This window comes from Xyrauchen texanus, chromosome 15 (assembly GCF_025860055.1).
Source record: "Xyrauchen texanus isolate HMW12.3.18 chromosome 15, RBS_HiC_50CHRs, whole genome shotgun sequence".
Lineage (NCBI taxonomy): Eukaryota > Metazoa > Chordata > Actinopteri > Cypriniformes > Catostomidae > Xyrauchen > Xyrauchen texanus.
This window is the reverse complement of record NC_068290.1, coordinates 9,436,615-9,580,793: the sequence shown is the minus strand read 5'-3', so window position 1 is coordinate 9,580,793 and position 144,179 is coordinate 9,436,615. Positions and strand designations below refer to the sequence as shown.

General features: G+C 38.2%; 5 protein-coding genes and 1 non-coding gene across 7 annotated transcripts; 3 read left to right on the top strand and 3 right to left on the bottom strand.

The window, feature by feature from the left end:
• The first annotated feature begins 22,798 nt into the window (after positions 1-22,798).
• On the top strand, positions 22,799-23,532 carry gbp (glycogen synthase kinase binding protein). Its single transcript, XM_052144255.1, has one exon. The coding sequence runs from the start codon at positions 22,905-22,907 to the stop codon at positions 23,397-23,399; it is 495 nt and encodes a 164-aa protein (XP_052000215.1). The 5' UTR covers positions 22,799-22,904; the 3' UTR covers positions 23,400-23,532.
• Positions 23,533-40,865: 17,333 nt separating this feature from the next.
• On the bottom strand, positions 40,866-50,177 carry kcnv1 (potassium voltage-gated channel modifier subfamily V member 1). The gene is made up of 2 exons (XM_052144667.1): positions 49,232-50,177; positions 40,866-43,590 (listed from the first exon to the last, which is right to left on the bottom strand). Exons 1-2 carry the CDS (start codon positions 50,175-50,177, stop codon positions 43,079-43,081), a joined length of 1,458 nt encoding a protein of 485 aa, XP_052000627.1. The 3' UTR covers positions 40,866-43,078.
• Positions 50,178-66,496: 16,319 nt separating this feature from the next.
• On the top strand, positions 66,497-77,668 carry dek (DEK proto-oncogene). 2 transcript variants are annotated; one of them, XM_052144813.1, is made up of 11 exons: positions 66,497-66,581; positions 67,510-67,651; positions 67,887-68,101; positions 68,194-68,288; positions 69,933-70,053; positions 73,760-74,095; positions 74,274-74,381; positions 74,672-74,780; positions 75,090-75,235; positions 76,579-76,647; positions 76,732-77,667. In XM_052144813.1, exons 2-11 carry the CDS (start codon positions 67,546-67,548, stop codon positions 76,741-76,743), a joined length of 1,317 nt encoding a protein of 438 aa, XP_052000773.1. In that variant the 5' UTR covers positions 66,497-66,581; positions 67,510-67,545; the 3' UTR covers positions 76,744-77,667. The 2 variants fall into 2 exon arrangements, with proteins under 2 accessions (XP_052000773.1, XP_052000772.1); XM_052144812.1 differs by lacking the exon at positions 66,497-66,581 and adding an exon at positions 66,698-66,807 and having other exon boundaries at positions 76,732-77,668.
• Positions 77,669-81,701: 4,033 nt separating this feature from the next.
• trnae-cuc (transfer RNA glutamic acid (anticodon CUC)) lies at positions 81,702-81,773 on the bottom strand. The gene has a single exon. It is a non-coding gene; the product is annotated as a tRNA-Glu (tRNA).
• Positions 81,774-82,194: 421 nt separating this feature from the next.
• Positions 82,195-132,028, top strand: LOC127655956 (sterol regulatory element-binding protein cleavage-activating protein-like). Its single transcript, XM_052144056.1, has 23 exons — positions 82,195-82,313; positions 88,330-88,530; positions 95,622-95,742; positions 95,886-96,043; positions 96,718-96,926; positions 97,244-97,349; positions 99,265-99,437; positions 111,498-111,624; positions 112,359-112,471; positions 114,972-115,066; positions 115,179-115,277; positions 115,419-115,631; positions 115,713-116,074; positions 118,561-118,707; positions 122,651-122,852; positions 122,951-123,066; positions 123,232-123,715; positions 123,807-123,892; positions 124,238-124,320; positions 124,429-124,595; positions 125,972-126,052; positions 126,257-126,463; positions 128,602-132,028. Exons 2-23 carry the CDS (start codon positions 88,409-88,411, stop codon positions 128,845-128,847), a joined length of 3,717 nt encoding a protein of 1,238 aa, XP_052000016.1. The 5' UTR covers positions 82,195-82,313; positions 88,330-88,408; the 3' UTR covers positions 128,848-132,028.
• A 219-nt stretch (positions 132,029-132,247) lies between these two features.
• LOC127656300 (tyrosine-protein phosphatase non-receptor type 23-like) lies at positions 132,248-143,904 on the bottom strand. Its single transcript, XM_052144555.1, has 24 exons — positions 143,695-143,904; positions 142,425-142,499; positions 141,939-142,066; positions 141,755-141,831; positions 141,586-141,635; positions 140,729-140,860; positions 140,531-140,611; positions 140,140-140,271; positions 139,985-140,032; positions 139,571-139,686; positions 139,372-139,451; positions 139,172-139,286; positions 138,918-138,983; positions 138,688-138,833; positions 138,222-138,527; positions 137,870-138,024; positions 137,617-137,768; positions 137,324-137,503; positions 134,454-137,166; positions 134,178-134,362; positions 133,975-134,079; positions 133,729-133,867; positions 133,527-133,640; positions 132,248-133,453 (listed from the first exon to the last, which is right to left on the bottom strand). The coding sequence occupies exons 1-24, from the start codon at positions 143,776-143,778 to the stop codon at positions 132,860-132,862; spliced, it is 5,973 nt and encodes a 1,990-aa protein (XP_052000515.1). The 5' UTR covers positions 143,779-143,904; the 3' UTR covers positions 132,248-132,859.
• Between the last annotated feature and the right edge of the window lie 275 nt (positions 143,905-144,179).

The following is a 144,179-nucleotide window of genomic DNA, read 5'->3' as shown; positions in this document are numbered from 1 at the left end:
AAAGCTGTGTTTTTATTACTACTGGAATGTGAGTAGACGGTATATTTAAAAGATAAACTTATAATATTGTTTGTAATTTGTGAAGTGTTATTTATCAAAACAAGAAGCTCTCCCACATTACATCATATCCTGGACCATTGTGTTGTCCGAAAAAAAAATACTGTGCTCAAAGCCTAGTGTGACCGCACCTTTAAGCAGAATGTTAGGGACTGTATGAAAAAAAGAGCAGCGTCAACATTCTTCAAAATATTAATTATTCAAAATGTTTCACAGAAAAAAAGACAGCCATACAAGTTTAGAATGACATGAGGGTGATAATGAGGGAATAATCAATATGTTGTTATCACTATTGTATAAGCCAATCGATGGAAATTTTCACATGCTTGTACTGTATTTGTTTGAGTTTATTCTGTGTCTCTGCATGTTTAGATGTTTGTGTGTGTGTGTGTGTGTGTGTGTGTGTGTGTGTGTGTGTGTGTGTGTGTGTGTGTGTGTGTGTGTGTGTGTGTGTGTGTGTGTGTGTGTGTGTGTGTGTAAAACTGTGCTAATGTGCTGATAGGACACTAAAGAAATGCTTTGATGGCAAGGGTCTCCCCCCGAGGACCCATTATTCTAGAGCAGGCATTTTAATGGGCAAAAAAAGTACTTCACTCATTATGGGAGTGTAAAATATTTCACTATTGTTTTTCTACCCAAACACATTGCAACTGAAAATGTGAAAACCAGCTTTTTTTACTGAAATGAGAAAATATACCTATTTAATTTTTTTTAACAATTTATTTATTGCTAGTTTGGAACAACTAACAAAGGTATATAATGACAAAACAGAATTAACATTAAATATGCCTATTGTTTTAATCATTTCGTAAATGTTGTAGATGTGATTATGTTTGATTGTAAAAAGATATTTATCCTGGGAAGGATTCTTACCTTATACACTTTAACACTATTCTTTTCTTGCCTTGCAGGCACTGGCATTTCCTTCAAGAAATGCAAATCCAGTTTTTGTATTTTGATTTACAAATTATAGTACCATAACACAGGAAAAGAGTTCTGTGCATGTTCCAGACCCTGCCTTTGCTGAGCTTGCTATAAAGGAGTTACTAAGGGATATCCCTGTTATTCTTGCATGAGGAGTCTTAAAGGTCTTACTGCTCTCTAGCTCTGCCCAGCTGTATTATCACTTCCATTGACCCAAATCTGCTTCAGGACCAGCTGGAAACCCTCCTCACCCCTAGCCCACAATCTCTCTCTCGCTCTCTTTGCTGCAGTACCTTTCTGCCTGCATCAGACCTCTGCAAAGTCAAAAGAACCATTTGGGGTGTGTGTGTGTGTGTGTGTGTGTGTGTGTGTGTGTGTGTGAGAGAGAGAGAGAGAGAGAGAGAGAGAGAGAGAGTATATGTGATTATGTGTTGGCCAAGTAATTAGCGCATAGCGGCATGTTTACATTGGTGTGATGTGTTGGATTAAAGAGCAGATTAAAGAAGACAGGGAGGAATGCTAATGTTAATATGCGTGTAGCAAAATACCACATGCTGTGATGTGTTAAGAAGATGATCCAACCATTACTACATCCCAATAAGGCATGGAGACTTTAAGGAATATTTCACCCAATTTAATTCTGTCATAAATGAATCACCCTCATTGTCTCATGAGGGTACCCACACTGCCATTCCAAACACATATGATCATGATCACGTATTTCTACCACAAAACACAAGAGGAGATGTTTTGTAAAATTGTCATGCTACTCTTTTCCATCTATGAAAATGAATGGGGAAAGGTTTGTCGAGCTCCAAAAATGAAAAAAAAATAAAGCACCTTAAGTGTAGTCGATACAAATCATGCACAAAAGTATTTTCAAACTATACAATTGTTTTGTGCGAGGAACACAAATCTCGTTTGTGCTCCATTGCTGCTGCATTTTTGCAACTTTATGTATGAATATGAATGAGATTTAAGAATGAAAAAGCATGGATGAAATTTAAGAGCTACGGATAACGACTTAAATTCAAGTGTTCCACAGAAAAGAAACAAAAATACATGTTTTTGGGATGAATGACATGAGGGTGAGTAAATGATGACAGAATTTTCATTTTTGATTGCCCAAAACCTTTAACAGTGCCTCTCAAAACTATAGAATTCCTGTGGAAGGTTTGTTCATCTGTGTGTATTTTTGTTCTCTCTCTTTCTTGGATGAGGTGGATGATATAACCAGTGTACGACTGAAATTTGTAATTACTGGTAAAGAGATAAAGGGGGATTGAGAGATAAAAAGATTAAAAGAGGGATGGAGACAGCTGGTTGTTAGTGTGACGCCTGACCATAATCAGAGTGTGCCTCTGTCTCCCTCCTGTGGTTAAGAACAGTACTGCCCCTTACAAAAAAGTATCGTGGCGAGATCCGATGGAAATACCATGGTAATTTGATATATATAATGAACTTGAATAAAAAACTATTAATACATTATAGGTTTTACAAGGTAGTCCATGGTACATATACCAAAAATCTTTTTTTGTTAGTGACAGATTACGTGTATCTGACACTGTATATTACTGCAGGTAATAAATAACGGTAAATCTCTTCGATGAAAAGGAAAGAGTAAAGAATATTCATCTTTTTGATCTACTTGGCATTTCAAACATGTGTCCATATTTACTCAAACAACCTGTCCTATGAGCCATAAATGTGATTTTTGCACATTAATGTATGTTCCTAAAAATATATAAGTGTGTTCCATGTGATGCTTGAGTCATTCATCTGAGCTGAGTTTGACCGTCACCACGGCTGACCTTCGCCTGGTGTAATCAGGAGCCAATGGCATCAAGCAGTCACTTCGCCTTGGCAAACACTGTGAATCCTGACCTCTGCTGGATGGATAGCCTCCCATTCTGTTATACAAGCATAACTCACTGGGCATGTTTGGGTACAAGCCTGTCAGGGGCCACTGAAAATCAGGGTCGGATACTGCAATACTGATATCTCTTCTGGAAGGCTGAATAGAGATAGACAGCAGCTTTGTGATTTGTTAATTCAGGCAGAACACCAGACATTGTCCAGTCTACAAGGTTTATACTGTAATTAAGCAATGAGGTGAGTGGCTATTTTAAACTGTAAAAATAGTCAAGGCTTAGAGCAATCTTAAGAACAATGCACATTTAATTAATTCTTCAATAAAATACAATGGTAAACAATGCAAGTTCTCCAAAAAGCATGCATGACACGGAAAAAGTATCTCACAGTTCATCAAATTATTCATGAACGCACAACAGACCTCAAACAGAAGATTTTAATTCAAACGTTACTTAAATTTCGGGTTGTAACTGGGCCCCAGGTCAGGTAGCAGACAAACTGGCAAATCCGAATGTCTGCTAGCTGCCTTGAGACACAGGTCACATAAACTACAACACATTGAGACTGTATCACTTAGATATCACATAGAGACTGTGTCTGTTACCCGAACTACCAAACATGAAACCCTTACTAAGTCATTTAGAAAAAAATTATTCCCCAAGGTTATTGTTATATCCATGAGCCTCGCCTGAAAGTTTGAGGAGGGGGTGTTGCTAAAATTTACAGTGATGTTTTTGGTGTTACTCTGAGGTCAGAAAATATGTTCCATTCATTTGAACTGACAATGCTTGATGTAACATCATCATATATATATAGCATCAGATATATTATTTACTGTGGATAGAGATTTAATCATTGGTGACTTCAACATACACACAAATAAAGAAAATGATACACTGAGATTAGCATTTATCGATATTCTCAACTCTGTTGGGGTCAGACAAAATGTGACAGTATCAACTCATCGCCATAATCTTACGCTAGATTTAATTCTGTCATATGGAATTTATGTTGATAATATAGCAATTCTGCCACAGAGCAATGGCATCTGAGATCATTACGTGGTCTCTTGAATGCTGCACTTAGCAAAGGTCACTCAATCTATGTTATCGATCGGGTAGAACTATTCTTTGGCCACTAAAGATAGCTTCACTAATAACCTTCCAGATGTGTCTCAAATACTCAGTAAACCAATAAATTTAGAAAAACTTGATAAATTGAAATTATAGATACAGCCTGCTATCGCACTCTTGACAGTGTACCAAACCCCTTGATTATTAAGAAAATTAAAGAGAAAATCCCTGTGCCATGTTAAAATGATCACATTCATGTTCTCAACAGAACAGCTAAAAAAAATGGAGCACAAGTGGAAGAGTACAAAATTAGAGGTCTTTCTTGGTGTATGGAATTATAGTGTCTCTAGCTACAGAAAGGCTCTAAAAGCAGCCAGGTCTGCATATTTTAGCAAACTTATAGAAAATATCCAAAATAATCCTAGGTGTTTATTCATTACTGTGTATAAATTAGTAAGGAATAAAGCTTTGGCTGAGTCAGATATTCCATCACAGCACATTAGTAATGACTTTATGAATTTCTTTACTGATAAAATTGAAATCATCAGAAACAAAATGAAATTATGCAACTGTCTGCAATAGTACCTCTGAAGACAGTGTCTCATATCATTCCCCATGAGCAACTTCAATCCTTTGCTGTCATAGGACAGGAAGAGCTAAACAAACTTTTCAATACATCAAAATTATAACAACAACAACATGTATGTTAGATTTGATACTGACCAAGCTATTAAAAGAGGTGTAATCTAAGATCCTCTTCTTAATATTATTAATTCCTCATTATCCTTAAGGCATGTCCCAACAAAATTTAAGATTGCAGTTATTCAACCACTTGTCAAAAAAAAAAAAGATTGATCCTGAAGAGTTGGCTAATTATAGACTGATCTCAAATCTCCCATTTATGTAGAAAATACTAGAAAAGTTAGTATCCTCCCAACTATGTTAATTAAAAAAAATGGTATTATGAAGTATTTCAGTCAGGATTTAGGCCCCATCTTATTACAGAGATTGCACTTATCAGAGTTACAAATAACTTGCTCTTATCATCTGATAGCGGCTGCATTTTTCTTCTAGTGCTTTTAGATCTTAGTGCTGCCTTCGACACCATCAATCACAAAATTCTCTTAAATAGGCTTGAGAATAATGTTAGCATTTGTGAACAGTCTTTAGCTTGGTTTAGGTCCTATTTATCCAACCGCTACCACTTTGTCTGTGTAAATGAGGAATTGTCAGATCAAACTACAGTTAAGTATGGAATGCCTCAGGGGTCAGTTTTAGGGCCTCTCCTTTTCTCCTTATATTTGCTTCCCCTGTGAGACATTATCAGGAACAGTGGAATTCGTTTTTACTATTATGCCGACGACACCCAACTTTTTAAATTTCCTTCTACTCAAATCTGACAAAACAGAGGTACTAATTATTGGACCAAATAATAGTCCCCTAAAAATAAGACTGTGACGGTGGGGGCGTGGCCGGGCCATGATGATGCACACCTGGCACTGAGTTGACTAATTGGGAGAGAGATAAGGGGGGACGGAGACGCCAGTTCGAGAGAGAGAAAGAGACGCACAAAGCTGTGTGTGTGTGTGTGTGTGTGTCTTTGTTTTAATGTTTATGTTATGTTTCAGTTTAGTTTGTTACTAAAGTTTTATGTTGACTGTTCAGCTGGATAACACCTCCTCCTTGACCACTTAAGAACCTCATTACACTGGTGCTGAAGCCTGGGAAGGAGGAGGGATTTCCTGTCATGGAGTCCTCGCCGCTACCATCCACCTGGAAGTAGAGGAGCAGCTGAGGAATCACTGCCGTCTACCAGGAGCCAGAGGAACTGCTGCCATTGCCGTCCACCAGGGGACAAGGACTCACTGCCATCTGCCAGGGGAGGAGCGGCTGTTGTCCGACAGGGGGTGGAGTAGTGGCTGAGGACCAGGTGACAGCATATCCGGGGACCCGCAAGCCACTTTTTCTCTCTCTCTCTTCTCTTTCTCTCTCTCTCTCTCTCGTTCTGTCTCTCCCACTCACTCTTTCTCTCTTTCCTAGCCCTCCTCTTGTCTCTCTCAGTTTCCCAGGAGGCGGGGAAAGTTGTCCAGAAGAAGGACAGCTGAAAGTCCAACAGCTCCCTCTAGGAAGAGATGAGGGGAGTAAGTCAGGCTGGAGGATTCCCTGGCCTGAATCTGGTGGTGGAGGAATGTGACGCCTGGCGCTGAGTTGACTAATCAGTGGGAGAGAGATAAGGGGGCTGGAGACACCAGTTCGAGGGAGAGAGACGCACAAAGCTGTGTGTGTGCGTTTTTGTTTGTTTTGCAGATTGTTATGTTTGAGTTCAGTTTGTTATTAAAGTTTTACGTTGACTGATCAGCTGGTTCCCAACTCCTCCTTGCCCATCTTAAGGACCTTGTTACAAAGAAGTTTAAATATAATTTGACTCTCGATGGATGTCCTGTCATGTCGCCTTCTACAGCGAAGAATTATATTTTGATATTATATATGACAGCAATCCATTGAAAAACACATTTCTAATGTTTATAGAACAGCATTCTTCCATCTCAGAAATGCTGCTAAGATACGACACTGCTCTCTGTTTCTGCAGCATGCAGCAGCTAAAGTGCTAACACGAACCAAGAAATATGATCATATATCAGCCCAATCTTAGCATCGATACATTGGCTACCTTAAATGTTATTCATTTTAAAATACTTCTATCTACTTACAAAGCTTTGAATGGTCTTGCTCCACAGTACTTATGTGAACTTCTATCACACTATATTCCATCACGGTCACTAAGATCACAAAATTTTGGTCTGTTAATAATACCTAGAATTATCTACAAAAGGAGGTAGATCCTTATTCTATTTGTCTCCTAAACTATGGAATAGTTTTCCTAAGATAGTTCGGTACTCAGACACTCTCTCTCAGTTTAAGTCAAGACTAAAGCCTCATCTTTCAGACAGGCATAAACCTAATTTTTCTTTCAACTCATAGTTATGCTGCATTTGTTAGGTCTGCCGGAACCGTAAATGCTTCTTATATTCTATAATCCTTTATTAAAGTGAATGGCATCTACGCTACTGTTATTCTATCTATTTCCCAGTCTTAACCTCTTGATAAATTTCCTGAGGTTACCAGACCCTGCCAGATCCAGCTCCGATCCTACCGGATGCCCGCCTCCGGTCCTGCCTGATGTCCGACTCCCACTACTTCGTGTTACTGAGTGAGGATGACTAATTGCAGCCTGTGCCAGCCAGATATCACTTCAGTCTACTACGATGGACTTCACAAAGTATGAACTAATGCATGCACCAACCATCAGACATGGGATACTTCACTGGACACTGCCTGAAACTTGGATTTAAGAATGGCTCTTCCACAAATTAATCTGCCACAAGCTTACAGTCGAACTGCAGTGCACCTTACTAACCTCTGCCTGTATCATCTTGGTCAAAGGATGGACTACACATTTAAAATGGAATACATAGATAATAAATTAATTGCAGCCTTCATCAGCCAAATAGCAAAACACAATGCATCTGTTTACATCTGCAGTTAATTAAGAATGTAAATTCTAAGACTTTAGTCATTAATCTTACAGTTAATACAAAAGCTTTTTGTTTAAACATTGGCCCCTAACACTAACTTAGTTTACTCATTGTAAATATTGATTTGTAATACACATAAATAACTAATATTAACATTATATTCATACAGTTTAGCCAGAGGGGAACTGGCCCCAACAGTGAGCCTGGTTTCCCCCAAGGTTATTTTTCTCCATTATTAACCGAAATCTAATTGAGCTTTGTTTTCGCTTACCACAGTCGCCTTAAGTTTGCTCACTGGGGTCTAAATATAAATATAATTATTTTCTATTATTTATTTTAGCACGCAATTTACGATCATGTTGTTTAATAAACCACACTATTATGACTCAAAGACATTACTATATTTTTCTGTTAAAGAATAATTTTTGTAAGCTGCTTTGAAATTATGTGTGTTGTGAAAAGCGCTATAAAAATAAACTTGACTTGAATAACATTTAAACCTGGGTTAACATCTTTTTAGCCCTGGGTCATATTTAACCCTGGGTTAAGCATGGTTTCACACTAGTAATTTTGAAAAGTGCTTGACAATGACCTGGGTGTAAAAATCCCAAAAGACTGTACACAGCAATGGTCTGACATGAAAGATACAGCGCTCTCCAAATACATTAAATAAATACATACATCATTTGTTGCTAAATGTCTTAAGAAAATTCCCTGCCAACAAAGATAAAACTCTAGTCATAATGTCATGAGGTGTCTGGATGCCAGCCTCTGTTATTAGTAAAGGCTTAGGACTAGAGGCATACAAAAGAATAATGCAATTTTAGTGGAGGTGGGAGGGGAAGGTCTTTGTGGAGTATAATAAGTGTTCTCGCTCCCATTGTGTGAAGCATCTGCGCCACCTAAAAATAGCGTGCTGTTTCACAGGCACGTTTGTGCCAGCGCTGCAGCACCTCAGGTTCATGGTTATCTGTCTGAGACATACTGGGTAATGGAGAAGCACTAATTACAGCTCACTATGATGTTGTTCAAGTGCTTGACTACGGAAAGAAAAACAGATGCAAGAAAAGTCATTGCGCATGAATAAAGATGCAGTATGAGATTAGAATACATACAGTGAATTATCATGAGTTCATGGAATGCTTTTGAAGTCAGACAAATTATTATAAAATTATTATAAATATTTATTATATAATTATTTCTCTGTGTGAAACGAGGTGAGTCATAAGTTAAAGAAACATTTCACCCTAAAATTATAATTATATCATTATTTTCTCACCCTCAAGTAGTTCCAAATTTGTATCATTTTCTGTCTTCAGTGGAACCTAAAAGGAGAAACTCTGGACACAAAGAAAGGACACAAAGCACCATAAAAGTGGTCCATGAAAGTATTATTTCAAGTCTTATACCATAGTTTGGGTAAGAAACAGATGTAATTTAAGTTGTTATTCACTATGAGAGAGGAAGTGATGTCCAATTCAAGAACAAATCGTTCACACCTGATTTGTGAACTGGATCCACCAATTTATTGAAAAGATCCATCTCAAAACAAAGATTAATTCACAAAATGAACATTGCTACTTCTCTCATTAACACTTATTAACACACCAAGAAGAGCTGGTGTGGATGTCAAGATTTTCAGTAAATAACCATTACAGTCTGTTTATCACCCAAAGCTATAATATGACTTCAGGAGACTTGGAATAGAGCGCACAAGTCATAAGGACCACTTTTATGATATGTACATAGTGCTTTTGCATCTTCTTTTAAACTTGAAATCTTCAGTTCCCATTCAGCATAATTGCATGGAAAAGAGAAACCATTACATTATTCAAAAAATCTTCCATTGCAAATCATGTACTCCGTTAAAGGGATAGTTCACCCAAAAATGAAAATGATCTCATCATTTACTTACCCTCATGCCATTCCAGATGTGTGACTTTCTTCCTTCCTTGTGCTGAACACAAAGATTTTTAGAAGACTATCTAAGCTCTGTAGTTCCATACATTGCAAGTGAATGTCCAAAAATCATATAAAGGCAGCATAAAAGTAATCCATATGACTCCAGTGGTTAAATCCAAGTCTTCAAAAGTGATGTGATAGGTGTGGTTGACAGATCAAAAGTCCTTTTTTATCATAAAATGTCCTTCCTGCCCAGTCTGTGGCTATATGCACAAATAATATGAATAGCAAAAAACAAAATAAAAAGAGTGTGGAAGTAAAAGTGGAGACTGATAGTAAAAATGACAAATGTTTATCTGTTTCTAAACCAAGAGTCTATTGGATTACTTATGTGCTGCCAGTATGTGCTTTTTGGACCTTCAAAGTTCTGGCCACCTTTCACTTGCATTATATGAACTTAAAGAGCTGAAATATGCTCCTAAAAATAAAAATAAAAGTTTGTTTTCAGCAGGAGGAAGAAAGTCATACACATCTGGGATGGCATGAGGTTGAGTAAATGTTGAAAGAATTTTTGGGTGAACTATCTCTTTAAATGAACAGATCGTTGCCTTTTGCTGATCTGTTAAGGTAAGTGATAGTGCTGATTAGGACTGCTCGTTTTTGATGGTGCCAGAAACGAGGCCTGTTATTTATGTTTATATGAGGCAGCCCTCAGAATTCACTCTCCAGGGACATCGCTGTAAACAACACCAGTCAAATACAAGGTCCTGCAATTTACAGTTTCTGCACTTACAGACAGTCAAGCAAGACTTCAAACAAGCCATACATCACTGCAGAATTAGCATACACCCTTCGAACCTCAACTTCCAAACAAGACAAAATGTTCAGAGAATGTGGGCAAATTCCAGAACAGTCGAATAGCTGAAAAAGCATACATTTAGTCAGGGCCGTGACCTTCCTCACTGCCCTGGGACATATTTGTCAGTAATGCATTTAAAAGCTATGCACCATGATAGGTCCCATAGTCAAACATATCCAATTCCAATACAGATTGCCAAACAGTGCCACTTAAAATGTGGTAACATGGACAAAGATGGCATTCCACAGGAGAAAATATATTACGTACTCTATATGCACTTTAGTGACCTCATCTCAGTGAAATACCAAAGAGCAATGTACACTGGCATCTAACAGCTCAGAGGACATAAATAACTTTGTGCAACATTTTAACAGCTATAGTGAGATACAGATTTAATTGTATAGATGCTGTTGAGAATGTTTGCCTCTATTGAAGTATCATTCCATAGAGCCTCCAAATAAAAAAAACATGGCCACACAAATTCCTTTTGCAGTTATGATGTATCACAATATTTTGAACACAGAGTTTCCATGTTAATACAGCCAATTACTTTTGTAGTAAAACGAGCATATCAGAGACTGTTTTAACAAATAAGAAAACGCAAACAGACAGGCATGACGATGGTATATGGATAAATATTGCCATCTAGTGGCCACAAAGTTTTGTTGCATATTTTACTGCAGTATTTAGAGGCCCTGTACACCCCAAGCATCATATACTGTAAGCCAATGCTTCTAAACTCATCCCAGATTTTACATTGGACCTAGTGGGAGAGGGGACCCAACAAGTAATTTAAAAGTAAACAATATATGTAATTCAAATACGACATTGAAATGAATAGCATGAATCATAGACTAAAATGTCTGAAATAAATTTTGTAAATGCATAAACAACAACAGTTGTTGTGATTTACCTGTCTAACACATGGAACAAACACTAGGCCAAATATTGCATTAGTATTAGGCCAGCTGTATTACCAAGTAACCTATTGGCCTGAACTCTTCTTTTCAAAAACTGATCAACCCTTTTTTTTTTTTTTTTTACTATCCTATTTAACAGTAATATGCATTTTATTATTTGCATTTACTAACATTGTATTTGCCCTGCTGTCCACGACCCTATCCAGAAAGACCTGCAACCACCACTTGAGAACTAATCTAAGGCAGTTGTTTAATTTTTAAAGGACTTTTTGCCTTTGTTTATTTGTAAATAAATAGAATGCATTAATAATTTATAAAATAAATGTAGAACTAAATAAAATATATTGTATTTATTTAAAGAATTTGTCTGTTTGTTTTTATTTATGGTGTGAGGTACACACTATAACAGGAAGAATAAGCAGTATTTTTATTATTATTATTATTATTATTATTATTATTATTATTATTATTATTATTATTATCCCCTTAAGTTTTCTTCAACAAGTATGAGAAGTGTGAAATGAATAAATCGCAATGACTCACATTTTCAGAGAGCCCTCATTTTGTTTGTTTTAATTTGTTGCTATAAACAGAAATCGTCTGATCACAGGCGTGGAGATGAGGGCAGTTAAAGTGCTACACCCAGTTGTAAGTGAAGTGAATGGAACAGTGCTTTTGTTGAGAGAATGTGTTGTTGTATCAAAGCTCCACAGGGTGGCGCTAGTGAAAGCAGCTCACGCTCACTGCAATACATGTGTAAACAGAAACAGACTTATTAGGGCATGATGGCAATGTTATACATTGGCTTATTTAATAAGTTCAGAGTCTTATTTCTTATTCTTTCTTATTCCCTTTATTTCATAGCATTTGTTTTATTATATATATATATATATATATATATATATATATATATATATATATATATATATATATATATATATATATATATATATATATATATTTTTTTTTTTTTCAGGTTTTTATATTTACAGATCTTTTTTGTAAAGGGTTTAAACTATATTTTCCATGCTTGTTCAATGAACCATAAACAATTAATGAACATGCACCTGTGGAATGGTCATTAAAACACTAACAACTTACAGATGTAGTAATTAAGGTAACAGTTATAAAAACATAGGACACTGAAGAGCCGGACAAAACCTCAGCCTCTATGCGGGTTTAAGAATTAAAGGTGATTGTATGTAGATTGGCAGAGTAAGGTAAATTAGAAGATTGTAAGTAGAGCATCAATGGTTCATTTGGGTTAGAGGTGGCGGTAATTCACTTATATCCGCTGTACAACAACAACAACAACAAGAAGAGACCTTTCTACTGACTCTGAAAAACACCAAAAGAAAGAAGCCCAGGGTCCTTGCTCATCTGCATGAAAGTGCCTTAGGCTTGCTGAATGGAGGCATGAGGACTGCGGATGTGGTCAGGGCAATAGGGAGACCGGAAGGTCAGTTGATTGTCCTCGCAGTGGCACACCACGTGTAACATCACCTGCACAGGATCAGTACATACGAATATCACACCTGCGGAACAAGTACAGGATGGCAACAACAACTGCCCTAGTTACACCAGGAACACCAAATTCCTTTATCGGTGCTCAGACTGCCCGCAATTGGCTGAGAGAGGCTGAACTGAGGGCTTGTAGGCCTGTATAAAGTTCAGGGACACATTATTTCATTTCTGTTAGTCACAAGTCTGTGAAACTTATTCAGTTTATGTCTTAGTTGTTGAATCTTTTGTTCATACAAATATTTACACATGTTAATTTTGCTGAAAATAAAAGCAGTTGAAAGTGAGAGGACGTTTTTATATATATATATATATATATATATATATATATATATATATATATATATATAAATGTTTTATATGTATATATAAAACATTTATTCTTTTAAATAACTTTTGCTTTCAGGTTTACATTATATTTTGAATCTCAGATTTTCAATGTGAACTTTTGAGTGCCAGGTAAATTACATAAATATCTTTAGACTAGAGCTGAATGACAAGTCTTTCAATGTTGCTCTTTTGCATTACAACCCAAAACTTAAGGCAATACTTGTGCACACACACACACACATGCTTGCACATGCCATGCATGGAACAGGTGTCCTGTATGTGAGATGTGTATAATCTCATTCATATGCTCCATTAGTGTGCATGTTATGGTTACTCTGCACTACAGAGAGTCAGTGAGAGGTTATTAGAGAGTGCCTTCATCTAAAGACTGAACATGTTATTATATTGCTAAGACCTCCTTTATGACATCACAGGCCAGAGGGATTTAGTGTCCCAAAGTATGTCATAAATAACATAACACTATTATGTACAATAACTGTTAAGTCACTCGCAGGGTGTTTATTTTCCTTTATAAATTCATGTCAAATCAAGTCAAGGTACATTCTGTATGTGATGAATCACTTAAATTAAACTCCTGAGTAGACTTGTAAACACTCTGTGCCATCCCATTTGATGACTTATTCTTGGGATTTCACTTAATCTCAGGATTGAGGAGTGACTGTTGGATAGTCAAATACTTCTGCACTGATATGTTAAAGAGAAAGCATTAAAGGAATATTCCAGTTAAGATCAATCAACAAGATTTGTGGCATAATGTTGTTTACAACAAAAACATTTGACTCGTCCCTCCATTTCTTAAAAAAAGAAAGGGCAAAAATCGAGATTACGGTGAGGCACTTACAATGGAAGTTAATGAGGCAAATTTTTGGAGTGTTTAAATGCAGAAATGTGAAGCTTATAATTTTATAACAGCACTTAATTATTCTGTTAAAACTTGTGATTTGTCGTTTTTGGGGTCGTTTTAGGGTTTACGGCGTTTTGTCATCATGGCAACAAAGTTGTAATATTGGATATAACTTTACAGAGTTAAGGTTAGTAAGTGATTTTATCATACTAAAGTCATGTTATAATGTTTGTCTCTTGTGGCTATTCTTTTAAAACTGTATTTTTATGATTATGGATTAGCCTCATTAACTTCCATTGTAAAAACCTTGCTGTAACCAGGATTGTTTAATTTTTTTTCCACCCTTTTCTCCCCAATTCGTAATGCCCAATTCCCAGTGTGCTCTAAGTCCTCGTGGTGGCGTAGTGACTCTCCTCAATCTGGGTGGGAGAGGAGAAATCTCAGTTGCCTCCGTGTCTGAGACGTCAAACCGCAGCATCTTATCGAGTGGCTTGTTTAGCGCGTTACCGAGACTTAGCACGTGTGGAGGCTTCACGCTATTCTCAGTGGCATCCATGCACAACTCAACACGTGCCCCAACGAAAGCAAGAACCACCCATTATAGCGACGAGGAGGTTACCCCATGTGACACTACCCACTCTAGCAATCAGGCCAATTGGTTGATTTTTTCTGGCTGGAATCACTCAGCATGCCTTGAATTCAAACCACCAGGGGTGGTAGTCAGTGTCAATACTCGCTGAGCTACCCAGGTCCCTGATTTTGCTTTTTTAAATAAACGATTGCTGAATCAAAATAATGTTTTGTTGTAATAAACATTATGCCACAAATGCTGTCGATTAAACTTAACTTGTATTACACCCGGACTATTCCTTTAACTCTCAAACTTCCAGTGCCCCATTTCATAATTAAGATCTCTACAACAACTAGTCCTGATCCACAACTGTTTCCAAGAATAGCCGAATCCCCATTCTCCCATATCAATAATGTTGCCATTCCATAGTCCACGCCGGGCATTGCTTGATGTTGTATTTGTTCTGGCATAAACACAGCTGTGCAAGAAGGTGACTGCTGGGAGATGTGGGGCTCACTGTAGAAACACACCAGGTTAGGAGTGAGCATGTGTTGTCTGCTGACCACAGCATTTCCCAAAGCGGCTGCGTTTTCAGCCATCTGCGGCGTATAGCCTTTGGACTGGATATCCAGAGGATGTGAAAATAGCAGAGGGAGGGTAGTGTGCTCTTGTAAACACAGCTATTAAAGCTCGTGTTTTGGCAGCGGCTCAGGACTTGAGGGCACCCAGTGCAATCAAAACACGTGCTCTTACATTTCACAACACAAACGTGACCTTCTCTCAAAGGGGGAGGGGCACTGATTCTAGGAAATCAAAACTGAACATTACAGTTGCAGCCTTCACCATAACTAACATGTGGCTTGCATGCTATTCTCCCTCATTCCTTTTACTTAGCTGATTCAACCTCTCTAGATATCTAAAATTGTCAACTGCTTTTTCAAGCACTTGTTTTGAGCAATATGCAAGATTGTATATCACTCTGCTCAACCTATCTAAACATCACCAGGCTGTCATATCTATTTCTAGACTATGACGATGTCAGGGTAAATACAAACACTTGTTGTTAACAGGCATCTTCAGGCGATCTCTGAGGTTAAATGAATAGTTCACCTATAAATAAAAACTATGTCATCATTTACTTACCCTCATATTGTTCAAAACATGTATGACTTTATTTCTTTCATGGAACACAAAAGGATATGCTATGCACATTGACAGCCTTAGTCACCTTTCATTTTCATTGCATCTTTTTTTATACAATGAAAGCGAATTGAGGCTAGAATTATACCTAACATCTCCTTTTGTGTTCCACAGAAAAGAGAAAGTAATCTGGTTTTGCAACAATATGGGGGTGGGTTTTCAAACAGAATTTTCATGTCTGGATGAAATAACCCTTTAAAGATTTAGTGAATTTCAAATATAATGATTATTTTTAAACAGGTTTCCTGAATATTCCCTTTGGCTACAATTTGTTGGACAAAAAGATAGTCACACCCCGAACTCATGCCATTGGTTGAGTCAATAAATGTGTTTACATGCACATTAATATGCTGACAATTTCCAAAAATCTGCTTTTTCAAAAAATGCAAGAAAGCAGCGTTTACATGAGCTCTGAAATTATTTTTGATTTCAACACATAAAAAAACATAAAAGGCATGCACACAAATCTTGGATAATGTTGGATAAGCCAGTAAGAATGGCAGTTAAGGTGTTTACATGGGCCAGAGGTAGTTCAGCGGTTAAGGCTCTGGGTTGCTGACCCAAAGGTCAGGGGTTTAAGCCCCAGCACCATCAAAATACCACTGTTGGGCCCTTGAGCAAGGCCCTTCATCCTATCTGCTCCAGGGGCACTGTTTCATGGCTGACCCCAGCTTAGTTGGTATATGTGAAAACAACTGTGTTTCATTGGCTCTGTACCTGTACTCTGCACAATGACAATAAAGTTGAATCTTAATCTGAATCTTACATGCAATGCAAAAATAGGGTAATGGGCAAAAATCTTTTTTTCCTTAAACTGTTTATATTCTTACCCCGATAAAGGAAAGCTGTTTATATAATTTACATGACCTTACACATTATTGAATTTAAGCATACATAAGACATTAAGCATAATCAGTATACGGTCGTGCATGTAAACGCTCTCAAAATTGCTGTATCAGGCTGGTGAAGATGCTCAGACAAACAGAGCATATGTATTGATAGCGCAACAGAGCCACAGTGTTCACACCTTTCAGGGAAATCAACCTAGAAATGGCTTTCTTATCTTACAGATAAAATAAGATAAACTATTTTAACATCGAAAAAAAAGTAACTCACTTCTCGGGACAGCCTTAATTATTGTCCCGCTATTTCTGCAGTCACACTTTGGTATTGCAAGTAAGAAACTGATATGATCAAAAACACTTGCCACAGATAAGCACAAAAAGGCATGCAACCAATATCATCAACTGACAGACTTCCAGTAACTGCCTCACATATACAGAAAACTGTAAGTAAAGCATTCATAGGTTCATTTTCTCAAAAGATTTAAACAATGTGTATTTGTGGCGCTATTAAAATATATACGTTTGTTTTGAGCGACCCGCTTAGACCCGTCACAACAACATTACTCAACTTTTGGCGTGAGAGCGGGACTTTCTGGCTGTTTGAACAATTGCAGATGAGGGGTGTATTCAGAAAGCTGTTTTGAAAACATTGTTTATTTTTGCAATAATAATTTCGCTAATGTTGCAGAAATGACATACTTCAGTTTTAATAATTGCTCTGCGTCTTAAAGGACTTTTCTTTTTGGCTGACATCACGAAGCCTTAATTTTTCAACTACTCCCCTCCAACCACCTGGCTCCATTTTGGTATGAATCTCCCACTTCAATCCAATTGATTACCGGTGCATGTAATCAGGTACCACCCTACATTATTTTCTGTTTGAATATCCCGTTTCATTTATAAATACATAACAATACGGAAATAAAATGGGTTGTGTATGCTGTTTCATGTTTACTTAAAATACTTGCTTTGTCAGAAAGCTGACTACCTTCATGTTTAAAGTAATAACCACATTAATATATACAGTAACCGTAAAGACTTGTGGTTCAGTAAATGAATCACTTCAGTATCTGTACTTACTGATTCAGTGAATATTTCCTCATTTACCAATAACTTGTCAGTTGAAGAGTCATTTGAATTGATTCATTAACAGAACCGGATCATAAGAGTATAGGCTGATTTATTTGTGAATTGACCTGCACTGTATGTTTCTGAGTGAACACAATGCATTGAAAATTTTTTAGCATTATGTCATGGTATGCGTGGATTTTTTATTTTCTCATAATAAAACTGAAGCTCACAACTCATGTAAAAAATATATATATTTTGCCGTGGAGCAGAAGATTGGGATCGGAACATTAAAAAAAAAAAGATTTGCTCTGTGCTCAAGTAATTATCATAAGGCACATTCCCACTTTAAAAATAAATGTAACAAACTAATAACATCCATACTCTAATTGCAGTGTTGAGACATTTATTAGATTGTACCTTGCAGGGGAACAGGAAGAAATAAGCAATAAAGCCTCTCCCTTACAGCTAAATACAGGACAGGTCAGTAAATCAGCAGGGAGGGGCTCTCTGTCTTTCTCTCAGTCACTTGCTTATGGATTATCTCCTTGGTTACTTTGCCCTCATTTGTTTTATGCCTACACTTGAAAACAATGCCAGTACAAAACACTCTGAAATACCCAGAATCCATGGACCTTTCATTTGAAACCAGGGCTCTAGAACCCTTGAAACAGAGCAGTGTCCTCCTGCCTCACATCACGGATCTATGCTAAAGGAATATTCTGTGTTCAATACAAGTTAAGCTAAATCGACAGCATTTGTGGTATAATGTTGATTACAACAAAAAATTATTTAAACCTGTCCTTTCTTTTCTTAAAAAAAAAAAACATTTGAGGTTACAGTGAGGAAGTGAATGGGGCCAATTTTTGGAGGGTTTAATGGCAGAAATGTGAAGCTTATAATTTAATAAAAGAACTTACTTGAATTCTGTTAAAAATCCTGTATTATTTGAGTTATAAAGTTGTACTTTTTATAGTCATTTAGGGTTTGTTGACAAAATCGTCACAGAAAATGTCAGTATGCAATTTTTTCACACTAAAATTATGTTAATATGCATTTTGCTTATGTATTGTTGCTACACATTTGCAACATATTTTAACGTTTACGGATTGCCCCATTCATTTCCATTAGTGTCTCACTGGAACCCAATGTTTTTTTAAAGAAAAATAGGGACAAGTCTAAAACAAATTTTGTGGTAATCAATATTGAACCTGGAATATTTACAGCACGTTTTTAAAGCACATTGCCCACTGGATGTGTTTTTATGACAGTATTGCCTAATGTGTTGGAGATTACAGACTATTATCTGTTGTGTTTTTCATACCAAATAATTCATTAATAATGTACATAAAAAGCAGATAAGTATCATGTATCCAACCCCAACAATTCCTGATACATAGAGATTTTGTTGTTCAATGTAGCTAGCCAATCTTTATCTTTCAAAGCTTTATGGCTATGAATTAATTAATTAAATGAACCAATCAATTGATAACTGAATTTTATGTTATGTATTCTGTATACACTGTAAAACAGATCATCAGACAGACATACCATGATAAACAAAAGTGGCTGAATAAAAAGGGACCTTAACCTCTTTTATAAAAAATGCACATGGCACAGTGGGTTCTCAGTAAGCTGAATTCTGAGAAACCGAGTCCCTGTAGGCATAGTGATGACTGAGACAGTGAGCAACGGCACACTAAGAGGTCTATATCTGATAAAACCACACGTTCTCAGTCTGTGCTTAAAACTGCTCTACCTGTTGTGAGGTAAACAAAAAAAAGCTGCTATGCATGTTCAGTTGCAATCTGTGCAAACAGACACAATCAACTGATTGATCACAGCATTGTGACATGACTTTATTAACTTACTAGGAAACACTGGAACATTGCTTAGAGTTTAATTTAGTAATTCCTTTTCAGTACGTTATCTATTTCGATTTCAGACACACCGTTATTTTCTAGTTACTCAATATTCTGAGCATGAAGTTAAAAAAATTTAATTAATCTGACCAATCAGATCAAGTCATGGTAATGTAACTCATCATTTGTACAATGTATCTGAATAGTGATTGTGCAGATTATACAGTATATTGTGGTGAACATGTATGCTGAGTAACATGATATGCATGTATGTTTTTTCATTTTCTACAAACTGTCAGCGTACATGATCAGATAAATCCTACTTTATGTAATTATTGGGATTTTCTATGTCATAAATGCAAACCTCCTTATGATGGTATTAGATAATTGTACTTGTGCAAGCCTTGATTATTAAACTATATATTCTAAAAGCAGTGACCAGACAAAATGGTGCAAGTTGTTTTGGGATGAATAGCAAAAATTGCCCGTGCCAGGATTTTATTATTATTATTAACCACTTGAAATTGTGTATGTTCTCGAGCCATGAGTAACCAGACATCCAAAAGTAGACGAGTTCTGTCAAAGGGATAGTTCACTCAAAAATGTAAAACTACACCCTCATGCCTTCCCAGATTTGAATGACATTCTTTCTCCTGCAGAACACAAATTAAGGTTTGTAGAAGAATATATCAGCCCTGTAGGTCCATATAAAGCAAATTAATGGTGACCAAAATGTTGAAGATGCAAAAAGGCAGCATAAAAGTAATCCATATGACACCAGTGGTTTAATCCATGTCTTCTGAAGCAATCTAATCATTTTTGGGTGAGAACAGACCAAAATATAACTCTTTTTCACTGCACATCTTGCCATTGCAGTCTCTAAGCATGATCATGATTTCAAACTTGATCAGTGTTTCCCAACCACTGTGCCGCAAAAAATTATCTGGACTAAGACTACTTTTTCAACCATTTTTACTAACAGTGCGATTAAACTTTGCAAGAGGTTGCATTGGTGCGGTTGGCTGACTCTGACTCTCTGATTGTGCTCTGTTGTTTTTTGGTCCGTATGAGAAATATCAAACAGCAAATGTTCCAAACGTGAAAGGAAACAGCTTTACATGGATCAGATCAGCGCAGAGATGTGTATTTACACGTGGACCGGTCTCGAGTGCTCAGCCATGCAGATCATTCTAAACAAAACTGTGAGAAGCACGGGCTGGGTCACAAATTCAACATTGATTTTTTGTTTAAAACCTCTATGAAAACCCATGTGTCGATGATTAAACCAGTTTAAAATTCTATAAAACGGCCGCAACATTCTAAACAGCATTGAAAAGGAATAAAGGAGAAATCAATATATATATCAATATAGTAGTGAGAGAATATCATTTCATTTCAGAATGTGTTTTTCATACAAAAAATTCCATAATTTGTTTTATGGTTACTGCTAATCATGGTTTTACGTTTACTTTTGTTACTATGATCTTATTGCAAATGCCACAGTTAAAACTATGGAAACAATTGAACTTTCCTTCTGTGTAAAATCTTTTCTAATGTCCTCTGATTGTAGAAAAAGGCTTTGTTTGTCTTCAGATGACTGTATTGTAGTCATCAAGATCCTGATAAAAAGAAAGAAACTATGAAAGAAAACAAATTTTCTTTCAGTTGGATCGGTGCGACCAACTCAAGTGCTGGTGTGACCATTTGTAGAATTTAACACCGGTGCAACTACTCTTAAATGTTAGTCTGGAGCATGTAAATAAATAGATAAATAAAAAAATATGTAAATTAGTTTTTTATTCATTACCCAATTCGTTACTTGTGTTTTTTGCATAGCCGAATTTCAAACATTATGAGTAAACGCAACTAAAATGGACAGAAATCATGGAAGTTCTTGAAAAGAAAAACTATCAGAGATGGTTATCTGGGACAGTGGGACAGAGGTGTGCCATGGGATATGTTTAATTGTAAAAAAGTGTGCCGAAACACTGAACTTGATTACACTTCCTCGCATGTAATCAAGCTTGAAATCATGACTGCCAAGGAGACTGCAGATTTCAATATTTAATGTGAAAAAAGAATTCGATTTTGGACTGTTCTCACCCATAACCAATTGGATTGCTTCAGAAGACATGGATTAAACCACTGGAGTCTTATGGGTGACTTTTATGCTGCTTTTATGTGGTTTTTGAAGCTTCAAAGTTTTTGTAATCATTCAATAGCAATGTGTAGAATCAACATTTTGGGTGGACCTATTCCCTAACTGTTTCTAAGAACTCAGAAATAATTTCCCCTGAAAGAGGACGTGGTGAGAGTGGTTGAGCTAACTGTGAAGACTGAAAACTGAAAGACCCGGATGTACCAGAGCAAAGAAACACAATTATTTATCATGGTTATGGCATTGTAACAAACAAACAAATATGTCAAATGAATTGCTACATTGCAAGTCTGAATACTACATAAATTATTGAGATGTTCAAACCTTTAATCCTGGCATAACTGCCAATATTCAGTGTATCTGATTACAAAGTAATTATTTACTGTAATCGAATTACTTTTTAGTCAATAAGTAGTGTAACACATTACATTTTATGTTATTGCAATCAGGTTACAGTTACTGACTCTCAGTTAAAATAATTACTTTTAAGTACATTACTTGCACAAAAGGAAAATGTATCATATATTTCAAATAGTAATTAATATCTGCTATTCAAATCACACAGATGAAGGGTGTGCAACAATTAATGAGAATGAAATATAGAATTGATTATTTGAATGGTAAAACTGTTCTAGGAAAAATGTTTGATTTGATTTTACACAAATAGCCTCCAGGTTCTCATAATTATTTCCATTATGTTTTACTTTGTTAAAAAAATAGCCACGCAGAGATGAATGAGGCCCAAATTCCTAATATGGAAAAGAGGTTTGAAATAACTATTTTTATTTGAAAGAAATGCGGGTAATACAACACCTCCTGAGAAATGCAGTACAAAGGTTAAAACTCTATTCATGTTACATTCAGTTGCACCATCGTAAGGAATTAGGGTGCATAAGGTTCACACGTGTGGCTGTCTAGTAGTACATCGTTTTACACACCCTCTGTGACTGTTATGTAACGTTGACTGATGATCTGGATATCTCTCGAGAAATATGGGAGTTCCAAAATAAATATAACCGCTAAGAATAATAAAGCAAGCACAACATTTGTCAAGTGTAGTAAGTTTAGAAGTTTAAACAGAACATTTTCTCCAACGTCCTGTTTACAGAATATTATATTATAGTTTTCGTTTTAAAAAAGATTCTAACATACGCACCTCTCCCTCCAAAAAAATATATGGTACGTTCCGGATTCTGCGTCATCCATTGTTTACAAATCAACCCTCGAGCTGTTTCTGTTGAGCAGCGTGGCGAACGGTCACACCGGTTAAACGGTCCTGTCAATTTAAATAAAAACACGAATTGCAGCCTGATATTTTGATATATACATATATATTGAAATATGCCTTGTCGAAAGGAGAACTATATCTTTTTGGAACAGTCGGTAACGGTGGATTCTAAGGAAGTAGACGCGCTCGTGTCGAAGATCGGCGAGGCGCTGCAGCTTCACAACAATAGCTCGAGCCATAAGGGGATGTCACGTCTACACGGTCTCGCCAGCGGCACATGCGTCAAACCGAGCAACACAAGCGGCAGCCACGGCAGTAGCATCTCGGCGGGCGGTCAGCGGCGCAACGGATGCTGCATGCGTCTCCGCAGCCGCAGCCGGAGTTTACGCACCAGCCCATACAATCTGCCGGGATCCAGCGATCAGAATTGGGACCATTTCAAATCGTGGAACCGAAAGAAGATCGACGTTACGACGGGCGACGGTGACGACCCGCATCAGCTCCTCCAGGAACTCATATTGTCGGGTAATCTGATCAAGGAAGCGGTCAGACGACTTCAGTTCTCATCGGAACCACCGGAGCAGGAGATTTCGAAACCCGTAGATTGACTTGTTTTCAGACCAGCAGATGCACGAGCGTCCTCGCGTTTAATGGGGCCGCCCGCTCATTGCCATACAGTGATTCTGCTGATGGTTTTATAGACTTTGACATCAAACCCGTATCATTTTTCTATTGTATATTCATGGGATGGATATGTTATGTGTTTTTGACTGTTTTGCAATGTGACCCCCTCCCCCCTACCCCGTAATTCTTCGTCATACTTTTTATTATGATTTCAGTGTCCAGATGAATGCAATGTAATGCAAACTCCTGTGATTTATAGCGATGCATCTAATAATAGTATTAACGAGCCTCTGTTTGTCTTTGAATGGATGGTGCATTTTGTTTTGTTTGCTGGAATTCAGCACTCAGCAGCGTGTGTCAGTAGCAACAATAACTGCTCAACTGGTTTGTTTACAATGTAGATGTGGTCGAGCTGTTGATTAGCAGTCACCGCCTAGATCAGGCAACGGGTCACACTTTTTGTTTTTCTCACTCTGAACGTGTAGTTACTTTTGTTAGATACTGGGATATCACCTTTTTTTTCTTCTAGATATCCCCATGTGCACATCACATTGGCCCACAATCACAGACCCCTTAATTTTTCAAGCAAGGAGCCAGGCCAACACCCCTCAAAGAGAAACCAAGATCAAACTCACCAGTGTGTGGGTACATTTGTTAAATGTGGGGGGTTCTGATGATCACAACACTGACACTGGTGCTTTTTTGATTCCAATGTGGAGTTCTCATGTTTTTTTATTTCATTCTATGTAAACTCAGTGTATGCTTCGCAACGAAGTGTTTTTAATACCTCTGATTGTTCAGAGAGATTGGTGTCTAATAAACATGGTGTTTTTGCATAAGTTATTTTATTTCTTTGTCTGCTCCAATCTTCCTGGGTTTTAAGCACTTTAGAGTTGATTGACCAGCCAAATGTGGATTATCACTTGTTTCTCACTGTTTTCTCTGAATCTTAATTTTGACAAAATTACTATGTTTTGTCTTTGCAGGGCAGCATTTGTATCAAATGGTTAAATGTTTCCTTTCAGTGATTTTTGGTGCTAGAAATGTCGGATCACCATTCACTTCCATTGTAAGAACTTATAGAGCTGCACAATTCTTCTAAAAAATCTTTGTGTTCTGCTGAAGAAAGAAAGTCATTGGCATGTGGGTTAGTAAATGATGAGAGAATTTTCATTTTTGGGTTAAATATCCCTTTAAACCTGAATGTTCGCCTTAAGCAAATAATGTAGTTAATGATTCTTAAAAAAAAAACACACAAACACACACAAAAAATACCATCTGTGTAACACCTGTGACACCAAATGAGTGTAATAAACATTAACTAAACTACCTAAAATATAACATTGAGCACCCTAAGGTACATAACCAATATTAAAAGTTAGAAGAAACATAGGCCTAACTATTTACATAAAATATAATTAAGTTGTTGGGTCACTCAGGGACTTCTGTGTATGCCTGAATATTGTTTTTCACCTTTATTTTAACAAAAGTTTACCGTCAAAATACACATATTCTCTTGTTTTCAGTTATTTATGTGGTAAAATCCTAGTTTTTGTGTCGTGAAAAAAAAAAACATTCATACCACATTTTACTGTACAATTACACATAGACTTACACATATTGTCTTGTTATTACATATTTCTACCGTACATGTTAAGCTACTAGGCCTACCTGTTAACCAATTCATGTTTTTTTTTTTACAAAATAAATTCCTTTTTTTCTCTAAATTTGTTTAATTTTTTCCCCGTCAAAATTAAAGCCTTTTTACAGTAGTATTTATACACATATTTACATATATTACTTTTAGCAAATGCTTTTTAGTTATGTCTGTGCGTGTAATTCAAGTAATGCATCTATAAGGAAATAATTACATTTATGAGGAAATAATTAAAAGTCTAATCTAGATAAGTTGTTCAAAAATGTGGCCACATGTGGTTGTAATCGACGAAAGAACAAGCTGTCACTTCACTACAGTTATTATATCTGCAGCGATAAACGTAGCTGTACTCTGGTTTGTAATTGACAGTTAATTGATAACTAGTTATTTATAACTGCCGTATTAACGTACCGGAAGCTCAGCGATGCTGTTCCTCGCTGAGGCATTTTGGTTAACTGTCCAGCAGAGGGCAGTAGACTGCAAGCCATAACACCAGCATTGACCCTAACAGGACACATCTGTAATCCGTTTCTGAATGTCAGACAGAGGGTTTATATTTTTATTATTTACGTGAACATATACCTATTTTTTGTTTTAAGACTTGTGACACATTCTCAAAGATTGAAAATGTGTTGAAGGAGTTCCCCATTCGAAATACCCCCATCCATGTGCATGCATTGATTCAATAACAATAGCACCTCCAGCTGTTCCTTTGTCATGCTGGTTTGAATTACTTGATCAAATTAATCATATAGGAATATTTTCTTTTGCAGTAGCGTTTTGTAACGCATGTACAACTCAGTGAAGAGGATCTTTTTCTTTTTAACTACACACAACATCCTCTCTCCCTTTGTCTGCTGAATTAAATCAAGCCGCCTCAAGTCACATGGGAGCGACTGAGTTCTCACCTCAGATCCCCAGCCACCAGAGGCTACTGCTTTTCCTTCAAATGTCTCAAACATCCAAGGCTCAAAAATGTATGCATAAGCCTTACATAAGTACCTTTTTTTCGTGTCCTGTCCTACATTCTGACCTACATCACAAAGTGACTGATGAGGGGATCCGAGCCAAAGAACTGTTACTGATTTTGTTGCTATGAAGCAGAGGTTGACTCAAACCGGCAGATATTTTGTTTTTGAGATCATGCGAAATGTCTTCTTCTCATGAGTCATGATGTTATGCTGTTGGTCATTTTAGCTCAGTTGAAGCTGGACAAATGCTATATCAGCTGAGCAAGGACTTATGTCACTAAGGACATGCTATGTTTAAAATACACAATTTGAGGTACAGATTTTTGCCTATATGCTAAATGAGCCTCCACAATGCTAGGTTGCTGTGGGTGGTTGCCAGTGAGATGCTATGCGAATGCTAAGATCCTGAGTTTTTTTTTTAAAGGGCTAGTTCACCCAAAACTGAAAATTCTCTCATTATTTAATCACCCTCAAGCAAATAAAGGCAGCATAAAAATAATCCATCAGATTTCAGTGGTTTAATCTATGTCTACCTAAGTGATCCACTTTGTTTTAACTCATTTTTCACTGTACATCTTGACAGCAGTCAGTTTGGCTATCATGTTTTCAAGCTTGATTACACTTCATTAACCTTATGCATTACAGAAACTAGCGTGCTGTCATCTTGAAAATTGTGTCTTTGATCTTCCGGTCTAGCGTATTCCATATAGATTTCTATGGCGTTGATTTAAAAGTATAATTAGCTAGAGAAGTGTATTTACTGTTATAGATTTGACAAAACGTATCATGAGTATTTTAAAGTGTTCAGGGTACGTCATGACTCATGACAATGAAAAGCAGAGCGGGGATAATTTAGAACCAGTTTTAATTATAAATCCACAAGATTACCTTCACACTGTGCATGTACTGATATGCCTCTGTGCTCATGAAACTCCAAGTGACAACACAGATTAATTTAAAATATCTCTTTATGACACCTCAGGCCATCTTCTCATGTCATTCACCCATCGCAATATAGTTCAGGTGATCAGATTTAATGAGTGTTAACCTGGGATGGGGGAAGGGGTGCTATTATATTCATACACACACACAAATATATATAAAAATGTACATTTTATTTTATATTGTGTTTACAACAATTTTAATCACATTTAAGCTTCTTGTGGGTTGAAAATATAATTTTTAAAAGTACAAATAATTTCCTTTAATGACATGAACTTGCATGTAAAGTAATACGAGCTGTTCTGTTGAAATTTCATGTCAACTAGACATTTTAACAAAAATTATGAACAATTTGAAACCCTAAATAATTAAGCAGAATTACATGTATAACAATGAAACACATGTATCATGAAAAAGTGCAGTGCATCATAGCTGTCTGAATTTGATCAGCCAGGTCCAATTTAAATTGTTAAGTGATAGAAAACTATACTCACTAGCATTTTCACATAGTAAATGGGTGCTGTAGACTCATCAACACTTGGTGAAAAAAACTTTCTGTGCTCCCACACTTAATCCATTTTGATCGACTCTACTCAGTAACTTTAATACAAACAGGAAGTTAGATGACAAAATTTGGAAGAACGGATCGCTGAAAAGGGGCAGGGCTGAATAAGCCTCTGATTAGCATCTAACGTTCTGTGTATACATCAGTCACTAGGAAGTGTAATGGAGCTCGAATCATGATCGTGCCTAGAGACTGCAATGGCTTGTATAGTGAAAAAGGAGTTATATTTTGGTCTATACTTCAGAAAGCCTTGATTAAACCACTGGAGTCATATGGATTACTTTTATGCTGATTTAATCTCCTTTTTGGAGCTTCGAAGGACTGATCAACATTCACTTGCATTGTATGGGCCTGGTGCATTTTTCTGTCACTGTAAATGTTAATTTGTACCTCACCCGCAGAGGTAAATTGGACCTGGCAGATCACATTTAGACAGCTATGATGCACTGCACGTTTTCTTAATAAAAGCGTTTAATTGTTAAATGTGTAATTCAGTGTAATTCTTCAGGTAACTTGTTAATTTGTGTTAGTGTCTTAGTTGACATGAAATTTCAATCAGGACAGCTCATATTATTTTATATTCAAGTTCATGACATTAAAGGAAATAATTTGTACTTTTTAAAATAGATTTTTCACCCCACCTTTTTAAGAGGCTTAAATGTGTTTAAAATAGTTGTTTAAACATAATATAAAACATACACTGTGTGTGTGTGTGTGTGTGTGTGTGAGCGTGTATTTATCACTTTGTGGGGACCAAATGTCCCCATAAGGATAGTAAAACCCGAAATTTTTTACCTTGTGGGGACATTTTGTCGGTCCCCATGAGGAAAACAGCTTATAAATCATACTAAATGATGTTTTTTGAAAATGTAAAAATGCAGAAAGTTTTCTGTGAGGGTTAGGTTTAGGGGTAGGGTTAGGTTTAGGGGATAGAATATAAAGTTTGTACAGTATAAAAAACATTATGTCTATGGAAAGTCCCCATAAAACATGGAAACACAACTGTGTGTGTGTGTGTGTGTGTGTGTGTGTGTGTGTGTGTGTGTGAATATAGCAACATCTAAGATGGTCAGAGGTGTCCTACAGAGATATATTTAATGACTTTGGGTTGTCTCTTGGAGTTTAATGAGCACAGAGGCACATTAGTACATCAACAGACTGAAGGTGTATTTATGTGTATTTATTTTGTTTTAAAATCTTCCCGCTCTGCTTCCAGTTATTACATCCCCTGAACACTTTAAAATACTCATAACTTTTGGCAACCTGTAACCACCCCCCCCTACAGCATAACATTTTTTCCCTAGTCTGGGAAAAAGGTATATTACACTTAGACATTAAAACCACAGATATCTATATAGAACCGCTAGACCGGAAGATCAAAGATCACATTTTCAAGATGACTGCGCGCTAGGTTCTCTTGCACATAAGGTGAATAGGATTTTAAATAAACACAATAAACACTGTGTGTTAATGGTGCACATTGCTCTAGTGAGACTTTAGGTAACCAGTGAGTTACCTTCTCAACATGACCCAATGTTAGGGTGTTCTGGGTGGTTGCCTACTAGCCCAAAAGAAAAGAGCCCACACCAAAGTCTTTATGAAATTCTTAGCCTTGTCACTTTGAAAAGAGATGGCATACCTCTCCTCAACAAGCCATGCAATTTGAGGTATCATGTCTGTAGCACAAACAGTGTGGGGCGGGTTACATGCAGAAGTTTAGTACTTGGCATTTGTTTAAATGTCTACCCCTTAATATGAGCCATAGTAATAGGGATGTTTGCCTTAGGCTTATACTCAAAAATGCACATCTGATGATTTCTGTAGGAATTACTGCTGCACTGACCAGACAGCAAAGATATTGGATGCAAAGTTGAAAATGCTAATTTCAAAGAGAACTGCATACACACCCAGACACACACTGTCTGCATGTTTCCAATTAGTGCCCATTGTGTGGCACCGCTGGCTCTGATCAGATACCCGTTGGACAACAGGGCCACTTCAGGGCACACCTGTGAGCCATTGGAACTTGAACAAACAGCACAACAGTCTAATATGTAGCTAAAAGCAGAAATAATTAACCTCATCATCAGGGTCCACCTGGGAAAACAGAATGACCCAGAGTGGCCAGCAACCACAAAAAGCAGCTGTGAATGAATGCAAATAAAGGGCTGCATTAATATTTAATTGAAATGGTTGTCATCTCTGGGCCCTGATCCAGACACAGAGGCGGCACTTCAGCTTTAGAAAACACTTTGGAGTTTTATTAATTATTTTGCCTGTTCTTTCACAATGCCCTGTTTACTGGGGCACTATAATGGCAGTACGAAGAAAGTCAGTCCACTCGGCATCCATCTTGGTAATGCTCCCAAGCAACTATGTTCTATGGATACAAGTGGCACGAAAGTACAGCTACTATCTACTTGAAAGGGGAAAGACCATATTCTCTAAAAACAGTCTGTCAAGATTACAATCAAAGAGCATATTTAAAATCAGCGGTCAAATTTGATAACATGGTATCATGTTATTTTTTAACGTAGATCATGCTAAAAAAAAATCCCAGCTGGCCTAGCTAATGTTCAAGTTTTGGAGTTGTTTGACAGGCATTGTCTGTATCTATAAGGTGATTGTCTCTTTTACCTATGAGGCAGGAATTCTGTTTCTACATCTGCCATGTTGGTTGTTCCAATTTCTCCCATTCATTTTAATACAAGCGTACCATCTCAGGGCTGAATAGTCTCTGCTAACATGTTTTGAAACAACCCTTTTAAAAGAAAGTTTTTTTCTTTTGGACACATACCATTTACAGTACATTTATGCTTTTGGTGGTAAATTTTTTCCAGTGACTCACAGTGCATTTAAGCTATATATTCTATTACTACCGGTATGTGTTTCCCCTGGGAATTATGTGGAAAATGTGACTTTGGCATAAATGGCACAATGATTACAAGATAAACCCATGGTTTTCTTTTAAGTACCTTGGCACAATGGCACATGAGTATGATAATTATACAGTACTATGGTATACAGTAACCCCAAAAAGTATATGATACAACTTAAGAACTTATGAACTTAAAATGTAGAAATGGCATTGAAAAATATGAAACAGTGGCATCTGTAGACAATTGATGCTAGACTTTTTCTTAGACCTAATATAATTTTTCTAGTTATATTTTGCAATTACATTTAACCAACAGGTCTCAAAGTCTTTTTTAGTGGATGGATGAAATCAGTGACCTTCAGATTATGTGATTTTTTTTGTGAATAGTTTTGTGAGGGCAACTCTTGAGATCTGTGTGATTGTCATTGAAATTTCTCAGTATTACTGTGTGAAGGATAAGAAGGACAGAGAAACAACACATTTGGTTTTGAAAGTCTAATGAATATTGCCATTTCAAGGAGACTCAAATGTTGGAATTTGGAATTATTATAATGGATGAATAAACTTATTTTACTTAATAAGTAAAAAAAAATAAAAAAGTGCTATGCCATTACTTTTTCTTTTGACAAGCCAAAATTCAGCACATCCTTTTTTCAATTGAAAATACATGCAAGTACTGCAGTGAGAACACTTTGTCCCTAGTCTACATTTACTGTGCAATTTACAAAGTGGAGAATATTTGATTAATGTTGTGTATGTGCTTGCCTTTACTCTCTTTATGTGACAGCAAACCGTCAGCAAATTCCACCAGAAATAAACCAAAAACTCTCAATCTAGTACATTATATGGGTGAAAATCAAAAAGAAAAAAAAAACTGCCATTCAAGCAGATGTTTTTTGACACAGTTCTGCTTCAAATATGGGATAACATATTCCACCCACTGATGCAGAAAAGAGAAAAAATATTCAGCCGATCTTCTCTAATAGCACTAATGTTTGATCTTTCAGAGTTTATAGAAGTGGTGTAGATAGCAGTTAAATCCACCATCACAGGTCTGTGAAAGGACTGAAGAGTAACAAAATTTAAACGTACACCCACTTGCAGGTCTTGTTTCACTCTGAAAAGTTAAAGAGTGCATTTAATTGAATGCTGTGTATTTCTGCATTAATTTAAACCATCTCTGTCCAAATGTAAGATTTCCTTAAGGACTATGACTGTTTAAAAGCAGATGTTTGAAGTCTAAGATGAAAGACTTGTGCCCTGGCAAACGCAGAAAAGCCAGTCATCATTATTTCACCAAAGGAACAGCTATTTAACTGTATAGCTGAAAAAGATAGCTACTCTTGGTAAGTTATACAACTCTCAGTGAAATTGTCCTTATGCTAAAGGACTTTCTACTTGTTTAAAAGTCACTGACTGTAAGAAGTTCTAAGAAATACTTGCGTGAACTTTTCGTTTGCGTATTTTAAGGTCATGGCACAATTACGTAATCTCAGCAGCAGATTGAAATACTTAGATGTTCAAAAACCTAGATGTAACATACAGCTATAATAAGAATCTCATAGGGGTCTAGTAGCCTTGTCCTACTCATGTATCCCAGCTGTATTTGCAGCGTCTTCCTTGGGTTTTCTCGCCTTCAGCATGTTCTCTTCTTTTTTTGCTTTAAGGTTGTCACCTGGCCTCCATTTTGACTTTACTTCTGTCCTGGTATAAAACAGTTTTTAAGGATTATGAAGGTGTTGGAAAGCATAACTGAACATATTTATACAGGCATGGATGGATGGACAGATTGATGGATATGTATATTGTCTGATAGCATTATCCCAAGTAACACTTCTTTTTTTTCTCCCCAATTTGGAATGCCCAATTCCCAATGCGCTCTAATCCTCGTGGTGGCATAGTGACTCGCCTCAATCCAGGAGGTGGAGGACAAATCTCAGTTGTCTCCGCATCTGAGACCGTCTTATCACATGACTTGTTTAGTGCTTTGCTGCAGAGACATAGCACATGTGGAGGCTTCACACTATTCTCTGTGGCATCCACACACAACACACCACGCGCCCCACCGAGAGTGAGAACCGCATTATAGCGAACACGAGGAGGTTACCCCATGAGACTCTACCCTCCCTAGCAACTGGGCCAATTTGGTTGCTTAGGATACTTGGCTGGAGTCACTCAGCACACCCTGGATTCGAACTCGTGACTCCAGTGTTGGTAGTCAGCGTCTTTACTCGCCAGGCCCCCTCCTGTAACACTTCTTAAAACACTGTAGACTAATAAGCTGGTGGCTGAAGGCTCTTGTGGAGTATATGTGCAGAATTCTTCATATAGTCTCCAACTTTTCAGCCTCTTCCATATCCTTAATAAAGTCCAGATGGGATTTAATATGGACTTCCTGATCAGTTTGGTAAATGCTCACCCTTTTCAGGGTTCATACGCATTGCAAAGCATTGTAATCCTTTTCAAGGATATTGCACAACAATGCTCACTCTTTTCAGGGTTCATATGCATTACAAAGCATTGGTTATCCATTTCAAGGTTATTGTACAGTCAATGGCACTTTTTCAAGTGGTCAGACGAATTGCAAACATTGCTGTTTCTCAGCAAAGATACGTCACAAACAATGGTCTTCCTTTTTTTGGGCCCATCAAATCCCATAAACTAGTCCATGCTTCTGTAGGGTATGACACAGGTATGTTCACTTTCATAGGTTAATGATATTTAGTACATTTCTGTGATATATGTTTCACACAATTATTAAGTTTAACTATACCTTCTGAACATGGTTTGTCATTCAGAGTTTTGTTTTTTGTTTTATAATTTGGCATTTGGAGGTCTCAATTTTAGGCCTAGAATCAATTTAGAGCTAGAATATAAGCGCTGAACCGTTGGGCGCAGCTTACGCTAAAGGAACCTATCCTAAACCCATTTCATGAATATTCTCATTTCTTCAGAGTTTTTCTTTAGATAGGTAAAAGATGAATAAAGATGGAAGACAAGATAGTTTCCTGTAGCTCAACTGGTACAGCATAGCACTGGCAACACCAAGGTCATGGGTTTTATTTTAATGGAATACATATAATAATATAAAAATGTTCATCTTGAATGCACAAGTTGCTGGATTAAGTGACCTCCAAATAAATAAATAAATGGGGATGTAATTTCCTGAAGAAATGCATTGTTGCTTAACATCCAGCCATATGAAAGGATCATTTGAAAACATCTGTAAGTGAGATAATGTTATGCTGTAGGCCTATCTGAAAGCTGTTGAGTAAGCTGTAGCTCAACTAGTAGTGTATGGCACTAGCAACAGCAAGGTCTTGGATATGATTCCTAGGGATCACATCCTGATAATAAATTTCTATCTTGAGTGTTTTGTTGAATTGGATAAAAGTGTCTACCGAATAAATAAAGATGAATATAGCACTCTGAAGTACTGCATTGCTGCTCACCACTATCTTTGGCACAGAATCCTGAAGCCTCAAGAAATGCTGCCATTCCAAGTTTGTGGTCCAGCAGATGTGCACAAAACATGGTGTGATGTGGAGAAGGGTGTGGCAGGGCCGTGAGGACACATGGCCTGCGCTGAATCAGGTGATCAGCAAGAGAGCAAGATAAAGGGGTGCGGAAATGCCAGTTTGAGAGAGATAGTTAGAGAGAGAGAGACGCACGTGGCCACACTGCACGTGTGTCTGTGTTCGTTTATGTTTTATGCTGTTTCAAGTTCTTTCACATCATTCTACTTTACGTTGACTGGTCAGCTGGTTTCCACCTCCTCCTTGGTCATCCTTATACTGTTACAGTGGTGCCGAAACCAGTCCAGGGTTCTTGTAGGCGTACATGGACTGTTTGAGTTTGGAGGGATTGCACGGGGTTAATACGTACGTTTTTATTTATTTATTTATTGTTGTTCTAAGGGATGTTCAGAGTTTGATTGTTCCACTAATGTTGGAATGTGGTCTTTATAATCCTGTTTATGACACAATCTATTTTTTCTTATTTGTCAAAATGCGGTGCGGGTTCTCGGGGAGGGGCAGTGGAGGGAGATTTGTACTTTTAAATGTATGATTTATTTTTTAATGTGTTTCCACTTGTCTGTTTTCAAAATTAGCTTTTTTATATAAGTATTTGTATGTGTATACTTTCATTTTGTGTTAGTCCACTGGATGTTTGTAGTGTGTGTGTGTGTGCAGAGACGTTGCAATGGGGAAGGCAAACCGGGCAATTGCCTGGGGCCCCGAGCTGGAAGGGGCCCCCTCAAGGATGGCTGATTACATTGGACCACAGCAATGACAACATGGAACCCCTTAAATTCTTTGATGGTACAAGACACTGTAATGACATAGGGGCGGTATTCAGTCTGTCTTTTGTAGTTTGCTCTAAGCTTGAGCTTGTCTGTCCCCCTCCCCAGGTGCTCTGACCTATTTGCGAGATACCTTTTGGAATCACGGATCACTTCAGTGCTCATTTTTCATCCCCACTCTTAGCTCACTGGGGAAGAGAACAGCTTGACCTTGGCTAAAAAGAGAAAGGATATTGCTTATTCTGGATAAATTGGTAATTCTGTGCTCATTAGCTGAGTGTGAAGTACTTATGGAAAGTTGATACATTAGTTATACTTTATGTTATCACATTTATATTTATGCATTTGTCAGATGCTTTTATCCAAAGCGACTTACAGTGCCCTTATTACAGGGACAAATCCCCCAGAGCAACCTGGAGTTAATTGTCTTGCTCAAGGACACAATGGTGGCTGTGGGGATTGAACCAGCAACCTTCTGATTAACAGTTATTTGCTGATTAACAGTTATGTGCTTTAGCCCACTATGCCACCACCACTCTGTGGTGTTGTCATGTTCATGCTGTGTATTTACACAAGTTTATGTATAGTAAATGGGTTAATATACACATTGTTATTAGTGGTGCTTGCAAAGGCAAGCGTAAAAAGTAATTTCAGCACAATTTCAGTGCTATTTTGGATATTTTTCTTCAAATCATGTAGTTTGTTTAGGTGTACTTTTCTAAACAATCCAACTTTCTAACTAACAAATTTACAACTTATACCTGGCACATAATAAACTAAGGCAAGAAATACCATAAATGTACATTGAAGAAGGGACCCATGTCATTTCTTGGGGCTATAATATCACAGAGACTTGTGGGGTGAGCTATTTTGACTTAAAGGGCCAGTAAGCATCCACCAAACAGACATTCAGAACACCCTAGCTACCACTCATTATTCTCTCAGAACACAAAAAAGAAGAATATCTCAGCTCTGTTCCACGCAATGCAAATGTTGACCAAAACTTTGAAGCTCCAAAAACACATAAAAGCAGCATAATAGTAATCCATATGACTCCAGTGGTTTAATCCATGTCTTCTTAAGTGATTTGATCGATTTTAGATGAGAAAAGCCCACAATAATAATAATTTTTCACCATAAATTTTTCCATTGCAGTCTCTAGGCACAATTCTGATTTTAAGCTTGACTAACCTTCTTAGTACTTGATGCCAGATGGCACTAGGAAGTGTAATCAAGTTTGAAATCATGATATTCAAGGAGACAGCAGATGTCAAGTTTTATAGTTAAAAAAGGAGTTACATTTTGGTCTGTTCTCACCCAAAATTATTTGATCATCTCAGAAGATGGATTAAAACTCTGGAGTCTTATGGATTACTTTTATGCTGCCTTTATGTGCACTCTTGAGTTTTAAAATGTGGTTACCATTCACTTGAATTATATGGACCTACAGAGCTGAGATATTCTTTTAAAAATCTTAATTTGTGCTCTGCAAAAGAAAGAAAGACACACATCTGGGATGGCATGAGGGTGAGTATATTATGAGAGAATTTAATATGGGGATTTGGTTAGTGTTTCCTACACAATGTGATTTTAAATATGGTCGACTCTGCTGTTCCAGACATTACTCTCCGCTCAGTCAAAATAGTTGCCTGCCTCAGGAAGTGCTTTCTTGATTAAAAGATGTCTGATTATGTGCTTTCCACAGTGATCATTTGTTCATTTTGTGCTCTCCACTCAACTTGCGGAGAGCTGCATTTGGATTACACTGTTCACAAACTTTCTCATCATTGATTAGTGGCTCTCATGTCAAAATAGTTTTTCTTTGAAGTGAAAAGTAGTGCATGAAGAGCTTGTCTGTTTAATGTACTGTAGCAAAGGGTAAACAGAACTGTAAATCACTGCCTGGTGGTTCAGATTAATGCTGCCAGTGACAAAGAACATTCTGAATGAGAGTCAAAGGGTTGTGCGCCATTCAAAATTTAATTTAATCATTTTAAATGAAAACAGAATTAAATTAAAAGAACATTACATAACTGCATTAACTTTGTTCATACATTTAATAAACACAACATATGAAGTATTTTCAGAAGCACATTACTGTAGGCTAATAATTTTTTAAACATTTAATTTTTTTTATTTCGTTTACATATAAATGTAAATGTAAAAGGAAAAACTTAATTTTGATTGCTCTAATTTACTAAACACACTGGTTAATTAATAGTTTATGTCAATATTTATTTTAATTATTTAAATGATCTGAATTATCAGATTTTTTGTGGTGCTGAATTGTACAATTAAAATCTATTTAGGTGTTGTTTTGACATTAAATAATGTAGTTTAGAGAGATATTTCGAATCAGTTGATGAAAATGTATTCTACCTATCAGAAAATAAATAGACATAATTATTCAAAATAAATTCAAATGTAATTATTAATACAAAACTTGCATTTGATTAATGAAATGTTGAATTTCTCTGAAATGGAATTTAGAAAATTCATTTTCTTGTCCTTCCAAATCACCATCCTGCTGGGTAGATTAATTCTGAAATGTAATCCGGTACAAATTAAAAAAATATATATATAATAATTGTAATCCACTGTGTAATCTGTAAGATTACACTTTTAGGCAATGATTACTTTTGGATTATATTTTGATCAAAAAAATCAAATCATTCATTTTAAATGGTATGGTAAATAGACTGCACATATACTGTGCCTTTTTAACCTATTCAAAGCGCTTTACACTGCTTCTCATTCACCCATTCACACACCAATGATGGCAGAGATGCAACTTTGCAAGCAACTTGTGGTTCAGTGTCTTGCCCATGGCACTTCGGCATGTGGAGTCGTGTGGGCCAGAAAGCAAACCACCAACCCTGTGATTAGTGGACAACACCCCATATAACATACCAAATAACACTTCTTTAATTAAACATTAGAAAATAAAAATCTAATAGAAATGATTATAAATACTTGCAGAGTAAAAGAAAAGTGCTTATAGGGTCATGTAAATTAATGTTACTCAAGAAAGAAGTCAATGAGAACATGCTTGTATTATATTTCAGGCTCTGGTTCAGAATCATTTTTCAAATTATGCATTCAAGTAAAAGTGCTTCAATATCGTGTGTGTGTATTATAGCAAGAAATATATGTAAATTAAGTAATAATCAGCAATTTACTTCTGATTTGTGTACAAGAGAATAAAACGCACAGTTGTTATTACACCTCAAATGTTAATTCCACCAGGAAACAACAGCGAAGCGTAGAACACGGCATGTGAAACTCTGTATGCAAAAATGTAGTTACAGTAACGCTCATTCTATGAGACTAGGTTGCCATAATTAGTCAATTATGCACTAATTATTGCCATTTGCTGATTGGTTGTGTAATCAAGAATGTAATAGTATAATAGTAATCTGATTACACCCTTTATAAAATGTCATTTAATCCACCTATAAGTGGTTTATTTTTGTAATCTTATTATGTAATACATATTACATGTAATCCATTACTTCTCAGCACTGCCTGTGCGTGATTCGGGCAATTCAATAATAATTCCAATTCAACTTTGCAGAGCTAGCTATTGTAACACTCCTTAACTCCCCGGGTCTTATTCAGGTCTCGTCTTGTTGCCTTGTTCTTTCTGCACACATATGCATGCATGCACACAGACAAGTACACACACACTCACAAATGCAGCTAGACAGACAGTGCTCTGAAATTACATCAGGGCCCTTGTGCTCTCATCTGAATTTTTGGTGCCAGGAAGACAGTTTGGGGAGGTGTAATTCACTTGGGAATAGACACAGGTCTCACCTCTATAGATCAAACACATTCAAATGTACCCTATATATAGATCATGGAGGGCATGCTGAGTGTTGTTTTCTTCTGACGGTGTCTCATATGAATCAAATCCATTTGAATTTTATGAATGTATTTAATCCAATGGAAGCTAAATAAATAATGAAAATCTCTATGCACTTCAACCTCATAACAAACACTTTAAAAACACTGAAAAATCTGCTTGATTATTGTTGCAAGTTCAAGCAAAACCAACTGCTTTATAATACATTATACATTTCAAATCATTCTGTGTTACATATATTTTTGGGCTTTTTTTGCTTTTATCACAGGACAGCACTCAGGAGATGATGATAGGACACAGAGAGTGGGAACCAATTTTACATGGATTTAATTAAAATCTAGGACAACAAGTCCAACCGTTTTCCAGTTGAAAACTATCCTCTAAGGACAGAAATGGGACAATGTAACACATACTTTAGATGCAGAGAGTTTGTTTCACTACACAAACGGTAATGGTTGTCATAATTCTTTCCACTATTAGAATGAATGGTTTGATTTTTCATGTGCTTTTAAGAGGCAACAGCAATGTCCCAGATTTTTTACTTTCTTAAAGGGATAGTTTTTTTCTAAATGAAAACACTGTCAACATTCACGCACCTTTATGCTGTTCAAAACCCATAGGACTTTCTTTTATCTGTGGAACACAACAGGAGATGTTAAGCAGATTGACTGTGTCATTCACCATTCACTCTCATCCCTGCTAAAAAGACCAGCTCATCCAGCATGCAATTTTCATACCTGTCTAGGCTGGTTAATGCTGGCTAAGTGCTGGTTTGGAGCTGGTCTAGCTGGTGGACAAGCATGCATAATCATTTAGAAAAAGGCACAAAAGTTGGAAATGGCAGAATATCAAACATATCGTCAGGCGGTGTATTTTCTGTAGGATATTTGGTACTGATGAATTTAGACAGGAACCGTTAAAGTGCCCTTATTCTCACACTATTATATGTAAGGGTATTTGGTATATGCTACATTTAGAAGGGAACAGATAAAGCGCTTGTCTTCTCACACCAATATATTTAAGGGAATTTAGGGTCGTGGGGAATTTAGGGTTAAACATCAAAAACAGTTGGAGGGCCATTGTAGCCTATTCCTTTTGAGTTTTATTGATTGCGGTCTCCACTCTCCACCCATTCGCGGCGCGAGCTTACCCGAGACGTGACATTTCAACGCTACATGCTCCGGTTCCGAGATACATAGAAGTCTATCGGACTACCCTGTGCGTCGAAAAATGACGCCAAAGGTATACCCGGCGAAACTCCCCGAGCGTCCGTATGTGACGAGTCAGGGTGAGAACGTGTTGCATATACATATACATGAGACAGGTTGGTGAGAAGAGTGACAGAATGTGATATAAATGATCAATACAGTGAAAATGAACTTTATGGAGTGTGTTGACAATATCTTAAGATCCATTTATACTTCTTTGAGTCTACATCGATTTGCTATATCGGATTACCCAAAGTATTTAACTAATACACCAGCACTTTGAGCACAATATTGGAGTATGTACTTGCGTGCCGTGGTGTTTCCTTGCATTCTTGGCTCTTGGCTCTTGGTCGAAAGTTTGTTTCCGTCTATGTTTTGGACATCTGTAAGATCAGATAGTTATTGTCTGTATGAATGATGAGGTTGGCTTTGATGCGAGGCCTTCTCATGGAGGATCCGCAACTCCCATTGGAGAGTGAGAGACTTCCTCGGGACTTCGAGTCCCGAGCTTCCTTGAACCTCAAATGGCATGGATCTGGTTCGGAAGAGATCAAGAGAAGACCACGAGGGAAGAGTCAGAGTTAAGTCTGAGCAGACAGAAGACCAGGAGAGACAAGAGAGGAAGAGAGAAAACAGGAAGAGAAGCAAAGAGAAGAGTAGTGTTCTTCCTGTTTGGAAACATTTTAACTGAAATTGGCCGCATCCCCAAAGGTGTCCAGCGGCAATCAGAAGTGACTTCTCCGAGTCACGTGGTCAACTGGGCTGTCCTATCCGACAGTTGATTTTATGGTCCTTTTGTCTTTTTATGGTCCTTTTGTCCATTTCCCGCTCAAAAATAGTGCATATTTAGGCATGAACTTTTATATCTTGAGAATGGTACAAGGAACATGATATTCGTTGTCATCAGCTCCCTCCATGTAACCAAGCGAGGGTTTGCATACTAAATTATTCATTCTTCATGAATATTATACGTGTAGGTAACAAAATATGAAAATCCCTGGTTACAAATCATACTGGTTAATTCCTTGGTTATACAACATGTATAAATCATTACACACATTTTAAAGAGGTACATCAGGAGATAATCATTAATTTTTCAGTTATACAAGTTACCACAGTTTAAAGCAATTGTCAGAATTAACTAGCCAGGATAGGTATTGTATAAATCGTGGATTTAAATGCATTCTGTTCATTTAAGAAGGTTAAATTGGTAAATTACTGTGACTTTGCATAGAATGTTCCTGGAATAAGATGAAATGTGTTAGTATTAGAGTCATGCAAATCTGATGATCTTTTGGAAACATTTTCCCCAATTTTTTTTAGTGCTGCTTGTCTGATAAAAAAAAAAACTCAGAACACTTTAGCAACCATGTACTAACACCTTAGTGTTGTGTGGTTGCTAGGATGTTGTGGTTGTTTGAGTGTTTTTATCACATTATGATGTGGTTGTTGGAGTGTTCTTGGTGGTTGCTAAGCGGTTGCTTACTATCAAAAGAGCCCAAGAGTACTTAGATATGGTTTGGGTCACTCCTTTAATATAAATATATATTATTTGTCTTCCACTTTATGAACAGCTAGACAAAAAATTTGATTACATACAAAAATCATAGCACACCTCAAAACATAACATGACTAACACTCCCCAAACATCTTCTTTTGTGTTCCACATCAGGAAGAAAGAAGGTCATGGAAATGGAAAATCAGGAGAGAGTAAATGATGGTAGAACTTTCATTTTTGGATGATCCATCCCTTTAAGTTACTTCCTTGCAATCAAATGTGTTCTTAGTCCCAGGAGAACTCCTGACATATGTGAGATTAAAATGGAGCAAAGATGTCTACTGTTGATCATGTCAACATAACACCCTGTCCCAATGCTAAATGAAAGCCAATTCCATCTAGAAATGCATGACATGTGCTTTAGAAACAATTGGATATTCTCTTCACAATGGATTTCACTGAAACACATGTCCCTATCTTGTCAAAAATTACTTGTTCCTGCAGTGCAAATCATTGTTACTGTCTAGCTGTGCCCATTGGACTGATCAGTTTCCTCTAAGCTTTTAAGCTTGTAATGTCTGGCTGTAACTGAATCAGAACAATGTGTCAAATAAGCCAAGCATCTTTGGGCAGGTCCATTGGCCTTCCTCTCTCCCTTACAAGGTCATTGGAATCTATGGGGCACTGGTGATACTTTAAAAAGATCATGACGAAGAAGTGAATGGATAAAGTATTTCTTTGCTGTAAATTCATCCCAGAAAAATCTATTCAAAAACATGCAAATGACTGAGACAGATTCTATTACATATCTTTATATAGAATGGTAAAAACGACATACATTACAAATGAAGAGTAAATCTGTTGCACTATTGACGTGCCGGGTGTACCTTTGGCGTCATTTTACGACGTGTCCGGGGTTTTAAACATCAAAAAACACTACTGTACAAATACAACAGTTACACAACGGTCCTAATCTGATTGGACAAGTAACATTCAAGAGTACTGATATTTAGTTCTATATAACTCTTGGTCATGTGATATGGGCAGTTTCTAGGCATAGGCAAACTAGGCGGTCGCCTAAGACACCATAAGCTGGGGGTGGGTGGGTTTCAACGTGGACCGATGACATCACCAATGATGAGAGTGCTCTTGTAGACAGGAGCACCAATAACAAAGTTGCAATGATCTCGCCTAGGGCACCAAAATGGTCATAAATGTAAACAACTTTAAGGAAGCCATGTGTTTTGGATGATTTCCCAAAAAAGTGTAAAAACTGTGGCGCTTTCAATCTTTCTTTGTTTGTTTTAGGTGATCTTACATAGCAACATCAGGTGTGTTCAACTTCAACTGTGTCTTGCTTTGCATACGTCATGGTGACGTGAGGGTGGCATGGCGCTGTCTCAATTCTGACAAAATATATAACTGACATACACTGCTTCAAATCCAGCGCAGATCATTCTGCACAGCACTGAATGAATTCGAACACACTACGGGTCTACCTGTTTGAATCAACCAATGACCTACATTTTGGGCAGTACTACGTGTTTGTTTGATCAACGGAAGATGGGTGAAATTTCTGGGGAAACCTGTTTGAAAATAATATATATATTTTTTCCAATTCTGTTTTGTGCTGATAGTGGCACAGAAGTTGCACACTTCACCATTAAATGTTTTGTGGTCTATCAAAAGACCTCTCTCATTCACACACACACACTCACATATTCCCTATCTGTCTCGCTCTCTTTTAGTATGTAGTATGTAACAGTAGGCCTACTGCTACCACCAGATATCTCCTGCACTACTGCGTGTGCTGGCTCTCTCTCGCCCCTGCAATCGCAGCATCTCTAACATGCTTCTCGCATAGACATCACGCAGGTTCACCCCTATCGTCGACATATCTGAGGTTGAGTTGCGCGTCAAACGCTTCAGCGCCTCTCTGTGCCGCAGTGCCACTTCTTTCATTTTAAGTGTGAAGTAGCAGGCGGAGAAGCGATCGTTGATGATAGCGATAGGTAGAGCGAGGATGAGAATACCAGATAGAATGCAGATAAAAGCCATCATCTTTCCCAGGGCCGTTTCGGGACGGATGTCTCCGTATCCCACTGTGGTCATGGAGGTGGTGGCCCACCACCAGGCACTGGGCACGTTGATGAAGGTGGTATCTGGTATGTTGTGTTCAATGGCATATTCCACAGTGGCAAAGATGGAGATGCCCACAGATAGGAAAAGCATCAGCAGGCCAACTTCTTCATAGCACTGGGCGATCGTCAAGCCCAATGACTTGAGACCTAATGGGGAACATTCAAAGAAGACAAAGTACTTTAATCTACAATATTTACAATATATTTACAATATCTTAATTGTATTTTATTTTTTAGCATTATCACTGTAAGCCACAAGTTTTGAGAATTAAAGTCATTACACAATTGACAAAACTTTTAACTAATTATTGACATTTAAAGGAATTTTCTTGGTTTAATAGAAGTTAACTTCTCTCAACAGCACCTACGCATTTTGTCAATGTCCACAGGCAATTATTTTGAACTTTTACAATAATGCACTTACAATGGAAGTCTATGAGGCAAGACATTCTGGATTATTTTAATTCAGACATAATGTATTTTAGTTAAAGCATTTACATTCCTTCTTCCATGCAAATGTATATGTTGTTTGAGCTGTAAAATTGTCTAAACTGTCATTTTAGTGGTGAGACTACTTTTCTAGGCAGATGAACTTCTGGTTACTTAACTTATGTTACAGTATTTTACAGATAGTTACATTATGTCCCATTCTGGTTTTCTTGCATGTATCATGGATATACAGTAACTTTGCACATACAATGCTAGTAAGTGATTTTTTTCTCACTAGTCTCATGTGAACATGTATAATGAATTAGTCCAGTGGCTATTTTTTGAAGTCCTTGATCCAAAAACTTTCACTGTAAGCACAATATTTGTTTAGTTTTTAATCAACAGCATTTCTCCATGGGAGAAAGAAAGTCATATTGGTTTGGAGCAACACAAGGGTGAGTGAATTTTCACTTTTGGGAGAATTATCCCTTGAACATTTCTTTAATGACAAATTATTACATACTTGTCCACGTACTAACATATCAGACAATGTTGACAGCAGTTGAATTAGCAGCCACATGATTTTATTTTTGGTCAAATATTTTCCATAGGGATAAAACTTCTCTTGATGGTGGACAAAAGTGCTTCAAACTGATTTTCCTATACACCTATGTTGAAACTTTAAAAGATGGCTACAAAATGATCCTGTCAGAGGTACTGTTTAATTGTAGGAATTGAATACAAGCTGGCATTTTAAGCAGAGATAAGTAAATCTGTACAGTATTGCTACAGCTTTTAGAAATCCTCTTCAATGCATGATATATGTTGGACGATTTATGTATGTTAGATCCCACAGCAAAAATTTGCCTTTTTATTAAAAAATAAATAAAATAAAAATAAACCTATATTTGCATCTGTCAATGTGTGAATCTTGTTACCAGGTTCAGTCAAGATGTGATTTAACAGTAATAAAACCATCCAAGATATTACAGCCTTGAAATATAGACACCTCAGAACAGCTGCTACAATTTCTCAGTCCAATATGTCACGTCTTCCTGAGAAATTATTTATATATCCTTTTTTTATTTTTTTTTTGCAGCCTCGCTGAATACATTTACACAAAGAATATCAAGCATCTAAAGTCAGCACCTAGCCTACTAAGTGTGCGGATCAAAGTCTGTCCTTTTATTTTTGGTCATGGAACCATATTCTGTCATTAAAGGGATAGTTTACCCAAAACTGAAAATTCTATCATCATTCACTCACTCTCGTGTTGCTTCAAACCAGAGCATGTGATCAGAATTTTACTGGAGCGAGGAGCGTGTTTCACTCAGCCGCTCACGAGGCGCTCACTCTCGTGCGGCCAATTTAATGTGTTTGTGCTTCTACACTGACCAGTTTCTGGTGTTGCCGGCTGTATTAGGTCCAAGATTTTAAACAGAGAGGATTTTCAGAGATGAGGCACCGTTTAAACTCTATCAAGTATATCTATCTATACTTTATCAAGTATAAAGTGATAAAGTATTGAATGTCACACTAATACAGGACGCTTGAGCATTTTGAGCATTTCATAACAGTTTGCGGGTCCTCGTCTCTCCGTCCGACCTATTTATGCTTTAATACGGCAGACAAAGCCTTCAACGCTGGATGTTTTGCTCTCTGCTAAAATGCAGGACCCCAAGAAAAAAGGTGGCCCGTATGAGATGTCATCATTTCTGCCAAAATACAGAATGTCCCAGCTAAAACTGGCAGCAACAACACTTGCAGTATCAAACATTGCATATGCCACCTCTCCCATTTTAAAGCCATTGACTGTGAAGAATGTTCATATTTGGATACTGCACTCATGAAAAGCATTATCAATGGTAAAACTTCCATCACTAAAATCTCATGCATGGTGAATATAGGCGTTCACCATGCGTTATCATGACAGCTAATGTGGACATGTTAGTAAAAAGTGACTGTAGTCTGAAGAGACAAAAATCAGATCTGGCCACATATAACTTGCAGTTTGATTTAAGTAAAATCTGATATTTCCTGCAGTGTGAACAATGCCAAACAGATTGATTCTACGCAGTCAATTCTTTTTGCTGTTCATTACACCCTTTCTTTGATTGCATATCGCTGAATGCAGATTTCCAATGTTTTTGGCCATGTTTAGGTGCAAAAACAGTGCCAAAAGTGTAAGCATGTAAGTCAGAAGAATACACAACAATTTACTTTGTGTTAATACCAAAAAATGTCTTACGCTTGCAACTCGATTTACACCTTTACAAAATGTTCTGTGCGCATACAATTTATTTTTATGCTTGCAATTTGATTTACACTTTCACAAATCTTACTCTTGAGCATGTAAATCATTTAGGCACAATGTTACCATCATAGAGGAGCGAAGAAATTACATTTGAACTTGAGTGCTGGAGTAGAGCAATCGCACATGAGCGAATATTTGAGTGGAGCGACAACTCACTCCACTCCGCTCACATGCTCCGTTTCAAACTGGTATGACTTTCTTTCTTCCGTGGAACACAAAGGAGATTAGGCAGCTTGTTAGCCTAAGTCACCGTTCACTTTCATAGCATCTTTTTACAATGAAAATCAACAATAGAAGTAAACAGTGACTGAGGCTTACAATCTGCCAACAAAGGGTCGACTATTTTTGGGTCAACTATCCCTTTGATAAGTTGACTTTCACTAAACTCTCCTTCCATTTCCAAAGTGCTAGACTAGAGTCAGCATGAGTGTATGTAAAAAACTGTTAGCCTATGCTTCTATTTAAAGAAAATTAAAATGCACTGGGCCTGGGGAACACTCAAAAGTTTTATTTTGAATAACTTTTCCATTATCTCCTCTTGACTGAAATGCCACCGTTTTTTTCAGAACAAAGTTTGTTTACAGCTACGGAGCCTATCTGCCTGGTATATGGAGCTTTGCCTGACTATTATTTTTTAGTTGGTTTGTGTTTTTCTGATCAGATTAACTACTACTAAGGGTTAACACCTTCAGAGAGGCAGGCAGAGAAGGCTGCAGACAAGCGAGAATACATTATTAAAATGTGTCGGATATGAAAATAGGCTGGCTGCTCTCTGCCGTTCCCTCAGTGTATACTCCCTGACTATTTATCCAGAGAATAGAGCTGTCTTTGCTTGTGCATTTTTTAAAGGGACAGTTCACCCAAAAATGGAATTAATGTCATCATTTTCTCACCCTGTATGACTTTCTTATGCAGAACACAAAAGGAGAATTTTGAACGAATACTGTGGTCAGTTTGAACCAAAATGTAGCCAAACTTTTAGCCAAAAATATTGGCACCATTTGTAAATATGAGCAAAGAAGGCTGTGAAATATATGTCTTTATTGTTTATCCTTTTGATCTTTCATTCAAAATATTCACAAAAATCTATTATACAATTATTGGCACCACTAGAAATTAATATGAGTAATACATATCTGAAGTATATTCCCATTCAGATGTAAAACATTTTAGTAAGATGAAATTGTTGTCATGACTTCGTGTTTCACATAGGTATAAATATGAGGTAACACACACACAGGCCAAATTCTCTTGTGGGTAAGACCAAAAAATAAAGTTATGATGTGCAGCAAAAGATTGTTGAGCTTCACAAAATGGGAAGTGGCTATAAGAAAATAGCTAAAGCATTGAAAATATTTCCACCATCATGGCAATAATTAAGAAGTGCCAATCAACTGGAGATGTTATAAATTGGCCTGAAAGAGGACATGTGTCTATATTGTCACCATGCACGGTGAGAAAATGGTTTGAGTAGCCAAAAATTCTCTAAGGATCACAGCTGGAGAATTGCAGGAATTAGTTGGGTCTTGTGGTCAGAAAGTCTCCAAATCTACAATCAGACATCTCCTGCTTCTCAACAAGTTGTTTGGGAGGGTTTCAAGATAAAAGCCTATGCTCTCATCCAACAACAAACTCAATCATCTTTATTATGCCAGACACTACTGGGACTTCAAATGGGACCGGGTTCTTTGGTCAGACGAATCAAAAATAGAGCTATTTAGCAGTAAACACCAAAGATGAGTTTGGCGCACACAGAGAGGTAGCCATATGGAAAAGTACCTCATGCCCACGGTTAAATATAGTGGTGGATCTTTAATGTTGTGGGGTTGTTTTTATTCTAGAGGCCCTGGACATCTTGTTCGGATACATGGCATCATATAAAAAAACAACAGATAAAAAACATTAAAACCTGATTGCCTCTGCCAGAAAGCTTAAAATGGTCCCTAGATGGATATTCCAGATGGAGAATGATCCAAAACACACATCAAAATCAACACAAAAATAATTCACTGACCACAAAATCAAGGTTCTGCCATGGCCATACCAGTCCCCTGACCTGAACCCCATAGAAACCTGTGTGGTGAACTGAAGAGGAGACTCCACCACCATGGACCTCTGAATTTTAAGGATCTGTAGAGGTTCTTTGGTCTCAGATCACTTGCCATGTGTTCTCCAACCTCTTTAGGCATTATACGAGAGGAATCAGAGCTGTTATCTTTGCTAAGGGAAGTTGCACAAAGTATTGATTAAAATGGTTCCAATAATTGTGACACATATATTTGACAGAAAAAGAAATATATATATATTTCTTTTTATAAAACTTGTGTTGTGTTTGTAATTGTTTGATATCTTTTTAAGGATAGATTTTTGTGAAAATTTTGAATGAAAGAGCAAAAGGATAAACAATAAAGACATATTTTTCAAAGCCTTCTGTTCTCATATTTACCAAAATATTTGGCCATGCACCACTGTACATGAAAATATAAAAATGCCTTTCTACTTCAAGAAGGGGGTCCTTTGCTAGGGGACCATCATATTTGGGGTTTGAAAACCACTGATCTTGCCTATGTCAAGTCCTTTGAGGCCATAAGATAGCTTTGTATGAGAAGCAGACTAAAATTTACATAATTATTCACTAAAAATCTTGCCTTGAAGTGAATGTCATCTGACAGCTACAGTAGAGGGCAAAATAACATCATAAATACCAGTCTGTTCCTCATAATATGGCTTCAGAAGACTTCAAATATATCGCACAACTCATATGGAATACTTTTATGTAACTTCTATGCTGTTTTTTGTTGTTTTTGAGCTTAGATACAGCCTCTGGTCACTATTTGCTTATGTTGTTTGGAAAGAGAGCACTATCATGTTTAGTGTTTCTCTGTAGATTAAAAAGTCATACAGGTTTGGAATGACATGAGGGTGAATAAATCAAGACAGAATTTTGGGTGAAGTATGCTGGGCTCAATAAATTCAAAATTTTTGTGTATTTTTGTTCATTACAAAAGGCTATGATTTTAGGGTAGGTCTCAATAGATATGTAACCTGTAGAGTGTCGTCCAAGTTTAAGCATCCTCAATGACCTCATCAGTCGCAGGACCTGAACTACCCGCCCAATGTTCTCCAGCTCTGTAGATCCTCCATGTAGGCTCTCAACGACCAGAGTCACATAGAAGGGCAGAATAGCCATCAGGTCAATGATGTTCACCATGCTCCTGCTGAATTTACACTTATCTTTAACACACATGAACCTGAGTACTAGCTCACCAGTAAACCAAATAATGCAGATGTACTCAAGAGCATCCAAGATGAAGGGGGCTCCAAATATATAAATATCAAGGGAGATCAGAGCCATGTTCACAATGGAGACCACCACAAAGAACATGGACAGTGTGCCAAATGTCTTGGCTACCTTGGAGGAGTCCGGTTTCTCCATGACGTCTAATAAGCGTTGGCGCAAGTCCTGACACAGGACTCCTGTAAAGTCCTCCTCCTCATTGTCCATTGTTTCAGCCTCCTTATGAACATCCAATGACTCCTTCATCTCCTTTCTGCGGTAATACTTGTCTCTGCAACAGCTGTCTATGCGGAGCTCATCAATGCCCCAGTACTCAATCTCTTGGAGGAAGGAGATCACACAAAGCTCTTCTCGCACATGCAAGTGACCCGTCTTGTAAAAGTTCATGATATACTGGAATGTCTGTGAGTTACGGTCAAAAAAGAACTCATTCTCGAGGAAATCTGCATCGTCGCACAGATCTAAAATAGAATCTCGCGTTGAGAGGGCAAGCTTACCCAAGCGAGTCTCTGGATGAGAGGCCAAAAATTCTTGAGAGAGGAGGTAGCGACTGCCTCCAACATTTATAATGAAGAAGTCCAGTGGCTCATCGTTTGGCAGGGCGGGCTCACTGAAAAATACACTGGAGTGTAAGGACAACAGAGAAGTGTTGTCTTCGTACAACTCTGCTGGACTGGATGAATCAGTGATCATGTTGCTCTGAGTAATGTTGCGCCTTGAAAACCCCAGAGGGGAACATGTAAAGATGATTAGTATGACAGATCAAAAAGAACAGTATCAGGATTAGCCTGTTGGTCTAAATCTAGAGTGAATGTCATATATATAGTTATAAATAGATATTTTATCAGCCATAATGATTACACAGTGTCTACACTGATTGGCTCATCTCACATGTGAACATAATAGATACAGCAGGAGAGTGGAGAAAGACAGTCTTTGCATACAATGGTTGTAATACAAACTTATTTAAAGCTCAGTGCATTGAATGAACAAATTACATTAATGAATATGCTTTATTTCCATTTCCACCATCACTGGCTGCTCAGACATCAGACACGGTGGGTGGGAGTTAAAGCCTATGGCAGTGTTATACTTCTTCAAAGCTGCTCGTTGAGGTTTAAATATTTTAGCTGACCCATCTTATTAATTTAATTAAAGATACTATTCTTGAAATCATTAATTTTCTTTAGTAACTCTTCTCTATAATAATAAAAAAGCATGTATTTTTAAAAAGATCCCTTGAGATGACACAAAAGAGGTTTCAGAGCAAAACTCTCATGATGGAAGACATGTGGAGGATTTAATTTCTGGACATTTAATTTTAATTCACAAATTGTAAAGGAAACCATTGCCAAAATAGTCTGATCCATCCTACACTGTAAAAGTAAATACCTGACGTGAGTCCTTAAAAATTACTTTCATTGGTGAGACGCAATCATATTCAATTTGATTTGGTCACATTAAATAATGTTTTTTACTAAAAAACAAACCAATTAATTTAGATTGTTAGATGTTACCAAATCAAATACTCTTTAGATTAAGTGCCAAAACATTGTACAGTGTAAACATAGATTTAACTGTTAATTTTGTTTACAAATTTAATGTTATCACTTTGGGATGCACCGATGTATCAGCTGAATTTGATGTATTTATTGGCCAATTATTGGTCAAATTAAAATATCATTTATATCTAGGGATGCACCGATCCAATACCTGGCGTTTTTAAACGGATATCGGTCCGACGAGCCCGATCCAAATCCGATACTGTGTGTTTGCAATGTTTATAAAAGAACCATTAAAACACAATTAAATTTGTTTATATGAATCATGCATTTTATTCAAAGCCACTTGAAGACGTGCGATAGCTCTGTGAATCACAAAAGGCTGTGTTTAATAAGTAAATATATTAAATGCACACTCAGCTCCAGCGCGTTATTGATGCTGCTCTGTTGACAAACGTGTCTATTTTTAGCCTTCACAGAGGTGTGCAACATTTGAGCACTACTCACGAACAACATCTCAGATGTAGATGCTCAATAGTTTGGTTAATTTATATTATGCATTTAGGATGGCACCGGAGGAGCATTTTACCAGAATTTGAAGAAGTGAATTAAACTACTGTGAACTTGCCTACCAACAGACACATACAGGACTTCCTGGAGAGTTCAGAATGTCAAAATAAAAGCGTGAGGGTTTAAAAGTTAAAGGTGTCACATAGAGACTCAAGGAGGCAGAGATATGATCTCAGTAGAAGGATTTATTGAAACGATGATTGAAACAGTGATGTAAACATTGTGAGTAAATCCAGTTGAGCAGGGTGGCAAACAGCAGGAGACATGGTATAGACACGATGAACAGATAACTCACAACAGTCTTATGATACTTGCAGGCAATAATGAAGACACAGGTATGTTTGACAGTAGAAAGGTGTGAAGTCTCAGAGATACTATCGATGAGGACAGACAAAGAGTGTGTGTGAAAGCGAGGTATATATGCAGTCCTTTATTAGCCAGTAATGATATGCAGGTGCATGTATTCAGAACTCAGGGGAGAGTGAGCACTGTGATGGCAGTGAGGAAGAAAGATAGAGAGAGACCGGTGGATCCATGACAAAAGGTGCACAATTGAGATATATTACTATTACAAAATATATTATTATCATTTGTTTACAAATGACAATAACATTTAAGTTGAATGCGTTCCAAAAAATAACTGTGAATGAAAAGTGAGCAGATATCTTACAACTAAATTAACACAAAAGAGATCTGAATCCTTTAAAGTCCAGATACAAGTTGAAAAAAAACCCGCTTCTTTTCTACTGATGACTTGGGATTTGTATCGGCCGATATCGGAATCAGATTAGAAGAGAAAAAGTGCATTGGTGCAACCCGAGTTATATCGTCATATTGGTCATTAGCATGAAAACACAGATCTGAAAAAACAATGTTTGACTTATTATTAATTAGTGACACACTTAAAAACTCTGTGAATTTAAATGCACAATCCAGAAATTATAATAGTCACAATATGTTGAAGGGTTGGCACTCCTAAGAACATGTAATAGTTCATATTTATTCTTTCTCGTTTTCATGTTAATGTGGAAAACAACTTTACAAATGGACGTGAAAGTTGTGAATGCTCTGAAAGCTAAACCTAAACCTTAAAAGGCTACGTTTTCAAATATAGTCTTCATACAGTCAGCAGAAGTACAATGTATATATATATAATATTTTATATTTCATATCAATCATCTTGCTATCATATTTAGATTTTATCTTCTAATTATCTTTCATTGTGTCTCTCTTTATCATTTTGGCCTGTGATCTAATTCATGTTCAATGGAAATTATTTATTGTTTAAATAGTAAAAAAAAGCTGTACTTCTTTTTACATATTTATAGCATAATTCCTATGGAAATCTGTAATCTGATGACAAAATAAAGTAAGTGGCAAAATATCGTTATCCTTTTCTCTATCAGGATTTAATTGTTTGTTTGAAATCAGTATCATATAGGCCAGCTTTTTTTTTTTATATTGGTGCATCCCTATTATCAAGAATATTAAAATACATAAAATACAGCCAAGTAAAGAAGACTTTTATGTTCTGAAAATAAAAATTGTCATAAAGAACTAAAAAGCTCTACTAATATTATACTGAAAGGCTTTTATTAAAAAATTATAAATTTCTAAATTAATGTATCAATATTAATAGTTTAAAATGATATTTCATACAATTCAAAGAATATCCATCACTTTATCTGACCCATAAAGACTTTGCAAAATCATGCACTTCCACTGATTATTTTATTATTTTAAGATTTATTTTATAATTTTGTGCTGGACGCGATGATGCTCTCTAAAAGACTAAAAAAAATAAAAAAAATGTTTAAAGAAATCCTAACACATGTTTCATACCATAGACTATTTTTACATTTTTGAATACAAAAAAAAATGATCGGAATATATTAAAACAAAAAGCAAGGAGCATGATTTTGGTCTTAACAGTAACAGTGGACACCCACCTTCAGTTTATAGTCAGCCTACATTGAGAGCGCTTGTAAAATGTGAGCTGGATCCATCTCTGTCTCTTGCTCTGTTCCAACTTTAAAAGATGTGGATAAGCTAAAATGCATATTGCAAATAGGTTAAAATCCAAAATCGTTGCCGTAAAAAACGTCTGATGCTAAACGCTTCTCAGCTTCACAAGAGTTCGCTACACTTCTCTTCGCGCGCTCATGAACCTTTCAGGAGCGTTTTAAAGCGCGCTGGAGTGAGTGAGCTTTTAACCAAAGTCTCTCTAGCAAGTCAGTCCAATGTCGGCCATCTTTGGAACGCTCTCAGGAGCTTATTTCCAGTCATGACAGTGCAGCACCTATCTAGTTGAATGGAGAAAGACCAAAATCTCAAAAACGGCTGGTCAATATTGCGATCAAAGTATATATTTCACATCAACAATCAAATCTGACAATACTGGAAAAAGAAATGAGTATTCTTAACCTCATATTTCGCAAACAACCCGCGATTTTTCCTGGTTAGTACAGCTAATGCGCATGCGCTTTCCAGAGTTGATTGACAGGCGATGTCTGAATCTAAAAGGTGATTGGCTCTTTTAACTAAAAGGCGGGACTTCCTTTTTACATTCTTTGACCGTTGGGCGCCCAGAGCTCCTTGGTTGAGCGTTCCAATTTCTCTCGTTGATTTAAATTGAAGTGGTCCATCTCTACTAAATAATCTCTGATTTAACCAATCAGGAGACACTGAGAGGAGATACTCAGAGGCTACTAGGCAACAAACTACAGCCTTTAATACTACAGGTTACATCAACAGGGTTGCCAACTCTCACGCATCTGGCATGACACTCACGCATTCAGCCTCAATCTCACGGTGAGGCTGAATGCGTGAGTGTCACGCCAGATGCGTGAGAGTTGGCAACCCTGCAACAATTCGACACGTTGTAATCTTGTGTGCACACAACACGTAAAAAAGCAAACCACGCATTATTCGTCGTGGGTAGGTCAACTCTGCCCTTAAACCTACGCTCCATTCAAATACGTTTTCCCACACATTTAAAAACAAAGTCCATATCTGAGGATGGACATGCAAGTGCATACAGCAGCAAGTTGATTTATATTAAACTCAGATTGTATTTAAAAACCTGATAATATTGGCTAAGTCTTCTTATCAAATTTTGTCGACCACTTAGCCTATTACTCTTCCTGTGAAATTTAAGTGGATTTAAAGGAATATTCCGGGTTCAATACAAGTTAAGCACATTTGACAGCATTTATGTCATAAAGTTGACTACCACAAATAAATATTTTCCTTCATGTGTGTGGATCTTGGAGAGTAACATGAACCTCCACATGCTGAGAGTCTCTGCAGTGTCATGCACAGCGAGCCACGTGATAAGAAGTGTGGATTGACTGTCTCAGAAGCGGAGGCAACGGAGACTTGTCCTCCGCCATCTGGACTGAGGCGAGTAACCGCACCACCATGAGAACCTAGTAAGTAGTGGGAATTGGGTATTCCAAACAACAACAACAACAACAAAAACGAGGCTACAGTAAGGCACTTACAATTCAAGTGAACGGGGCCCATTTTTGGAGGTTTTAAATGCAGAAACATGAGGCTTCATTTTTTTTTGCAGCACTTACATTAAGTCTTCTGTTAAAACTTGTGTATTATTTGTGCAGTAAAGTTGTTTAAATCGTTGTTTTTATGGTCGTTTTAAGGCGGTTTTACATGGGACGTGGTCACCAGGCATTCCCTATTCATTTTCAATGACACAGCAGGCGGCAAAACAGAGGCGGCCGCTGCAGCCGAAGCAGCACCGCTTTCCAAGCCTCTTTCACAAGAATACCGCACTTTTTTGTGCACGACTGCTTGCGGCACACACCGCACAAGATAACAAATATTTTATCTCTCCATAGTTGCCGCTTGTCACTGACCATTCAGATCTGAATTTATTCACAACCAAACAAACACAACATGGAGAAGAATAAACTTGCTGTTTCCTGAGCTAATGATTCTTTGATTGTTTATAGAGGAAAACAGCCAAGTCGGTGTATCAGGTGAAAATAGGCTACTTACATAGTTTATGTTTGGAAGGCAGACGATGTGTGATGTATGCAGATGGAATGTGGACCATCTACTTAAATGTTCACTTCTGCAGCAGGAGTCTTAAACATCAACTTTAGATAAACAGAAAATAAAATTGCCCAGGCAGTTTATTAGCAATTTAATGTTCATTTGTAGCCCTCTCTTTTAAAAGGTGCACTCAATTACTTCTATCGTTGTGTCATCTTGGACTTACACTGACACCTAGCGGCTTGGATGCAGCATCATTTTAAATCAATAGTTTTCCATTTTAAATGCCATTGTAGAAATTGCACAGACAGCCATGATTTCTTTAATCAATGAGTAAACCTGTCAAATAACAGGAGGGTTACTGACAGAGCCGGCCCAAGGCATAAGCGAACTAAGCAGCTGCTTAGGGCCCCGGTGGCCACCAGGGGGGCCCCAAGAGCACATGAAATGACAGCTTGTTTTTTTTTGTTTTTGTTTTTGTGATTATACTGTCAATTGACAATGGTAATTATACAAAAACTCAATATTAAATGCAATATTATGTTAACGGGCTGCAGGATGCAAGCACATTCAGACAGCAAAACAGCAATGTCACAAAAAAAGGACATATCCTCTGGTGCAAAGAAAAGGAAAAAGAAGAAAACAGAGGAAGAGAAAAAAACAGCAAGATAAAGGTATGTTAAGTAGCTAGGCTAAGTTACGAGCTAACATTAGCTGGCTAGTTAGTTAACATTGCCTATGTACACTGTAAAAAAAAACTGTAATTTTACGGAATTTTACTGTTTTATTTTACAGATTTTCCATGTATTTTTGAATTGTGGTAAAAAAACGTCAAATTACAGAAATATACTGGAAATGTACATTTCCTGTGTAAAATTACATGAAAAAAATGTCAATCTGCATTACAAAAAAAAATCGATTGTTTTTTTTACTTTCTTATAGTTTTTTTTCACAGAAAAATACTGTGAAGACATATGCAAATGTTTAAATACTTCAAAAATATTAATTTTTTTTTTTTGATATTTATATAATATTACATATTAATTAATAGATTAGCATTTACCTTTTAACGGAATCAAAAGAGAGAAAGAAACATGGTTTATGAAATTGGTCTGTTAATTAAGATAAGTTTATTCACTTTTTATTTATTTATTAGGTTCTTTGATTATAACATTGTACTCATTGACTGTAAAAGAGCCTGTGAATCAGTTTTTGAACCGGTTCGTTTTAACGACCTATCCGAAAGAATCAGTTCCATCACTTCTGCGACTGACCACAACTTGTTCCGCTTGTCAAAGTAGTTCTGCTGCGTTCAGTGTTTTTTACGCATTTATTCTCATAATATTATAATATAATATAATAATAATACATTATTTCTTTAAGTACGCTGATATTTAAATGACAGCTATGGAGATTTTAAATATTTGAACTGAAGGAATTCCCGCCTTGGCGCAAGGATACAATCCCTTCTGAGCGCACAGTGGTGGGACAGCGCGCGCGCGCGCGCAACAGGAATCACTCGACCTTGGACCTTCCTTCATCATAACCGTCAATCTTGGATGTGAAGCGATAAATAGCAGGTAAAATGCATGTTTTCTAATTTCATCATTACTATATGTGAGTTTATGAGAGGATATTTTTTTTTACCGTTTTGAATCGTGTTGCCTGTGTGTTTTAAACTTTAAACCGGTAATTATTTAAAGTCTTGATAATGTTTAAAATGCAGGTCTTGGTTGATGGTACCGTGTTACTTTAGTTTTTCTTCTTCTTTTGTTTGATTTTAGCCAAGTCCTACTTCAAAGTTTTGTAATTTTTATGATTTCTGTTGCGTTTTATTACCAACTATTTTTCCACCTGAGGGAAAACTTATTTGCCAAACAGCCATCGACGAATAGCGCTATTTTTTTCGATGATATAACGTATATATTCCACTTGCCCAGTAATATGTAATTAAGTTAACGTTATATTAGTCGTAGGTATTTAGTCTTAAAGCTACAAATTGCCGTTTTCCGAGGCAATGTTGGATACGTTCATCCAGTGGTGGGCCGTCAGGGCCAGCAAGGCCTTCTCTGCTGGCCTAAACACTATCAGAATCACTGACTTGCACTATAATATATTCTTTCCATGAATGAGTATTACATTATTCCAAATAGTCCATTCTCTTAATTTCATAGCCTTTCTCTTGGTTGCGCTGCTTTTAGTAGTGTATGTTTGTGTTAGAGCTTTTATCCAATCATATTTCAGCCATCATGTGTTGCCAGGGTCAAAGAAATCTGCCTCGAGGCCTTCAGAGTCGATAGTGCGGGCGCCTGTAGCTTAAAATGAATGGCAATGAATCTGTTGCTTTAACCAATCAGATAATCAGTCAAATATAATCAGCCAATCAGATTTCGATGTGACTGCACCCGGGGCTTTGACCGGGGCCATCTAGCAGTACAATAACGTCAGCATTTTCACGTCCTTTGATTGGATTTTCAGAGCGCGTACTATTACTGGTAGTCAGAGCTAACCGCATCTGTAGTGAACCTGTCAGTCAAACCTCTTAACTTCAACCCGCCTCATGAATGAGGAGCAGCTTAGTGATGGGTCGGTCATGAATGGTTTTTAATGCTCTGGTTCAAACAGTTGAATGCACTAGTAGTTATTCAGTTTAGTAGCCATGAAAATTATAACTTTTTTAAAGAATGTTGCAGTGCTTATTATAAATGAGTTATCCATGCACAATATAATTTTTCTAATATATTAATATGCCCTTGTAATCTTTAATCAAAAACGCTAACTCACCCATCCACCCCACCCCAGTTAGCAATGCCCAACTTCCTACAATCCAATGGGACATTTTCACATATACAATATATTTTCGTTTTATGCCAACTTTAATCACCACTCAAAATTAAAACGCTGTCGTCATTGAAGCACACGCTGAAACAGGAGCACATAAACTGATAGGGATTCACTGGTTACACGGATAGTATTCAGTACTTTAGATACAATACATTTATCAATATATTTCTTCAAATTTTTGTAGATTTCTTAACATGTCCCATACACTTACATGCTTGTTTTTGTTTCTCCCTGCAGGTAAATTGCGTAAGCTGCTAAAATCAAGATCAGGGGAAAAAGGTGATAATTGTACCATGTAAAGATGTTTGCAGATTACACTTGTAATAGTTGTAGTGTTTCTGTGAAAACCCTAAAAGGTTATGTACAACATCAAGGGCTACACAGAAATGAGGCACATTACCTATATGCATGTTGTATGGCAGGTTGTAAGTTACGCTTCAGAAATTACAACGCATTTAAATGTCATGTTTACCGTCATCATCGGCAGTCATCTTCTGCGTCACAGTGTGAGTCTTTGTGTATATGATTTTACTGGATTTGTATTACTCTTGCAAAATATATTACACAACATGAGTCTATGATTATGTCCTTTATTAAGGTCAAAGTGATGTGTCTGAAAGCCCTTCCAGCAACCGACTGTCCTCTAATAAAGCCATTGACAGTCCTGATGAAATGTCCCTTTCTGGTGAGTACATCGTGTACTGAATGCCTTTAATGGGACCTTTAGCTCTATTTTAGATCTACTTCTAGTATTTCAGGAAAGTTTGATGAATTTTGTTACATTTTTCACATAAAGAATCGTAGGGTGAACATTTCATTCATCACACCTGAATTTGCTTGTTAGGTGTTTGTCAATGATATACCCAACCTTAAATAATGTTCACACACTGTTGTACAAGCCATAATTTATTGAAAGACCATAATATATTATAAAACCGGATGTAAATATGTTAGGCTTTTCCAGCTCTGGCATCTCCTAGTGTATCATCTGTTTCTTTGATGGATTGAAACATTAACTAACCCACACCCCAAATTTTTTATTGTGTGGACAAATAGATGGCTTTACAGTGCATGTAGCATTATTTCATAACAGCCTATGTTCTTTGTGTACTTCTGCATCTCTTTAGGTGCCTACAGCTCAGCAAGTTCAAACTCAGTGTTAACATCTAGTTCAAGTGTTGGTTTCACACCTCATCAACTGCCTGACAACAGCTGGCATTATAGTTTTGAAATTCCTTGGAAGAAGATGCTATCTGAGATCATCGGACAACTGGAAACAGGGACGCGTCCAACAAAAAGTGAGAGACTTGAAATTATACGACTGATAGTGAGTGAAATATTAACAATATGTTATACATCCTCACACTCTGTCACACAAATCCTCACACACACTCACTCCCACATACTCACATACACTCTCACACACATCCTAACATACTCTCTCTCACACCTCCTCACTCTCACTCTCTCACACACATCCTCAAACTCTGTCACACAAATCCTCACTCTCTCACCCACATTCTCACATACACTCTCACACACATCCTTACACTCACTCTCTCACACACATCTTCACATACACTATTACACACATCCTCACTCTCACACACATCCTCACACTCTGTCACACAAATCCTCACATACACTCACTCCCACATCCTCACACTCACTCCCACATACTCACACACATCCTCACATACACTCTCACACACATCCTAACATACTCTCTCTCACACCTCCTCACTCTCTCACACACATCCTCAAACTCTGTCACACAAATCCTCACATACACTCTCACACATCCTCACTCTCTCACCCACATCCTCACATACACTCTCACACACATCCTTACACTCACTCTCTCACACACATCCTCACATACACTATTACACACATCCTCTCATATGTTCATTCTCACACTCACTGTCACACAGATCCTCACATACACTCTCACACACATCCTCTCATATGCTCACTCTCACACACATCCTCACACTCACTCTGTCACTCACTCTCTCACCCACATCCTCACACTCTCTCTCTTACCCACATCCTCACTCTCACACACATCCTCACACTCACTCTCACACATACGCTCACTCTCACACATCCTCACACTCTTCTCTCTTACCCACATCCTCACTCTCTCACACACATCCTCAAACTCTGTCACACAAATCCTCACATACACTCTCACACACATCCTCACTCTCTCACCCACATCCTCACATACACTCTCACACACATCCTTACACTCACTCTCTCACACACATCCTCACATACACTATTACACACATCCTCTCATATGCTCATTCTCACACTCACTGCCACACAGATCCTCACATACACTCTCACACACATCCTCTCATATGCTCACTCTCACACACATCCTCACACTCACTCTGTCACTCACTCTCTCACCCACATCCTCACACTCTCTCTCTTACCCACATCCTCACTCTCACACACATCCTCACACTCACTCTCACACATCCTCACACTCTCTCTCTTACCCACATCCTCACTCTCTCACACACATCCTCAAACTCTGTCACACAAATCCTCACATACACTCTCACACACATCCTCACTCTCTCACCCACATCCTCACATACACTCTCACACACATCCTTACACTCACTCTCTCACACACATCCTCACATACACTATTACACACATCCTCTCATATGCTCATTCTCACACTCACTGCCACACAGATCCTCACATACACTCTCACACACATCCTCTCATATGCTCACTCTCACACACATCCTCACACTCACTCTGTCACTCACTCTCTCACCCACATCCTCACACTCTCTCTCTTACCCACATCCTCACTCTCACACACATCCTCACACTCACTCTCACACATACGCTCACTCTCACACATCCTCACACTCTCTTACCCACATCCTCACTCTCACACACATCCTCACACTCACTCTCACACATACGCTCACTCTCACACATCCTCACACACGCTCTCACACACATCCTCACATACGCTCACTCACACATGCTCACATGCACGCTCTCACACACATGCTCACATGCACGCTCTCACACACATGCTCACATGCACGCTTTCACACACATGCTCACATGCACGCTTTCACACACATGCTCACATACACTCTCACACGCATCCTCACACTCACTCTCACACGCATCCTCACACTCACTCTCACACGCATCCTCACACTCACTCTCACGCATCCTCACACTCACTCTCACACGCATCCTCACACTCACTCTCACACGCATCATCACACTCACTCTCACACACATACGCTCACTCACTCTCACACACATACGCTCGCTCACTCTCACACACATACGCTCACTCTCACACACATCCTCATACTCACTCTCTCACGCATCCTCACTACGCTCTCAACATACACATACACTCACAACATAGTCTCTCTCACATGCACATCTTTGTTGCCAATGTCCACATCCCCTGTGCAAATTCCCACTATTCTGCTACTTTTATTGCTAATATATTAAGAGCATATTTTACAGAGATTTCTTTTTTTTCTTTTTTTATTCGACAGATGCCTTTTCAAGATCAACCCAGAGAAGGGATCAAAAGTAGAAAAGAGCACATCAAGAAAGCAACTGGCAGTCAGTCCAAAGGTGCTTTCACTGATCAACAAAATTAGTGGACTATGAATGGATGGAGTAAAACTTTTGGAAGTGACTATATGAGTGTTTAATTATTATTATTTTTTCTAATCTATCTGTTGACAAATTTTTATATTGGTGTATTGTTGTAGTTATGAATTAGACCGAGTTATACTAATGGTTATATTGGTATATTGTTGAATTAAACATTAAAAAGGATGTGTGTGAGCTCAAGAAAATACAGAAATTTGTATGTAAAAACTGTGTATTGAGTTATACTAATGGTTATATTGGTATATTGTTGAATTAAACATTAAAAAGGATGTGTGAGAGCTCAAGAAAATACAGAAAAATGTATGTAAAAACAGTTTTTTGAATAAAGGAAAATTACTGTAATTTTACGTGTTGGTTATTTTCTGTAATTTTACGGGTTTTTTCTGGCACCCCAGCTGCCAGAATTTTACCGTTTTTTTACGGGATTTAAATAAAGGAAAATTACTGTAATTTTACGTGTTGGTTATTTTCTGTAATTTTACGGTTTTTTTCTGGCACCCCAGCTGCCGGAATATTACCGTTTTTTTAAGGGGATTTTTTTTACAGTGTAGCATATCTTCTTTTTTAGGAAGGTTTGATTAATCATCCGTAAATAGTCTTGACATCTTAATATTTTATTAGTACAACATATTACTTAACAAGTTTTAGATTACATTTTTGTCTTCTGTGTAAAAATTACTTTCCTGGGTATATATTTTTGTAATAAAAATAAGCTTCTGTTCCATAAACTTGGTACTGATAACAACTTAACATTATTTTCATTAGTCTACAATTTTGGGGTCTTTGCTATTATATTCCAATACCATTATGCCTCAATTAGCTAGTTATAGATTAAGAGTTGTTGTTTAGGTGTACAGATGGCTTGCTGCTGTGTATAATAATTTGTGTTGAGAAATAACATATTTTGTCAAATATTCTGTCAAATATGTACTCTTATGAAACTTCCCTAGGAACACTGTTGAAATATTTTGGACGTGGGGCACAACCAACACCACCTGCCCCAAGTTCCAGTGCTACAGCTGATGATGATTTTTCAACAATCCCAGATCATTATATTTATATGGATAAACCATGCCTTTGTTTTTGACAGACAGTTGCATTACCTTCTAATATGACATCTAACATGGCTAGCTTTTATTATTATTATTTTCATCTTTCATCAGGTCCATCCTCTGCATGAGAGGAGCACTTCCCAGCACATGCATCCTCTGATGTGGTCATCTATCCTGTCTGACTCAGAAAGGACTGATCTGGTAAGCAGAGTGCCACTGCCTATAAAGGAAAACTTCACATTCCCTGAAAAACCTGATGGCCAAAGCTTCCACTACACCTACAGAAAGTTAACTAATGGAGAAAAAATGTAAGTGGAGCTGCTCACTTATTCAAAAAGAAATGATACTGTCTACAGCTTCTGCTGCAAATTGTTCTCTAGGAAGTCCACAAAACTGGTAACAGAGGATCAACAGGATTGGGTAAATATAGGTGTGCTACTGTTACATTTAAAACCGTAGAAGGGTAAAATAATGCCAGGCAGACATTGGTATGTTGTAAGCAACACAGCTACAACTAATAAAATTGATAAGGGGTGTGTTAGATTTATATATGCGAATAATCAAGCATTGACAATATTCAATCATATTGCCGGCACCGAGGGGCCCCCAAATCAAATTCCGCTTAGGGCCCCATAAAGGCTTGGGCCGGCCCTGGTTACTGAGATTAAGCGCGTAATATTCGGCTGGTCATGTGATTCTATGGCAGCCCCCATGTGCGGACCCCCTCCATATAGAATAAAACAGCTTTTATAAAGTTACTGATATGAGTCTTCATTTTAATGTGAGTGGTCATGATTTCCTATTGAAAAATTACAATTCATGTCTTTAGGAGTTAAACTTTTTAATGAGGAAAACATTACTGAATGTACCTTTAATGACTGACGTGATGTTATTTATGCTATCAATTTGGCAATAGAAATATAAAGTAATCCAGTCTGTTTCTCCCGTCATTAGAAAAGGTGGCATTAATAAAATGTGGAGAGTCTGAAGACAGATGGCAATACGCCATCAATACGTACAATTATATTATTTAGCTATTAACCTCGATATAATTTAACATTGTTTAAAAAAAAAAAAAAAATATATATATATATATATATATATATATATATATATATATATATATATATATATATATATATATATATATATAGATAGATATAGATTACAATAGTTCGAGTTATAACCAGTTATAACTTATAAATCTAGTTATCATTTTTTTATTTTATCGGTTTTAAGTGCCATTTTATTTATGTGCAATATATTACATAAAAACGAGTGCAAAATGTACAGTAGGGAAGAGCGGGCCACAAATTAACGCGGGGTTTGTTTTGACACACGTGGTTTAAACATACCACACACGCTGGTAATACGAAAATTCATTTGTTTACTTGTTGCCATATCAACAAGAATCACCCCAGAGACTCAATATCTGAGCAGAAGCAGTAGGGAGCATTATTGCATTTCTACTACCGCGTTTCGCACTGTTTCTCGTGTGAATGGAAAACGCCCAAACGAGAAGGCAAGGGCAAGCAAAACCTGCAGCCCATCGCGTCCCGTGTAAAACCGCATTTAGGGTTTACAGCGTTACGTCGTCATGGCAACGAAGTTGTAATATGGGATATTACTTAACACAGAAAAGATTAGGCAATTTAATCACACTAACATCATGTTAACACGCATATTGTTTACGTCTTGTGCTTATACTTTTGAAACTGAGTATTTAAACGTTTACGTATTGGCCCATTCACTTCCATTGTAAGTGCCTTACTGTAACCAAGATTTTTGTTTTGTTGATGTTTTAATGTATGGATGAGTAATTACTGAATCATTAAACATTGCGATGGAATCATGGAATATAATTGTGTAGGATTTGTGTCATGCGGACACAAATCTGATTCTGTAGTAGCTTCTTTTATAGTGCCCCCTGGTGTTAATGAAATTACTGCTGCCACCACCTGAAGAGCTGGCGATTTTCATGATGTTATGACACATTTTCGTTTGTTCATTATACGGTAAGTATCTTCAATAAATTAAATTACCTTTTGTGAAACGAATTAAATTAAAAATGAATTAAAATCCATATTCCAGCATTGCATCTGTACTGCTTCTGAGTTCAGTAAAATAAGCCTACTCAACTACTATTGTTGGTTCCTATAGAACGGAATGTTCTTTTTTTAGTTATCCAGGAACGTTTTCTATATAGAAATAGAACGTTTGTTTTAGGTTGTGTACAATGGTTCCCATAATGTTTTCTCAATGTTCCCTTAACCTCTAAACTTTCTGCATAAACATCAATAACCAGTTGTTTTTAATCAGTAAAATAAGCTAATCTCATAACTACATATTATGGAGGATGATTTCTGTATCATATTTTCATCACATATTTTTATCATTACCAAAATACTGATGACCGAGCCAAGATTTTACATTACCTGCACTGTACTTTAGCAATGGACATTGTATGTAGACATTGAAGAAAATGCATATGCATAAAAATAAATGTGAATCTCAAGAAACCTCTCAAGAACAATTCAAGGACACATTTCATCCCACAATGAGGTATGAAGTATTTGGGGGAAATTTGCTTAATTATAATGAAAATAATATCACAATGAAAACATTAAATTTTACCAATTTTTACATTTTCAATTAAATCTCACAGTGGAAGTATATATTAGGACAAATAATGTAAAATACAAAATTAATGTTGTATTGATAAAAAAGTTAAAGAAGTATCATACAAAATATTGCATAGGATTTATCTGGCCAAATATGCCTTGGAATTACATAAACTGAACATTTCTTATACTTCTGAATTCTGTGCATTTGAGAAAGAAACTATTCTGCATCTGTTTTACAATTGTATTTACACAAGATTGATTTGGAAGAATTTGGATACTTATGTTGATAGAAAATTGGGATTTGTGATAGAAATGTGTGTGTTTGATGTGATATTTTATTATAAAGATGATATTTTGAAATGTAAAAGACAATATATAGTAAATTGTATTATTTTACTGGGAAAATACTAAACCACATTTCTCACATTTTGCAAATGGCATTGAATCATATGAAAACTTACTTGAAAAATTTAAATAGAAAAATGGATAAAGTAACTGCAATTTATGTAAACTTACTGGCAATGTTAGTTATGCTATTAATGTGACTATATACCTCTCTGGCAGTTTTATATTTTCATTTAATATTTAAAATTCTTATTTTTATATTCTCATTTAAATTTTAATGCCTACGCTTATTTATTGAGCATTTATTCTGTATTTATTTTTGGTAGAGTGGTCCTCCATACGGATAAACATTTTGCGACAGTTTTTGCTTTTATAAGAATCCGCGCTTGATCACGTGACAACCCGCCCTCTCTTTTCAAACGCCATGTTTACTGCGCACCTTCGACACAAGCTCAACGTACAGTGAGTATGTTTATAAAGTGTGAGTGCATGGGTTTTATTGAGGTTTTACAATTTGTAACATTTCTTTCCGCTGTGTTTTACGTGCGTAAATGTAGGACATCTTGTGATTTGCAGCTAATTTAAATGTAAATGTGTTTTTGTGAACGAGTGTGCGGGACAAGTAAGCAATGTTGCCATCAGGCTCGTGCCGCTTTAAAGCTTTGAGTCGCGAGCTTACTGTATGGATGTAAGTGGGGTTTACGTACATATAATGAAATGTTTGATTATTCATTTTACATATTGCACTGTTTTCATCTTGTTTACCTCGCATACGATAATAGCTTGGTAACACGAAAATGGCTAGAGTCGGTTTAGCTTATACAATTGTGAAAGAAACACGCGCCAAATTTGTTCTTAAGCATCATCGCGCGCTGTCGATGACACATATAAAGCAGAAATGTATAGGAATTTTAAAATTGTATTCTCAAGGTGTGAAATATTTTTTAATTAATAAAATCTTAATATTCGTGGAAAATGCTTTCAGTAAATAAAAAGTTATATAGTTGTAAGTTCCTGTTAAAATATTTCAGCGTCTAGATACTATTAGAGTAATACTCGTAAGCCGTAGCCAGTTCTATCGAGTCGGGTTTTTTTTTTTTTTCTTCAATGAGTTTGTTAAACCCTTTCACAAATCGATCTGAATGATTGAATTGATTATAACGGCGAATTAGTTAATCTAAATTAAAATGATTTATGGAAATAATTTTCCTCTAATCCCAAGTGTCCAGAAAGGTCATGGAAAATTATTGATCAAAGAGTGTGAGATACAAAATTAACGTCTACTGGTGGTATGCAGCACGATTGTAGTACCAATGGAGGTGTAATACTCATTTATAGCCTTAAATGTAATGTATTGATAAAACGTATCTATATCATTCATCTAATGCAGGATGCAACTAGAAAGATCACAAACATAAGTGAAGCAATGGAAACTGTCAAGGCAGAGGATCATCCTTTGGATGAAAACAGCACAAAGGAGGAAGAAATGGGTACATTGGATGATGGATCAGGAAAACCCAAAAGCAAAATGTGTAAGTTCATGTCACAATTCATGTGCCAAACCCATTCTTTCAAGAAATGTTGTTTATTGTTCGAGGTAGCAGAAGAACTTCAGAACTGGTTCATAATAAGAATGCTCAAAGACCCGTTTTCTTCAGGACAGAAAGTTAATTGGGCTAACTTAAATTACATGGGTATTTTATTTCTTTATTTTAAACCAAAGTTACCCACCTTTGTCCTTCTATTGTCGTGTAATTGTCTTTCCAGACCAGGGTGAAATCCTTGAAGGAAAACGGGAGAAAAAAGGAGTCCAGAGACTTTCTGCAACACTAACGAGTAAACCAAAGGAAAAGTTTAAGATTGAGAGCACAGGACAAGGTGCCAAACTTGGAGATATTGCACGGATTAATCACTCCATCGGAAAGCTCAAAGCCCCCCTGCTCAAACCTCTGCATAAGATTCTGTATGATCGACCTGGAGCAGTAAGCTCTTTATTTGGGAAACTCACATAACATGTAAATGTTAAAAATCACCATGTTATTTTTTAAGATGTGTGCTTCTAAATGTTTTACAGGCATCATCACTACGGAAAAATCTTCGATTGTTTAATGGGTTCCCTTTTGAGGCTGACAGTGACCTTTACAACAAAAAGAAGGAAAAGGTGACAAGGTAGTCGTTTTAACCGATTTGCTGCTTTTTTTTAAGGGTTTCTGCAAGGATTGGTGCCAGACGGGCTGATTTGAGTATTTCTGTAACTGCTGATCTCCTGGGATATTCACGCACAACAATCATGAGAATTTTCTAAGAATGGTGCCAAAAACATCCAGTGAGTGGCAGTTCTGTAGGTGAAAAAAGCTTGTTAATGATAGGGGTCAGAGGAGAATGGCCAGACTAGTCGGAGGTGACCGTAACCCAAATAACCGCACGTTACAGCAGTTCTATGCAGAATAGCATTTCTGAACTTGCAACACGTCAAACATTGAGATGAATGGGCTACAGAAGCAGAAGACCCCTCCGGTAACCACTACTGTCATCTTAGAACAGGAATATAATACAATACAAATAGGAATAATGGGAAACTGAGGCTGCAGTGGGCATAGGCTCACCAAACTGGACAGTAGACGATTGGAAAAACATTGCATGGTCTGAAAAATCTGGATTTCTGCTAAGATACACAAATAGTAGGTCCACTGAAGCGTCAGTTTTCTGTTCTTGGCTGACAGAAGTGGAAACCAACGTTGTCTTCTGCTGTTGTAGCCCATCTACCTCAAGGTTCGACATGTTGTGCAATCTGAGATGCTATTCTGCTCACTACAATTGTACAGAGGGGTTATCCGAGTTACTGTAGCCTTTCTGTCAGCTCGAACGAAAATGTACTTTTAACTATAATTCTATACGTAAAAAGGTCATTTGCATATATTACCATGAAATGAATCAAATCCCGTGCCGTCTGGGAAGAAAAAATACATTGATATCCTGGTAATTCAGATAAAAGCTGACGTCCTTTTATTGCTGCATAATTTTTCTCAGCCTAGACCTCCAGATGCTTGTACATTGGGCAATATCCATGAAGGGTGCATCACTTCATGCGCTTCCCTTCTTACCCTGACATGCCTATTGCTTTGGAATAGGGTAAATCTGGATTCTTTAGACCACATTACCTTTTTCCATTGCTCCACAGTCCAATCTTTATGCTCCTTGTGCATGAGGAAAAGCTTTTACTTTCACTATTAAACGTAGCTGTGAGTTCTACTGTCGATTTGTTTTTAGGATGTGACATCACCAAGCATCATACAAAAATCTTTCTGTGTATCTGACAGTTCACCACTATCCTTCCAGGTTTTAATTATGCATTGAACAGTTACAGTGATTTCAGCAATCTCCTTAATTGCTTTCTTTGCTTGATGCAGGCCAATAATTTGCCCCTTCTGAAGCACAGTAACATTTTTCCGACATGGTTGTTTAAGAAATAAGAAGCTACACACTGCATCAGTTAGGGTTAAAAGAATTGTTGCCAGCTGAAACATATTAATCACTGCAAAAAGCATTCAATCATAGGGTCTTAAGTATCTGCTTATTTAAATCCAAACTGCAACTTTGTTTTGGGCCAGGTAGTGTATCTTCATGAACCTGCAGAAACCCTGTTTTTGGAGTGTGTTTATACAGTATATCACTGAGAATTCAATACTAGAAGTGATGTATCCAAATAATAATACCAAATGATCCATAATTTAATCCATGTGATGCATATTTTTCTAACCTTCCCATTGGTTGATGAATGGGTGTGGTAAATTAATTTTGTCTGTGTGGCAGGCTTCCCAAATCACTGCTCCGAACCATCTGTCAGACTCTTGATCTGGAGAGGAGTGGAACGCAAATTGTTCTTGTTGAGAGGATCATGAACTTTATTGTATGTCCAACTAACTCAGGGAAGGTAAAATGCTTGATATTGTCTTTTTTTTTTTTTTTTTTCTTAAAAACAACAATCAGGATCTTATGTGACACTTAACTTACAGTTAAAGGATTGTGTCGGGTTTAACCTTTTAAGCTCTGAAGGTGTTTTTAAAGATATAGATTGAATCCTACTGTCTCTCAGCCTAATAAACAGCTGAAAAATCACACAAAATTTAGCCAAAATGTACTTCTTTTTATTATTTGACTGTATTTGTGTCAATAAGCTGGCAGAAAAACTGCTTTTGTTTTGTTTCCAATCATGTCAACTGTATCTGAGAAATGTTGATTATGTGTTGATTAGATAAAGCAATCATCAAGGTATAGCATTACAAAAATAATGTATCATAGTGTCCAAAGATTTCTCCACGTCCAAACGCCTCGCCAAAGAAATAAAACATAATAATTGTACATATACTAATTACACATGCAAACTCAAAAATGACTAAAGGTATGAATAGCATGGAGACATTATTTTAGTTATTAGATTTCACAGAATAAGTGGCTCAATTTCAGTTTTTGGCTCAATGAGTCTGCATCACTGAGTCTGTGTCATTTACATGGTGCCATCTCCTGGTGGCCATATGTAACATTGTGCTTTGTGTGGATTATCTAATGATCAATGTATCCTTTTGTGTGGGCCTGTTTTAAATAAAATCACCTTCTCTAAATAATTTTAATAAAAATAAGTTATAAACGAAAATGCTGCATACTAGCAACACCAACATATTGTCAAAGAAATATACTTCTCTATAACTCACTGTATTTTTGTCTGTGAGTAAAACAAATAGGCTGCTCTTTGAGAGCTTTCCAACAACATTTGACACATGGCTGTTTGATCCGTTTGACGTTCTTCCATCCATCTTCATTTTCAACCGTTTATCTGAAGTCGGGTTGTGGAGCAGCAGGCGGCCCCAAACTTCCCTATCCCAAGCCATATTAACCAGCTCTGACTGGGGGGACTCTGAGGCGTTCCCAGGCCAGTGTGGCGATGTAATCTCTCTACCCAGTCCTAGGTCTTCCCTGAGGCTTCCTCCCAGCTGGACGTGCCTGAAATGCCTCCCTAGGGAGGTGCCCAGGGGGCATCCTTACCAGATGCCCAACAACCTCAACTGGCTCCTTTCGACGCAAAGGAGCAGCGGCTCTACTCCAAGCTCCTCACGGATGACTGAGCTCCTCACCCTATCTCTAAGGGAGAAGCCTGCCACCCTTCTGAGGAAACCCATTTTGGCCGCTTGTACTCAAGACCTAGTTCTTTCGGTCCTTCATGACCATAGGTGAGGGTAGGAATGAAAATTGACCAGTAGATCGAGAGCTTTGCCTTCCGGCTCAGCTCTCTTTTCGTGACAACGGTGCGATAGAGCTAGTGTAATACCGTCCCCGCTGTCCCGATTCTCCGGCCGACCTCCCGCTCCATTGTCCCCTCACTCGTGAACAAGACGTCAAGGTACTTGAACTCCTTCACTTGGGGCAATACCTCCTTCCCTACCCCGGAGTATGCACTCCATCGGTTTCCTGCTGAGAACCATGGACTCAGATTTAGAGGTGCTAATCCTCATCCCAGACACTTCACACTCGACTGCCAAGCGATCCAGTGAGAGCTGTAGTTCACGGACCGATGATGATATGAAGCCCACATCATCTGCAAAAAGCAGCGATGAGATCCCCAGCCCACCGAACCGCAAACCTTCCCCACCCTATGCCTCGATATCCTGTCCATGAATATCACAAACAGGATTGGTGACAAAGCGCAGCCCTGGCGGAGACCAACCCTTAAACATGGAACGAACTCGACTTCGTGCCGAGGACCCGGACACAGCTCTCGCTTTGGACATACAAGGATTGGATCACCCTAAGAAGGAACCCCCCCACCCCGTACTCCCGCAGCACCTCCCACAGTATCTCCCGGGGGACCCGGTCATACACCTTCTCCAGATCCACAAAACGCATGTAGACCAGATGGGCATATTCCCAGGCCCCCTCCAGGATCCTTGTGAGCGTAAATATCAGGTCCGTTGTTCCACGGCCACGACGGAACCAGCATTGTTCCTCTTCAATCCGAGGTTCGACAATCGGCCGAAGCCTCATCTTCAGCACTTTTGAGTAAAATTTACCAGGGAAGCTGAGAAGTGTGATACCCATGTAGTTGGCACATACTCTCTTGTCCCAATTATTGAAGAGGGGAACCACTACCCCATTCTGGCACTCCTTTGGCACTGTCCCGGACTTCCACGCAATGTTGAAGAGGCGTGTCATTCATGGCACCCCCTCCACATCCAAAGTTTTCAGCATTTCTGGTCGAATCTTATCAATCCCTGTGGCTTTGCCACTGCAGAGTTGTTTGACTATCTCAGTGACCTCCCCCAGGGAAATTTAATCTGATCCCCTGATCAGCCTCCAACTCTGCCTCTAGCAAATAGGGCGTGTTGGGATTTAGGAGTTCTTCAAAGTGTTCCTTCCACCGCCCAATAACCTCCTCGGTTGAGGTCAACAGCGTCCCATCTTTGCTGTATACAGCTTGGATGGTTCCCCGTTTCCCCCTCCTAAGGTGGCAGGCGGTTTTCCAGAAGCACTTTGGTGCCGACCGAAAGCACTTCTCCATGGCTTCTCCAAACTTTTCCCACACCCACTGCTTTGCCTCCCTCACGGCAGAGGCCGCAGCCCTTCGGGCCTGTCTGTACTTTACAACTGCATACCTCTGGGACAACATATCCAGGAAGGCCTCTTTCTTCAGTCGGACGACTTCCCTGACCACCAGTTTCCACCATGGTGTTCGAGGGTTACCGCCCCTTGAGGCACCTAAGACCTTGAGGTCGCAGCTCTCCACCGCGGCTTCGGCAATGGAAGCTTTGAACACCCCCCACCCCCCATAACAATTCTGATTTGTCTGCAAATTTCAGTTTTAGTCATAATGCCTGCATGTATTGGAAAGTAGAGCTTCTTAGCACAAATGATACTTATTTTATGTTGGTCTGTAGTTTGACAATTAATTTTTTTTCTCGTGGGCTTAAAGTTTTACTAAAATGGGGCAGGGTATACAGATATTCAGATTCATAAGTGTTTCAGTTGAGTGCACATTGAGCTTTACCTCATCCAAACCATGTGTGATTACAATTAAAAGTTTTTTTTGTTTGTTTTTGATCAGCAACTGACTGTGAAGAACAGAAATAGTATTATATGATAAATTATTCAATGAAAAATAGATTTTGTGGATCTCGTCTTTGGAGACATTTCATGGAACAAGTCAAAACAAACTTTTACACTCAACATGCAATAAAAGGATCTCTGTGCTTCTTTGCAAATGTACTAAATCACTGCTGAGTGAAATGTAAAAATTTACCAGCCAGTCGGTAACCACTGGTGCAATGGTGCAAAATTTGGTCACATATGCTAGTGATTTATTCACATTGTAGAGCGTTGCCTCAGAGTAAAAAAATAAATGTAGTGATTTAAGAATCAATATCGAGAATTACCAAATAAAGATCATGAACGATGCATTAGAAAATTTATGTTTTTCCGTAGACCTATGATAAAAGTTAAACTCCACTAATTGGCCTGAAAATGTGGAATTATTTTATGGAAAGTGTGTTCAGTGCAAATTGTTTTTGAGCATGTTTGTGCCGTTATTTGATTTGCCATTTGTTCTCAGTGAATTCGCTCTTATGTTTCTTTTTGTTTACCCTGTAAAGCCTGTTATAAAGAAAAAAAAGAGGAAGACAACCAAAGATGCCAAAAGAGAAAAGAAGTCTTCATCCAAGAGTAAAAAAACACAAAAAGTAGAAAGTGGGAAGTCCAAAGCTATTGTCAGTGATTCCAGCAGTGATGATGATGATGATGATGATGATGAAGAGGAGAGAAAAGAGAAAAATAAGGGCACTGAGAAGTCTGCATCAGTGAGTCAAAAACATCAAGACAGTGACAGTAAGTCTTCTGATAAAGAGGAAGATGATGATGAGGAAGATGATGATGATGATGATGGTGGTAAGGAAGATCATATAGCTCCTGTGAAGGACAGCAAGGAGGAAGTGAGTGAAATTTGTTTTTCTTGTCTTAAGTTTTTGAGAGTCTATGGAGTTCGCTAGTGGAGATGTGACAAATCATCAATAAATTCTGACAGATTTATGATTTGTAGTTTATGAAAGACAATCGTACAGTGCGTAGTTGCTTGTTTTGAAATCAACCTCCAATTTAAAATCCAAACAGCTATCTCCTAAGAAGAAATATCCCTCCAAGAAGGCCACAAAGAAATCTGATGAAAAGTCTGCTCATTCTGCATCGGATGAAGAGAACAGTGATCAAGACTTAAAAAAGGTTGGATGCAACTACTATTTTGTAACTTAAAAAATGTAATTATATATATATATAGATTTATATCTATATTTATTTTGAATGTCTAGGTAGTGTCACACAACCAATCAATATAGATTTTTGTTTTGGACTTCCGTTGTAGTCTTTCTTTTTTTTGTCACAAATGCTAAATATATTCTGGATTCAATAATCATCGCTTACTGGAAGTGTCATCTGATAACAATGCCATTATAAAATTTGAAATTACTCCACCAGACATTTAAGATGGTTGATTTTATTCACTATTTTCTTAGACAAAGAAGCCTGCGGCAAAGCGAAAAGCTCCAGCAAAGCCTGTCCCCAAAACCAAGAAAGCCGACAGCAGTAGCAATAGGGGGAAAAAGAAAGAAAGCAAGTGCAAAGGTAATCATTAAATATTAAATATTAAAAAATTAAGTATTGAAACCTTAAGCTATCTTGGGAGCCGTTTACCCTGAACACATTTTTTGCGCTGTTTTTCTATGTAAACATGCACTCTACAGATGTCTTTGTTGTCATGCAGAAGAGCCCCATTTTTTTTTTTGGGCAGTATGCCAAGTTAAGAACAATGTGTCTCAAGACCCCCTTCTGTTCTGCACATCTCATTATTTTTTTAACGCAAGAACATGTTCTGACTGAACAGCCCCTTATAGGCTTCCTGTTTAGTTTGACATGCTGTATTTTTACCTCCAGATGAAAGTGATAGTTCTGATGATGATCAGCCATTGATCAAGATAGTTAAAAAGCCACCAACCGATGACCAGTTGAAGGAGACAATTCAGGATCTCCTCAAAGATGCAAACTTAGAGGAAGTGACAATGAAGCAGCTCTGCCAACAGGTATGCTATGATGGCATTGTCTGGAAAAATATATTATTTTTGAAGGAGTGTATTGTACTAGTGTTGTCAAAACTACCGGTACTTCGGTACCAAGTCGATACTAAAATAAAAAAAGATGTAACGGTACCAGTGTTTCTGCAGTAGTGTGTACCGGTGTAGTACCGAGCACCAAATCTATCCGGTACCAGCGCAGAGTATGACTGACACAGGACAGCTTTAAAATGCTCACAGGCTTATTTTGAATGCATGCTCTGTTACTTCTAGTACACTGAAACAGACAATTCATCAAAATTAAAATTGTGACATGCCCTAGTATGATTTATTAAACCGATAAAGGCTGCAATCTTACTGTGGAAGAGATGTGTACGTTAAATAAATCCAACCTCTCATACACTAGAAACACCACAAACATTGAGAATCATTCACGTTGTATGAGATGACAGCAGAGATCTTATCCATTGTGAATCATGTAAAATATATTTATATAATTAAAATCTGCACTCTAATCTCAGCTCAGCTTTATTTATATCGTATTTAAAACAACAGTTAACCAAAGTGCGTCACAGTAATACAATTTAAAACATAAGATTTAAAAATTACCACATACACAAACACTAGTAATCTAAAATACGAACACTCCAAAACTGTGTCCTATATTTCATTCATCAGACTTAAAGGCCAGTTTAAAGGGATGAGATTTCAGACATGACTTAAGTCTTCAATGATCACACTGTGCAGTGATCCAGAAAAGTGAAGCATACGGCAAATAACACGTCATAATAAAAGCACGATTCAAAATAAAATCTAGATGCCTGAAATTGAATAAAAATATATTACAACTTTATAGTAAAATTTAATATTCTCTATAATAATAATAATAAAGTATCACAAGCAAGACATCTGTTGAATACAATTTTTGCAAAATAAAAATACAAAAAAGCAATGACATGTAAAAAAAAAAAAATAATGTGTTCACTTGTTAAAAGTTGTAATTAGACACCATTTTGATGATTAAATTAAACTTTAAAAAAAAATTCTGGAAAGTTCTGGAAAATAATAATAATTATAACTATTATTATTAAACTAATTAAAAATAACTAAACTATTGTGTTCAATAGCAGATTATCATATTAGCATTTTTTTGCTGTGGTATCGAAATTGGTATCGAGAACCGTGAAATTTAACTGGTATCGGTACCGTCTACTGAAATTTTGGTACCATGACAACACTATATTGTACTGTAACTTTCTTATAATAAAAATTGGAGTCATGAAACCTTGAGAATGCCTTTTCATATGATTTAAATGGAATATTTGATTAACTTTTGATTAATATTGTTTTAGGTTTATGACAAATATCCTCACTTTGATCTTACCAGCAGAAAGGATTTCATCAAAGGCACAGTTAAAAGCGTAAGTACCATAAAAATATTGTTCCAGATTTTAGGTTACACTGATACATTTGTTGTACTTGAACATGTTGAAATGTTTTTCCAGCTGATATCCTGAAGTGAAGTAAATACCTGATTTAAAAGGAAGAAATGTGTGAAGATTCCTTATGAAAACTCCCTTTCATTACACTGTTCACTGTTGTATTTGTATTTTGTTACTTTCCACTTTTTAAGTCTTTAAAGCATGATTTTAATTAATTACATTTTTATCTGTCTGTTAACCAAATATTACAAATTTTTTAAAGTGACCCCCCCACACACACAAACACACTCTTTAAAAAAAAAAAAGATCATTATTGAGTGTCTTGGCTGTGGATTGCAATTGCATTCCTGTTGATGTGGCGTTAGCAAGATATTGTGTGCAATATATTTAGAAAGCACCTGCCAAGTATGTTTTCTCTTGTTTGATTGGTCTGTCAGCTGTAAGTAGTACTGGGCTACATTTATGAGGTAGCAGGAAAGCAACACATTTAGAAACAATTTCCCATTTAGTGTTGTACTTAATTGAATAATTTGGCATTTTAATACAAATTTATAAAAAGCATTACCCTTTTTGGTTGACCTTTTCTTAATCTGTTTCATAGTTAATATCCATATGTCTGTTTGTGTAAATATATGCTCTTTTATGCTAATTTTTTCTTATTGTATTTTAAATACAACTCAAAGATCATATATGTTTCAAATATGTCATGTTACTCATAACCATGGATCTGTGTAGGTTCTGTGATTAGATGAGAATCAAGGTTGATCTGTTGCACTACTGCAAAACTAACCTCATTAATTGAAAAATTGTTATCAGTCATTGCTCACAGTGGTAAAGTTTCACAAAACTGTTGTAGCAAACCAAAAACCTAAATTTGTGTATTTTGTAATAAATTAAACCTGTCTTTATGTTTTTCCACTGTGTTTTTTTTTTTCCCACAGTATGCTACATTCAGGTCCATAAATATTGGGACATCGACACAATTATAATCTTTTTGGCAATATACACCACCACAATGGATTTGAAATGAAACGAACAAGATGTCCTTTAACTGCAGACTTTCAGCTTTAATTTGAGGGCATTTACATCCAAATCAGGTGAACAGTGTAGAAATTACAACAGTTTGTATATGTGCCTCCCACTTTTTAAGGGACCAAAAGTAATGGGACAGATTAACAATCATAAATCAAACTTTCACTTTTTAATACTTGGTTGCAAATCCTTTGCAGTCAATTACAGCCTGAAGTCTGGAACGCATAGACATCACCAGACGCTGGGTTTCATTCCTGGTGATGCTCTGCCAGGTCTCTACTACAACTGTCTTCAGTTCCTGCTTGTTCTTGGGGCATTTTCCCTTCAGTTTTGTCTTCAGCAAGTGAAATGCATGCTCAATCGGATTCAGGTCAGGTGATTGACTTGGCCATTGCATAACATTCCACTTCTTTCCCTTAAAAAACTCTTTGGTTGCTTTCGCAGTATGCTTTGGGTCATTGTCCATCTGTACTGTGAAGCGCCGTCCAATGAGTTCTGAAGCATTTGGCTGAATATGAGCAGATTATATTGCCCAAAACACTTCAGAATTCATCCTGTTGCTTTTGTCAGCAGTCACATCATCAATAAATACAAGAGAACCAGTTCCATTGGCAGCCATAGATGCCCACGCCATGACACTACCACCACCATGCTTCACTGATGAGGTGGTATGCTTTGGATCATGAGCAGTTCCTTTCCTTCTCCATACTCTTCTCTTCCCATCACTCTGGTACAAGTTGATCTTTGTCTCATCTGTCCATAGGATGTTGTTCCAGAACTGTGAAGGCTTTTTTAGAAGTTGTTTGGCAAACTCTTATCTGGTCTTCCTGTTTTTGAGGCTCACCAATGGTTTACATCTTGTGGTGAACCCTCTGTATTCACTCTGGTGAAGTCTTCTCTTGATTGTTGACTTTGACACACATACACCTACCTCCTGGAGAGTGTTCTTGATCTGGCCAACTGTTGTGAAGGGTGTTTTCTTCACCAGGGAAAGAATTCTTCGGTCTTCCACTACAGTTGTTTTCTGTGGTCTTCCGGGTCTTTTGGTGTTTCTGAGCTCTCCGGTGTGTTCTTTCTTTTGAAGAATGTTCCAAACAGTTGATTTGGCCACACCTAATGTTTTTGCTATCTCTCTGATGGGTTTGTTTTAATTTTTCAGCCTAATGATGGCTTGCTTCACTGATAGTGACAGCTCTTTGGATCTCATATTGAGAGTTGACAGCAACAGATTCCAAATGCAAATAGCACACTTGAAATTAACTCTGGACCTTTTATCTGCTCCTTGTAAATGGGATAATGAGGGAATAACACACACCTGGCCATGGAACAGCTGAGCAGCCAATTGTCCCATTAATTTTGGTCCCTTAAAAAGTGGGAGGCACATATACAAACTGTTGTAATTCCTACACTGTTCACCTGATTTGGATGTAAATACCCTCAAATTAAAGCTGAAAGTCTGCAGTTAAAGCATATATTGTTAGTTTCATTTCAAATCCATTGTGCTGGTGTATAGAGCCAAAAAGATTAGAATTGTGTCGATGTCCCAGTATTTATGGACCTGACTGTATATGATGTCAATCGCTCAAATCTGAAGTGTGTAACTTTTTCTGTGTTGAAATACTTAATCCTATCCCAGCTTAATATGCGGAGACAACTATAAGTAAGCCAATAATATGTAAATAAAAAAACTGTAAACACTGTTTCTGTTGAGCTTTGAAAATTGCTCTGTTTTGAGAGACCCGCTTAGACCCGCTGCAACAACGTCACTCAACTTGTTGTGGGCGGGACTGTCTCTTTGTTTGACCAACGGCAGATGGGGGGGGGCGTATTCAGAAAACTGTTTTGAAAACAAAGTTTATTTTTGCTATTCCGTTTGGTGGCGCAGAAATTTTATACCTCAGCTTTAAGATTTAGTTTTGTAGTTACTTCATGGTGCTCTTATATTTCTATATTAAATTGTTAAAGCTGTTACTTTAGTGGGCGCGAACATTAGCTTCAGGGGGTCTTAAAGAGGTCATAAAATACTCCATACATGTATATAGTTTTTATTATATTCTATGAGGTCCACTGATAATTGTATTAATGGTTTTTTTCCATTAAAACATTCATAATTTAATATATGATTATTTTCCACACTGTCTCTGGCCCTCTGAAACGGTCTGTTTTTGTTTAATGGTGCGTTCAGACCAGAGGTGTCAAATCGACCGGAAGTCATTCATTTTCTATGGCAGCCAGCGTCTCTTGCGGTGTGGTGTGGGCGTCAGAGGAAAGTTAAAGTGTGGGCAACATTATGGTAATGAGCTTTGACGCAGTTCGGCGTGAAGTGCTCCGCTCTAGCGAAGTCTAGAGAACACAACAGGTGTAAACTTTGGTTCCCACCAAACATTAGTTCCGAAGACAAAATGGAGAAACTGATTATTGCCGTGGTGGATTTTCCCTTAATATATGACCTGTACCTGTTTGCTTACAGGGATATATATAACAATTCGTAGACAAATGTGTCTGAAATTGTTTGTGCCATGTGAGTTGATGAAGTGGATATTATGGTTTATATAATAATATATTAAAAGATTTCATGAGGATATACGCTACTTGTAATATGTCAGCAAAAAGATACCGGTTGACATGTCTGGATGTTTTGCGGCCCTTTTAAATATAGTTCACAAAACCAAGCATACCTATTTCAACTACGTCAGAGCATCCACGAATCTTCGATATCATTGTTGGCAGTGCAGCCATTGCAAATTTTGACTCTTTCGCCGCTTCTGGTCTGAACGCATGGTGATCGCCTCCTTAATACTTCAATGTAACTAAATCTTGCAGCCCCTCAAATTCAGCCTTTTTTAAATCTGAGAATAACGAGCTCCACAACATTATAAAACTACATTTCAGGGGTTACACATAACGCACATCCAACACATTACATCTGAATATATTAAACATTTCATGCTGTCTACCATAGAAAGCATCCATTGATGAGCTTCATGTTTTGCTGACGGTAAACCGATGTCCCATTCCATTTTGCGCTGCACGTGCTATTACTGTCAACAACACAAACTGTTGCACCCGGAGTTGGCAGCCTCAATCCATTGTATTGCATCAACATACATGCTGCATCAATGTAAACAGGATGTCGGCACCGTAAACTATCAAACAATCATGACATTGTTCTCTTCATCTGATGCCATTTGACATAGTTCCTGTTTTGCATCAGCTCCAAGTGTTTTTAACTGTCCCATCCTTCAATAACAGTTCCTTTGTAAAGCTTGAATTGTTTTATAACTGGTCCACAAGCAATCCACACTGAGAAGAGCTGAAAAAAACATGCAATCCACACTGAAATACGCTGAAGACATTCAGTTTCCAGTATCATCCTGCACAAATGCACATCGCCGGAAACTCGTCTAAATGGTCAAAGATGTTCAGCCAGAGCATGTATTCAAACACCAACAATTAAAAATAGTGCAGATAACAGCAAGAGGCAACAGCTGAATGAGTTATAACTTGACACCTTATCTTTTGGCCAGATAAAGGTATCAAGTGGTCAAAGATGTCTGTCTGTGCATGTTTAAATACAAAAATAATTTAAAATAGTCCAGGTAGGTCCCATTTGGTGTTCAGGAATAGTCTGTCCTCTCTCAGTTTGCGTATTGAAGCGCCAAGGGTTCAATGATTTTAAGTAGGTGTGAATGTTTTTGAGCTATAGAGGTGGTCATGAATTTATGAGTCCCCAAATGACGTAGAGAAGTCCCGGAAGTAGAGAATGAGGCGTTTTTGCAGCTTTGTTTCAATAAATGATTTTATTGCATTGGGGATTATGTTTTGAGTTCTGAAATTAACGTTGTTTTATGGTAGAAATATGTCAAAATATCAAGGACATTTGTAATTATTTTCGTCATCCCTGACATGACCCCTTTAAGATTTGGAAAAGGTTTATGGATTCCAAATGTAACAATTTTATTTTCATATGCTAAAAGGTTCGTTTAAAAAAAAAAGTTACGTTCCCTGACCGGGAATCGAACCCGGGCCGCGGCGGTGAGAGCGCCGAATCCTAACCACTAGACCACCAGAGAAGCGTTGTTACGTTCTTGAACTAAGAGAGTTATAAAAGCAGGTATAAAAACAAGTTAATAATGTTATTAATTATAACAACAAAAAAAATCTTATTTTTTAAATGTTCAATTATGTGCATATTATATTAACTAAACAAAATCGACAGACATTTTATATTTTCTGCTGCTCATGCTCAATCACAAGCACTTGCGTGTGAACATATAATGCAAACACCTGCAGTGTAAAGAGAAGATAATTTCATTTTAAGAGAATACTGATCTTCACTGTAGTCACTGTAATGTAGCTTGTCATTACCCATGTTCACACGCGTTTGAGGAGCTTGTTGTTTCACCCATTGGCCAGTAGAGTCCGTAGTTTGACGCGTTTTAGTTCACTGCAGGTTGAAGTTGAGGTGTCACGTTGGATAGTGGCTTACAGTAGCTGGCATGATGCAGGCAGAGCAGTAGAGACTTCCAACCACCTGTCTTCTGGAATCCAACAGGAGCCTATTCACTATTAAAACAAGCCCTCGGAGAGGAAGGGCAGAACCTGTCATTGGGGTAAGCGATGATCTGAGCGATGTTGTTTTGGTTTGTGTGTTTATATAGATAAATAAGATTATTTCGAGAAGCATGTCAGGGCCCCTAGTGTTCAGTGTTACTGATAGCTGGTTAAGTAAGAAGCTGTCAGACCGCTTTCTATACACGCGTGTTCATCGTGTCGCCACAATAAATATATTAAATATTGTATTTCTGCTGGTTTACTACCTTTATTGTCTTTCTACGCAAAGCTTGTAAAGGAAAAAACAGCAGGTGCTTCACACATTAACTGTTGCTAATGCTAAAACGTTAGCATCTCTGCTAAAGTTAATGCCATGGAAACATGTATCAGGTTCATCTCCAGCTCGCCCGAGACAACATTAATATGCAATATGTAAAGGGTTATGAAGGGCATGAAACCGATATGTCGTATACATAGACATAACAGTTGAGTTAACAGGACTACTGTAAAATATATTTGAAATTTAAGTTAATTTACAGTTGAATTTACTGTTAAATTAACAGCAGAGGTAAACTGGAATCACATTTCCATTGCATTGTTCAATAGTATCTAATTAATGCACTAAAATAAAGGTATGGTTGTCATTTATTACCGCAGTAAATATAGAAGTACCATGGCATTACCATCTGATATAATCACTGTAACATGGTACCACCACAGTACTCTTTTGTAATTATATTACTTAGCCTGAAAATTAACTGTAAGGCTGTCTGATTAAATGCAGTTTGTGTTGTAAGTGTAGGGTAAATTAATTTGACTGATACAAATGCAATTTGAATCTGTAATAATGTTGAGACTATAGTGTTATTACTTGCTGTATAATTTCCAGAGGAAATATTTGTGTATATCTTCCTGAGACTCTAGCGTGGCTGCTGTGTGAATTTTACAGTTTGCGTTTTGATTTGTAACTAATAGCACTTAGCAACAAAAAAAAAAAAAGATTTCCTAAAAATGTATTTCCACATGTGTGACAGCAGGACTAAGTTGTGACATTTAAAAAAATACCAAGCTGTAGAAAGCCATATTTTTTATAATCTAATTGTTTGATGTTTCCAGGAGTGTTGGTTATTCATGTTTTTGAGACATTATATAGATATTAGAGCTGATTGTCTGTAAAGCTGCATTGGAACAATGTGTATTGGGGTTGACCGATAACTAAGTTGGGCAGTACCTACCGATAACCAATTAATCAACCGATAGATTTTAAAATTGATACTGAAAGAAAAAATAACACACAAAGTAAAATAGTGCTGAACTTTATTTAAAAAAATAAACGGTATCGACTGAACCATGAAAATGTATTGTACTTTTTTAAAATGAAATAAATATTAATATATATGAACAAATATTCAAATTTTAAAGTCGGCTGATTTTAAAATTACGTTGTTTCCTTAGTCCACAATAGGGCGGAATGAATACGTAAACCATTCAGCACCCTTATATTATTGCATAGAACATTCCTATCTTTGCAGTTATCGGCATTACATTTTAAACTAATGTGCATAAAAGAAATAATTAAAAAAAAACAAAAAAAAAAAAACATTTTATTCGGCCCATATTCTCAAATGTTATGTCAAAAGTAAAATGAGGGGGGAAAACGCTTCAAAAGACAGTTCGCATGGTGTTACACTTGCACTGATTCCTACTAATACAGCCTCAAGATTCATAATAACAGCGAAATACCACATTGTTTTTTATTCAGCACAGTTGTATGTAGAGTAGCAATATTCAAAAGAAGCAGCGGTATTCGGCTGAACTCGGTGGTGAAGCGGCTCAGAATATGAGCCCAGGCCAGGGGCTGTTCAAACAGACGGCACACAACAGACTGGAACCGAACGCAAGGATCTCGAGAGACACATTTCCAAGTTGAACATCTTTCCAGACAAAGCATTTAAACAACTCATTCCTTATAATAGAGCAAGATGCAATGGCCAAAGACCTCCACCAAATGTAAGGGGCTGTTTACACTGAACGCTTTTGCAACTATCCATTTGTTTTCCTATGTAAATGTGCGTTAGACAAATGTCTTTTGTTTCACTTTGTTTTTGTTTATTCAGTGTCTCGTGCAGGAGCGCTGTTTTTTAGATTATGTCTCTAATTAAAAATAAATTTAAAAGCATATTGAGACACCTGCTTTGTGTTAAACTGTATTTGTTTTGCTATGTCTAGCCTTTTTTGGTGCACGAATTTGATCGACCTGTTGTCATCGTATTACATTGAGGATATTTTTTTTAATTGAAATCTGATGCATTTCTGATTTGATTATACGTTTCTCTCGGCTGCATGATGTTAATTTGCTTTCTCTTGTCAATAGTTTTAAATACGCATCTTAACTGGCTAAAAAATGCATGAACGTGACCAGCTGGATATTAATAGATGGTAACAATCCTGAGATTTAAAAATTTGGGTAGGACTTACTTGTATTTTTGTCACATTGTTCTAACCGCTTGAGGTTAGCTTTAATGTTAGCGTCCTCTCGGTCTTGTCCGCAAACATACTGCTGTTATCTACCAATGCAGCATCTAGTCAACAAATGAATTACTTTATAATGAATGGACAACATGTACTGTATACATACCTTTTCATTGTTGATGTTTTAAATCCACATCTGAAGTGTTCCTCTCCATGCAGAGTGTAGTCTCATGTGTCAAAACAAACACCACACGGCATCAGTGAGGTGATAGTTTTTATTTCATCTGTATAATGACAGCGGACCCTTCCCAGCCGTTCCAGTACCGGACGCAATGGGGAAAAACTATCGGTGTGGATTTTTCCTGATAACCGATTGTTCCAGAAATCTGTTATCGGTGCCGATTAATATGCAAAACCGATATATTGGTCAACCTCTTAAAAAAAAAAAACATACACATAAAAAATATTTGAGTTGACTTTTATGTTACAATGTTTTTTCTACTTTGGCAGCAAAATCTTAATATTCTCTGTTTACACTGTCAGGCAAGTGATAGCCAGTCCTGAAGCATAATTCATTCTAATTCAAGCAATGACCAGCATCGACCAATTACTGCCAACCATGTTAAATGATAATGATAAATTCTGAATCGAAGTACTGATTACCATTGTCCCATGTCTGCCAAACATGTTGACTGATTCAAACATAATCTGCAACCTGAATCTGAGCTTTTGATGGGAAGTTTGGATTGAATGCACTTGGTTTAACAGGAAAGACATAGGATACTCCCTTGCTCCCTATTTAGTGAATGACTTGACCTCCAATGTGCTGTTTGTCTGCACTGGTCTCAGAAGAGTGCGAAAGGTACTGTATTTTCATCCTAACTCCATATAAAGCCCCTGATAGCAGCGTTTTATATAATAAATACGTATTTATAAATACGTAAATATAGTATTTCTAATGAAAACCTTGTGCTGTTGTACACTATACTGTACATTGTGTTTATCAGCGTGGTGTTTCGTGATAAATCGCTAACGTTTTTAAAATGGCATATCGGATTAAACTAGAGACATTAATCTTTTGACTCAAATAGGTTTCAATGTAAAAACTTAATTGGGTTTCTTACCAGATGTAGTTTTATTGGTGTTTCTTGCAAAGACAAACTACTCTGTGATCAACGCCATGTTGTTTTGTCACATGACTCCGTAGGTCAAAATTGTAACCTTTTACTGAGTCTCCAGAACTGAGATCAGTTGGTTTAAATAAAATTAAATTACACGTTAGCAAAGCCAAAATACAACGTCCACTCATGAGGATATATTTTAGTTATACTAATTTTTTTTATGTTTAATTTTTTTGCCTGAAATGATAAATTTGTCAAGAATATAACATGTCAGATTAGTTCAAAAGACCTACTTTGCGTTATTTGCATTAGCATAATCTATTGTTTTACTGCAATATATTTTGAAAAAAATGCTTTACAATTTGACATTTTTGGACTATTAGACACTTATATTTTTCATATTGATTTAAGACATTTTCTCTTTTTACAGTGACTCTAAACAGGGACCAAACTAAACTTTCAAATATCTATGCAAACTTTTTGCAGTAGAGTTACAAGTGGATGATTTACAGTGGGACATTCCGCTGCTGAGATAAAGCCAGTTGAAAGAAGGTTGTAAAAACATGACAGCTTGCAGCTTCAGTGGACCTTAGGTTTGATACAATAGAATAGATAGACTTAATAGTGTTACTTATAGTCACAAGTGTATTTGTAAGTGCAATGTCTGATTTTAAAGAATTGCTGTTTTTTTTGTGTGTTTTTTTTTTGCACAATTAATATTATATTCACAGTGTGGTGAAATGTATGTACAATTGCATTATGGATATGTATATATGACATAATAGTTTCCTGGCTAATGACAATATCCAGTGGCTTTTGAAGTGTGAAGAGGGCATTCGTTTTTAATTGTTAGCTTCTGGGCTGTTATCTTTTGTCCTTGGTCCTGTCCAAAGCAATAACTTTGCATTTAAAAGTTTATAGTCCAGCATGCATGAAAGGGTTATCAGGTGTCAGGCTATCACCAGCTGTCAAACAATGTTCCTTTGTGCAAACTGGTCCTGTCGCACGTGTTTGCCAGCACGTGTGTGCACAATCTCTCAAGAATTTAAAATCTGTTTGTGTTTTTTCATCATTTGCCCATTTCCGTGTGGTAGTATTTGAGTTTGCCTGGATGTTCAATCTTTGAACAGTGTCTCTGGACTCTGTGTTCTTTTGTAAGCCTCCCAGACTCAGTAATAGAATGAGGGAGGGAGTTTGAGAATGTGTTGTGTTAAAGAGAGAGACCCAGGGTTTGATTGGCTCTTCCGTGGAGTACAAAAAAATTATTTTAACAGAATGGTTACGCTGCTCTTTTCCATACAGTGATTGGTTATTACATATGCACATGCTTTTGACATGGTTGACATCAGAACTCGACACATCTTGATGCACCATTTAAATATACATAATGGAGATTTGAGAGCTGTGATGGAGGGGAAGATTTGTATGATTTTTTTTTAATTCTTACTAAAATTTCGACCTGTTCCTCACAAAAAACTATCATATGGCTTCAGGAGACTTGAAATATTGGGCACAAGCCATATGGACCATTTTTATTGTTCTTTTTTTTTGTCCTTTTTGAAGCTTGAAAACCCCAAATTTAGTTTGGACAATTAATTGGTAAAATAACCCCAAATGAATCCAATACTTGTGCAACTAGTCGACCATCTGATTGCTTTTACAAGGTGTCTTTTGAATGACTGAATAAAATCAGTTAATTTCTTTCTTCTGCAAAGTGATTGCCACACTGTAGTTTCCTTCTTTCAGTCTGTTTTTACAAAATCTCTTGCATTATGCCATAATGCAAGTTGTCCACAATCTTGGGTGTATTTGTGTATCATTCTCTGCAAGACTGCTTGTGTGTGTCATCTTTTTTTTGGAATATTTATAGAAATGTGTAAAACGCAGGCTCTCTGGAGGTAAATGCCTGGGAGGAATGTAGTCACAAGGGCACTAGTTGGCAAAAAAAGCTTTTTGTAAGCCATAGACCAACAGTATACCTAAAAAACCTTGAACCCTCTGCTTTCAAAGTGTAAAAATCCAATATTCTCTCCTGTGGGCAAAGGGTTAACTTGAGTAAGTTAGGTTTTGTAAAGGATGAACTAATGTTATCAGCAAGGTAGTTTAGTTAGATGTTTCTTCATCTCTTGATACATTCTTTGTTACCAGAATGCTCTCAGAAAAAGACCATGGATTGCAAAAATGTTTCATAACTATCAAATTTCACATATAAATACATTAATGGCTTTCAGATATCAGTGTGACATGGATTTAAAACTTTATGGAGAGTTTATGCTTCAAAAATGACCATTTTATGGGGACTTTAAGCCACTTTGGTTCTGCTGAAAGAGGACGAATTTGAACCTGCAACACAGCTCAACAAATCTGACACACATGGCCTAACCAATAGGTCACAGCTTGAAGGAGCCTTGTTGTCCGGCAATCACTTCAGTTGACTACAGAGGACAATGCTTACACATGTGTACCTGCTATGTTTACACAGATCCCTGGATGCCCGCCGGTGCCCTCACCCTGGCCGCACACGCAGACTCGATGGCCATCAGCTGACCCTTCACCCCAGTATGATGGTGAGAGAGCGACTTCGGCAGAACATCTCGGCCGCCTTCTACCGGCACGGCCTGCTATGTGCCTCCTACCCGGTCCCCATCATTCTCTTTACCTCTGCCAGCATTCTGACCTGCTGGTGAGTCTGCTATCATGGTTTTGGCACTTTTATAGAGCACGACTGTCTGGTTCGGGATGTAAAAATGCCATACATTTTTTCCATAGGGTAATTGATTTTAAACGATAACTTTTAAATCTGGTGAATTTGGTGAATATCTAAACTACCCATAATCCTGCAGAGAAAGATCCGCCAATCAGAGAATTGTGGCAAACAAAGAGTGCCAAAAGAGCTCAGCAACGATCACCTACTCCGGTTACACACTGTCAATTATGCAACTCCATACACAAAAACAGTGGTGCTTTCTGACTTGATTTAATATAGTCTGTTAATATTAACATACCAAAAATATAATTATTGTTTACTTATTTTAGTGTAAGATAAAATGTATTTCATATGCCTGTCCTTACAGGAATCTGATATATGGCAATGAACTAAACATATACTATAAAAAAACTATAGTTCATATATCTAGGCAACATAGCTTATTTGAATTCCACTTTGATAAGAAAAATATTTACATGTATATGAATAGAGCCATTTAAGCAGATATGGGTCTGGAGCTTCTGTTAATGTTCACATCAACCATCAGTAAGGGAAAAAAAAATATTTGAGTATTGTTGGTGCCAGACAGGGTGATTTGAGTATTTCTGTAACTGACGCTCTCCTGCGATTTTTACGCACAACACGAGAGTTTACTCAGAATGGTGCCAAAAACAAAAACATCCAGTGAGCGGCAATTCTGCGTATGGAAGCACCTTGTTGATGAGAGAGGTCAACAGAGAATAGCCTGACTGGTTTGAACTGACAGAAAGGTCTACTTTCTATGTAGTTAATTGCGATTATTGCTGTCAAAGTTAACACGTTAATAACATTTTAAAAGTCCACCACATGCCACTGCTCTGAAACAGCTTATAAATGTGTGTATATCTGTGTATTTTGTAATAAGCTTAAAATATACAGTATTGTTTCTTTTCAAAAACAGTTTACAATTACAGTATTTAATTTCAAATTAAAAGTTGTATAGTTTTCCGTAATTGTTTTATTCAATTAGATAATTTGCAATGCTTCGTGGGACTCCCTCATTAAAGACATTAAGTACACCGTATTGTTCCTTTGTATTTATGTGTGATTTTCTTTTTTTTTTTTGCTTCAAATTGAAGTTTGTAATATTGTGATTCACCTCCGAACTAGTTGGTTTGGATTTTATGAAATCGCTATGGAAAACAATGAATGGGAAAATACTTCCAGAACCAAAGCGGTTGAAAAAGTGGGCGGGCACTGTTGCACTCTATTGATAATATAGTGGAGAGAGCACAGAAATAAAGGGGGTTGGAAAATGTTGCGAGCTAGATTTGAACTTGCTGTTGCCACATTAATGCCACTAGGCCACACCTCAGATAAATGCTCTCATTTTTGAAATACTTAATGGGCAAGAAAATGAAGCTTATTTGTACAAATGAATTACAGTAAAGGAGAATGGTTTTGTGTGTGTGTGTGGGTGTTTTGGGGTGTGAATCTGAAAGAATGAGAGAGGGCATCATTCTTGAAGTTGGAATGTGGTGGGTTGCTCTTCACAGTTCGATTCGAAGGCAAGATTAGTCATGAAGCTCCCATGCCAGGAGGACTATGTGGAGCACAAACACAAACTTACTAGAACTCAAAGAGGGAAGACATTTTTTCTCATGCCTGATCACCTACTCTGTCATGTTAATTAAATGCCTAGTGCTTTTCTTAAAGGACAAAATACCAGCAGGAAAGAGTGAGTGTGAGAGAGTATCAGATCAAATGCAGGTGTTACTGAGGGAGGACAATCATGCATCAGTTGCAGCAAAATTTATTTTTGAGCTGCACACCCTCAAAAATCAATCACTGCCTTAATGTACAGTATTTTAAAAAAAATTATTATATTCATAATGTCTTGTTAAATGCTTATTTTTTTTAGATTGTATAGTGTATGTTTTTATTCTATTCATTGCCTGGCACCTTATTTAATTTTTTTTTTTTTTATTGTTATTTATTACTGTTTTATTATTTTTGTTTGACATTATCTGTTCTGTGCAGTAGTGCTTTGACAATATTGTATGTAAACACAATCGTGTTAATAAAGTACTTTAAAAATTTAAATTTAATTGAGTTTCTCTCGGAGAACAGCCCAGTGTCTCCAGCTGCTTATAGGATTGATCCAAAACATTGAGCTGTGGCACCCCATATAATTAAATAATCACCAAAATTATTCCATTTGTTTGTGATGTGTTTGTGCTGATTTGGTGTTTGAGATATTAAGCATTCTTTTTTGGGCTGTGTGAGGTCACTCTCCACCCTCAAATCAATACAAACTGGTGCTGGTCATTTGTGCTCTGGTTGTGCCGTTAAAACAAATGTTGTAACTAAAAAGTGTCATTAATTTGTGCTGTTGAAAAAAAAAACCTGTAACTGTGATCGTTTTTTAAATATAACAAAAAAATATTTTTTTAAGAACATTTAAGAATCACGTTCAGTTGGTAATGAGTTGCTGGACAAATATGCGGGGACATAATTCAGTTGTGATGGTAATGCTTTAGATTAGTTGATTGTTCAAAATAGGACCATGGTTCTCAGCTGGAAACAGATGGAGTGAGTAGTCAATTACAATTTTACCATCCTTTCAGAAGGGCAACTGCTCCCTTTTGATTGCAATTCCTCGTCTTGTGATTTTGCATTTATTTGTGAAATTAAAATGACAGTAAGATGCCTTATTTCAATTTATTGTTTCAATACTCTCCCCATTTTTACAAAGACTTTGGGGAAAAAAAAATTAGGGACATCTTGGAGGTGAAAGGTACACAATTAGCGTTATATGCACATTTCTGTTTAGAAACGGTTTAGGGGCAGATTTCTTTTGTGATAAACCAGAAAGTATGCAACAGTGTTTTTTTTTTTGTTTTTTTTTTTAAGCATGACAGAATCATGCACATCATTTTTGTTGATAAAAGGCCATTTGAATGGAAACGAGCAGAAGGCAAATTTTGCAAAAACTTTTTACTCATTTTCACTTTGTCGATAACAAAACAACACAAAAAGTGGATGGAAACTAGGCTATTGTGAATGGTCTTTCTAACCACACTAAAATAAAACCTTGCAACAACAACAAAAATCCCACTCGCATACAATGAAGGAGGCTCTTGAGCTATATCTTGAGAGCACAATATTTTGCATAGAGTTAAGTTTTTGTATTACTTAACCTCCTTAACTCTGGGCCATTTGTATGTATATACAAAATTAAAACAGTCAATCTTAGTAAAAACAAAATACAGTTTTTACATAATAATGTTATTTATTGAAGCAAAAAAGTTATCCAATACCTACTTGGCCTGTGTGAAAATGTATTTGCCCCTTAGTTACTAAATACCCAAAGCTATGAAACTGCATTCATAATGGGGTTCAGCTGGACTAGACACCCTCAGGCCTGATTACTGCCAGTCCTGTTCAATCAGCTAAATATAACTTTTTCAGCAGTTTTTTAGAAGTTGGCTAAAAGGACAAATCATCCGGGAAGTCACAAAAAATCCAAGGACAACATCCAAGGAACTGCAGGCCTCTCTCGCATAAATAAAGGTCACTGTTCATGACTTAACTATCAGAAAGACACAGTCATGGAAGAGTGGTGAGGCGAAAACCTCTGCTAACCCAGAAGAGCATTAAGGATTGTATGAATTTTGCCAAAACACACACACGTGATGATTCTGAAACCTTATGGGAGAATGTTCTGTGAACTGATGAGTTGAAAGTGGAACCATTTGAAATTTAGGGCTCCCGTTACATCTGGCTTAAATCAAACACAGATTTCCACAAAAGGAATATCATACCTACAGTCAAGCATGGTGGTGGTTGTGTGACGGTGTGGGGATGCTTTGTTACTTCAGGGCTGGGGCGACATGAGGGAAACATGAATTCTGCTCTCTACCAGAAAATCTTGTTTGAGAACGTCTTGTCATCAGTCTATGAGTTGAAGCTAAAGAGCAACTGCATTATGCAGGAAACCAATGATCCAAAGGTCAACCTCCGAATGGCTCAAAAGAAGCTAAGTTAAAGTTTTGGAGTGGCCTTGTCAAAGTGCTGATTAGAACCTGATTGAGATGCTGTGGCAGGACCTTAAACGGGCAGTTCATGCTCAAACCCTCCACTGTGACTGAACTAAAGCAGAGTGGGTAAAAATTCCACCACAGCGTTGTGAAAGTCTAATCTCCAGTCATTGGAAGCATTTGGTTGCAGTTGTTGCTGCTAAAAGGGGCATAACCAGCTATTAAGTTTAAGGGTATCCCTTAAATACAATTCTTTATTACTGTGTATTGTTGTGTAAATGGTTAACTATAATTCTTCCTTATGTTCATTTTGTGAAAGCAGTGTGAAAACATGTCTTTATTTTTAAAACAAGATTATTTTTTTATTGTATTTTACTACTTGCGTTCAATATTTTGAAACTTGACAATAGTAGCTGTCAATAGCTGTTTTGGATTGTCAAATACCTAATGAGAAGGAAGCTGGCTGTAGGACTAAATATGTTAGAAAAAGGACAGATGAAGCAATTTGTAGATTTAGAAATGACTTGAGTGAGCAAGACTGGAAAGAGGTGTATGTCGGGGAAGTAAATGCTGCATATGAAGCTTTTCTAGATAAATATCTTGCATTATATGAAGGGTATTGTCCATATGTGCAATATAGATATAAGGATAGCTTTAGTAAAAACCCTTGGATTACAAGGGGACTACAGAATGCATGCAAAAAGAAGAATAAACTTTATAGAGATTTTATTAAATTTAGGTCAAAAGAAGTCGAAATGAAGTATAAGTTGTATAAAAATAAATTAACAACAATAATGAGACAAGCGAAAAAATATTATTTTGGTGGTTTATTAGAAAAAAACAAAACTGATATTAAAGGAACATGGAATGTTTTGAATAAATTGATTGGGAAAAGTACATCAGGTCAGGACAGTACATCACACCATTTTATAAACGAGGAAAATAAGAAAATTGAAAACTTAAACGAAGTAGTAAACTAATTTAATTCTTTTTTTGTAAATGTGGGACCCAAGCTAGCAGAGAATATTGAAAGACATAACTTAGGGTCACAGAATGGAGGAATAAGGGGGAGTAGAGTACTCCAATCAATGTTTCTTGGAGATGTTAGTGAAAATAAAATTCAGTCTATAGTAAATGCATTAAAATACAAGACATCTACAGATATGGATGGGTTAGATATGATTATTGTAAAAAAAACCATTGATTGTATTGTTAAACCTTTAAGTTACATATTTAATCTTTCATTTCAGACAGGGATTTTTCCTAATAGGATGAAGGTAGCAAAGGTGGTCCCACTATACAAAGACGGTGATAAGCATATGTTTACAAATTATAGACCAATTTCGTTATTATTGCAATTTTCTAAAGTCCTTGAAAACATTTTTGTGCAAAAATTAGATGAATTTATTGAAAAAAACCAGTTGTTAGATGAGAGTCAGTATGGATTCCGTTCAGGTAGATCTACAGCTTCTGCGACCATGAATATAGTTGAGGACATAGTAAATGCTACTGACAACAAGAAACACACAATAGGTGTGTTTATCGATTTAAAGAAAGCATTTGATACAATTGATCATTCAATCTTGTTATTAAAGCTACAATCATATGGTGTGAGAGGAATAGTGTTGGATTGGTTAAGCAGTTATTTGAATAAAAGACAACAGTATGTTCAGTATAATAATAAAAATCCAATAATATGCAAATTAAATGTGGTATACCGCAAGGTTCGGTTTTAGGACCGAAATTATTTATACTTTATATTAATGATATTTGTGATGTATCGAAGTTATTGAATTTTGTTCTATTCGCAGATGACACAAACATTTACCTCTCAGGAAATGATTTAAATGAATTGGTAATTAGTATGGAACAAGAAATGGTTAAAGTGAAGGAATGGTTTGATATTAGTAGGTTGTCATTAAATTTAAAGAAAACAAAGTTTATGATTTTTGGTAATAGAAAAAAAGATGAGAGTATTGTACTATCAATAGCAGGAACAAAAATAATGAAAGTTAGGGAAATCAGGTTTTTGGGTGTGCTACTAGATGAAGGGTTGACTTGGAAACCTCATATCTCATACATACAAAAAAAGATATCTAAGAGTATTTTTGTATTAAATAAGGTAAAACATGTATTAGATTATAAGGCATTGCGAACCTTGTATTGTGCACTGGTGTTGCCCTACATCAGCTACTGTGTGGAGGTGTGGGGAAACACATACCAAAGCAATACAAGGTCACTATTTCTATTACAAAAGAGAGTCATACGAATTATATTTAAAACAGATTATAGAGAGCATACAAATGCCTTATTTTTTGGCTCTAAATTGTTTAAATTTAAAGAATTGGTCGAATTACGGACACTTATTGTTATGTTCAAAGCAAAAGATAGAGTATTGCCCACGAACCTTCAACACTTGTTTATCCTTATAGAAAATGAAGGAAGAAGAAAGGGACATTTTAGGTATCAAACTGCAAGGACAACAGCAAAACAAATGTGTACTTCAGTGGTGGGAGTGAAAGTTTGGAGTTCTTTGCAAAATGAACTAAAGCAATGTAAAAATATATTTCAGTTTAAAAAAAGATTTAAAAAGAAAACAATGGATTTGTATGAACACTTATAGAAGTTGTTGATGATGATGATGATGATGATGATGGTTGTGATCATGGTTTGCTTTTGCTTTGGAAATCTGTTTCAGGTTGATGTTTTGGTTTCTAGTTTGTTTCATTAGTTATCAGCATGTATTGACGGGGACTTGATATGCTGAGTCTTTTGATATGTTGAGTTTATTTTTTATTTAAAATTTATTTGTGGAGGGGGCAGAAAATATAAGATATTCTTCGTTCTGCCTCTTTTTCATCATGGTTTTATAAATTATATATATGAGGATGATGAAGTAAGTTAATGGAAAATATCCATGAATGAAATAAACATAATCAATCAAAAATAATGTCATCTCTGATTTGAAAAAATATCCCTATTAAGCCATTTCAGAGAAAATATATTTAGCCTCATACTATCATCTTTAATCTCTTTTTTTGTTTACAGTTATCCTCTGCTGAAGCTGCCTCTGCCAGGAACTGGGCCTGTAGAGTTCACCACTGGAGTACGGGATTATTCTGTTCCGTCCCATGGGTCTCAGGTTGACCTGTCAGAGCGACCTGATTGGGTAAGGTTGAATGCTTGTTTGATAGACAGTGTAGAATGTGTTTACCTCGACACATGGTCATTCTTGTATTAAAGCATGCAGCATTTCTGTAGACTATTATTAGAGTGCTTGCAAAAGCTGTCAAATTGCTGCTCTTCTTGCAGTATCAGGGTCCTCCTGTGGCCTACATCCAGCAGGTGCTGGTGAAGGCAGCAGTCTCACCGTGGGACAACAGTCTGGTTCCTGTGGATGTGTTCCGCTCTCCCCTGGGCCATGTTTTCAGTCTTCTGGAGGAGATCAGAAATCATGTTTACACAGACAGGTAGACATTTTTCACCTTCACGGCTTCGCTTTAGCTTGTTTGTTGTTGTTTTTTTTTTATCCATTATCTCAATTTATTTTTTATTATTTTTACTTATAACAGTAATTTTTGTAATGTATACTCTGTTTTTATGAGTTTTCAGAGTTTCTAATCTATTTTCTTCATTAGTAATTAAAGGGATAGTTCACCAAACAAATTCATTTGAATTATTTTAATACAAATTCTGTCATTATTTACTAATCCTTAAAAGCTTTTCTATCCTTGTTTGACATTTTCCTTTCATGGAACACAAATGGAGATTTCAGGCAGTGTTAGCCTCAGTCACTTTTCATTTCATCATTTATTTTATATGCAATCAAAGTGAATGCTGACTTGAGGCTAACATTCTGCCTAACATCTCTTATTGTGTTTAAGAGAAGAAAGAAGGTCATACGGGTTTGGAGTTTTCATATTTTTATGAACTATCTTTAAATGTAAAGTGGCTGATAAAGTGCAGTCAACTTATCACAGAAGGTTGTAAGAATAAAACTAAAGTTTTACATTTCGGTGGGTTGAAATTTCTACAGTGTGGGTCTTAGAATAATTGTGTTACAACCTCTTGCTTCTTGTTATCATACATTTCTCAAAACCTCGTTCTTTCCCCCTCCCCCTCCACTCTCTTTCCACATCTTTAGAAGTTTGGAGGCTCTGTGTTTGCAGGTGACGGACCTGTTGCCAGGGTTACGACGCATGCAGGCTATTCTTCCAGAGCACGGCTGCCTGCTGGTCTCCCCTGGCAACTACTGGCAGAATCGGCGTGACCTGTTTGATGCAGATCCAGACCTCCTGAAGACAGTCCACCAACATGAACCCAAAGGCCTTCATACTTCAGCCACCCTGAGAGGTGAAATACAACAGATGCCTTAAAGGGATAGTTCACACAAAAATGAAAATTCTGACATCTGCCTCAGTCACTGTTACCTCTGATTGTATGAAGAAAAGAAAAAAAAAAGATGCAATGAGACTATACGAACATACTGCCTAACTTCTCTTTTTGTGTTCCACTGAAGAAAGCTATACAGGTCAGACAAAATTAATGTGAGATTATGATGACAGATATTTAATTTCTGGGTGAACTATCCCTTTAAACAAATTTTAATTTTGACCTGCTGTTTATTGAAGACCTGTACACTCACCCTGTCATTGCTTTGTTCCTTTCAGACTTGCTCTTTGGTGTACCAGGGAAGCAGACGGGTGTAAGCTTGTACAGCAAGAAGAGAGTGGTGACATACACCATCACGATTGCACTAAGCACCTACGAAGCAAGGTTAGTTTTCTCATTTTTATGAATAGTAATGTTTGCTTAGGGAAGCATCGATATTTTTTATTGCTCATACTCTAGTTAGGTATTTGAACCAACCTCTTATTAAACATTATGCAACTCATCCCACACATTTGTGCTACAGACATGAATGATACTTCAAATTATGTGGCTCCTTTAGGAAAGGTGTGCAATTACTTTAGGGCTGTCACTATTGATTATTTTGTTAATCGAGTAAGCTACTGATTATTGTGAAGATTAATTGAGTACTCGGAAAAATTATTTGACTCCAATTGCATTAAATTGAGATGTAGTCATGTTTAGCTAAATTGCGTTCATTAGCCTAATTTTTAATGCACTCTATGATTGAATAACAACAACAAAACAATTGTGCATACCATATCTAAAGCAGATCTATAAAGTAAAACAATGTTGCCAATATAATGTACAAAACACAATCTACCTATTTCAGTTAAAACTGTTTAAAAAAAAGTTTAAAGGTGCAGCTTCAGATGTAAGATTCAGAAACCCTTGTTATTAATGACACCTGTGGCCGTTAAGTGAACTGCAGCCAGCTACCTGTTGCTCACGCTCATGCTCACACTCCATAGGGAATGCGAGTGAGCATCCAAAACAATGATATAACGAACAAAGAGGCTGAACGTGATTCACCGGCATCATACTGACAGATGAGGTAGCATGATTAAAATGACACAGTTATGATTGTTTTATTAGAAATTGAGACTAAACTAAAACTACTTATCAGCTAACATAGCATACTGATACACACATACAGCTACACACTACCGAACTATACCAGACAGTTTAGTGCAGTTATATTGCACTATTGTAGGTTTTGTATGTCATATGTGTACAACGATCAAGAAACCAGCATATTTGCTTCAATCTATCCTGTATTCCTGAAATTCGTTGAAATTATTTGAAAGTTAGTGTAGGAGTCGGTGTTGTGCTGGAAGCCTGACGTTTGTTGGATTCTATCTCTAAGATAACGTTACATAGTGTTGCTGTGTGTTATTGCTATTGAATAGCAGAAGTGAAGCTATTACTGTCTGAGGCAAGGCTCTCGGGAGCACGCGTAAATGTCACATCCTTTGGATTTTCCTGGCAAAAGCAACCTGCTCCCTTCGCACGTAGATTGAAAATCAGTCTACAGGCTTTAATGGGCAACCTAGGAAGTCCTGGAAGGGCTAATTTTTTAAGCTGCATTACAAGCCGTTCACACAGTGGCAAAAGAAAGGCGAATATTACATGAACATTTTTACATATTGCACCTTAAAATATGGGAAAACAGGCCATGCAACTTTAATGAAGTCCAATAAACATCTTTGTCATTACATTATTTTATGATGTGTCATAAAAGCCTATATTGCAAATGAATGTATAGATAAATAGGTTTAGAGTGCATTCCAATGTGTTTTTTGCTAAGTTCTGCATATCCCGAACACGGAAAAATGTATGGTTCGCCTTCTCTCGCGCGTCATCTATGAAAAGTCTTATTTTTGAAGTGAAGTTATCACCCGTGTACTGCGTCACTTCGATTTGTCAAATTTTTTAAATCAAGTAATTGTGACAGCCTTAAATTACTTCTATAAGTGATTGGACTTATTTTTGCCTGGCAGATGATAAAATTAGCACAAAAAAACAATAGACCAGAATATCACTTAGACTTGGGGGTGGGAACTTTTGATTTCAGCTAATAAGTAACCATTAAGCAACCACCCAGAACTCCATAGTAACTGCATAACCACTTAGGACATCGTAGCATTTTGGTGGCAACATTTGCACAATAAATCATAACTCACATTTTCTTCAGAAAATTTTTAAATCAATTTTTCTTTTTAATATTGTTGCTTCCAACAAATGTCAAGCATCTTGTTTATTGTGTTTTTGGCATGGGCAGGTTTGTAGCCAGCCTCCGAGCCCGCCTTAAACAGATTCACCCTTCAGTGAACTGCAGTCTACGAGAGGACCACATGGTGCATGTCCATTTCAAAGAGGAAATCGGCATTGCTGAGCTCATCCCTCTAGTCACCACCTACATAATCCTTTTCGCTTATATCTACTTCTCAACACGTAAGCAACATCCCCACAAAAACTTTCTATTTCTTCCTGTGTTATTTGTTCTTGTTGCTTCTAGTCTTTCTTTGATTTGGACTTTGAATTGGGTTTACCACAGCGTGAAATCATCTCTTCCCAAATATGGGGTCAATCTGCCTGCATGATTAGGGCACCTACAGTACACACTAGAGAAAGCTAGTGTTTGATGGAGATCAGCAGTTATAGAAATACTCAAAACCAGCCCATCTGGCACCAACAATCATGCCATGGTCCAAATCACTGATCACATTTTTCCCCATTCTGATGGTTGATGTGAACATTAACTGAAGCTCCTGAATCATAACTTCATGATTTCACGCACTGCACTTGTGCCACACTATTGGCTAATTAGATAATCGCTTGGAGGATTTTTGGTGACAGACAGGCTGGTTTGAGTATTTCTGTAACTGCTGATCTCCTGGGATTTTCAAACACACAAAAGTCTCTAGAATTTGCTCAGAATGGTGCCAAAAACATCCAGTGAGGGGCAGTTCTGCGAATGGAAATGCCTTGCTAATGAGAGAGGTCAACAGAAAACGGCCAAATTGGTTAGAACTGACAATGTCTACGGTAACTGTAGAACGGTAACCACTCTGTACAATTGTGTTGGGAAGAATAGCATCTCAGTATGCTATTGTGAGATGTGGATTGGCGCTGTTTTGGTGGCACGACGGGGACCTACACAATATTAGGCAGGTGGTTTTAATGTTGTGGTTGATCGGTGTAAACAAACAGGCTCATGACAAATGGTTTTACCCTCAAACTTTAAGCCATGTTGCCATGCTGTTCTTTAGAATGATTAATGCAGTAAAATACTTGTAAAAAATTAATAATATGCTACATCAAGATTTTAGGTTAGAATTTAGTCAGTGGGCTATTTTTCACTTTTTTAAATTCACTATTTAATTTTAAATGGTCCCGTATAACAAGTGAATTCTTAAATGCATGTATCTATCTCAATTACTATGAGTTAAAAAAGTTGCATGCATCGTAATTATACTTGACCAATAAGATGACTAGGTTACACCAGTTCTGTCTGGAGGATTGGGCCAAAATTCCAGTAACTTATTGTGAGAAGCATGTGGGATGCTACCCAAAATATTTGACCCAAGTTAAACAATTTAAACACAATGATACCAAATTATAACAAAGTGTATGTCAACTTCTAAACCGCTGGGAATGTGATGAAAGAAATAAAAGCTGAAATAAATAATTCTCTCTACTATTACTCTGACATTTAAAATTCTTAAAATAAAGTATTGAAGTTTCTTTGATTTAAATATCAAGAATTGTGAAAAACTGAGTTTAAATGAATTTGGCTAAGGTGTATGTAAAATTTTGACTTCAAATACAGTGGGGCAAAAAAGTATTTAGTCAGCCACCAATTGTGTAAGTTCTCCCACTTAAAAAGATGAGAGAGGCCTGTAATTTTCATCATAGGTACACTTCAACTATGAGAGACAAAATGAGAAAACAAAATCCAGAAAATCACATTGTAGGATTTTTAATGAATTTATTTGCAAATTATGGGGGAATATAAGTATTTGGTCACCTACAAACAAGCAAGGTTTCTTGCTCTCACAGACCTGTAACTTCTTTAAGAGGCTCATCTGTCCTCCACTCATTACCTGTATTAATGGCACCTGTTTGAACTTGTTATCAGTATAAAAGACACCTGTCCACAACCTCAAACAGTCACACTACAAACTCCACTATGGCCAAGACCAAAGAGCTGTCAAAGGACACCAGAAACAAAATTGTAGACCTGCACCAGGCTGGGAAGACTGAATCTGCAATAGGTAAGCAGCTTTGTGTGAAGAAATCAACTGTGGGAGCAATTATTAGGAAATGGAAGACATACAAGACCATTGATAATCTCCCTCGATCTGGGGCTCCACGCAAGATCTCACCCCGTGGGGTCAAAATTATCACAAGAACGGTGAGCAAAAATCCCAGAACCACACGGGGGGACCTAGTGAATGACCTGCAGAGAGCTGGGACCAAAGTAACAAAGGCTACCATCAGTAACACACTATGCCGCCAGGGACTCAAATCCTGCAGTGCCAGAGTGTCCCCCTGCTTAAGCCAGTACATGTCCAGGCCCGTCTGAAGTTTGCTAGAGAGCGTTTGGATGATCCAGAAGAGGATTGGGAGAATGTCATATGGTCAGATGAAACCAAAATAGAACTTTTTGGTAAAAACTCAACTCGTCGTGTTTGGAGGAGAAAGAATGCTGAGTTGCATCCAAAGAACACGATACCTACTGTGAAGCATGGGGGTGGAAACATCATGCTTTGGGGCTGTTTTTCTGCAAAGGGACCAGGACGACTGATTCGTGTAAAGGAAAGAATGAATGGGGCCATGTATCGTGAGATTTTGAGTGAAAACCTCCTTCCATCAGCAAGAGCATTGAAGATGAAACGTGGCTGGGTCTTTCAGCATGACAATGATCCCAAACACACCGCACGGGCAACAAAGGAGTGGCTTTGTAAGATGCATTTCAAGGTCCTGGAGTGACCTAGCCAGTCTCCAGATCTCAACCCCATAGAAAATCTTTGGAGGGAGTTGAAAGTCCGTGTTGCCCAGCGACAGCCCCGAAACATCACTGCTCTAGAGGAGATCTGCATGGAGGAATGGGCCAAAATACCAGCAACAGTGTGTGAAAACCTTGTGAAGACTTACAGAAAACATTTGACCTCTGTCATTGCCAACAAAGGGTAAATAACAAAGTATTGAGATAAACTTTTGTTATTGACCACATACTTATTTTCCCCCATAATTTGCAAATAAATTCATAAAAAATCCTACAATGTGATTTTCTGGATTTTTTTTTGTCTCTCATAGTTGAAGTGTACCTATGATGAAAATTACAGGCCTCTCTCATCTTTTTAAGTGGGAGAACTTGCACAATTGGTGGCTGACTAAATTCTTTTTTGCCCCACTGTATATCTACACTGTGTTCACAATTATTAGGCAACTAAATTGCAAAAATAATTTATCCCAACTCAATTGTTTATTCTAAGTGCAACAAATAATTAACACAAAATGACAATTAAATACGATTTTGGTCTTTCAGAAATATTCAGTGTCCAATCTAGCCACCCTTCTTTTCAATAACTCTCATGAGCCTTCCATCCATGGAGTCTGGCAGTTTCTTGATCTGTTCACCATCAACTTTTGCTGAAGCAGCAACCACAGCCTCCCAAATGCTGTTCAAAGAGAACCTATTGAGAACTTCATTGTAAATCTCACATTTGAGAAGGGCCGACAAGTTCTCAATAGGTTTTAAGTCATTATTTGGGCATCTTTTAGGCCCTTGCTGGCTAGCCAAGCAGTGGAGTACTTGGATGCATGTGATGGAGCATTGTCCTGCATAAAGATCGTGGCCTTCTTGAATGCTGACGACTTCTTCCTGTACCACTGCTTGAAGAAAGTACTTTCCAGAAATTGGCAGTAGGTTTGAGAGTTGAGTTTTAGTCTGTCTTCAACTTGAAAAGGTCCAACTACTTACCTCATCCTTTATGATAGCAGTCAATACCAGTATCCCTCCTCCACCTTACTAGTGCCTGACTCAAAGAGGTGCCCTGTGTCCATTAGTGATCCAGGCACGGGCCCATCCATCTGGTCAATCAAGAGTCACTCTCATTTCATCTGTCCATAAAACCTTTGAAAAATCTGTCTTCAGGTATATTTTTGCCAAATATTGATGCTTCAAATTGTGAATCTTATTCAGTGGTGGTCATGTTTCAGAGTTATTGATCTTGGCCATGTCGCTGAGCACTTGACACCTTGTACTTCTGGACATTCCAGGTAGGTTGCAGTTCTGGAATATGGTGGTACTGGAGGATAATGGGTTCCTGGTAGCTTCACATTTAATTATTTTGCTGTTAATTTGCACCTTTTTTTCTCCACGTGTTTTTTGCGCCCCAGTTGACTATTTAAATCAAATCAAAATCAAATCACTTTATTGTCCCATGTCCATATACACAAGTGCAACAGTAGGTGAAAGTCTTGTGTGCATTTCCGAGCAACATAAGTCATGAGAGTGACGAGACATATACTAATTTACAATAAACAACATATTTACACAACACAGTTTACATATCAAATGTACATATATTTACGCAACACAATAATTATACACTCACCTAAAGGATTATTAGGAGACACCATACTAATACTGTGTTTGACCCCCTTTCGCCTTCAGAACTGCCTTAATTCTATGTGGCATTGATTCAACAAGGTGCTGAAAGCATTCTTTAGAAATGTTGGCCCATATTGATAGGATAGCATCTTGCAGTTGATGGAGATTTGTGCGATGCACATCCAGGGCACGAAGCTCCCGTTCCACCACATCCCAAAGATGCTCTATTGGGTTGAGATCTGGTGACTGTGGGGGCCATTTTAGTACAGTGAACTCATTGTCATGTTCAAGAAACCAATTTGAAATGATTCGAGCTTTGTGACATGGTGCATTATCCTGCTGGAAGTAGCCATCAGAGGATGGGTACATGGTGGCCATAAAGGGATGGACATGGTCAGAAACAATGCTCAGGTAGGCCGTGGCATTTAAGCGATGCCCAATTGGCACTAAGGGGCCTAAAGTGTGCCAAGAAAACATCCCCACACCATTACACCACCACCACCACCAGCCTGCACAGTGGTAACAAGGCATGATGGATCCATGTTCTCATTCTGTTTACGCCAAATTTTGACTCTACCATCTGAATGTCTCAGCAGAAATCGAGACTCATCAGACCAGGCAACATTTTTCCAGTCTTCAACTGTCCAATTTTGGTGAGCTCTTGCAAATTGCAGCCTCTTTTTCCTATTTGTAGTGGAGATGAGTGGTACCCGGTGGGGTCTTCTGCTGTTGTAGCCCATCCGCCTCAAGGTTGTGTGCGTGTTGTGGCTTCACAAATGCTTTGCTGCATACCTCTGTTGTAACGAGTGGTTATTTCAGGCAAAGTTGCTCTTCTATCAGCTTGAATCAGTCAGCCCATTCTCCTCTGACCTCTAGCATCAACAAGGCATTTTCGCCCACAGGACTGCCGCATACTGGATGTTTTTGCCTTTTCACACCATTCTTTGTAAACCCTAGAAATGGTTGTGCGTGAAAATCCCAGTAACTGAGCAGATTGTGAAATACTCAGACCGGCCCGTCTGGCACCAACAACCATGCCACGCTCAAAATTGCTTAAATCACCTTTCTTTCCCATTCTGACATTCAGTTTGGAGTTCAGGAGATTGTCTTGACCAGGACCACACCCCTAAATGCATTGAAGCAACTGCCATGTGATTGGTTGATTAGATAATTGCATTAATGAGAAATTGAACAGGTGTTCCTAATAATCCTTTAGGTGAGTGTATACAATGTACAGTAAATAATACACACAATATAGAATACACATACAATAAAAATAAAAAGTATATAAAAAAATATATACAGTAGTTGTATTGTGAAGAGAATACTGTATAATTATGACAGTCCAGTGTGAGAGAATAAGATTAATAAAGTGCAGTGCTGATGTATATTTATCATAAGAGATCAAGTGTTCAAAAGTCTGATTGCTTGGGGGAAGAAGCTGTCATGTAGTCGGCTGGTGCGGGTCCTGATGCTGCGATACCGCCTGCCTGATGGTAGCAGTGAGAGCAGCCCATGGCTCGGGTGGCTGGAGTCTCTGATGATCCTCAAAGCTTTTTTCACACACCGCCTGGTATATATGTCCTGGAGGGATGGAAGCTCACCTCCAATGATGTGTCTGGCAGTTTGCACCACCCTTTGCAGGGCTTTGCAGTTGTGGGCGGTGCTATTGCTGTACCAGGCTGTGATGCAGCCAGTCAGGATACTATCTACAGTGCTGGTGTAGAACCGTATGAGGATGTGGTGGTTCATTCCAAACTTCCTCAGCCGTCTCAGGAAGTAGAGGTGCTGGTGAGCCTTCTTCACAATGGCCTCAGTGTGGACTGACCGTGTGAGTTCCTCAGTGATGTGGACACTGAGGAACTTGAAGCTGCTGACTCTCTCCACCGGTGCTCCATTAATGGTGATTGGGCTGTGTTCTTTGTCTTTCCTCCTGAAGTCCACTACAAGCTCCTTTGTCTTACTAATGTTGAGGGAGAGCTTGTGCTCCTGACACCAGCGTGTCAGAGTGTGCACCTCCTCTCTGTAGGCTGTTTCATCATTGTCAGTAATCAGACCTTCCACCATCGTATCATCAGCAAATTTAATTATGGCATTGGAGCAATGTGTTTTCACACAGTCATGTGTGTACAGGGAATACAGAAGTGAGCTGAGAACACAGCACTGCGGGGCTCCAGTGTTGAGGGTCAGTGATGAGATGTTGCTGCCCATTCTAACCACCTGATGTCTGCTTGACAGGAAGTCCAGGATCCAGCTGCACAGCAAGCAGTTTAAGCCCAGAGCTTCACATCAAGCTTGGAGGGCACTATGGTGTTCCTTTTTTCCAGGTGGGAGAGAGCAGTATGTATTGTAAATGCAATGGCATCATCAGTGGCGCGGTTGTTGCGGTAGGCGAACTGCAATGGGTCCAGTGAGGTGGACAGCACAGAGCAGATGTAATCTCTGATTAGCCTCTCAAAGCATTTGCTGATGATGGGGGTCAGAGCTACAGGACGCCAGTCATTTAAACAATTGATTTTTTTATTGCTTTGGTACAGGCACAATGGTGGACGTTTTGAAGCATGTGGGGACTACAGACAAGGAGAGGGATAGGTTGAAAATGTCCATAAATACACCAGACAGTTGGTTCGCGCACGCTGTGATGACACAGCCCGGAATGCCGTCTGGACTTTACGCCGTCTGGCATTTACGGATGTTCACCCGTTGGAAGGATCGGGTTACATCCGCAGCAGAGACGGAGAGTGAACAACCTCTGTAGCGTGGGCCACGAGTACTCTACGCGAGGGCGGTGTTATTTTTGTATTTGCAAAAAATCGTTTGATTGTCTGGTGGTCATGCCTCAATAGTTATTTCAAGAGTGTTGCATCTGTCTGTAAGGCATTTTACTATTTTTGACTTTTCAGTGTCAGTTAAACCTCTTTTTTTGATGCATTTTACCTGAGGTAATGAAACTGCCTAATAATTATGCACACCTTGATATAAGGTGTTAGTCTCTTTCGCCACACCCTCCCTCATTACACAAATACATATCACCTGAAATTGATTGAATCCAATAAGCATTACATTTTATATGGTTTTGAGTTGAAAATGTGCATGGAAATAATTATAAGCTCAGAATACTCACTTGCCTAATATTTGTGCATACAGTGTATGTATAGATATCTACTGTCCCTGCCTGAAGGAAAGAAGCCACAGGCAGTCAGATATTCTTAGCCGCAAGCAAATAAACCATAACAAATTATAAGTGAAAATATCGGCGGTAATTCCATTATCGGTGCGATAATATTTAGATTTTCCCTGTTATCGCTGATATATCGTGCATCCCTAGTAATGTACAGTGAAATGGAGGACTTCTGCTTCCGCCCACATTGAGTAAGCAGCAGAGAAGGGAGCTCCTCTAGCAAATAAGTGATTATTGCTCTTTAGTTCAATCATCCTTTTAATACTTTAACATTTCAACCAAAGAGGTAAAGCTACATACGTTTTGACATGAAACAGAACTCATGCAAAAAAGTTACATTGACAATCCAGTGTAATACGAAGGCAGAAAGCAATGAGAGATAAATGGACGAACACATGAATGAGGCGGATTCACCCATTTCACTGAGAACACTCATACACACAGAGAGGCCAAGATAAAGTGATATTAAGTCACAAATTTTAAATCTACATTTGGACAGACAAAAGTATCAAGAAGAGATGAAAGCAGACACACTCTCGCTTTGAGAGGAAATTTTCCCTGATCTGGCCGCCTTACACAAAGCGCAAGCCGAGTCAACAAGCGAGTGCATGGAGGTGGGGAAAACACTGAGCGACATGATGGACCAGGTGGCAGCACTAGAACATTCTTACGAAACCATGGCCAAAGAACACAAGAGAAAAAATAAACTTTGGATTTGGAGAATGAAGGCAGATTTGAGATTCGTAGGGGTCCCAGAAGGAGCGGGGAGCCTGGTTTGATTAATCAAAGACCTCCTATTGGAGCTATTTGGACCCGAAGGCCTGGGAGATTCCCTTATGATTGTTGCTCGCGTGCACAGAACTCATGCGCCAAAGCCGAAACCAGGAGAGAGGCCCAGAGCAAGTTGCTCGTTTAACTTGGATATGTGAAAAAAAGAATTTCACTGTATATATGCAGAAATGTATAATGTGTGGCTTCTAGAATAAAGGCCACCTCTACTACAACGGATCTCCAGTGCACATCTTACCTGATGGCAGAGGTCAAGTATGTGCGGTGTTCAACCCAGTGAAGGCCAAGTTATTGCCAGGATAAACTACATTTTGTACTATCGAGACAAACTGGCAATCACCGTAGATGGACTCCGGTACATGTTTGAACACCCTTGAGAAGCTGACAAATTTATAGAGAAGAAAACTCAAATCTAGATCGCTGAACTGTATAGTCTAAACCAAGTGATCGGGTTTAAAAACACCCAGACTTATAAGTTGAGACGTGATGTCTGATTTCATTTTCAGCTTTTATGCAAACTTAAACGCAAAAAAAAAATGGATTTCTGGATTCTTATTATTCAACTGTAACTCAAGCACTGAATTACATTAAAGGGGACATATTATATCCCTTTTTACACAATCTAATATAAGTCTTAGGTGTCCTCAGAGTGTGTCTGTCATGTTTCAGCTCAAAGTACCTCACAGATCATTTATCCTACCATGCCATTATACCCCTGTTTTGAAGCCCTGCTCCAAACGGACTGTTGTATGGGGTTTTTCCACTGCACGGTACAGCTCGACTCTGCTCACTTTTTGCCGGTTTTCCACTTTTTTAGTACCACCTCAGTCGAGGTTCCAAGCGAGCTGAGCCAGTATTAAATGTGACATAAAAACCCTGCAGATCACTGATTGGTCCGAGAGAATCGTTAGGGACATCAATCCGCTAGTTTTGAAGTTGGTAACAGCAATAGCTGTATCATTTGTTCATGCGACCTTTGAATTGTAAAAAGAAATGGCTGTGCGCAAAACCACGCTGTTGTCAATAAACGAGGTGCAGACGTTCCTCTCGTTAGCGACGAACGAAACGGCGCAAAACGAAAAAGTCTTTCAGGAAGTGTCTCAGCTGTTGGCCACACACTGCTACCACCGGACCTACCAACAGTGCAGGGAAAAGTAAAAAAGACTTAAGTGACTGAATGTGGAGGTGGTTCAACCAAATGGACGCTATCTATGGCAATAGCAAGCAATGGGAGGGAGAGTGACCAGGACTCAGCGTTATTGTAGTCCACAATGGAGGATGGTACGTTTTGCTATGTTAACTCTTTATTCTGCTGGAAAGATTCACTTTATTTAGTTGACCAGCTACTGGAAAGCTTGCTTCTAAAACAACCAGGCCAATTTAACTGTTACACTTGTGAAAAATCACCATGCACAATGAGCTAGAGCTAACAGCTAGCAGTCTTGTTATTGTTTATGTATTCATATATATATATATATATATATATATATATATATATATATATAATATATATATACACAGGTGAAACTCGAAAAATTTGAATATCGTGCAAAAGTTAATTAATTTCAGTAATTCAACTTAAAAGGTGAAACTAATATATTATATAGACTCATTACAAGCAAAGTAAGATATTTCAAGCCTTTATTTGATATAATTTTGATGATTATGGCTTACAGCTTATGAAAACCCCAAATTGAGAATCTCAGAAAATTAGAATATTACATGAAATCAATAAAAAAAAGGATTTTAAATACAGAAATGTCGGCCCTCTGAAAAGTATAATCATGCATATGTACTCAGTACTTGGTTTGGGCCCCTTTTGCATTAATTACTGCCTCAATGCGGCGTGGCATGGATGCTATCAGCCTGTGGCACTGCTGAGGTGTTATGGAAGACCAAGATGCTTCAATAGCGGCCTTCAGCTCTTCTGCATTGTTTGGTCTCATGTCTCTCATCTTTCTCTTGGCAATGCCCCATAGATTCTCTATGGGGTTCAGGTCAGGCGAGTTTGCTGGCCAATCAAGCACAGTAATACCATGGTCATTGAACCAGGTTTTGGTACTTTTGGCAGTGTGGGCAGGTGCCAAGTCCTGCTGGAAAATGAAGTCAGCATCTCCATAAAGCTTGTCTGCTGAAGGAAGCATGAAGTGCTCTGAAATGTCCCGGTAGACGGCTGCATTGACTCTGGACTTAATAAAGCACAATGGACCAACACCAGCCGATGACATGGCTCCCCAAACCAACACAGACTGTGGAAACTTCACACTGGACTTCAAGCATCTTGGATTGTGTGCCTCTCCATTCTTCCTCCAGACTTCCACAGACCCGTCTGTGTGTGGTGGCTCTTGATGCAGTAACTCCAGCCTCAGTCCACTCCATGTGAAGCTCCCCCACACATTTGAATGGCCTTTTCCTGACAATCCTCTCCAGGCTACGGTCATCCCTGCTGCTTGTGCACCTTTTTCTTCCACACTTTTCCCTTCCACTTAACTTTCTATTAATGTGCTTTGATACAGCACTTTGAGAACATCCAACTTCTTTTGCAATTACCTTTTGAGGCGTTCCCTCCTTGTGGAGGGTGTCAATGATGGTTTTCTGCACAACTGTCAGGTCAGCAGTCTTCCCCATGATTGTGAATTCAACTGAACCAGACTGAGAGACCATTTAAAGGCTCAGGAACCCTTTGCAGGTGTTTTGGATTAATTAGCTGATTAGAGTGTGACACTTTGAGCCTACAATACTGAACCTTTTCACAATATTCTAATTTTCTGAGATTCTGAATTTGGGGTTTTCATAAGCTGTAAGCCATAATCATCAAAATTATATCAAATAAAGGCTTGAAATATCTTACTTTGCTTGTAATGAGTCTATATAATATATTAGTTTCACCTTTTAAGTTGAATTACTGAAATTAATGAACTTTTGCACGATATTCAAATTTTTCGAGTTTCACCTGTGTGTGTGTGTGTGTGTGTGTGTGTGTGTGTGTATATATATATATATATATATATATATATATACAGTAAAACTGATTTACAAAAGAAGCATCTTTTAGATTTAGCTATCATGCAACATCTGCAAAGATGCTGAGATACTGTAAACCCCAAGGGGTTTGTAGCCTGGTTGTATTGTCTTTTACCTTGCATTGTTTTGTTAATGACTTTCAATGATGGCATGCCACGATACCTGATTGGAAGCACAACCTTAATCTTGATTGGGTATATGAAGATATGAGTGTTTTTTTTAGAAGTTGATAAGCATATTTATTTAGCAATACTTCATGCATATATTAAAGGGCTAGTTGCAGTTTATTATAGCATAGTTTGTCTCTTCTTTCTGCAAAACTCTCAGAACCCCGTGTTTGGGTCGCAACCCACCATTTGGAAACCACTGCTACTTTTATGATCAAGATATTTGTATCCATTCAGATTTTTTGCTTAAAGGGAATGACATGATTGATCATAATTATTGTGGAAGTACATTAGCCCTGACAACAGGACTCAGGACTATTGAGCGTTATCTGGCATTCTTTTTTTCTATTAAGGATTCTCCTTATATCTGTTAATATTAGGTAGTATTATGACAGGGTGTTGGCAATGTTGCCAGGTGTCCTCTGAACAAAGGTTTACATTGGCAGCATAATGCACTCCGATTAGTAAGGCTGCTCAGTTTCTGACTGAACTTTCGCCAAAGGTGTTCCATTCTGCCATGGGGATTATCTTGGAACAGCACATTCAAGAATTCATTCTTTGATACTCACACACACTCACTCACATGGGGATTGTTCTTGTAAAATGCTTTTGGCAAAACTTAAGGGCCGAAACATACTGTACACAAGCATGTGAACACTTGCGACACAAGCTCGATTTCATGTGTCATTGCATTCTGAACTCTCACTTGATCCCTCTTTCCTAATTTACAGGAAAGATCGACATGGTGAAGTCCAAATGGGGCTTGGCTCTGGCTGCTGTGGTTACAGTTCTCAGCTCTCTGCTCATGTCGGTGGGACTCTGCACCTTGTTTGGCTTGACACCCACACTTAATGGAGGGTAGGAGCTTAGCCAATACTTACCTTCATACATTGACACCATGATAATTGTCCTGTGCTCTAGTGTAAGACAGCTACAGACCTGATTAGGGATATGCAAAGATATATATTTGTAAATTGCCTGAATAATTGGTCAACTATTTGGTCTTATGGATGCCCAGCCCTGTATAATTAGGATGGTTTTTGGTTCACCTCACTCCAATCAGCAAGTTTCTTACAGGGCTAGATTGACAGCTAACCCAACAGTTGACATGTTTTAAAGTTGGACTATTTTTTACTTGGCACAGCATCTTAACTCATTGCTAGTGGAGGGACACTCAAAAAACATTGCATGGAGTTTCAGTACTTAAAAGGGAATTTAAAAGTGCAACCAATGACTTTGCAGTGCAAACTGTCTAACAGCTAAAGCACTGCAAGCTGTCAGTTCACTAATTAAAGCAGCTCTACTAAAAAATATTAAAATTAAAATAAATATATATATATTGACAGCAGACCTGCAGAAGGTCAGGTCTTCAGCAAATGACATTCTTTCAGAACCCCTTATAAATTGATTATTTATTCTCTCTAGAGCAAGTCTTTAAACTCATCATCATGTTCATTCAGTTCTTTACAAAGTTGTGTGATTTTCATATGAAGCATTTATTAAAATATTATTATATCTTTTGGCCATATTGGTGTCTTCTGTTTCTTATGACTCATAAAGTTTTATTTGTTTTATCTACTGCTGGTTTGCAGAGAGATCTTCCCATACCTAGTGGTGGTAATTGGTTTGGAGAATGTCCTTGTCCTCACCAAGTCTGTTGTGTCAACTCCTGTCGACCTTGAAGTCAAGCTGCGCATTGCTCAAGGTAAGAGATTGAGGCAGTTCTCTACATTGTCACAATGAGTTCACTATAGTTTTGTGACCTAGTATATTTTACAGCCTTTTGTCAAGGTAGACGCCACATTTAATTTAAAAAAGCGTGAACGAAAATTAGTCTGAGGAAAGAACAGTGGTCATTGTCATAGCTGTTGTGTAGCAATAGACCAATATATCAATTTGAATTGGCAAATATTTGGCCAATTTGAGATTATTGGCATCGCCCCATAACAAAATCTGCTCTGCCAATTAACAGAAATGTTAGTTCCTCCTTGTGTCTATTCTAAAATCCAAAAAGGTGTATTTTGATAATATTTTGAGTAAAATAAGTGTCTTAAATAATTTTTTTCATTTGTCTAATCTGTTCTCATGAAATTCTATAATGTTGGCATTATATCAGCCATTGGCCATCCTGTTCTCCAGATATCAGCATTGGCCATTAAAAAAACAGTATTGTGTATCTAGATGATGATCACTCTAACTATCACGCAAAATTACAATGGACCAGAAACTTTGGTAAGCATGGGATGTGAAAATGTAACATCACGTCTACAATTTTAGGCACAAAGCTGTCTGGTATAAAAGCAGGTGCTCAAACACCATTCCTCAAAATTATATTCCTTCAAGACAGCGATTCATCTCTTGTCTAGAAGCCTCTACTACTTCACCGTTGACATACAAGAGTCAGCGGGCAGGATCTTCATGGCAACGAGAAGACTTTTCGGTCCCTTGCAGTGTTCCAGTGAACGTTTACCCCGCCTTGTCGCTTGCTGCTTCGCTGGTGAACGGGCTGCTTCAGCATCCTGATTCCCTGCAGTGCTTCGGCTTCCTTATAAGCTATTGTAATATTGTGTGTGTTTGTGTGTATATATATATGTGTTTATAAAAAGAGCCGCTTACGTGTTCGAATATTTTTAAAGATGTCGTTCTGCAAGTGTTGCTTATGTGAGGGACACATCCCACCATCAGATCACCATGAGAGCTGCATTCGTTGTCTGGGCCATGCCCAAGCAGAGACATCTCTCATAGACACAGACTGCCCTCATTGTGAGGGTATGAGTCTCAAGACACTTTGCTCACAAATTGCTCTCATTCTGAGGGACAAATCAGCCTCCCGCGTCCTCCCACCCGCCTCTTCTTTAACTCTCGAGGGATCACACGAAGAGGCACGGTGGGGTTGCGAGGTCGAGCTGGATGAAGTTGAGGGTGGACCTTGTGCCCCTCAATTTCCATGTGCTGCGTCTATGCCAATACAGTATGTGCGTGACACTCGAGATGATGTTATGCCTCTCGCTGCGTCTGGTTAGTGGTCAATGGAGGATGTTGCTGCCTCTTTGTCCTGAAGAAGGCTCAATTTGAGACACAATGCTGTTCCCCTCTTTCCCATTGCTGTTTGTCTTGAAAGGAATATTGTTGTTTAAAATGGTGTTCAAAGGGCCTCAATGTCAACTTGATGAAGAGCACACTCTTCCCCCAGCCAACAAATCTCCTTTTTGCTGGGCTCAGTAAAACGGGTCTGTGATTTGCAAGCACTGTCATTCGACAATATATGTCTGGAGTTTGGTCCGGATCTTTCAAAAGCATCTGTCAAACCCAGAAAATTCTATGTGCCTAAGGTTCCAACCAAGCCCTTCAGAGTGCAGGTGGTTCACCTTCAAGTCTTTTTCCCTCCATTTAATTCAGATGAGGAACAGTCCTTACATTTGTTATGCCCTGTGCGAGCGCTACACACATACATTGAGTGTACTCGCCAGTTCAGACTATCTGACCAGCTCTTTGTGTGCTATGGAGGACGCACAAAAGAAATGTCAATCTACAAGCAAAGACTTTCTCACTGGATTGTTTATGCGATCCCCCTGGCTTAAGAGTCACAGTGTGCAATTTGCCCAATTGGTGTTAAAGCACACTCAACTAGAGGTATGGCCTCTTCATGGGCATGGACGAACAATGTGTGTCCTTACAAAGACTTTCACGGCATATTCAGAGTACCAGGATCACGGTATATTCATGACGGTCGCCATCCCATGTGACTGCGGGATCATATTTCCTCTCTGGGAGCGTTATGTTATGTAGTGCAGCGTGATGGGACTCTGTTCCCCATAGTGTCAGCTTTGTGATGCAATGTTTAGTGAACTGAATCATAAGGGAACGTCTAAGGGAATGTTTTTTTAGGTGTGAGCAATGCGCTCTTTGTCCATCAGTGAGAAAATTCTGAAGAATGGTGTTTGCATGCCCGCTTTAATACTGGACAGCATCACGCCTAAAAGGGCGGTGCTTAAACACCATACCCATTCCGGGTGTTATTGTAGAAGGGTTTGTATAAGGAGTAGGTTGTGTAGAAGGACACTCTCCATAACATCAGCTCAGTGACGCAATGTCTCGTTCCCTTCATCTCAGGGAAACGTGGTTGCATACATAACTGAGATGTTTTCCTTTTCTTCAAAGGTCTGTTTAGTTTTTATTATCAGATGTTTTGGTTCTGTTTTAAGGTCTAAGCAATGAGAGCTGGTCCATCATGAAGAATATGGCCACTGAGCTAGGCATCATTCTCATTGGATACTTTACTTTAGTACCAGCAATTCAGGTAAAACTGCTATGAATAGAAATATTACCTGCAGTCTCTTTTGGTGGTAGTCATATAATGGCCAAAAACCTTACACTTTTCCCCTTTTATTCGTGTGTTGACATCTGTGTAGGAGTTCTGTCTGTTTGCTGTGGTTGGTCTGGTGTCTGATTTCTTCCTCCAGATGTTTTTCTTCACAACTGTGCTGTCTATTGATATCCGCCGCATGGAGGTGAGAACCCAACCATTCATGGGTCATTTTGGAATTAATGAGAAACACATGAATCATGAGTTACTTCATATGAGTATCATGATTTGAAAAACTTCTTTGTCCTGATTTATTGTCTTTATTTCACTGTCTCCACTCAAACAGTTGGCTGATCTGAACCGGCGTCTCCCAGCTGAAGCGGGGATGCCACCTCCTAAACCAGGCCACTTACGTCCTCGGGAGATGCCTCCCCCACCTCGCCCCTCCCCCCACACGATCACCCTGCAGGCTCCAGCCTTCAGGAACCTCCGCTTGCCCAAGAGGCTTAGGGTGGTGTACTTCTTAGCCCGTACTCGCCTGGCACAACGAATCATTATGGTAAAGATGGCATATTGCATGTTTTCGAAATATTGCATTTTAAATATTGTATATTGAAATGTATTCTGTGCTGTTTGCTAGGTCGGAACTGTGATCTGGATTGGGATTTTGGTCTACACGGATCCTGCAGGTTTGAGGACTTTCCTTGCTGCCCAGGTGTCGGAACAGAGCCCTCTTGGGGAGGCAGGGCTTCCTCATATGGGTGTAGCTCCAGTATTCCCTGGTGGAGACCCAACCAGCACACTGAGTGTACTTCCTGCCCCTGAGCCCACCCCTTTACCTGAGAACCAATCCCAGGGTCACCGTGCACCCCGTCCAGGAGCTGTACCTGTGTCCAGCCCACAGATCACATGGGGCTCTGAGGATGAGGAGCTGTGGAGGCGGCTTTCTTTCCGACACTGGCCCTCACTGTTTAGCTATTACAATATCACTCTGGCTAAGAGGTATGCAACTTTTTTTCTCTCTCCTTATGATAAACCAAGGGTTCACATTCCAAAATTGCGTGAGCTGCATCGCTGTCTATTGCATAAACAAGCAGCTGCATTCTAATAGTGTTCACATCGAACACTGCATCCGTATACACTGTTGTACAATTGATTTTCTATTTAAACGTGCTAGATGGATGTTTTTGCGTTGCATAGCTTTTCGCTGTTTTTCCGGCATGAGCAGCCCAACACTTTTTGATACCGTGTCAAGATTAAAAGAACTTTAACTCAAATGCGTTTCGAGACACCTATGTTCTATTCGATTCATTGTATTGCTACTTGGATGCGATAAGTATGAATCGTCCCTTAGGCAGCATTCTAACTTAGATGGAACCTCATAAGTGACTGATTTGGAAAGCTAATAACTAGGGCTGTCAATCTATTAAAAATTTTAATCGAGTTAATTACATGGTGTCCCGATTAATTAATCACGATTAATCGCATATACAAATATTTGCTGAGAAAGCCCCTCATAAAACAATAACTCAATATATAATGATTATACATATTTATATCAATATATAATTATACATAGTTATCTTTAAATATAAAAAAATTATATATATAAATTAAAAATATTCAGATAATTAAAATGCATTAAAACTTGTAGCAGAAGAGTTAATCATTGATAAGGCAATACATGAAGCGGCTTTAGAATATAATGTATTGTTTACTATCATATTATTGATCATAAGTCAATCATTGGCTCACAGTTCACAGCAATCCATTTCACAAGTGAATTTGTCAATCAGTTCGAGATTTATTATGAGGGCTTGTTTAAGGACCCATCAATTTACACCTGCGTCAGACATTGTTTTTTAAATTTTGTATTAATGCTTACAAAACTTTTACATCTAGAGCCAAGAGGTATACAACAAACAACAACAAAAAAAGGAAAATAAATAAAGTTTAATAAAATTATCCAATTGTTTACATATTTCAATACACTTTACAGCTTTCTTGTTACTCAAATTGGAAATTGTTCTTAGGTATTGCTGAACTTCTAACTAATGGTTTATAACCACCATACTTGCGTTATGAATACTAAACAAAAGCGCAGAACATTAATCAAATAATATTCCTTATGAAGAGACATGTTATAGCTAAAAAAAACGAATAAAACATTTTCAAAACAAAGCTGAAATCTAGGAATGATATGATCTCTAACAATCTTGCAGAAATCAGTCCAAAATCAAGTCTAGTATGGACAAACCGCCTGCAGACCACAAAATGTACAGAATATATCGATATCACGGTTAAATCTCTCTACAAGAAAATTATTAGTGAGGTAGTACTTACAAATAAGTTTGAAGGAAATTTCTGTGATTTTATTCATTATTAAATATTTATGGGTAACTTCCAAATTTTGCACCATCTCAATCCAGCCACACCCTGCGTCAGACATGCTTGTGTAGCGTCTCGGGTGCGTTGCATCATAAACGTTAAATGTTTAGGTCACTGTGTCAAGTTAAATATAGTTTAATACTCAATCTTTAAACACATCTTGAGATCCCTTAGTTCGCATTTGCGCTCCAAGTTTTTTGAACGCAAGAACGTAACACACTTTGTTTTGTTCATCTTTGTTTTGTTGCTGCTGAAGGTTGTTTTCTTCACTGTATAAACGGCACGTTGCTCATACAGCTGAAATTTCACTTACTGCCCTCTGGAGTAAACAGGTGGTACTACAAGCTTCCATTTCTCAGGACTCTTCCTTATTATGGTCTGGGGGAAGTGTGATTATTTGCGTAATTTTTTTTAATTCGACAGCCCTACTAATAACGCAATACTTTAATAAGCATAAAAATACATAACACACAAATATTGGGTAAAATAGAACAATTGTAAATCAGATGTAGCTGCTTTGTATCGATACTTTTCAGATAAATGCTAAAGTATGTAATTTCTGCAACACTAGAGCCACAGAATGGAATTGCAAAAATACAGTTTTCAAAACTGGTCTCCGAATATGTCCTTCGTCTTCAGTTGTTCTAGTAGTCCTGCCCCAACACCATTTGTCAAGTAAGGTTGTTGGGGTGGGTCTTAGCGGGTTTCTCAAAACAAACACAGAAATATATATAGTGCCACAGAGACACAGTATTTAGAGTTTTTGAGAAGATTAGACTATAAATGGCTTAATTATAGTTTTGTTTGCATCTTAAGCTGGGATAGATTGACGTATTTTACACTGAAAAAGTTACATTAGCTTTAAATGAAATAAAGGTATATTTAAAATCAGCATTTTTCTGCCTTTGTTCTTGGTTTGCTCTGGGCTCTAAGGATACATACGATGTTGCATTATTTTGCCAAAACGAGGTACCTTGGGTACATTTTGGAACAGCCTTCATTCACCAATGGAGGCTGCTCATTAGGAATTGGAAAAAGTGTACTTGTTTATAATGTCTTTATATTGAATGCTAAAGTGTATGCCCCTCTGATGCCCTCAGGTACATCAGCATCCTGCCAGTCATCCCCGTCACGCTGCATCTCAGCCCGCAGGAGGCCATAGACACACGCCACCCACAGGATACATACCACCCTCCTCCCCCCAGCCTCAAGACCCCCGATCTGCAGATAGATCTCACACTCTACAAGTCAGTATTACACTGAAGCTTTTATGGGCATCCCTACCTCCTTTTACAAACTGACACCTTGTGAAAAAACTAAATGTTGTTCAGCAAGGTCAAGGCTCAGCAATTGCTATTTGGTAATTCTCCAAATGTGGGAATCTTGACATAGTAGTAGTAGCAGTAGTATGATCTGGTCTTGTAACCAAATGGTTGCAGGTGTGAACTTTACAAGAAGCAATTCATGAATTATCACCATTGTACCACAGAGCAAGGCCCTCCTGGTTGCTCCATATATTGGTACCAGAATATTATAGTGGGCTTTTTTGGGCCAGTAAGCAACAACCTAGCAGCTACCCAGAGTGCCCTAGTAACACTGCATTTCAAATGCCCTGGCAACAATTACAACACCCTAGAATTGTGGCGGAAAGTTTTGCATAGGCAATCACCACTCTTCAGAGAAGATGTAGAAGTGTTAACGTGGTGCCGTTTGGTGACAACTTTGTAAAAACAAATTCCGGTCATATGGGAATAAGTAATAAAATAGATTCCATTCTAATGAATAAAACTCCAACAATGTTTGGGGGTAACTCAAGGGCTGTGAATATTAACTCCTTTTGTTCTCTTTTTACCTTCTATTTATGGAACAGACAGTATAGAACAGTAGTCATTCATTGTCAAGATCTAGTTGCTCAATTACTTTTATCGGAAATTGTTTCACCGCTCCCCTTTGTGGTCTTTTTGTTCCTTTTGATTTTTTCTTTTTTTTTTCAAATTTGTCATACCACAGGACCATCATTTGTGAACAGTAAAGCTAAAATGTGGTTGAAACTGGTGAATAGCTTTAAAGAAATGGTGAGCAGTTATGGCAACTAAAATATACAATTTCCCTCAGACATTCAAATAAATTTAACCTAGAATCTTGATGTTGAATTATGTGTATGGCCATGTTATTAGGCAATTAGCCAAATATACACAATTGCCATTGATTAAAAAACAGAGCTCTCGTTCATTTCTCATAATATCACACACTGATGTGATTGCAGAGATAAATAATAGTCTCTCTCTTACACAAACATAAATGCACTTTTGTGTGGTGTGATTGTGGTGTTCAAGGTCATTGTTCCAAGGTCTGTCAGGCTTATCGATGTGACATTCATGGTCATTAGTTACACATTGTTACACTCTTCCTAGTAATGCTTGCCTGGAGTTTCAGATCTTACATTCTTAACACTGGTCATGTTTTCTGTGCTTCATTTACTATGTAAAGATTGATCTAGAATGAGTGAACATGCTCAGACACAATTCAACTTTCTACATGTAATGTTCATCTTGAGTCACAATTCATGGAGGTGGGAGGACTGGAATTTCAAGATGGACTTGTTCTGTAGTTGTACGTTCTCATGTGCCAGCTTTATATTGATTGATTGCCAAATTAATCAAAGGTGAAGCATGCAATTTCTGTGCCACTAGTGACACCAAATGGAATTTCCGAAATAATGGTTACTAAATACTGAATGGGAAAGTTAATGGACAGCTCTCTTTTTAGGTATTCTACAGTGGGTACGGAAAGTATTCAGACCCCCTTAAATTTTTCACTCTTTGTTATATTGCAGCCATTTGCTAAAATCATTTAAGTTCATTTTTTTTCCTCATTATTGTACACACAGCACCCCATATTGACAGAAAAACACAGTATTGTTGACATTTTTGCACATTTATTAAAAAAGAAAAACTGAAATATCACATGGTCCTAAGTATTCAGACCCTTTGTTCAGTATTTAGTAGAAGCACCCTTTTGATCTAATACAGCCATGAGTCTTTTTGGGAAAGATGCAACAAGTTTTTCACATCTGGATTTGGGTATCCTTTGCCATTCCTCCTTGCAGATCCTCTCCAGTTCTGTCAGGTTGGATGGTAAGCGTTGGTGGACAGCCATTTTCAGGTCTCTCCAGAGATGCTCAATTGGGTTTAAGTCAGGGCTCTGGCTGGGCCATTCAAGAACAGTCACGGAGTTGTTGTGAAGCCACTCCTTCGATTATTTTAGCGGTGTGCTTAGGGTCATTGTCTTGTTGGAAGGTGAACCTTCGGCCCAGTCTGAGGTCCAGAGCACTCTGGAGAAGGTTTTCGTCCAGAATATCCCTGTACTTGGCCGCATTCATCTTTCCCTCGATTGCAACCAGTCGTCCTGTCCCTGCAGCTGAAATTCACCCCCACAGCATGATGCTGCCACCACCATGCTTCACTGTTGAGCCTGTATTGGACAGGTGATGAGCAGTGCCTGGTTTTCTCCACACACACCGCTTAGAATTAAGGCCAAAAAGTTCTATCTTGGTCTCATCAGACCAGAGAATCTTATTTATCACCATCTTGGAGTCCTTCAGGTGTTTTTTGGCAAACTCCATGCAGGCTTTCATGTGTCTTGCACTGAGGAGAGGCTTCCGTCGGGCCACTCTGCCATAAAGCCCCGACTGGTGGATGGCTGCAGTGTTGGTTGACTTACTACAACTTTCTCCCATCTCCCGACTGCATCTCTGGAGCTCAGCCACAGTGATCTTTGGGTTCTTCTTTACCTCTCTCACCAAGGCTCTTCTCCCCCAATAGCTCAGTTTGGCCGGACGGCCAGCTCTAGGAAGGGTTCTGGTCAGTCCCAAACGTCTTCCATTTAAGGATTATGGAGGCCACTGTGCTCTTATGAACCTTAAGGGCAGCAGAAATTTTTTTGTAACCTTGGCCAGATCTGTGCCTTGCCACAATTCTGTCTCTGAGCTCTTCAGGCAGTTCCTTTGACCTCATGATTCTCATTTGCTCTGACATGCACTGTGAGCTGTAAGGTCTTATATAGACAGGTGTGTGGCTTTCCTAATCAAGTCCAATCAGTATAATCAAACACAGCTGGACTCAATTGAAGGTGTAGAACCATCTCAAGGATGATCAGAAGAAATGGACAGCACCTGAGTTAAATATATGAGTGTCACAGCAAAGGGTCTGAATACTTAGGACCATGTGATATTTCAGTTTTTCTTTTTTAATAAATGTGCAAAAATGTCAACAATTATGTGTTTTTCTGTCAATATGGGGTGCTGTGTGTACAATAATGAAGAAAAAAAATGAACTTAAATGATTTTAGCAAATGGCTGCAATATAACAAAGAGTGCAAAATTTAAGGGGGTCTGAATACTTTCCGTACCCACTGTATATATATTGGTTCAGATACACAGGTTGTCCTACCCCTAACTCACACCATTGGTTGAGCCAGTGTTCAGATGTTAGGCCTCTTACAAACTGCAATTTTGTTTGGTGCCAATAGTGTTGCAGAAATTAGACAGTGCACCTTTAAATGAATAGTTCACCCAATAATTTGAATTCTCTTATCATTTACTTCATGCTGTCTCTAACTTGTATGACTCCTCTGCGGAACACAAAACGAAGATATTTTGATGGAGATATGTGTTTTTGTCCATACAATTCAATGCAAGTCATTGGGGTCCATCTCTTTCAAGATCTAAAAAGAACAAAAAGGCAGCATAATGGTAATGGTAATCAATATAACTCAAGTGATTTAGTCCATGTCTTCTGAAGAAATACAAGCTTCAAATCATGATTGACTGCAGATTTCAAGATTTACAGTAAAAATTGAGTTATATTTTGGTCCGTTTCTCAGAAGATTTTGATTAAACCCCCTTGATGCTGCCTTTGTGTCCTTTTTGGACCCCATTGACTTGCGTTGTACTGATATAAATTTGTCATATCTCCATCAAAGTATCTTTGTTTGTGTTCCACAGAATAAATCAGTCAGAGGGAATAAAGGTTGAGTAAATTATCATTTTTGAATAACTATGTCTTTAAGCAATGGGAGCGTGCAGTTACTAACATCAACTCTAGAGGGTGACCATTCATAAAGTTTTTCGAATTCTTCTGAATCTGAATTTTTTTTAATTGGTTTTCATGTGTGTTCGTCTTTGTGCAGGGTGGCAGCTCTTGGACTTTTCGCCGGTGTGATGTTAGTGCTATTACTCTTCTGTCTGTATCGAGTACTCTGCCCTCGAAACTACGGACAGAACGGGGTGCCTCATGGGCGTCGTCGCCGTGGAGATCTGCCCTGCGACGAGTACGGCTACTCGCCTCCGATCAGCGAAATCTCCCCCCTGCTGCTGAGAGGCCACAGCATGGTGAGAATCAAGTTGACGGACACTGAAATGTTTCCATGATTACTGCAAAGATAAATGCGCTCTGAGATATACAGATGACCTCTGGAATCTCTCCATAGGACATCGAGTGTCTGGCCAGTGATGGCATGCTGCTGGCCAGCTGTTGTCTGGTGGGACAGATTCGTGTTTGGGATGCACAGACAGGAGACTGTCTTACTGTTATACCCAAAAACAGGTAAGGAAATGGATGAACTTAATTATGCCATCCTACATCAACTGTGTGCCATTATCTCTTTGTGGAACCATAATAAATAGTGCATCTTAGTACCAAAAACATTTATTGACAAACATTGCATTCTATCCGAGATTATATGTTTCATCTTTTTTCATCCATTGTCAGTCTGCGCAGAAGCAGCGGTTGCTGGGAGCACCGTGATGGCTGGGATTGTGAAGCTGATGGCATCCTGGGGGCGGAGTTTCGTGAGTTTGGGGGAGGAGCTCTAGGAGGGCCAGATGTTGATATTTTCCCAATAAGGAGGAGGACCACCACCACACGCCCTGCCCTATTTGGGGATCAGCCGGACCTCACCCCACTCATTGACACCAACTTCGGCCCATTGCCCCCATGTCAGTCTGTGAGCAGCTCTGGCTTTGACTTCGGGAAACTGGTGGAGAAGGCGTACCAGGAGCATGAAACCTCTCCCACACTGGCTTTCCCACCTTCTCCCCCGGCTTCTCAGCAAAGACGACAAAGCCTGAGAGACCAGCCCATCATGCCACCAGAGCTTCCCCCGCAGAGCAGTGGAGACTGGGACAGCTCAGTGTGGGCCATGGAGCTGAGGGGCAACCTTATTGCCACAGGCCAGAGCAGCGGCAAACTGGAGGTGAGCTATAGATAAGAAAGATTATGATTTTATAATAAGACAATATTGAGCTAATCATGTCATTACCTTCCCTCTCTCTCTGTTCTATCAGTTGTGGGATGCAGTAGAGGGATCATTACGGTGCAGTAATGAAGATGGAGTATCAGGAATCACTGCCTTGGCTTTCCTTAACAACAGGTGCATTTCACAACAACCTTAAAGGGATAGTTCACCCAAAACTTAACCTCATGTCATTCCAAACCTGTATGACTTCTGTGAATCACAGAATCAAAGAAGGGAGATGTTAGGCAGAATGTAAGGGACTGACAGCCTCAGTCACCAGTCACTTTCATTGTATGAAAAAAAAGATGCATTGAAAGTGACTGGGGATAACATTCTGCCTAACAACATGAAAAGTTTCATTTTTGTGTGTACAGTCACTTGAGGATTCTAACTCGCACACCAGTTTTACACCCCAAACACCCAACATATTTTTTGTCTTCTGCTAGTCTTAGCCTCAGACAGTGTTGTTTTAAATTACAGAATTGTGGCGGCCCGTTTGAATGGTTCATTGGATTTCTTCACGGTGGAGATCAGCAAGCCTCATGGGTTGCTACAGTATCGCGGTGGGTCTCGCAAAATATTTGTGTACTAAGCAAATGTTTAATGGACAGTTACACAAAGAGTAGAGTTCAGGTCCAAGTGAAAATTGTTTCCCATATTTTGTGTGTTAGGGCCTCCAGGCCGGGGCAGTCTACCCCCCTCCCCCTGCTACAGCAGTGAGGATGTGATCAGCTGTCAGCTTACGCGCTCTGTGCAGTGTGCCCACCAGAAACCCATCACTGTGCTCAAAGCTGCCGTTGGCAGGGTGGTCACCGGCAGCCAGGACCATACAGTCAGGGTAAGAGTCATCACACATGCTTATCCACTTTTCCAAAAAGTTGTAAGCCTTGAACAAAACCAACCAGCTCCAAGATGAATCGCAACACTACAACATTTGATTCAAAGCAAAACAGTACACAAAAATTTGAAAAACAAGTGCCTGTGTACACAGAACTGTATACTGGGCGAATTATGTAATTGTCTGGGTTTTAGCATATTTTCTTGCCAGAAAATACCACTACTGTGTTCTATGCTTTAATGCTACAACATCACATATTAACTTCCATGCATGCTAACCAATGTTTCTTAGTCAACCTCTCCTAGCCTGCAAAAACTCACCACAACCCTACATGCCATGATTCCCATGTGGTGGATCTTGCTTCAGGATTGTGGGCAGCTTTTTACGTGACCATTTTTGTTTTTCTTTAAATCAATCAATTTGATTTTTTTCAATGAAGTTTGAATCGCACAGACAGTATACATACATACAGTAGTATACATAATCGCTTAACAACCTCTTAGCTCATGGTGGGCCAGATTTAAAATGCTTGTTTATAGTGATTTTAAATGGGATTTCTTTTACTCTTGCACTCTTATTAACTAATTCTTAAAGGTACACAAAGTAAGTTTTTGCTAATTAAAAGTTTTATACACAGACCTGAATAGCATTATTTAGAAATATGTTTAAACTGGTGTACACTCGCATGAGAATAAGACTCCAGTCATATCATTAATTAAATAAAGGCGTTTAATTTACATGGAGCGGGTTGCCCCCTCATGGGCGCTGCCTTGTTGACAGCACATGATACTGTGTCATGCAATTGAGTTGAGTGAGTTACTTTCACTAATAATGACTAATAACAAGGTTAATTTATAAAGTGCTTTCAGGCTATGCTCAAACATAAAAGTACATGTAAACTGAACAATATAACAACAAATACTATATACTTACGAGTGAGGGTATCAGCAGGATTGTGATCCAACAGACAGTCCAAAGAATGAATGCAAGTGAAAAGATAAAATGTCCAAACAAGAGGGAGTCATAAAACAAACCCTTACTTCCTGCAGCTCTCACAGATAAACGGCATGATATCAAATGCCAAGAGTGAGCATACAGTGGTCAACAGTTTGGATTAAATCCAAGAATGTCCATAATAGTACATAATAGTGTGTAGTATGAGACAGAGAAAAAATATAGACTTAAAGTAACAAAACAGAAGATAAAACTGCACCATTTAATAAACAAATTTCCAGTGTCCAAGACAATGGGGGTCAGCATAGAGTCTAAAACCACTAGTATTACTGAGACCAATGGGACAAGTAAAAGCCAGCTAAACTCTTATTAAGTGCACCTTTAAGTCTGGTGTTTATTGTTTTGTTTTTTTTCTCTTGAAGGTGTATCGTTTGGAGGACTCTTGCTGTCTTTTCACCCTGCAGGGCCACTCAGGTGGCATTACTGCAATTTACATAGACCAGGTCAGTATTACACCACTACCAGACACATACACCTTGTTCATTTCTGCCTTTAAATTAAAACACATCATACAAACATTACTTTTGTTTCTGATTTTGTTACCCTACCATGGTACTTTTCCCCATCTGCTCAACACTTTATAGTCCAAAGAGTATGTTGCTTCAAACCATAAATATAATTTTATGTTCTTCTATGCTGTGGTTTAGACCATGGTTCTAGCCAGTGGGGGCCAAGATGGTGCCATCTGCGTTTGGGATGTCCTAACAGGCAGCCGCGTGAGCCACGTGTATGGTCATCGTGGTGATGTCACCTCGTTGGTTTGCACTACTTCCTGTATCATAAGCAGTGGGTTGGATGACCTCATTTGCATTTGGGACCGTAGCACAGGCATAAAACTGTACTCCATACAACAGGTGTGTGAAATATTGCTGTTTATCACTGTTTTCAATTCAGTTATGTTTATTTCAATGGTCGATGCCAATACAGATACCGAGACACCAGGGTGACTGATAAAATGCATAAATTAATATAATACAATTTAATGATGGCAAAGGAAAGGCACACATGAAATTAAATGAACACTTAAAATTCACTTAAAAAAGAAAATGAAAACAGCAATTGTTTATATTCCATTGACAAAGCAGTCAGTATATTTTGGAACTGACACAAGGGACATCTGGTAAATGCCAAGTGGAAACTGTTACTGGCCAATGCCAATAATGTAAAAATGGCCAAATATTGGTAGGGATGGACCGATATCAATAACCGATAATTAACAGCTCATTGTGGCCTATATCGATAACTTGATTGCACTGTCGCTTGAGACTCCTCGAGTCCCTGACTGACGGAAAGTAGTCGTAGGCAGTCAGAGATTCTCAGCCGCAAGCAAATAGGTAGTACTTCCAGGTGGTTACAAAGCATTCAGGTGAAACCAAAGCATCCAATGGGTGAAAACTCTGAATTCTACTAGCCCTAATACAATTAGCATAGCTACATCACTCAGACAACTTAATTATCATAGAAATAAGTAAGGGTCCACACCTATGGCAATGCATTTACATTTGACTCCGACATTGATTGAATCAAGAACAATGCTCGCTAATATACAGAATAGGGCCGGGGCACCTAGGGTCATCACATCCAAAAGGTGATAGTCTTAGTTACATAAGAAACTAGTTTTCATTCACATATATGCTTGTTCAAGTGGACAAACAGGATGCACCCATATGTAGACGATCTCAAAGAATCATGATACCAAATACCTTCGAAGCCCAATACAATGTCCGCCACTTTAGTTTTTATTGTAATGTTATATGAAAGACAGTAGACCACCTGATCTTATAGTGACATTTCATTTTGCAATCCCACATTTCTAAACATGACATGATAAAATGGTTTAACCAGTTAAGCAGTCGGCACATCGTTCTAAATTGCCTTTTTGATCAGCAGGGGAATGCATATCTAGCCTAAAATAGTCATTTTCTAGGCTACTTACTCAAAAGTGTTTTGATTAACAAAATTAACATGTCAACAAGGTACAGTGAAAGACGGGATCTGACGTACCTGAGGTGATTATCCTGCACTTGAAAAGACTGCTCAACAGGAAAATAACTTGGAAGCATGTACAGATTCAAAGACTCAAATGTGAAAACATCCATAGCGACTTGCAAGCCAGCATTTTGGAAATCCACTTACTGCACCGCCACCAAAGTGATTTCTATTGCTACGTGGCTGGTCTTGCAAGAGGACATTTTCCTTCCTCAGAGGGGGAGGAAGCATGCACAGCATGTGGTGAAATTAAAACTGATATACATCTGCTTTAGATGTCCTCTTTTTAAATAATATTTGTGTGTAACATTAACATGACAGTAATTTAAGCTCCGCCTTTGTTATAATATAAAGCCAAACTTAAATGCTGAACAGTGTAATAATGGGGGAAAATATTGGCCGACTTATATTTCCAGTGTCCACTAACAGCATTAGAACCATTTAGTCGACTAGTCTCGCACATCCCTAAAATAAACCTTCACAAATTATCGGTGAAAACATCAAAGGTAATTAAATTATCGGCACTATGAATATTTTGATGTTCCCAGTTATATACAGATATTTCGCAGATATATGGTCCATCCCTAAATATTGGCTTCGTAATCAGCCTGGTCAATATAACGGTCAGTCACTAATAATTAGTGTACATTTTATGTGTTAAAGTGTGATGTCACCTTAATTAAACTAGCCGATTTAAGAAATGTATAAATAATAGTTATATAATTAAATAATATTGCCCCATTATATAGATTTACTGTATTTACAATGTAGCTACATTTTGTTAATAGTTTGTAGTGTAGCTGATTTTTGGTCATGTTGGTTAAAAGGTTATCTTTACTCTAGTTGAATTACTTTAAATTAGAAATAAGTTGTTGCTTGGCAAGCTACAGTTGAGCTTCTTCCTGTTGGGAGAAGAGATAAAAAGAAGAAAAGCTGATGAAATAGTAGTCTGTCATGTGGTTATATTTTCCAATAAATCCTTTCTCTTTTCTCCGAGTCTCAGGAGGTTGGATGTGGTGCCAGTCTGGGTGTGATCTCTGAAAGCTTGCTGGTGACGGGAGGCCAAGGTTGTGTGTCGTTCTGGGACCTGAATTATGGGGACTTGCTGCAGACGGTGTACCTGGGCCAAAGCAGCGAGGGCCAGAGTGTCAGGCAGCTTCTGGTTCTGGACAATGCCGCCATAGTCTGTGACTTTGGTAGTGAGCTCAGCCTGGTCTACGTGCCCTCAGTTCTGGAGAAACTGGACTGAAATATACACACCAGCCCACAGATTTAGCTCTTTGAAAAATGCCAAGAGTGGTCAGCATGAAAGCACTCGCCCTTTAACCTGTATCACGGCAGGTTTGTTTCAGACGTGAACAGCTATTTTTGTTGTTTCTGGTGTCCTCTCTACTTGGTAGGGAGAGCGGTTATGGTTGAGGTCTTCTGTCTCATCTGAAGAGTTAAGCATTGATTGTATCTTTTGTTGTTTAACAGGCCTCTGGTGCTCCTTCAGAGCATTTTGTACTTTTAATAGAACATGGCTCAGTCATACAGAATGTTCTGACCTTGAGGGTAGTACAAAAGCTGCTGGCAGTGAGAGGTGAGTGAGTGAGTGAGTTAGCAATCTCGCGGTGAGTTTGCAATGCTGTCAAGCTCGGTAACTCGTGACTGTGTGACAGCTAGAGATTCACAATAGAGTTCACAATAATGTGTGTGCAGGGTAAAGGGAGAGGAGTAACAGAAAGATTGTTGTGACAAACAAAAAGCATAGATTTTTCTTAGCAAAACACTGCTGAAAGAAATTTAGTGCAACTGTTTGAATGAGTGTTTACGTGAATGTCATAGAAACAGTCTGGGTCATATTTCACCCCATATTCAAATGAAAACATTAGAAATTATATGTTGCATTAAGAAATTAAGCATTATTTTTAAGTACAGTTAAGATATTTTGCATTGTGACATTGTTTTCATGACAAAACACAATTGTAGCCTACATTAATGCACAATAAATATTCTCAATACAATATTGCGTGGGGAAAAAATTAAATATATGTTTACATTTTAAACTGCATTTAAGTACATTTGTAAGTATACATAATGGTAGTATTTGTTGTACTGAATGTACTTTATGCTTTTTTTCATTGTGTCTAGATAATTTTTATTAATGTATTACAGTATTGAGAATTCATTTTTTGTTTTGCATATCAGTAATTGTAAATGGGGGCTTCATTGTAAAAAGAATGTCACAATGAAACAAAAATTTTAATAGTCCTAAAAATATATATTTTTTTCTTTTCTTTTTTGCAAAATATATATTTTTCTTTTGACATTGGTGTGAAATATGACAAGGACTTTGGTTCGTGAGATTTTCACATTTCTGTGAGTGGTTGCGTTTGCAAGATTGTCAGAAATGCATATTGTAGACATCTGAATCTCGGGGGTGGGGGGGAGGCAGTTTTTAATATTAAAATCAATTATTTATTAGTGAAACTTTTTAACAATTTGTATGAAACTTGCGTATAGATAAGTTAAAACGGAGAGTGGAGACGTTGTCATAAATTTTAATATACAAATGAAAAGGCTTTGACTAACTTACACCTTAACAATATGATTAAGTCAGTAACTGACAGACAGGATGCAAGTTTTGGCATTATTTCTGTTCCCTTCCTAGGGCAACAAGATGGGTATAAATTGAAAAGAGAGGGGAATAGTTGTCATTCTAATCCTGCTTTAAACATATAAGAGAATGTATCTTCCTGGACTGAAATCCTAATGAACTTTTAATACTGTTAATTTCCACCTGTAATTCAGCCATCATTACAAATCACCCCAAAGTCATTTTAACATAAATACAGCAGCAGTTCGATTTCCCTTTATTCAGGAAAGTGGTGGATAGGGCTGCTTTTAAAATAAAAAAGTGAATATAAAAAGTGGTTTACAGGTTTCATTTAGATTATGTTGACCATTAGTTGTTAATGTATTTTTTGTGGCTCTGTTTGGACATATATGGAGAAAAACAAATTAATCAAATCCATCCCTGCAGTACCCACACAAATGCAGGCGTTTGGTCTGGCCTGTTTAAAATAATATAAATTAAAAAAAGATATTATTACGTATATGCTAGTAACGGGACAGGCCAAATACATGTGTTAGAACTGAAATTTAAATAAGCATTAAAAAGCACTGAGATACTAGGTTTATTTTGTATTCTGGCAAAATGCAGTTTTAGGTGGTTTGTATTACACTTTACAACACCAAATTGGAGCCAAACCTAATGGGTTTCATAGGATTTCATATTTTTATTAACTGGACTCTAATTTCCCCTGCAGTTTTTATTTTGACGGTTATTTAGCAAATTACTACTATTGTCTGCAAACCATTTTTCTGTTTATGTGGGGCATGTCAACATAAGTAATTGGGAATGCAAAATGGCTTTAAAAGACATCCAAGTCAATTTTTAGTCATGTTCTATTAATGTAAATATTAGAGAATACTGATGAGAGAACTGTTGTTTAATAAGTACAATTTATAAACTACATTCTTAAAACCATGTAATACTTCTGGTCTTTTGTTTTGTTGAGGGTTTTGTTTCATGTATCCTGCATATATTTTTTCATTGGGTATGCGTTTAATTGTGGCATTGATATGGCTGAACTTTCCCTTTGAATTTTTGACAAACGCTTACAGGTAGAGCAACAGCACTCAAATGTTGTTTAAAAACAAGAGAAATGGTCAAAAGCAATTATTTTCATGAAGTGATATTGTGTTAACAGTTGTCACTAAAGAACAATACAGAACACATGTATGAATAGCAGCTCGTAATATTCCAGATCTAATTTTGTGAGTGGCTGGAGCATAACTAATCTTTTTACAACCTTGCGCTTAGTGCATCAGATAAATGAGATTAATCATTAACCACATGATCACAAAGTACTGGGACAGGACAATGGATTATAATCATTTCCTTGACCATATTGAAAAACATCACTTCCTCGTTGGCAGGGGCACTGTCAAATACAAGCCAGCCATTTGTATATTGAGAGGAGTGAAATAGAACCATTGTGTTCATTTCACTACTCTCTCTCTCTCCCTTCGCAGAAGAGCACGTTCCTAGAAATTATTTGATGTGTGCAGTATTAAAGTAAAATTCTGCTCTCATCTTGCTGTATCTTAATTATTGCTGCGGATGTAGAAATGGATTGGATGATGTTTTATGTGATGTGAAATGCCTGAATGTTTATTAAGATTGGGAGGGGGCAGAGAAAGACTGGGTGTAAATATTTTTTGACTTTTTTTGGGCCTGCTCTGCCCTCTTCTCCATCTTTCTCAAATACACTATACAGTGTAAGCAGACAGTAGAGGATGTAACTAATGCTCTGTTCTATTTTTAACACATGAAAAAAAAAAAACATTTGTACTAATTTGCAAATAAAAGGGCTTTGATACCTTCTCTGTTTTCTTGTCTAATTCCTTCTTCTCTAATTAAATACATATTCTGGGTTAGACTTCCACAGGGTGCATTATTGTAAACATGATTTTTGTTTTTAGAAGTCAAAATAATTTTCTCTGGTAATCGACAGCATAATACAGATGCTATAAGTCCCAGAACTAGTTTTCATATTTCTCCATTTGAAGAACAAACACAAAAAGGCTACAGTATACTGACCTTTAAGATTTATTTACAGTTTTCAAAGAATGGCAAGTTAGAATCAACTCATAAAAATGCTATGATTTCTGAAGTACTATTCAGAAATGTAAGTGTTTTAAGTATAACGAGTACATCAAGTCATATCAAGTAGTATTTTCATCACCAGCTTTGATTTGTCCCTACATACAAGTTGCAGATCACTGTAGCTTCAAGACAGTGGTGACTAATAATATACAACCCACTGTGGACAAAGGGCAAGCAGATAATGACAGAGCAACAATAATATGGATGTCTGTCAGTTTTTATCACTGTATTCATTCTCAGCATTTTGGTGTAAAGCATAGGCCCACTAAAGAAGAACCAAACCTCAGGCACCTTACAGGCAATCAGAAAAACCATGGCATTAGGAGAGCATGCTGAGAGACAAGACTGGATTTACAGAATCTAACCTGAAACAGCAGGATCAAGGCCGGAAAAGCGCTGAAAGAATCTGAAAAAACTTATCAGGACACAAGTAGACAGACTAACACAAAATGATGAAGCATAAACATGGAGTAGTTTGGTCAGGGTTTTAGAAAGAGCTCACAGAGGAATGCCTGCAGGAAAGAAGATGCAAGAGATCCGTTGTGTTTCAGCTTTTGTTGAGTGTCCAGAGAGGATCCAAGCTACTAAGCGGATCATCACCCTCTGGAGGCCCCTGAAGGCCTTTCCCCTCCTGTGGATGAAGGAAGCTCTGCTTGTTGATCCGCTGCTTGCCTCGATGGCTGCTGTCGAGCGTGAAGGCTTCAGGTGTAAGAGAAGCCAGTAGGTCCAGAGATGAAGAAGTAGGCGAAGAGGGGGCAGGATGTGCTGCTTCAGTAGACTGGTGGTCATTTAAGATGGGGGAGGCAGGTGTGGACCCAGTGAACCCATTCCCTTGACCACTGGGAGTCGAAGGTGACTGTGTCTTGCCTGGAGAGGAGCTGCAAGAGAGGGGAGAACTGATGGAGTCAGGCATAGTCTCATAAGAAAGAGGATCCTGAGAAGGTTGAAGTGACATATCTGTAGGTTCTTGGTCCAATATGCTTGGCACTTCAGAAGCAGAGGGCATCTGGTCTTGGGTGGGATCTTGTTCGTGGTCAACACTCGGTGGTCGAATGCTTAGTTTAGCTACGGTGGCCTGTATGGAGCTAATAGGCATGTCTGCACCAAGAACAATGTCTGTAGATTCCTGTCGGGAGTACGGCTGGAAAGAAACACCGAACATTTGTTAGACAGTAACAGTGCTGTTATATTTAAAAAAAGATAAGAAAAGTCACCTTCACTACAATGCTGTTTGGGGTCTTGGTGCAAGGGGACGTTATGATGCCATGGCGCTGCAGAACCTGTTCTGTATGTTTTAGTACGGCTTCATAGCAGAATTTGAGGTGAAGCTGTGGAGATTTTTTTTTTTTAAAGAAGTTCCGTTATATTCTGTCAGACAGAGACAAGATGTAATATCTCACAAAGAGTAAGAATTACTTTTTCTTGCAGCATGTTCTTCCTCTGCTGCCTCATCTTCCTCACCAGCTGGATCAGGTCTGGTATACCATTGCCAGCCTCAATTTCTTGAAGTGCTGCATAAAGAAGGCAGAAGGCACCAGTACGACCAACACCAGAGCTGTAACAAAGACAAATATGGTACATATGCATCCTATCTACTTTATTGTCATTATAAATTTATGTTAGTTTTCTAAAATGTCATTCATGAATATAAAAATATGGTACCTGCAATGCACTACAACTGGAGTGTGTAGTGGGCGTTGAAGTAGGTAATGTCCATGGACTTCTTGGAAGAAACGGATGAGATTGCTTTTGCTCTCTGGAAGACCCCTTTTTGGAAAAAATCATCCAAAACGAGTTAGAAGTGTTTGAGAGGTAGCCATTGTTAATGTATTGAGTCTGTAAATATATGAAGAATGATTACTTACAATTCAGGCCATGAAGTAAACTGTAGGTGAATGATGGTGCGTCTCAGACTCTGGTCCCGATACTGTAGTCCTATCATACGCTCTACATGGGTGGGTGTACTCTTCTGGGTAGTCAGTGTTAGCGTGATTGGTCCTTGGGCAAGCTGTTGCCCCCTCTCCGATGGAAAGTACAACAACACCTTTTGCTGAGAATAAAATAATACACTGCAGATTACAATAAATGGTTTCAAAAGCTAGCACAATTCATCCTCCAATAGGTCACAGTATCATATTTACCTTTTCCAACTCTTGCTCTGACACAAGCATGACAATTACAGAAACCTTTTGCTCATAAACCATTAGCCAGAAGTCGGCTGCAGTGCCAGTAAGAGGGGCCTGTGTTGCAATGAGGCGGGGGCAGTATGGAGACAGGTCTTCAATGAAGCTAGCGTTAATATAGTCGTCTTTACCGGAACGCAAAACGACTCGATTGGAGTCATAAGGCATCACATCCTGATGGCGGTTCTTCATGGTATAGCAGCGAGCAATGGCGATAGAGAGTTGCCGAGTATCCTTCTCCTGCTGCTCCTGCAGTTCTTTCCATCGAGCGTCAAGTTCCGACAGACCACCCTGTCCTGATGGTCGCTCCAAAGATTGGACTGTTGACCGAAATCGCCCCAGCTCTGTGCTGAGCTTTGAGACCCTCTCTGGTGCTTGGTAAGGGTCACCCTGGATAAGTCTCACACTCTCTGCTTTTTTTCTGTGATGCTCTTCCTGAGGATCAGCTTTGGTGGGTAGTAAGACATTGGCAGTGTCCTTGGTGCCTCCATGCTGGCTCTCTGGGCTGGAGGAGAGCAAGTCATCAGTACTAGAGTTCTGGCGCTGAAATAGGGTGGGGTCAGGTGGAAGCATGGGACCAGTGGGGGTTGGGGCTTTTCCTGAGGTCTGTGGCAGAGCTGTTCCTCCAACTGGAGTGAGAACAGGAGATGGTCTCTGGGTGACCATACCTAGTGATGGAGGACCAGGAGAGGGAGAAGGTGATGGAGCAGAAGGCAGCATTAGAGGCTGTGGGGCCCCTGGTGCTCCTGAGGATGGAGGGATCATGCTTTGAGAAAGAGACTGGGGCCCTGGGGGGACAGCTGCTGAGGGATGCTGCATAGGTCCAGTTGGTATGTTCCCACCTTGTGGAATAGCATAAGATACAGGGCCTCCCGGGGGTAGCTGTTGTGGGGCTAAAGGCTGTGAAGTGGGTGGCTGGGATTGAGGTTGTGGAGAGGCCACAGATTGGTTGGGAACCATAGGGACACCTCCTAGATAACTCATAGCTGCAGATCCAGGAGGAATGGTCTGCTGAGGTTTGTAGATATTGTGGGGGAGCGCTGGAGGACACTGCTGGGGAATGCTGTGAGGATGGGGGTAGTTTTGGTGCTGTGAAGGTGTACTGGGGTGCATATGTACCTGTGATGAGAGTGGGACATGGGGTATCTGAGGATGAATTTGAACAGTAGCCCTAGGAGGAACTGCTGAATATGCTGGTTGATGGTTAGACTGATGAGCAGGGAGTATTTGGGACTGGGAGCAGTGAGACAGTGATTGGGAGACTGGGGGCATTTGTGGATGAGAAGGGGGTGACATGTGAGTGGATGGTGGAATCATTTGTGGCTGATGGGGAGGAGGCATATGTTTTGAAGCAGGAGGTACCTGCATATTTGACACAGAGGCAAAATGATGAGAAGATGGGGGTATTTGAGGGTGAGGAGCATGGGGAAACTGCTGATTGACAGGGAGTGGTTGTGGCTGGGAAGCAGGGGGAATTTGTTGATTGACATGGGCTAAGTGTGGCATTGACCCAGGGGGCACTGGCTGGGAAGATGGTGGCATTTGGGGAGGTAAGCCATGATGAGGCATTTGACCCAGGGTTACATTGTTAATGTGTGGTGGTTGGGAATGCTGCAAAAACGAGACGGGGGGATAACCCTGATGGGGCTGCACATGGCCAGCTGAAGCTGAGTGCATATTGGATGCAAACTGTCCTTGTATTAGAGGTTGCTGAAAGTTTTGTGGTCCAGGTTGTCTTGTTTGGGCTATGTAGTGAGGGAATTGAGGCTGTGTTTGCTGTGAAGGTTGAGGCCCAGTCAATGGTCTGGGCATTTGCTGTTGAGCTGGTACAGTTGGATAATATGGCTGTGAATGGCTTTGACCACTTTGCTGAGCAAATAGCTGCTGAGAATGAAGTTGGGGCTGTTGCTGAGGGGTCGGAATTGCTTGTGGAGGTTGGTTGATGGGAACACCAGGCTGTTGCATGTACTGAACATGGGGTGTCATATGACGTGCAGCTGTATATACTGATTGCATGGGAGGTGGAACCAGTTGGTGCGAGGCAGGGGGAGGCATTGGCTGGTGTGGGGTAGGGGAAGGCATAACTGCCTGGGCAGATGCAGGACTGTAGCTAGGAATAGGTGTCTGCACACTATCCACCGTAGTGGTGGAAGGTCGGACAAGAGTACTGGGTGGGCCAGATTGGTTCTGTGATGTTGGAGGGTAGTACCCGGGCACAGGCTGTGGTGGAAGAACCTGAGAGTTGAGCAACTGTGGATTGGGCAGCTGTGGGAACTGCTGCCGAGGCAGAGGAGGTTGGGGAAGATTATGACTAAAAGTCTGAGACAGGTGACGTGATGGGAAATGGGAGATTTGAGCAAGAACTTCAGGAGGGGGGAAATTTGGGGGAAATCTGGGTGATTCGTAGATTAAAGACTGCCCAGCTCCAGGCCAGTGTGAAACAGAGCTAGCAGTGGCCCCGGAAAGTGAAGGAGGATGACTAGAAGGTGAAATGGTAAATTCAGGAGGCATGCTGCGTAGCTCTTCAGGTAGATCCCCACCCAGGGCTAGGATAGCAGCAGTTAGCTGGGCAAGTTCAGGGTCATCTAAGTGGGCAGGATCCACACTTTGGCCTTTCTTCTGGGGTGGCTTGGGAGCAGTGGGTCTTTGGGGAGCCTTTTTTTTTTGTTCTCTATCAGACATTAAACAAAGTTAAATTAGAAGAGCTGTGCAATTTAATTAGTATGCATTAATCAAGTATGAAAGAAGAACACTCCAAGTTTTACAGTTTAAGTGGAATAGAAATATATGAATGAGTAACATGATTTGATTGGTGAAAAACTAGTTACTTTTCTATAATGGCTTGTCTCTCCTCCTTTCGTGCCTGGCATACAGTTTTGGCTCTTTCCAGTAAGCGAGAGGCTTTGGCTTCCAAATCTTCATAAAACTCTTTACCCTCTTGAGATTTCTTCATAAGGTCTTCATATGCCTCATAGGAGGCCACAAGCATCTGTACAGTGGTGTTCCATCTAAAAAAGTTGACAGACACCAATTATATCCATTAGAAGAGTTTCTCTAATGGAAAACAACTTGATCGCTCATGATAAAGTTTAACACTTAAATGATACCACTCGAGTCTTACTTGTGTTCAGTTTCTCCCAGGCCTTTACGCACTGTGGCATACTGGACATTAGCCTCTGTCAGTGCCTTCAGGATATTCTCCTGAGCTGCCAGGTTTTGATCAATGTATACTTTGACCTGCTCGTATTTCTTTAGCTGCTCCTCAAACAGTTTCTACAAGGAAGAAGTGGGCGATCAATTAACAATAAACTATAATACACAGTTCCAGATTTCTGATACAGTCTCCTTAACACATAGTCATTCAAGACCCACACCTTCATGTCAGTGCGTTCAGTTGTGACCAGAGCAGTAGTGATGTCGTCCTTCTGGATGAGGTCCCTTAGCTGCTTCTCCAGGGAGCTTCGTTGGTCCTGCATCTCTTGCACTTTAGCCAGAATCCTCTTCATAGTCTGGAGGCCTGCCATCTCATCTGAAAATAACAAAAATGATATCTCTCATAAACATATATAACATGATTTTCAGTGTGTTCAACAGCTACCTGTACCGTACAAGGTTCATGTGTTGCAAACCTTTGCCTCCTTGGTAAAACAATATCTTTGTACATTCGTCTAAATGCTAAATTACAATAAGTGAACCTTGAACCTTATGACATCACAAAACACCCACCCTCATTAAGTTGAGGCCTTGGCAATGCCTCTCTAAGGGTGTCCAGCGGTCCACCAAGGAGTCTCAGATTGCTGATGTGCAGATTCATTGCCCGATGAAGTTCTGTGTTGGTGTAGCTGGCTTTCTCATGAGCTTCCAAATACTTTTCCAGGTCCCTTCGCAGCTCAGTCAGGGTTGAGGGCCGGTCGGGTACAGCCTGCTTTCCTGCAGCCTCCTCCAGGCTTCTCTCCCCTGCCTCATCATCACTCAAAACATCCCGAATCTCCCGTAGAGAGGCTTCTACATCAGTGAATACACCTGACAGGACTGAGGACAAGGAAAGAGGGGAGAGATTCACACCATTTGAAATTAGATTTTAACAGTATGTGGAGCTGAATTACAGACTTTATTGAAGAGCTCATTTAATAGTTCAAACTCAGTTTTTAAAAAGTACAGTTCCAGTGGTCTGTAAAGTGACGCCACATACCCTGCATTGACTGGATGAGGTTTTTCACAGTATCAGGTCTGACGCTCAATGCTGCACATTTTTCCATAAGCACAGAAGGAATGTTATTATACATCTCCATGTTATCCACTGAGTCTGGGTCCAGACCGAGAGAGTCCATAAACTGTCTATAGGAACATTACATGTGAGACATTTAGATACATACTGTCTATGCGTACATATATTAAATATGTTAAGCTGATTGCACTCACTCTAGTGTCTCATTCTTGCCGTCTATTTTTGTCATGACATCCCGTAGCAGCTTGGCCTTCTCTTCACTTTAAATTTGACAGAAAAAACATGAAAATTGCCATTAAAATATAACACAAGGGAACTAACAATCATCAGAATGGAAACTGAGAGTGACACAAAATATGTGTTGAAGGGTTTTATTTCAGACAGACTATATATTTCTTTATGTTTTTGGATGTAAAATGTGTAAGAATAGACAGAACTTGAACCACACCTGTACAGAGAGGAGGCCTCGTGGGCAGCCATGGGCACCAGCTTGGCAAAAATGTCTGGGCCAGTGACACTGGGGTCTGTTGGGTTCACAGGCAGGGCTTTGACCAATGGGGCACCTGTTAAGCAGGGGAAAGTCAAGAATCTTTTCAATGACATCACCCAGCAATTATTGTGTTCTACAATGTATGGAGGTCAAAATACCTTTCACTGAGGTCAACGTATCCAAAGATGGCACAGATTCATGGTAAATAAAGTCATTGTCTTTCTTGGCAGAATTAAATCTAAAATGAGAAGTGAGATAAATGTTAACTGGGAAAAAAGTTGGACATAATGTAAGGAAATGTCATAAAGAGGGGATATTAAAAATATTTATAAACTGTCATATACGTTGCTCACTTACTTTCCCCCAATGATATCCATGGTGAATCTAAGGGCTTCCTGTACACTGTCTGGCTGACTCTTAGCCAACTTAATGGCCTCATTGAGTTTGTCTATTGAGCTTTGTAGGTAAGCAACCTGTTGAAAAAATTATCAAAAATGTTACATTAGATGAAAAGGTTTACAAACCACCTGGTTCTTTCTGGGTCCATTTAATCCCCATCCTCTTCCTCAGATTAGTTTTAAAATCACAGACTGTAGTTTCAGCCTGACATGGACGCTAGAAGAAACATTAGTCGCACTACTATTCCTAGAAAGCCTATGACTCTTTAAACCACAAAAGGTAAGGTCGAAACTAGGTCTCCATGTCAAGGACCACAGATGGCCACTAACTGAAAACAGAAGAGAAAAAAAAACAGGAAACACAAGGATTTACCCTCTCTCCATACTTTTGCTGCTCTTCAGCCTGTTTGCCCATGTGCAACTGTTGATAGAAAGAGGATTTCGTATGAATGGCTTTGATCAAAGTAAAAAACTAAGGAGACCAATATGCTTTGTTGTTGATCCAAGCTCAGCTTTAAGATCACTCACATGTGCAATTGCAGCAAAGTAGTAAATCTTCATTTGCACTAATTTCTTCCAGTCTTTCTGTATCTTTCCCAACATTGAGGCAGTTTCAGAGTTCTCCAGAGCTCTGCATGCCTCTTTGTAATAGTCCACCACCTGAGAAAGCGGCGGCAAAGATTCAATCAGATATTATCATCATTTTCAAGCAATTAAGGCATATACTGTATATCCATGGGCATGCTTGTCTAGAGCACACCTTCAAATCATCACCTTGAAATATGTGAAAACCTCTCAAGATTGCTTGTAAATGATTTATATTTAAAGTTTAGTGATAATACTAAATGGTAGAGTAAACTGGCGACCATACTTCCAGCAGGATGTTATGACAATAAACTAAATAAAAAAGTTGGTTTACCTGTGCACTTATGCGAGCAACGAGGAAGCTCTTCCTGTTATCTAACATAGATTTTTCCAACAGGCACTCTTGAGCCTGACCCTGAAAAGAACATTTGGAACTTGTAATTTAGCCATAATCATACTAGAGTAAATGTGGGGGGAAAAATGAATACGGGTGTATATGAGAGCAGGTGAGTGAGACAAACAGAAATTATACCAGCATGAGGTTGATGTTGAGATTAAGGATCTGGTGGCTCATGTCCACACTGAAGTTGTGGCTGAAGTGGTCTCTCAGGTAGTTAAATGCTCCAGCTGAGCACTGGAAGTGTGTGCAAGATACTTTCATTCCCTAAACAATGAGGAAAAAAGTCAGACTTTGCAACCTAGAGAAAAGTTGTCTGAATTACTGTTATTACAAGTTCCTGACTAGAAAAAAAAAACCTCTTTGTTGACCTTGAGCAAGTGGAAATTTGTTGGAACATTTACAAACCGGTTTCAAATCTACAGTATGTAAATTCTGACTTCTCCCAATTGACATTTTTCACATTGCGTAAAAACAAGCCAAAGCAGTTAATGTAATTAACTGGTAGCTACCTCTACATAATTCAGTTTGATTCTTGCTATAACATTACTATTGATATTTACTATAAATGAACTATTGATCATTTCTTAATCATACGGTCAAATTTGATTATATTGGAATACGGTTTTAATTTTGGGGTTATGAGTGTTGAAATAGCAAGAAATAATTTCTCAGAGGACATGAACAGCTCTGATTAGAATCTCTGAATCTTATCTCAAGCCACCTCCACACTAATACACTTTTGTATGAAAACTCACTGATTTTGAGGCATTTATGCCTCTAATCAATACTGGAAAGGCGTTTCCTCCACAGAAAACAGAGACTTACGAAAACGCTCTCTATAACCATGAACAATGGAACAATGGAACAATGTTTTCAAACTTTAAAGAAAATAAGGGTGGACTCTAAATCACAAAAATTCCGGCATGACGTGAACATAGCATTAAATCACATGAGGTTTAAATTAGTTAGTCTTCTCCAGTTCAGCTCACCTCTTCGGACACTCTGTTGTCCATGGCGCCCAGCATTGAATGCAGTGCTCCTACGGCATGAGAATCATGACTTGAATTAGGAGACAAGCCTAATCTAGAACAATACTCTCTCAACAACACAGTAGCTATTTCAATCAATGACAATGCAGCCCATTTAGTACTAACTCACCCAAATTATAAAGGATGCAGGCTTGCTCATAGCAAATGTCATCATGAGTCACTGTCTTCCCAGAAAATATCTCTGTCCTATTTATTACAGAAAAAGACGTGACAGGGGAAGTTGTTAATATAGAATGAATTTCAATGAAAGCTAGTATATGAGAGGATCTTGTAGGCGTGTTTGGAGCCCTCACCAGGAGACAGGGACAGCAGCTTCCTGCCCCGATCCAAGAGGCACGCGACTCTGCAGATAGTGCAACTGCCCAAAGTACTTCCGTAAAGTACTGCATCCTTCAAAGTCTCGTGTGACATTCACAGCACTCTAGAAGAAGAATGAAGATAAGAATGATCTACCGGTCACTCAACTGGTAAAGCAATGTGCTAGCAATGTCAAGGTCATCTTTTCCTTGCATGATCATTTTACCACATTTAAATCCATTCTGGAAAATTCCACAGATTTCTCCCAAAATGAGTGCATTAAATGTAAAAAAAAAAAAAAAAAGAATATATATATCTGCAAATTTAATCTTGGCATGGTGGTCATGGGTTTGATTCCCAGAGAACACCCATACTGATTAACATTTACCTTGACTCTGAATCTACAGAGTCAAGCATTTTCCAAATGCATTAATCTAAATGTAATGTAAATGTAAATGAATTCAGGGCGACTCAAGACTCACCTGTCGCAATTGCTCTAGTTTCTTTAACTGCTCATTGTAATTGTCAGGATCTTCCCCATAGTTTTTCAATATGAACTGAGAAAAGGAAAAAGTGAGAAATAATTTAATGGAGTTTTAGCTCAGCACAAAAATGAATACATTGGATTTACACAATGGTGATTGAAACTGACATGAAAACGAGCTTTTGAAGTAATCTCTTGGTCGGGTTCATGATTATTCAAAGCTCTATGCCAGAGCCAACAATCAATCAATAGCAGATGTGATAGGCTACAAAATAAACAAACATCTTTTAGGATGTTTTCCCTATGGCCTAGTTTGTTAGGGATGTCTCGGATAACTAGCATGAGGCAAACTGAAAAAAATCCTGACTTCCTGGAGGAGGTGGGGGAAACGGATATATGTATTTGTGGGGGTTTTATGTCCTAATCTAAATATGTAATTCAGTACAGAACAGGAGGAATAGAGTAAACAATGTTTACAAAGGGACTGTGGCAATTGCATAGGAACAAATAATCATAATAAGCAAAATCATGACTCACTGCAGCTGTTATCTTGCAGAGAGACATTGAAACCCATAAATAGATAGTTTTTAGGTTAGTGAGTAACCAAATAAACACATGTTTTTCAGATCTTAAAAGAGATAGTTCACTTAAAAATGAAGCCTCTGTCATCATTTGCTCACCCTAATGTTGGTCCAAACTGTATGACTTTTCTTCCTTCCGTAAAACACAAGGAGATGTTAGGCTGAATGACAGTCCAAATCACATTCACTTTCATTGTATGGAAAATAAATGCAATGAAACTGAATGGTGACCAAGGCTGAGGCTGTCTGTTCCTAACTGTCTGCCTCATGTCTTTTTGTGTTCCACAGAAGTCCGTTTTTTGGGGTGAACTATCCCTTTAAATCATGATGTATCAAGCTTATATTGGCTAGACAAATGTATATGAAGGTCGACAACTACTTCACATCAAAAGAGTCGAACCATCTAGCAAATGTTTTGCTTTTAGTCCAGACCATTATGAACAAGACATTTGACATAATAGGGTAAAAGTTCATCTTGTTTACAACGGTTTCATGAAGGTTTCCACCCACTTTTATTCAAGAATAACAGAATCAGGCCAGTCAATCAGGCATAAACAATATCAAGGACTAAAACTGGAGTTTTAGGCAGATAATCTACAATACAAACGTCTTATTTTGTGTATTTTTACTATGTATTGTATAAATGACAGTAGTGTTTGGCTCAATCAGGCCTGTCTGATGCCTCACCTGTTTGACAGTCGGGCTGAACTGAAACTCTCCAGCCTCTTTCAGATCCAGCCATATCATCGGCATTCGCGGCACGGCCTCCATCGCAGCCGCCGATTTAGCTGAGCCGACTAATCTAAAATAGTATTAAAGCGTTCAAGCACCTGAAAAGATAAGTGTTGGCGTATTGTTTTGAATTTACTGCCTTAAACGACTGTATCGTGTATCCATTTACACCCATACAGGAAGCGATAGTTGTTTCAGGAAGTGACGTCATGATTTGGACCCTGATTCTGGGAAATGTAGTTTTCATTTTTCAACATTTTGACAGTGGCCAACTCAGAAAAGGTAAAAATACTAGATTGTATCAGTAACACTATAACAGGTATAATAACTTTAATGAATAACATAAAAGCTAGCTATTCAACACATATTCAAATGCATCTCTTTTTTCTTTCTTACTTACTCAGACTCCATCTTCACCTCAGCATGTAAATTCTAGACTC

Coding starts and splice junctions, on each gene's coding strand:
- dek (XM_052144812.1), top strand. Junction 68,289..69,932: donor AAGAAGGAAAAGGTGACAAG/GTAGTCGTTTTA, acceptor TCTGTGTGGCAG/GCTTCCCAAATCACTGCTCC. Junction 70,054..73,759: donor GTCCAACTAACTCAGGGAAG/GTAAAATGCTTG, acceptor TACCCTGTAAAG/CCTGTTATAAAGAAAAAAAA.
- LOC127656300 (XM_052144555.1), bottom strand. CDS start 143,778: ATGGAGGCCGTGCCGCGAATGCCGATGATATGGCTGGATCTGAAAGAG. Junction 142,500..143,694: donor TCAGCCCGACTGTCAAACAG/GTGAGGCATCAG, acceptor TCCTTTTCTCAG/TTCATATTGAAAAACTATGG. Junction 138,025..138,221: donor AAGGCCTCAACTTAATGAGG/GTGGGTGTTTTG, acceptor TGTTATTTTCAG/ATGAGATGGCAGGCCTCCAG.
- LOC127655956 (XM_052144056.1), top strand. CDS start 88,409: ATGATGGTGAGAGAGCGACTTCGGCAGAACATCTCGGCCGCCTTCTAC. Junction 96,927..97,243: donor TACTTCAGCCACCCTGAGAG/GTGAAATACAAC, acceptor TGTTCCTTTCAG/ACTTGCTCTTTGGTGTACCA. Junction 115,632..115,712: donor TGGCACAACGAATCATTATG/GTAAAGATGGCA, acceptor GCTGTTTGCTAG/GTCGGAACTGTGATCTGGAT.
- kcnv1 (XM_052144667.1), bottom strand. CDS start 50,177: ATGATCACTGATTCATCCAGTCCAGCAGAGTTGTACGAAGACAACACT. Junction 43,591..49,231: donor ACTTGGACGACACTCTACAG/GTTACATATCTA, acceptor GTTCCCCATTAG/GTCTCAAGTCATTGGGCTTG.
- gbp (XM_052144255.1), top strand. CDS start 22,905: ATGCCTTGTCGAAAGGAGAACTATATCTTTTTGGAACAGTCGGTAACG.